Source organism: Arachis hypogaea, chromosome 3, assembly GCF_003086295.3.
Source record: "Arachis hypogaea cultivar Tifrunner chromosome 3, arahy.Tifrunner.gnm2.J5K5, whole genome shotgun sequence".
NCBI classification, from domain to species: Eukaryota; Viridiplantae; Streptophyta; class Magnoliopsida; order Fabales; family Fabaceae; genus Arachis; species Arachis hypogaea.
Genome location: NC_092038.1, coordinates 44,246,986 through 44,391,164, shown reverse-complemented (window position 1 = coordinate 44,391,164; position 144,179 = coordinate 44,246,986). Strand labels below are relative to the sequence as shown.

The 144,179-nt window shown below is 37.3% G+C and overlaps 5 protein-coding genes and 1 non-coding gene across 13 annotated transcripts; 3 read left to right on the top strand and 3 right to left on the bottom strand.

The window, feature by feature from the left end:
- Nucleotides 1–38,698: 38,698 nt before the first annotated feature.
- On the bottom strand, nucleotides 38,699–43,902 carry LOC112790475 (uncharacterized). The gene is made up of 5 exons (XM_025832898.2): nucleotides 42,460–43,902; nucleotides 40,254–40,370; nucleotides 39,878–40,004; nucleotides 39,664–39,781; nucleotides 38,699–39,028 (listed from the first exon to the last, which is right to left on the bottom strand). The coding sequence occupies exons 1-4, from the start codon at nucleotides 42,467–42,469 to the stop codon at nucleotides 39,769–39,771; spliced, it is 267 nt and encodes an 88-aa protein (XP_025688683.1). The 5' UTR covers nucleotides 42,470–43,902; the 3' UTR covers nucleotides 38,699–39,028; nucleotides 39,664–39,768.
- Nucleotides 43,903–46,408: 2,506 nt separating this feature from the next.
- Nucleotides 46,409–47,542, bottom strand: LOC140183482 (uncharacterized). Its single transcript, XM_072231927.1, has 4 exons — nucleotides 47,514–47,542; nucleotides 47,384–47,423; nucleotides 46,958–47,260; nucleotides 46,409–46,861 (listed from the first exon to the last, which is right to left on the bottom strand). Exons 1-4 carry the CDS (start codon nucleotides 47,540–47,542, stop codon nucleotides 46,547–46,549), a joined length of 687 nt encoding a protein of 228 aa, XP_072088028.1. The 3' UTR covers nucleotides 46,409–46,546.
- Nucleotides 47,543–50,907: 3,365 nt separating this feature from the next.
- Nucleotides 50,908–54,508, top strand: LOC112790474 (mitogen-activated protein kinase kinase SIPKK). Of its 3 annotated transcripts, none has more exons than XM_025832896.3 (8): nucleotides 50,908–51,312; nucleotides 51,405–51,489; nucleotides 52,055–52,189; nucleotides 52,622–52,846; nucleotides 52,936–53,118; nucleotides 53,345–53,574; nucleotides 54,015–54,060; nucleotides 54,145–54,508. In XM_025832896.3, the coding sequence occupies exons 1-8, from the start codon at nucleotides 51,230–51,232 to the stop codon at nucleotides 54,232–54,234; spliced, it is 1,077 nt and encodes a 358-aa protein (XP_025688681.1). In that variant the 5' UTR covers nucleotides 50,908–51,229; the 3' UTR covers nucleotides 54,235–54,508. The 3 variants fall into 3 exon arrangements, with proteins under 3 accessions (XP_025688681.1, XP_025688682.1, XP_025688680.1); XM_025832895.3 differs by having other exon boundaries at nucleotides 50,996–51,312; nucleotides 52,040–52,189; XM_025832897.3 differs by lacking the exon at nucleotides 52,055–52,189 and having other exon boundaries at nucleotides 50,941–51,312.
- A 313-nt stretch (nucleotides 54,509–54,821) lies between these two features.
- LOC112790473 (protein phosphatase 2C 50) lies at nucleotides 54,822–58,577 on the bottom strand. Of its 6 annotated transcripts, none has more exons than XM_025832893.3 (7): nucleotides 58,160–58,565; nucleotides 57,638–57,736; nucleotides 57,036–57,455; nucleotides 56,487–56,879; nucleotides 55,897–56,247; nucleotides 55,694–55,799; nucleotides 54,822–55,565 (listed from the first exon to the last, which is right to left on the bottom strand). In XM_025832893.3, the coding sequence occupies exons 3-7, from the start codon at nucleotides 57,330–57,332 to the stop codon at nucleotides 55,219–55,221; spliced, it is 1,494 nt and encodes a 497-aa protein (XP_025688678.1). In that variant the 5' UTR covers nucleotides 57,333–57,455; nucleotides 57,638–57,736; nucleotides 58,160–58,565; the 3' UTR covers nucleotides 54,822–55,218. The 6 variants fall into 6 exon arrangements, with proteins under 6 accessions (XP_025688678.1, XP_072089041.1, XP_072089043.1 ...); XM_072232940.1 differs by having other exon boundaries at nucleotides 58,328–58,452; XM_072232942.1 differs by lacking the exon at nucleotides 58,160–58,565 and adding an exon at nucleotides 57,811–57,869.
- A 23,178-nt stretch (nucleotides 58,578–81,755) lies between these two features.
- On the top strand, nucleotides 81,756–83,655 carry LOC140183481 (uncharacterized). The gene is made up of 5 exons (XM_072231925.1): nucleotides 81,756–81,919; nucleotides 81,998–82,055; nucleotides 82,151–82,373; nucleotides 83,269–83,414; nucleotides 83,620–83,655. The coding sequence occupies exons 1-5, from the start codon at nucleotides 81,756–81,758 to the stop codon at nucleotides 83,653–83,655; spliced, it is 627 nt and encodes a 208-aa protein (XP_072088026.1).
- A 31,312-nt stretch (nucleotides 83,656–114,967) lies between these two features.
- On the top strand, nucleotides 114,968–115,071 carry LOC112792870 (small nucleolar RNA R71). Its single transcript, XR_003197591.1, has one exon. It is a non-coding gene; the product is annotated as a small nucleolar RNA R71 (small nucleolar RNA).
- The last annotated feature ends 29,108 nt before the right edge of the window (nucleotides 115,072–144,179 follow it).

Below are 144,179 nucleotides of genomic sequence, written 5' to 3'. Positions count from 1 at the left end.
TGATGGATTCATCCTCATCTTCCCTAGTATATAATATTATGAAGTTTTCAAGGATGTAAAGGTCTTCAACCCTTCACACAAGACATCCTCTACAAGCCATATGCCTTTTTCATTGACTTGTCTGTCATCTTCAGTGAGATATTTGTAGCTTGTACCTCAAAGATTTGCAACTTCTCCATTACAGAGAGTGGCATGAGGTTATACTTGACTAGGTCAACAAGAAGCCTTCTAAAAGGTCATAGTGCTATGGTGCAAGGAATTAGGAAGCATCCGGGATTCGGAAGCTTTTGAGGCAGCTTCTACTGAACCAAAGCATTGAGTCTTTGGTTAGTACTGGAGATTCTTCCTTAATGTCTTTACTCCAAATAACTGGCATTTACTTCATGAGAGCTCCTAGGTACTGGTAAGAATAATATCAAATCAGAAGTAGGAGTCTTCAATCTTATGTATCCACATGAGTTGTTTTTAATGCTTGTCTAAGGGGGAAATACTCAACATAATGGATAATCCAGGCTTGGGCGTTGAACGCCCAGTGGGGATATCTTCTCTGGCGTTCAACGCCAGCTTTTTTTGCCATTTTGGGCATTGAATAAGTCTTTCTTACTGGCGTTCAACCGCCAACGGCTTGTGCCAATTTGGGTGCTGAACGCCCATTAGGGAGCACATCATTGACGTTCACGCAGATACTCGCTTCAGATTCGGCCTCAGCTTCCAGTAGTGATGGCCTTGCACTTTTCTCTTGGGTTTTACTTTAGTGTTACTAGGAAGAGTGTTAGAAAAAGTCTCAAGGATTCTCTTACTCAGTTGACCACTTGTACCCTCCAAATTTCTGGTTGAGGACATTGTTTCAGTTATGAAACTATGATGGTCCTTAGAGAGGTTGGAAACTATAGTAAACTAAGTTAGAAAGGCTCTGCCTAGGAGTCTCCATATGTTCTGAGAAGATAGGAATGGTGGCCTGTTGTTGAACCTATTCTGGTTCTTCCACGTTTGATTATTATTGAAGCCTTGCTGAGACTCTGTTGATCCTTCCATGAGAGGTTAGGATGATTCTCTATGAAGATTATAGGTGTTTCATAGGGTTTTCCCATATAATCGCCTCCTCCATTATGGTTTTTAGTTAAGCTTCTTCTTCAGAGAACTTCTTGAGTGCTGCCAGTTGCAGCTTGTATTATAGTCAATGCTTAGAGATCATATGACCTATTGGTCAGATTTGTTCTGAACCAATATGGCATCAGAGTGTCTCTTCAAACTCCTTTCTTTAAGCTACCCATATTCAGGGTTTCTCTCAGAAGTGTACATGAATTTGTTGTTTGCACCATCTCAATGAGTTCTCTTGCTTTTGCAGGCATTTCTTCAGTGGAGTGATCCACCTGCAGAGTTGTCCAATGATATTTTGGACATCTCAGATAAACCATTATCGAAGATGCCTAAGATAGAGCATTCTAAGAGCATGTCAAAAGGACATCTCCTAATCAGTTGCTTGTATCTTTCCCAGCTTCATAGAGGGATTCACATTCTTTTTGTTTGAAGGTTTAAACTTCCACTTTGATTTTGCTCATTTTCTGAGGTGGAAAGAACTTGGCCAAGAAATCATTGACCAATTTTTCCAAGAGTCTAGGCTTTCTTAGGTTGAGAGTCCAACATATCCTAGCTTTGTTTCTAACCGCAAAGGAAAAGAGCATAAGTCTGTAGACCTCAGGATCTACTCCATTGGTCTTAACAGTGTCACAGATTTGCAAGAATTCAGATAGAAACTGATGTGGATCTTCAAGTGGATGTCCATGGAACTTATAATTCTCTTGCATAAGAGAGACTAACTGAGGTTTAAGCTCAAAGTTGTTGCTCTAATGGCAGGTATGGAGATACTTCTTCCATAGAAATCAAAAGTTGGTATGGTATAGTCACCAAGAACCTTTCTTGCATCTCCTTCATTGTTAGGCTCGGCTGCCATGTTTTCAGCTTCTTGTTTGAAATCTCTATGAGGTTTCTTCTAGAGTATTGTGCTTTAGCTTGTTGTAAATGCCTCCTTAGTGTCCTCTCAGGATTAGGATCAAGATTAAAGAGAGGTTCTTTATCTCTGTTCCTACTCATAAACAAGAGAAAGAAAACAAGAAAGAAGAAGAATGGGGCTTTATGTTCAAGAACAGAGGACTCCCTATGAGATGTGAAGAAGAAGAAAGAAGAATGAAGATAGAGAAGAGAGAAGAAGAATTCGAATAAAAGGGAAAAAGAATTTGAAAATTAGAAGTAAAAAGAGAAAATATTTTTGTTTTTATTTTTAGTTATTAATTAAATTAGAAAATTAAAGCTAATTAACATAAATATTTGAAAATTAAATAATGAATTTCAAAAAAGAAGAGAGAGAAATAGGGAAGATATTTTTGAAAATTAGAAGAGAAAAGAATTAGTTAGGAAGTTTTGAAAAAGAAGAAAGAGAAAACAAGTAACTAATTAAGAATGATTTGAAAACAAGATAAGATAGAAGATTAGAAAAGATTTGAATTTAAAATTAGAAAATATAAGATAGAATTTGAAAAGATTTGAAAAAGATTTGATTTTGAAATTTGAAATTAGAAAATATAAGATAAAAATTTAGAAAGATTTGAAATTTGATTTTTGAAAAAGATTTGTTTTTGAAATCTAAAATTTGAAATTTGAAATTTTGAAATTGTATTTTAAAATTTGAATTTGAAATAAGATAAGATGATATTTTTGAATTTTAAAGAAGATAACAAGATAGTAACTTGAAAAATATATGATTCTTTTTAAAAGATTTGATTTGAAAAGATTTGATTTTGAAAAGATTTGAATTTGAAATTTAAAACTAAGATAAGATAAGATAATTATTTTAAATTAAAATTTGAAATTTTTGTTAAGATTTCAAAAATTAAGATAAAAAAGATAGAAAAGATATTTTTTTATTTTTTTAATTAATGAAGAAAGAGAAAAACAACTAAATGACACCAAAGTTAAATTTTTGGATCAAAAGACACTTGGTTGAAAATTAAGAAAACAAACACCAAAAGACACTAAACTTAAAGATTTTAAAGATCAAAACAAAAAGAAAAAGAAGAACAACTTGAATACCAAGAAAGAACACAAAGATGATTTTCGAAAATTCAAAGCAAAGAAAGAACAACTAAAGGACACCAAACTTAAAGATTGACATAATACTCAAACAAAAGACACTAATTTTGAAAAATTTTTGGAAAAAAGACACCAATAAGTTCGAAACTTTTACCAATAATAAGAACAAAGACTCAAACAAAAAGATAAAGATTAAAAAGAAAACAAAGATTTTTGAAATTTTTTTTTCAAAAAAGAGAAATAAAAGACTCAAACAAAATTAAAAAGTACTAATCTAAGCAACAAAATAATCCGTTAGTTTGTTCAAACTCAAACAATCCCCGGAAACGACGCCAAAAACTTGGTGCATGAATTCTCACACTCCGTACAACTAAACTAGCAAGTGCACTGAGTCGTCCAAGTAATAACTCAGTTGAGTCAGGGTCGATCCTATAAGGATTGTCGGCTTGGATCAAATAGTGGTTATCTTGTAAATCTTAGTTAGGCGGATAGAAAAGTTGTGTAGCTGTTTAAATGCATAAAAGTAAAATAAAGATAACGTTATCCGGTAATTGTGAATTCAAGGATAAGAAGATGGTTAAGGCTTCAAAGATGCTTTGTTCTTCTGGATCAATCTTTTCTTACTGTCTAATCCAAATGTGAATGATTTCTTCTATAGCAGGTTGTATGTGATCAACGCTGGTTGAGCGGCCGCCAATCTTCCCTTAGGCTGAACACCAGGTTTAGTGCGCATCCAGTCTGAATGAGGGTGAAGCTCCTATAGTTCATCCCCTTGGTGATCCTACTCAAAACACCATAGACAAGGTTGAATCTTTCGGATCAGAGAATGCTGTGCCTTGATTCTAGCCTTTACCACAAAGACTCTAATCTCCCCATACCTTGGCTGAACTAATGTCTGGAGAAGTCCCCAACGAAGTCATGGATTAACTGTCTAAGAGAGGTATCCTCAAGCTAGAGGTTCATTGATATCCGATGAAAGACGCTCGCTGAACCCATGTAGAATAGAGATAACTTTTGACGGTTTAACTCATTCATAAGGTTGAAGAACGAAGATACATCTTAGAAAAGAATCAAACACGAATTAAAATAGAACAGTAGTACTTTTATTAATCCATAAAACTTAGTAGAGCTCCTAACTTTAATCTAGGAGGTTTAGTGACTCATGTTGATAGAAGAAATACAAAATGAAATGTAAAAGTGGGCAAGAGTCCCTAACAACGGTGAACTCTTGTCTATATATACTAATCTAATAACTAAGGATTACAAAAATATAATAGGCTTAGAATTAGAGTGCGAAAATCCACTTTCGAGGCCCACTTGGTGAGTGTCTGGGCTGAGCTTTAGAGTCTCCCACGTGCTAGGAGGCTTCTTGGGCACTGAACGCTAGCTGCTCCCTTGTGGGCGTCCAACGCCAGGAAGGGGTAGATGGCTGGCGTTGAACGCCAGTTTTGGGTCTTTATCTCTAAAGACTATAAACTATTATATATTGCTAAAAACCCCTGGATGTTAACTTTCTATAGCTGTGAGAACGCTCTATTTGGATATCTGTAGCTGCAGAAATGCTTCCTTGAGTGCATAGAGGCCAGATCCTGACAGCACTTGCTATGCTTTCCTTGCCTCTGAATTAGACTTTGTCAAAACTCTCAGATTTCAGACAAAAAATACTTGAAATCACCATAAAATACAACAACTCATAGTAGAATCCAAAAATGTGAATTTTACACTAAAACTATGAAAATATAATAAAACTTAAACAAAACATGCTAAAAACTATATGAAAATGATGCCAAAAAGCGTATAAAATATCCGCTCATCACTTAACCTACAAGTTTATTTAAGGTATCTCAAGCACACTAGAATGAGTGAAGTACATGCTCCTTTTGTGTAATTGTGACCTAGCTTTCTATGTTAGTGTGTGTGTTTCTAAACCGCGTGCAATTTAGAATTCACACACTTGTTTCCTTCATGTCACTACTTATTCACTCACTCATTTTAGTGATTCATCAACTTATTCCAATAATCACTGCTTCCTTGCTTTTGCATTTACTTGTTTTGCCATCCTGTTTTCTATTTTTTTTGGATGATGCACCATTAGCAAACAAGGGAAGCGGGAGAAAGAGCATGCAGCAGCCGATTGATCCACCAGCTGAAGGTGGCAACTCATGAAGTCGCCATACCCCCTTACTCACCTTTGAATGCACGGAGGACCGTGCATACCTTTAAGTATGGGGAGGTCGTCACCGATCGGCAATCTTAGGTAAAAAGTTCTAATCCCAAACACTTTAACATTCGTTTTTTTTAATTCTTAGTTGCATTTTCTTCTTGGTTTGTAGATATTTTTTGAGATCTATTTGCATTTTTTCTAGTTTATTGCATTTCTTTTCATATATACATATATAATAAGCTTAGTTAAAATAATAAAATTTTCCAAGAAAACATTCTTAGTAGGGCATTGATATCCTAATTGATTTGAGTTAATATTTCTTTCATTAAAACTTGCTTGAAACATATTGTGGAATATGTTTTTGAGCTAAAACACATAAGCATGTGAGTTTTGAGCCTAATTGTGTGGTTACATCATATAACCACTATTTTCATTCTTGTGTGCGTTATTCTCTTTTTATGACTGCAATCTTTGACTTGTTTGATTCTTTATGTCCATTGTTTGATGTATATGCATTTATATGATTGAGGCCATTTTTTTATTTAGCTAGCTCACTTACCCAAATAGCCTACCCTTTTATCTTCCTTTGTTAACCAACTTTGAGCCTATTTTAATCCCCTTTTGTTATTAATTTTAGCACATCACTACCCCCTAAGTAAAAAAGAAAATAATAAATGTCCATTGTTTGATCTTTGATTAGCTTAGACTAGTGAGAGTGTGTATCATTTAAGTGTGGGAAAGTTTGGGAACTTTGATTGAGGGAAAAGTAGATTTTGTACTTTTGTTAAAAATTTTTGGAATTGGGTACATACTCATACATTAAATGCTTAAATCATATACATAACACTCTTGTATATATTCTTGTATTGAAAAAAAAAAGAAAAAAGAAGAAAAAGAAGAAAAAGAAAAGAAAGCAATAAAAAGGGGACAAAATACCCCAAAGTAAGGTAATAAAACAATGCATATGAGTTGTGTTGAAAAGAATACATGAGTACGTAAAAAAGTGAGATTATGGGTAGCTAGGTATTGTATTAAAATTGTATAGGTTGTGTATGTGTTGTGAAACTTAGGCTAATCAAAGATGCAAATCTCAAGCTCACTTGACCATAGATCCTTACCTTTACCCTAGCCCCATTACAACCATGAAAAGTCCTCATGATATTTGTATGCATGTATTGAATATTTGTTGATTGTTAAAAAAAATAAATCTTGGAAAGCATGATTAAGAGGAGAATTGAGTGAATTAACCCTAAACACTTGAGCGATTAGAGTGTATACACATCCGGTGAGGGTTCGACTGCTCAATTACATGTTTTCACCTATGCTTATTTCTTGTCTTGCAAGTTTATAAATTCTTTTCTAGAACTCAATTCAATTATGGATTTGATTTGATTGATTTAGTCCTTATATTTATAATATGTATTCTCGGAAATTGATTTATTTGACTAAGTAGTGGCATTCATTTAGATAGATTGCATATAGGTAGTTTCCTTGCTTTGAATAAATGTAATTCCCCTTCTTATCTTTCTTTGGTATAGCATGAGACATGCTATTGTTTAAGTGTGGGGATGTGATGAATCCAAATTTCATGATATTTATTTGCTCTATTTGGGTGGATTCATCAACTTTTCTTGCATTTATCTATTAAATAGCATAGTTTTATGATTTCTTCCTAAATTATACTTGAAGTAAAAACATGCTTTTTAGGCCTAATAATTGCTAAATTTCATTCACTTTAATCCCATTTTGATGCCTTGATGTGTTTGCTAAGTAATTTAGGTTTCAAGGCAGTATAGGTTGAAGAAGTGGAAAGAGATGCAAAGAGAAGAAACCATGAAGAAATAGAGTTTGGAAGTTTTAGCAGCCGTGCATTCGCACGTGATGCATGCGTTGCACAGGTGTGAGCTCATGGGAGCGCATGCGTGACCCCATATATGCGTGAGGGTGAATTCTCAGGTCAGCGTAGCATGACCATGCTTACGCGTGACCCTTGTACTTGAGCTCATTAATTGCAATTCTTGGGAGTGAATTCTGGGCCTCCAAACCCATTCCACTATTCTAAAGCTATTTCAAGCCAAAGTGAAGAGAATGAAGGGAGAGCATTATGTTAGGTTTTATCATGTTTTATGTAGTTTTTCTAGAGAGAGAAGCTCTCCCTTCTCTCTAAATTTAGTTTTCTAGTTAATTTTCTTTAATTTATTCTTTAATTCTTGTTCTAGTAAGTTTTATTTAATTTTCATGCTCTCTTGTCTTGATCCTCTTCATTTTTTTTGTTATTTCTCAATTTTGCCACTTATGTTTATGAATCTTTGTTGATTTTAATTTTTATTTAATGTATTTGATGTTTTTTTTTATTGTTATTTAATGAGTTGCTATTATTATATTCTTGCATTTGGTAGTTTAATTTATTTTTTATGCAATTTAATATGCTTTTTATTTTCATGCACACCAGGTTTGATAAAAGTTTGGGTTAGTTTTAGTGTAGTCTTTCACACTCTTGACTTGGATTGAGGACTTTGGTGACCTTAAGTCATTGATGTCTTTCTTGATTGATATATTAGGTATTAGTTAATTTTAGTTTCTGATGAGCGATAATTTATACGCTTTTGGCATTATTTTTAGTATGTTTTTAGTATGTTTTGTAGTTTTATATTTTTATTATTTTTTGTTAAAATTCACTTTTCTGGACTTTACTATGAGTTTGCGTGTTTTCTGTGATTTCAGGTATTTTCTGGCTGAAATTGAGGGACCTGAGCAAAAATCTGATTCAAGGCTGAAAAGACTGCAGATGCTTGGATTTGACCTTCCGCACTCGAAGTATTTTCTGAGCTACAGAACCCAATTTGCGCTCAATGTTTGAAAGTAATTCTGCTTTCCAAATTATAATATTATACTGCCCGAGATTTGTGGCCAAACGGCCTCGTCAAATCAGCGACTGCCGGGATTAGCGCCCAAACTGCACAAAAGCTGCGTTTAACTCCAAGAAAGTCTTACAAAAAACTTCAATGCTCAGCCCAAACACACACCAAGTGGGTCGAAGTGAATTTTTATGTCATTTACTCATTTTTGTAAACCCTAAGCTACTAGTTCCTTAAATAGGACCTTTTGCTATTGTATTGATCTTTGTATTTAGTCTTATACTTTATCTGTTCTTAGATCATGGGGTGGCCTCCGGCCATGCTAGACCTTTTCTTATGTATTTTCAACGGTGGAGTTTCTACATACCATAGATTAAGGTGTGGAGCTCTATTGTATTCGAGTATTAATGCAATTCTATTGTTCTTCTATTTAATTCAGCTTATTCTTGTTCTAAGATATCACTTGTTCCTCACTTGATGAATGTGATGATCGTGACACTCATCATATTCTCACCTAGAACGTGTGCCTGACAACCACCTCCGTTCTACTTAGATTGAGTGGATATCTCTTGGATTCCTTAATCGAATCTTCGTGTATAAACTAGAATTGATGGCAGCATTCTTGAGAATCCGAAGGTCTAACCTTGTCTGTGGTATTCTGGTAGGATTCAAGGATGAATGACGTGACGAGCTCAACTCGCGATTGTGGGGCGTTAGTGACAGACGCAAAAGAATCAATGGGATATTCTATTCCGAGCCATGATCGAGAACACGGACAGATGAATAGCCGGTGCTGTGACCAGAAAAGGAGCGCGTTGAACATTTTCACTGAGAGGACGGGACTGTAGCCATATCGGACAACGGTGATGGCCCAACATATAGCTTGCCATGGAAAGGAGTAGAGAAGGATTGCATCGAAAGACAGTAGGAAAGCAGAGAGACGGAAGGGACAAAAGCATCTCCATACGCTTTATCTGGAAATTCTCACCAATGAATTACTAAGTATCTCTATCTCTTATTTTATGTTTTATTTATCTTTTAATCATTAATCCTCCATAACCATTTGAATCCGCCTGACTGAGATTTTACAAGATGACCATAGCTTGCTTCAATACCAACAATCTCCGTGGGATCGACCCTTACTCGCGTAAGGTTTATTACTTGGACGACCCAGTGCATTGCTGGTTAGTTGTGCGAAGTTGTGATAAAGAGTTGAGAATTTGCAATTGAGCGTACCATGTTGATGGCGCCATTGATGATCACAATTTCTGCACCAGTGCTGCTAGCTGCAGCTTGCATTCCAGTCAATGTTGAGAGATCATATTGAGCTGTTGGTCACGATTTGTTCTGACAATATGCATTCAAAGTGTCAACTTCAAGAACTCCTTTCTTCTGAGCTGCCCCATTGTTCACAGGGTTTCTCTCAGAAGTGTATATGAATTGGTTGTTTGCAACCATCTCAATGATTCCTTTTCCTCTTCAGGCATTTTCTTCAGTGGAGTGATCCACCTGCAAAGCTGCCAATGATATTTTGGACATCTCAGACAACCATCATAGAATATACCTAGGATAACCATTCTGAGAGCATGTTAGGAGGACATCTCCAGATCAGTTGCTTGTATCTTTCTTAGGTTCATGAGGGATTCACTTTCTTTTGTCTGAATTTTGACTTCCACTCTGATTTTGCTATCTTTTACTGGAAAGAACTTGGCCGAAAGTTGACCAACTTTTCCCAGAGTCTAGGCTTTTCTTTTAGGTTGAGAGTCAAACCATATTCTAGATCTGTCTCTAACCGCAAAGGAAAAGAGCATAAGTCTGTAGACCTCAGGATCTACTCTATTGGTCTTAACAGTGTCATAGATTTACAAGAATTCAGATAAAATTGGTGTAGATCTTCTAGTGGAAGTCTATGAAACTTGCAATTCTATTGCATAAGAAAGACTAACTGAGGCTTAAGCTCAAAGTTATTTTCTTTAGTGGCAGGTATGGAGATACTTCTTTCATAGAAATAAAAAGTTGGTATGGTGTACTCACCAAGAACCTTTCTTGCATCTCCTTCATTGTTAGGCTCGGCTGCCATGCTTTCATCTTCTTGTTCAAAAATCTTGTGAGATTTCCTTTAGAGTGTTGTGCTTTTAGCTTGTTGCAGACGCTTTTTTTAAGGTCCTCTCAGTTCAGAATCAAGATTAAAGAGAAGTTCTTTATCTCTGTTCCTGCTTATAAACAAGAAAAGAAAGCAAGAAAGAAAGAAAAGAAGTCTCCATGTCACAGTATAAAGAATTTCTTGTGAGATGCGAAGAAGAAAGAAGAATGATGATAGAAGAAGAAGAAGAAGAATTCGGCTATGAGGAGTAGAGATTTCGAATATTAAGAAGTAGAAGAGAAATAGGAAATAAAGATATTTTAATTCTAGTTTCTCTTTTTGTTTTATTACTTAAAACTTGAAAACAAGAAACAAATTAAGAGTTAAGATAAATAATTAATTAAAAAGATTTAAAAATTAAAGTGTGATTTTCAAAAGAGAAGAGAGAGAAATAGAAGGGAAGTTTTCAAAAATAGAAGAGAAAAATTAGTTAGGAAGTTTTGGAAAAAAAAGAAGAGAAAATAAGTAATTAATTAAGAAAGATTGAAATAAGATAATTAAGATTAGAAAAATATTTGAATTTAAAATTTAAAATTAGAAAAAATAAGATAGAAGTTGAAAAGAGTTGAAAAGTTTTATTTTAAAATTTGAATTAGAAAAGATAAGATAAAGTTGAAAAGATTTGGAAATATTTGAAAGAGATAAGATTTGAAATTTGATTTTTGAAAAATATTTGATTTTGAAATTTGAAATTTGAAAATTTGAAATTGAGTTTTAAAAATGAATTTGAAATAAGATAAGATAAGATTTTTGAAATTTAAAGAAGATAAAAAGATAAGATAGTAATTGAAAATATTTGATTTTTTAAGATAAGAAATGCTTTTGAAATTAAATTTGAAATCTTTTTGAAATTTTCGAAAATTAAGATAAAAGAAAAGATATATATTTTTTTGAATTAATGAAGAAGAAAAAACAACTAAATGACACCAAACTTAAAATTTTTAGATCTAAAGACTCTAAGTTTTGAAATTTTAAAGAAACACCTAAAGACACCAACTTAAAATTTTTAAAGATAAAACAAGAAGAAAAACAAGAACAACTTGAAGACCAAGAAGAACACCAATAATAAACTCGAAAAATTCAAATCAAATTAAGAAACATACAATGGACACCAACTTAAGATTTGACACTACACTAAATAAAGATACTATTTTTGAAAAAGACTTAAGAAGGTTGAACTCTAACAAAAACAAGAACAAAAGACTCAAACAAAAGATAAAGATTAATAAAGAAAAGAAAAGATTTGAAAATTTTTTTATTTTTTGAAAAAGAAAATAAAAGACTAAAAAAATTAAAAACAATACCTAATCTAAGAAATAAGATAATCTGTTAGTTTTGTTCAAACTCAAAACAATCCCCGACAACGTCACCAAAAACTTGGTGCGCAGAATTTTAACTTCGTACAACTGAACCCAGCAAGTGTACTAGGGTCATCCCAAGTAATACCTGAGGTGAGTCAGGGTCGATCCTATGAGGATTTTCGGCTTGGATCAAACAGTGGTTATGTTATAAATCTTAGTCAGGCATATAGAAAAGTTGTGTAGTTGTTTAAGCGCATATAAGTAAAATAAAGATAACGTTACTCCAGTGGTTGTGAATTCAATGATAAGAAGATGATTAAGGCTTCAGAGATACTTTGTTCTTCTGGATCAATACATTCATACTATCTACTCCAATTGTGAATGATTTCTTCTATAGCAGGCTGTATGTGATCACGCCGGTTGAGAGGCCGCCAATCTTCCTCTAGGCTGAACACCAAGTTTAGTGCGCATCCAGTCTGAATGAGGGTGAAGTTCCTGTAGTTTATTCCCTTAGTGATCCTAATCAAAACATCAAAGACAAGGTCGAATCTTCCAGATCAGAGAATGTTGTGCCTTGGTTCTAGCCTTTACCACAAATACCCTAATCTCCCTATACCTTGGCTGAACTGATGTCTCGAGAAGTCCCAACGATGCCGTGAATTAGCCGTCTAAGAGATGTATAATCAAGCTAGTGTTCATTGATATTCAATGGAAGACGCTCGCTGAACCCATGTAGAAATAGAGATAACTTGTAACGGTTCAACTCATTCATAAGGTTGAAAAACGAAGATACATCTTAGGAGAGAATCAAACACGAATTGAAATAGAATCCATAAAACTCAGCAGAGCTCCTAACCTTAGCCTAGGAGGTTTAGTGGCTCATACTGTACATTGAAACTCGAAAATATGAAAAATGTTCTATGGTTGTCGAAGATCTAAAAACAAGGGTGATCTTCTCCTATATATACTAATCTAATAACTAAGGATTATAGAAATATGATAGGCTTAGGCTTATAGTGCGATAATTCACTTCTGGGGCCCACTTGGTGAGTGTTTTGAGCTAAGCTAAGGGTGTCTCCCCGTGTTGGTAGGCTCCTTGGGCGTTGAACGCCTGCTTGGAAACCTTTTTGGGCGTCCAACGCCAGAAAGGGGGTAGATGGCTGGCTTTGAACGCAAGTTTTGGGCTTTCATCTCCAAAGACAAGTATGGACTATTTTAAAATTTTTGGAAAGACCTGGATGTGAGCTTTCCATAGCCATTGAGAAAGCTCCATTTGGATATCTGTAGCTCTAGAAATGCTTGCTTGAGTGCACGGAGGTCAGATCCTGACAACATCTGCTATGCTTTCCTTGGCTCTGAATCAGACTTTGTCAAAACACTCAGATTTCAGCCAGAAATACCTGAAATCACCATAAAACACAACAACTCATAGTAAAATCTAAAAATGTGAATTTTATACTTAAACCTATGAAAACATAATAAAACTTAAACAAAATATGCTAAAAACTATATGAAAATGATGTTAAAAAGCCTGTAAAATATCCGCTCATCAGTAGGTAAAGCAAAATCGTAAATTAAAAGCATAACACTCAGGAATAAGGATTAATTGCGTACGAAGAAATCTAAGGTTCATAAAAAGAAACGAACAGAAAGCAAGATTAGAGGGTCAAGAGTACAGAATAACAAGCTCCTAACTCAGCCTGCGAAGTGGTGCACGAAATTGTGATCAATACTTTTCACAACTCAATTAATCCCCGGTGATGAACCCAAAAACTTGGTGTTCAATACCATGGCATAAACACAACTTCGCACAACTAACCAGCAAGTGTACTGGGTCGTCCAAGTAATAAACCTTACGCAAGTAAGGGTCGATCCCACAGAGATTGTTGGTATGAAGCAAGCTATGGTCACCTTGTAAATCTTAGTCAGGCAAACTCAAATGGGTATGGGTGATATACGAATAAAACATAAAGATAAAGATAGAGATACTTATGTAATTCATTGGTGGGAATTTCAGATAAGCGTATGAAGATGCTTGTCCCTTCCGTCTCTCTGCTTTCCTACTGTCTTTCATCCAATCCTTCTTACTCCTTTCCATGGAAAACTGTATGCAAGGGTTTCACTGTTGTCAGTGGCTACCTCCCATCCTCTCAGTGGAAATGTTCAACGCACCCTGTCACGGCACGGCTATCCATCTGTTGGTTCTCAATCAGGCCGGAATAGAATCCAGTGATTCTTTTGCGTCTGTCACTAACGCCCCGCCCTCAGGAGTTTGAAGCTCGTCACAGTCATTCAATCATTGAATCCTACTCAGAATACCACAGACAAGGTTTAGACCTTCCGGATTCTCTTGAATGCCGCCATCAGTTCTAGCTTATACCACGAAGATTCCGGTTAAAGAATCCAAGAGATATCCACCCAATCTAAGGTAGAACAGAGGTGGTTGTCAGGCACACGTTCATGGGTGAGAATGATGATGAGTGTCACGGATCATCACATTCATCAAGTTGAAGAACAAGTGATATCTTGGAACAAGAACAAGCGGAATTGAATAGAAGAACAATAGTAATTGCATTAATACTCGAGGTACAGCAGAGCTCCACACCTTAATCTATGGTGTGTAGAAACTCCACATTGAAAATACATAAGTGATACTGTGATCATTGGCTTCGGCCCTAGAGAGGGAACCAGAAGAACCAAGATCTGATCTAAGAACTAGCTGTCCAAAGATGAAAATACAATAGTAAAAGGTCCTACTTATAGAGAACTAGTAGCCTAGGGTTTACAGAAATGAGTAACTGACATAAAAATCCACTTCCGGGCCCACTTGGTGTGTGCTTGGGCTGAGCATTGAAGCATTTTCGTGTAGAGACTCTTCTTGGAGTTAACGCCAGCTTTTGTGCCAGTTTGGGCGTTTAACTCCCATCCTTGTGCCAGTTCCGACGTTTAACGCTGGGAATTCTGATGGTGACTTTGAACGCTGGTTTGGGCCATCAAATCTTGGCAAAGTATGGACTATCATATATTGCTGGAAAGCCCAGGATATCTACTTTCCAACGCCGTTGAGAGCGCGCCAATTGGGCTTCTGTAGCTCCAGAAAATCCACTTCTATTGCAGGGAGGTCAGAATCCAACAGCATCTGCAGTCCTTTTTAGTCCCTGAATCAGATTTTTGCTCAGGTCCCTCAATTTCAGCCAGAAAATACCTGAAATCACAGAAAAACACACAAACTCATAGTAAATTCCAGAAAAGTGAATTTTAACTAAAAACTAATAAAAATATACTAAAAACTAACTAGATCATACTAAAAACATACTAAAAACAATGCCAAAAAACGTACAAATTATCCGCTCATCACAACACCAAACTTAAATTGTTGCTTGTCCCCAAGCAACTGAAAATCAAATAAGATAAAAAGAAGAGAATATGCAATGAATTCCAAAAACATCTATGAAGATCAGTATTAATTAGATGAGCGGGGCTTTTAGCTTTTTGCCTCTGAACAGTTTTGGCATCTCACTCTATCCTTTGAAATTCAGAATGATTGGATTCTTTAGGAACTCAGAATCCAGATAGTGTCATTGATTCTCCTAGTTAAGTATGATAATTCTTGAACACAGCTACTTATTGAGTCTTGGTCGTGGCCCAAAGCACTCTGTCTTCCAGTATTACCACCGGATACATACATGCCACAGACACGTAATTGGGTGAACCTTTTCAGATTGTGACTCAGCTTTGCTAGAGTCCCCAATTAGAGGTGTCCAGGGTTTTTAAGCACACTCTTTTTGCCTTGGATCACAACTTTATTTCTTTTCTTTTTTCTTTCTTTTTCTTTCTTTTTCTCTTTCTTTCTCTCTCTTTTTTTTCGAAATTTTTTTTGTATTCACTGCTTTTTCTTGCTTCAAGAATCATTTTTATGATTTTTCAGATCCTCAGTAACATGTCTCCTTTTTCATCATTCTTTCAAGAGCCAACATTCATGAACCACAAATTCAAAAGACATATGCACTGTTTAAGCATACATTCAGAAGACAAAAGTATTGCCACCACATCAAAATAATTAAACTGTTATAAAATTCAAAATTCATGCAATTCTTCTCTTTTTCAATTAAGAACATTTTTCATTCAAGAGAGGTGATGGATTCATAGGACATTCATAACTTTAAGGCATAGACACTAAGACACTAATGATCACAAGACACAAACATAGATAAACATAAGCACTAAAATTCGAAAAACAGAAAATTAAAAGAGCAAGGAAATTAAAGAACGGGTCCACCTTAGTGTGGCGGCTTGTTCTTCCTCTTGAAGATCCTATGAGTGCTTGAGCTCTCAATGTCTCTTCTTGTCTTTGTTGCTCCTCTCTCATGATTCTTTGATCTTCTCTATCTCATGGAGGAGGATGAATGTTCTTGGTGCTCCACCTTAGTTGTCCATGTTGGAACTCAATTCTCCTAGGGAGTGTTTAATTGCTCCCAATAGTTTTGTGGAGGAAAGTGCATCCCTTGAGGCATCTCAGGATTTGATGATGAGAGGGGTCTCTTGTTTGCTCCATCCTCTTCTTAGTGATGGGCTTGTCCTCATCAATGGGATGTCTCCCTCTATGTCAACTCCAACTAAATAACAGAGGTGACAAATGAGATGAGGAAAGGCTAACCTTGCCAAGGTAGAGGACTTGTCTGCCACCTTATAAAGTTCTTGGCTATAACCTCATGAACTTCTACTTCTTCTCCAATCATGATGCTATGAATCATGATAGCCCGGTCTATAATAACTTCATACCAGTTGCTAGTGGGAATGATTGAGCGTTGGATAAACTCCAACCATCCTCTAGCCACGGGCTTAAGGTCATGCCTTCTCAATTGAACCGGCTTTCCTCTTGAATCTCTCTTCCATTGGGCGCCCTCTTCACAAATGACTGTGAGGACTTGGTCCAACCTTTGATCAAAGTTGACCCTTCTAGTGTAAGGATGTTCATCTCCTTGCATCATGGGCAAGTTGAATGCCAACCTTACATTTTCCGGACTAAAATCCAAGTATTTCCCCCGAACCATAGTAAGCCAATTCTTTGGATCCGGGTTCACACTTTGATCATGGTTCTTGGTGATCCATGCATTGGCATAGAACTCTTGAACCATTAAGATTCCGACTTGTTGAATGGGGTTGGTAAGAACTTCCCAACCTCTTCTTCGGATCTCATGTCAGATCTCCGGATATTCACTCTTTTTGAGTTTGAAAGGGACCTCGGGGATCACCTTCTTCAAGGCCACAACTTCATAGAAGTGGTCTTGATGCAACCTTGAGATGAATCTCTCCATCTCCCATGACTCGGAGGTGGAAGCTTTTGCCTTCCCTTTCCTCTTTCTAGAGGTTTCTCCGGCCTTGGATGCCATAAATGGTTATGGAAAAACAAAAAGCAATGCTTTTACCACACCAAACTTAAAAGGTTTGCTCGTCCTCGAGCAAAAGAAGAAAGAAGAGAGTAGAAGAAGAAGAAATAGAGGATATAGAGATGGCCTTGTGGTTCGGCCAAAAAGGGGGAGAAGTAGTGTTTAGGTTGTGTAAAAATGAAGGAGTGAAGATGGGTTTATATAGGGGTGGGGGGTTATGGTTCGGCTATGGTAGGGTGGGTTTGGGTGGGAAAGTGGTTTGAATTTGAATGGTGAGGTAGGTGAGGTTTTATGAAGGATGGATGTGAGTGGTGAAGAGAAAGATGGGATTTGATAGGTGAAGGGTTTTTGGGGAAGAGGTGTTGAGGTGATTGGTGAATGGGTGAAGAAGAGAGAGAGTGGTGGGGTAGGTGGGATCCTGTGGGGTCCACAGATCCTGAGGTGTCAAGGAAAAGTCATCCCTGCACCAAGTGGCGAGCAAAATTGCTCTTTGTGCCAATTCTGGCGTTAAAGACCGGGCTGGTGCCCAATTCTGGCGTTTAACGCCAAGTTCTTGCCCTTCTCTAGCGTTTAACGCCAGTCTGGTGCCCCTTTCTGGCGTTAAACGCCCAGAATGGTGCCAGACTGGGCGTTAAACGCCCATCTGCTAGCCTCACTGGCGTTTAAACGCCAGCAGGTTCTTCCTCCAGGGTGTGCTGTTTTTCTTTCTGTTTTTCATTCTGTTTTTGCTTTTTCAATTGATTTTGTGACTTCTCATGATCATCAACCTACAGAAAACAAAAAATAACAAAAGAAAAATAGATAGAATATAACATTGGGTTGCCTCCCAACAAGCACTTTTTTAATGTCAGTAGCTTGACAGTGGGCTCTCATGGAGCCTCACAGATGCTCAGAGCAATGTTGGAACCTCCCAACACCAAACTTAGAGTTTGAATGTGGGGGTTCAACACCAAACTTAGAATTTGGTTATGGCCTCCCAACACCAAACTAAGAGTTTGACTGTGGGGGCTCTGTTTGACTCTGTTTTGAGAGAAGCTCTTCATGCTTCCTCTCCATGGTGACATAAGGATATCCTTGAGCCTTAAACACAAAGGATTCTTCATTCACTTGAATGATCAATTCTCCTCTATCAACATCAATCACAGCCTTTGCTGTGGCTAGGAAGGGTCTGCCAAGGATGATGGATTCATCCATGCACTTCCCAGTCTCTAGGACTATGAAATTAGCAGGGATGTAATGGTCTTCAACTTTTACCAGAACATCCTCTACAAGTCCATAGGCTTATTTTCTTGAATTGTCTGCCATCTCTAGTGAGATTTTTGCAGCTTGCACCTCAAAGATCCATAGCTTCTCCATTACAGAGAGAGGCATGAGGTTTACACTTGACCCTAAGTCACACAAGGCCTTCTTGAAGGTCATGGTGCCTATGGTACAAGGTATTGAAAACTTCCCGGGATCCTGTCTCTTTTGAGGTAATTTCTGCCTAGTCAAGTCATCCATTTCTTTGGTGAGCAAAGGGGGGTTCATCCTCCCAAGTCTCATTACCAAATAACTTGTCATTTAGTTTCATGATTGCTCCAAGGTATTTAGCAACTTGCTCTTCAGTGACATACTCATCCTCTTCAGAGGAAGAATACTCATCAGAGCTCATGAATGGCAGAAGTAAGTCCAATGGAATCTCTATGGTCTCATTTTGAGCCTCAGATTCCCATGGTTCCTCATTGGGGAACTCATTGGAGGCCAGTGGACGTCCATTGAGGTCTTCCTCAGTGGCGTTCACTGCCTCTTCCTCCTCTCCAAATTCGGCCATATTGATGGCCTTGCACTCTCCTTTTGGATTTTCTTCTGTATTGCTTGGAGGAGTACTAGGAGGGGGTTCAGTAATTTTCTTGCTCAGCTGACCCACTTGTGCCTCCAAATTTCTAATGGAGGACCTTGTTTCAGTCATGAAACTTTGAGTGGTTTTGATTAGATCAGAGACCATGGTTGCTAAGTCAGAGTTGTTCTGCTTAGAACTCTCTGTCTATTGCTGAGAAGATGATGGAAAAGGCTTGCTATTGCTAAACCTGTTTCTTCCACCATTATTGTTGTTGAAACCTTGTTGAGGTCTCTGTTGATCCTTCCATGAGAGATTTGGATGATTTCTCCATGAAGGATTATAGGTGTTTCCATAGGGTTCTCCCATGTAATTCACCTCTTCCATTGAAGGGTTCTGAGGATCATAAGCTTCTTCTTCAGATGAAGCTTCCTTAGTACTGCTTGGTGCAATTTGCATTCCAGACAGACTTTGAGAAATCATATTGACTTGTTGAGTCAATATTTTGTTCTGAGCCAATATGGCATTCAGAGTATCAATCTCAAGAACTCCTTTCTTCTGATTAGTCCCATTGTTCACAGGATTCCTTTCAGAAGTGTACATGAATTGGTTATTTGCAACCATTTCAATTAGTTCTTGAGCTTCTGTAGGCGTCTTCTTCAGATGAAGAGATCCTCCAGCAGAGCTATCCAAAGACATCTTGGATAGTTCAGAGAGACCATCATAGAAAATACCTATGATGCTTGATGAGCGGATAATTTATACGCTTTTTGGCATTGTTTTTAGGTAGTTTTTAGTGAGTTCAAGCTACTTTTAGGGATGTTTTCATTAGTTTTTATGTTAAATTCACATTTCTGGACTTTACTATGAGTTTGTGTGTTTTTCTGTGATTTCAGGTAAATTCTGGCTGAAATTGAGGGACTTGAGCAAAACTCTGAAGAAGGCTAACAAAAGGACTGCTGATGCTTTTGGAATCTGACCTCCCTAGACTCGAAATGGATTTTCTGGAGCTACAAAACTCCAAATGGCGCGCTCTCAACGGCGTTGGAAAGTAGACATCCAGGGCTTTCCAGCAATATATAATAGTCCATACTTTATTCGGAGATTGACGACGTAACTTGGCGTTGAACGCCAAGTACATGCTGCTGTCTGGAGTTAAACGCCAGAAAAACGTCATGATCCGGAGTTGAACGCCCAAAACACGTCATAACTCGGAGTTCAACTCCAAGAGAAGCCTCAGCTCGTGGATTAATCAAGCTCAGCCCAAGCATACACCAAGTGGGCCCCGGAAGTGGATTTATGCATCAATTACTTACTCATGTAAACCCTAGGAGCTAGTTTATTATAAATAGAACATTTATCTATTGTATTAGACATCTTTTGACCGCTTTAATCTTTTGACAGTATAATCTCTGGAATATTCGGTCACTTGATCATGGAGAGGGCTGGCCATTCGGCCATGCCTGAACCTTTTGCTTATGTATTTTCAACGGTGGAGTTTCTGCACACCATAGATTAAGGGTGTGGAGCTCTGCTGTACCTCAAGTATTAATGCAATTCCATTGTCTTTTATTCAAATCTCTCATTCTTATTCCAAGATATTCATTCGTACCCAAGAACATGATGAATGTGATGATAAGTAACCCTCATTATCATTCTCACTTATGAACGCACGTGATTGACAACCACTTCCGTTCTACATGCAACAAGAGCTTGAATGTGTATCTCTTAGATTCCCCAACAGAATCTTCGTGGTATAAGTTAGATAGATGGCGGCATTCATGAGGATCCGGAAAGTCTAAACCTTGTCTGTGGTATTCCGAGTAGGACTCTATGATTGAATGACTGTGACGAGCTTCAAACTCCTGAAGGCTGGGCGTGATGACAAGCGCAAAAGAATCAAGGGATTCTATTCCAACCTGATTGAGAACCGACAGATGATTAGCCGTGCTGTGACAGAGCATAGGAACGTTTTCACTGAGAGGATGGGATGTAGCCATTGACAACGGTGATGCCCTACATACAGCTTGCCATGGAAAGGAGTAAGAAGGATTGAGTTGAAGCAGTGGGAGAGCATGCGTCCTTGAGCCATACAGTATCTCCATTCGCTTATCTGAAATTCCCACCAATGAATCTGCATGAGTATTCTATCCCTTTTATTATTTATTTTCTTATTTCTATTTTCGAAAACCCATAAACCAATTTAATCTGCCTAACTGAGATCTACAAGGTGACCATAGCTTGCTTCATACCAACAATCTCTGTGGGATCGACCCTTACTCACGTAAGGTTTATTACTTGGACGACCCAGTACACTTGCTGGTTAGTTGAACGGAGTTGTGTCCACTCGTGCCAATTTCAAATTCCATAATTTTACAATTACGTGCAACTACAGCACCAAGTTGATGAATGCAACTCAAAGAATAGTGATCACAATTTCGTCCACCAATGCTCCATTCAGAAAGCATGTCAGAGGGACACTTTCTGATTACTTGTTTGTATCTTTCCCAAGCTTCATAGAGGGATTCTCCTTCCTTCTGTCTGAAGGTTTGGACTTCCACTCTAAGCTTACTCAATTTTTGAGGTGGAAAGAACTTTGCCAAGAAGGCATTGACTAGCTTTTCCCAAGAGTTCAGGCTTTCTTTAGGTTGAGCATCCAACCATATTCTAGATCTGTCTCTTACAGCAAAAGGGAATAGCATAAGTCTGTAGACCTCAGGGTCAACCCCATTAGTCTTGACAGTGCCACAGATTTGCAAGAATTCAGCTAAAAACTGATGAGGATCTTCCAATGGAAGTCCATGGAACTTGCAATTCTGTTGCATTAGAGAAACCAATTGAGACTTAAGCTCAAAGTTGTTTGCTCCAATGGCAGGGATAGAGATGCTTCTCCCATAGAAGTCGGGAGTAGGTGTAGTAAAGTCACCCTGCACCTTCCTTGCATTGTTGGCATTGTTGTTGTTTTCGGCTGCCATGGGTTCTTCTTCTTTGAAGAATTCTGTTAGGTCCTCTTCAGAGAATTGTGCCTTAGCTTCTCTTAGCTTTCGCTTCAAGGTCCTTTCAGGTTCAGGATCAGCCTCAACAAGACTGCTTTTGTCTTTGCTCCTGCTCATATGAAAGAGAAGAGAGCAAGAAAATGTGGAATCCTCTATGTCACAGTATAGAGATTCCTTGAGGTGTCAGAGGAAAAGAAAAATAGAAGGCAGAAGTAGAAAATTCGAACTTATCAAGAAAGATGGAGTTCGAATTGTTCATTAAGGAATAGTGTTAGTCCATAAATAGAAGGATGTGAGAAGAGGGGAAGAAATTTTCGAAAATTAAGTAAAATATTTTAAAAATATTTTGAAAAACACTAATTGATTTTCGAAAACCATGATTGAGAAATAAGTAAAGTGATTTTTTGAAAAAGATTTTGAAATTAGAAATTAAAAAGATTTGATTGAAAACTATTTTGAAAAAGATGTGGTTAAGAAGATATGATTGATTTTAAAAAGATGTGATTGAGAAGATATGATTTGAAAAACATTTTAAAAAAGATTTGATTTTAAAAATTAATGACTTGGCTATCAAGAAAAGATATGATTCAAACATTAAACCTTTCTCAACAGAAAAGGCAACATACTTAAAATGTTGAATCAAATCATTAATTGATAGCAAGTATTTTTGAAAATAGAAAGAAATTGATTTTGAAAAAGATTTGATTTAAAAGATATGATTTGAAAAAGATTTGATTTTGAAAATTTTGAAAACTTGAAAAAAAATTGCATTAAAAACAAAATCTTCTCTCTTGTGCCATCCTGGCGTTAAACGCCCAGAATGGTGCACATTCTGGCGTTTAACGCCCAAACTACTACCTTTTTGGGCGTTAAACGCCCAGCCAGGCACCTTGGCTGGCGTTTAAACGCCAGTTTGCCCTTCTTCACTGGGCGTTTTGAACGCCCAGCTTTTTCTGTGTAATTCCTCTGTAGTATGTTCTGAATCTTCAATCCTCTATATTATTGACTTGAAAAGACACAAATAAAAAATATTTTTGGATTTTTAATGATCAAAATGCAACTAAAATCAAATAACAATGCATGCAAGACACCAAACTTAGCAGTTTGTATACTACTGACACTAACAAAATGAGAATGCATATGAGACACACAAACACTCAAGTCAAGAGAATTTAAAGATCAGAGTAATGAAATCATCAAGAACAACTTGAAGATTAATGAAGACACATGCATGAATGCAAAAAGAACAGACACATGCAATTGACACCAAACTTAACATGAGACTCTAGACTCAAACAAGAAACATTTTTGGATTTTATGATTTTGTATTTTTTTTTTTCGAAAGTTAAGTAAAAAAAAAAAAGAAAACAAAGATATCAAAATTCTTAATGAGAATTTCAGGAATCATGCAATGTTAGTCTAAGACTCCGGTCTAGGAATTAGACATGGCTTCACAGCCAGCCAAGCTTTCAAAGAAAGCTCCGGTCCAAAACACTAGACATGGCCAACGGCCAGCCAAGCCTTAGCAGATCACTGCTCCAACAGCAAGATTGATAGAAATCAACAAGCTCTTGTGATGATAAATTGAAATCTCGGTCCAATAAAATTAGACATGGCTTTACAGCCAGCCAGACTTCAACAGATCATCATGAAACTCTAGAATTCATTCTTGAGAATTCTGAAAAAAAAATACCTAATCTAAGCAACAAGATGAACCGTCAGTTGTCCATACTCGAACAATCCCCGGCAACGGCGCCAAAAACTTGGTGCACGAAATTGTGATCAATACTTTTCACAACTCAATTAATCCCCGGTGATGAACCCAAAAACTTGGTGTTCAATACCATGGCATAAACACAACTTCGCACAACTAACCAGCAAGTGTACTGGGTCGTCCAAGTAATAAACCTTACGCGAGTAAGGGTCGATCCCACAGAGATTGTTGGTATGAAGCAAGCTATGGTCACCTTGTAAATCTTAGTCAGGCAAACTCAAATGGGTATGGGTGATATACGAATAAAACATAAAGATAAAGATAGAGATACTTATGTAATTCATTGGTGGGAATTTCAGATAAGCGTATGAAGATGCTTGTCCCTTCCGTCTCTCTGCTTTCCTACTGTCTTCATCCAATCCTTCTTACTCCTTTCCATGGCAAGCTGTATGCAAGGGTTTCACCATTGTCAGTGGCTACCTCCCATCCTCTCAGTGGAAATATTCAACGCACCCTGTCACGGCATGGCTATCCATCTGTCGGTTCTCAATCAGGCCGGAATAGAATCCAGTGATTCTTTTGCGTCTGTCACTAACGCCCCGCCCTCAGGAGTTTGAAGCTCGTCACAGTCATTCAATCATTGAATCCTACTCAGAATACCACAGACAAGGTTTAGACCTTCCGGATTCTCTTGAATGCCGCCATCAGTTCTAGCTTATACCACGAAGATTCCGGTTAAAGAATCCAAGAGATATCCACCCAATCTAAGGTAGAACGGAGGTGGTTGTCAGGCACACGTTCATGGGTGAGAATGATGATGAGTGTCACGGATCATCACATTCATCAAGTTGAAGAACAAGTGATATCTTGGAACAAGAACAAGCGGAATTGAATAGAAGAACAATAGTAATTGCATTAATACTCGAGGTACAACAGAGCTCCACACCTTAATCTATGGTGTGTAGAAACTCCACCGTTGAAAATACATAAGTGATAGTGTGATCATTGGCTTCGGCCCCAGAGAGGGAACCAGAAGAACCAAGATCTGATCTAAGAACTAGTTGTCCAAAGATGAAAATACAATAGTAAAAGGTCCTACTTATAGAGAACTAGTAGCCTAGGGTTTACAGAAATGAGTAAATGACATAAAAATCCACTTTCGGGCCCACTTGGTGTGTGCTTGGGCTGAGCATTGAAGCATTTTCGTGTAGAGACTCTTCTTGGAGTTAAACGCCAGCTTTTGTGCCAGTTTGGGCGTTTAACTCCCATCCTTGTGCCAGTTCCGGCGTTTAACGCTGGGAATTCTGATGGTGACTTTGAACGCCGGTTTGGGCCATCAAATCTTGGGCAAAGTATGGACTATCATATATTGCTGGAAAGCCCAGGATGTCTACTTTCTAACGCCGTTGAGAGCGCGCCAATTGGGCTTCTGTAGCTCCAGAAAATCTACTTCGAGTGCAGGGAGGTCAGAATCCAACAGCATCTACAGTCCTTTTTAGTCTCTGAATCAGATTTTTGCTCAGGTCCCTCAATTTCAGCCAGAAAATACCTGAAATCACAGAAAAACACACAAACTCATAGTAAAGTCCAGAAAAGTGAATTTTAACTAAAAACTAATAAAAATATACTAAAAACTAACTAGATCATACTAAAAACATACTAAAAACAATGCCAAAAAGCGTACAAATTATCCGCTCATCACGAAGCTAAGGCTGGCCGGACCCATAGCCCAGAATATACAAAAGAAACCCTAGTTCTCCATACACCTCTAAGAGGTACAAAAATAAAACAAGTTATTAGGAGAGTTCTATGCATATAATTATATATAAACAGTACACAAAATAATGTCCCAAAAGTTCCACTTCGCTGCAGAAACTCTAGACGCCTAGTGAGGTGCCTCTTGACCTACATATGAAAAATACAAGTATCCATATGGAATGAGAACCGGGGGTTCTCAGCACGGTAAAGGTGCCACATACATAAGATATAAGGTCCCGAGAAAGTCAGAGGCAATCCTAGAACTCCGACACTCAAATTGTAGAACTTAAGAAACTAAAATAGAAATCATAAATAGATGGTCCTCTAGGGTTCTAAACTTGATCAAAACATCACTAAAACCCCCTAATCTATCTGTCCTCCCTCCGATCCTCTAACTCCGATGAACCCACGCAAACAAACAAGCAGATAATAGCAAACACAGGTAGAATACAAGTAATGTAGATAACAAATATCACAAATAAGCATATTAACATTCACTTAGTCCATTCTCAATTAATGCATAAGCAAGCAAATAAAACAATATGCATATGATGTATGCTTGTCCTATGGCTGATGAGTCTCATCTATCAGTTATAAAGTCAACCTAACAAGTCTGGCTGCTAAACCCTGGATTGTCCCCCGTCGCGCATTCCCATGAGTCTATGCATAGCTTTTTCTCTTATATATAATTTGCTCATTGGGGGCATCCTTCCTGAGGATTTATACGTGCTCAGTCACCCTTACGATATAGGGTCAACAGAGTATCAAATCTCAACCTGGAACACGTGGTGGCAAGCCACTGTTCTTTACCCAGAGAAACTCGTACTCAGACAAGATTGAGTGCATAAGCCACATAAACATTTATAATAATTCATAATCATTGCACAATAATTCATTATAGTCATGGCATCACATATACTCCACTTCTTTGTACTTTTCATACATAATTCATCATTTTTCAATCTTACTTCACCCCTAAGTTATCACCTTTTCTAGATTCATCTCATTACTAGGCATACTACTAAGATCTAGGGCTAAAAGAGTAAAAATAGATGTTTAGAGGTTCTAAATTAGGTTTTAAAACACAAAAATTAACTTTGCTGAAAACAAGGGTCCCGCGTATGCATGTGTACGCATTTTTTCTTGCTCGCGTACGCAAACACCTTGCTCGCGTACACGAGATGCCCAACCTGGAAGGGCTGGTCACGTTGCGTGCAATGGTCGTGTACGCAAGATATGCAGAGTGGCAAAAACGTTGAATGCTGCAGAATTTCAGTTTTGCACTCCAAACTTCCGACGTGCATAACTTTTTCATTTTAAAACATTTTGTTAGGAAATTATTTTAATTTTCTAATTTGTTTGTGGGCAATACATATATTAATTATAATCACAAATTATGCTATTTCAAATTAAATGACTTATATAATGGTGATCTCATTTATTGTTATAAATGCTAAATTGAATAAGTCATTATTACTTTTGATTTGGAATTAAATGAGAATAAAACCAGATATTATCTTTTGTTCTTTAGATAATTATTTTTTGGATTTTAAATATATTATCTTTTGGACTTTAGATATTATTTTATTTGGATTTTTTGGATTTAATGGGTGCCAGGCTCAAATATAAATATGCCTTCAGGGTTTCGGTCCCCAATATACTAAAACCGCCTTTGTTGCTCTTTCCCCATCAAAAGAGTTGCAGTTCAACCATCTAAGAATACAGAAGACTTTAGTTGAGGAAGATCGAAAGAACACAAGATCCAAATTTTTTCATCAATTTCTGACTCTTATGAATAAAAATACGCTTCCACATTATGCTATATTTTTTTGGTGATTCAATATATATAGATGATATGAGTTATTAAAATTGATTTATTTCAACAACTGCTATTAGAGCCATCCATAATTTAATCATCGAATATATTTAGTTTTTATTTTTAATTACTGAATTGATACATAGATCGATGTATATGTATTTCTTATTACATTATGATGTTGCGTGTATATATATAACATTATGATGTTGCGTGTATATATATATATATATATATATATCCGTGATTGTGCGTGTTAGAGTATATGTATATATAGTCGTTTTGGTTGCTAACGGTTGCTTTTAAATGTATATATATACTGTCCGTCATTCATATATATCATTATTTGGTTATACATTGAGGTATGTATATATTTACATTGAGGCACGTATATATTTTATGAGGCAGTCTTTCAGTTCGGCAAAATTTTTATTTTTTTTATAATAAGTAATAAATTTATTTATTTTAAAATACTAACAGAGTTTTTGCTAAATTTTGATTGTCCAAAAATTTTAAATTATCTGTGCCATTAATTTGGTGTAAAGTTAATTGATTATCCATTTAGGATATAAGGATTATTATCTATATGTCATTTATATAAATATTGATTTATCTAAAGAAAGATCTATATTTGACCAAGTTATATATACATATTAATAATATTTGAATAATAAAAAATATTATTTAATTGTTACATAAAGAAACTAGTAACAATTTGGAACAAATTGATTGAATATTATGTTGCCAAAGTAGTCTCTTTTGTGAAAATTGATTTATTTAAAACATTAGAAATATGGTGATATGTAATTCATGCGAATATTGGTCGGCTCAAAGGAAGGTCTGTATTTGACTAAATTACATACACATATTGATGGTAAATACATATTTGGGTAACTAATTAAGAATAAAGTAATGCTTATTATTTATGCGAACAATAATCGACTCAAAAGAAGTTTATTGTTTGGCCAAATAATAAGCATTGCACACTTTTGTTTATTTTTTATTAATTATGCGGTCAATAATCGGCCCAAAAAAAAGATTATTGTTTGGCCAATTAATAGAAAATATATGCGGTAATAAATAGGTTGCGAAGTTTAAGTCTCCATGTGCGCATTAAGTCGGTCCAAAGAAAGGCTTGATGTGTGACAAGAATTTTGACAATATTTGATTACTGAAATGAGAGTATCACTTACAGTTAATTTTTCTATCCAAAGATTGAAAATTAATGTTGTTCTAGATATCTCAATATGGATTTTTTCCATTATTTAACTAATGTTTACTGCATGTTCCTTTTGTTCTAATCCAGAAACTATGGATTAGCTACCAATGTTTCTGCACAAATTAGCAGTATTCCTATGCTGAATGGTTCAAATTTTAAAGTTTGGAAAGATACCGTGGAGATTGTCCTCGGTTGTATGGATCTAGATATAACTCTTCGAGAGGAAAAACCCACTTCCACTCCGGAAAATCTCAATGAGGTTAAAATAGAGAAGTGGGAGAGATCCAATCGAATCAGCATTATGATCATGAAACGCTCAATTCCTAAAGCATTTTGAGGCTCAATTACTGAGAATAAAGATGCCAAACAGTTCCTAAACGATGTTGAAAAATTCTTTACTAAGAATGAAAAGGCGGAGGCAAGTAGTCTCTTGAGCAAACTTGTCTCCATGAGGTATAAAGGTAAAGGAAACATAAGGGAGTACATTATGGAAATGTCTCATATTGCTTTAAAATTGAAAGCACTAAAGTTAGGGTTGTCTGAAGATTTACTCATGCATTTCATTTTGATTTTCCTTCCTGCACACTTTGGGCAATTCAAAGTGAGTTATAACACTCTGAAGGACACTTGGTCCTTAAATGAGCTTATATCTCACTGTGTGCAAGAAGATGAGAGGCTATAGCAAGATAAGACTGAAAGTGCTTATATGGCTTCATCTTCTTAGTATAAAAGAAAGCGTGATACTATTGCGGATGTGCCTTCTCAGCAGAAAAAGGTTAAGAAACAGGATCAAGTTTCAACCTGTTTCTTCTGTAAGAAGGTGGGACACATGAAGAAGGATTGTACCAAATATGCCACATGGCGTGTAAAGAATGGTATAATTCTTACTTTCGTTTGTTCTGAGGCTAGTTTAAGTTATGCACCTGTTGATACTTGATGGGTAGATTCTGCTGCTACTACTCATGTAAGTATTACTGTACAGAGTTGCCTGTGGAGCCGACTGCCAAGTGATGCTAGAAGATACATCTATGTAGCAGACGGCAATATAGTTGCAGTCGAAGCTATAGGAACCTTTAGATTATATTCCATGAGTAGATTTTATTTGGATTTATTAGAGATATTTTATGTACCGTCATTTAGACGAAATTTGGTTTTTATTTCTCGTTTGGACAAATAAGGTTATTTTTGTTCATTCAAAAACAATAAAGTCAGTCTCTTTTATAATTCGAATAATATTTGCTCTGGTCATTTGGTGGATAATCTATATAGGCTTGACGTAAATTTCTATAATAATGAAATACTGCAAACGGGTACAAAACAAAAACTAAATGAGAATTCGGCATCATTATGGCACAAACGCCTAGGTCACATATCTAAATAGAGAATTCAGAGGCTCGTGTCGGTTAGAATTCTTGGACCCCTAAATTTGGCGGACTTTGAAGTCTGCATTGAGTGCATAAAGGGAAAAAGGACAAACAAAAGAAAACTATGTGCCGAGAGAGCTAAAGATGTCTTAGAACTGATACATATCGATATATGTGGCCCATTCTCTACTGTCTCTTGGAATGGACAACGGTACTTTATTACGTTCATAGATGATTACTCTCATTATGGATATCTATATTTAATTCATGAAAAGTCCCAAGTCTTGGATGTTTTCAAGTCTTTCAAAATTGAAGTTGAACTTCAACTTAAAAAGAAAATTAAAGCTGTCAAATCTGATCGTGGTGGTAAATACTACGGAAGATATGACGGTTTAGGTGAGCAATGTCCCGGGCCTTTTGCTCTTTTCCTAGAGGAGTATGGAATTGTTCCGCAATACACCATGACAGGCAAACCTAGCATGGATGGTGTTGCAGAGTGAAGGAATCGAACACTTAAAGACATGGTGAGAAGTCTTAAAGACCGCAGTGTACATCCTTAATAGCGTACCAAGCAAAGCAGTTAACGAAACCCTATATGAAATTTGGACTGGAAAAAGGCCCAGTATAAAGCATTTGCATATTTGGCGATGTCCAGTTGAGGCGCGGCCTTATAGGCCGCATGAAAGAAAATTGGACTTAAGGACAATTAGTTGCTACTTTGTTGGTTACACTGAGCATTCACAAGGGTACAAGTTTTACAATCCTGCATCAAGGTCTATTTTTTGAAACGGGAAATGCGAGATTTCTTGAGGATGTTGAGTTTGGGAGGAAGGAAATATTAGGAATGTTGCTTTTGATGAGGATTCTGTAACTGATAATGATCTAGTCTTTGTACCTATTATTGTTCAAGACACAGTTATAGTACAAGAACACAATGAGAATTTTACTGTAGATCCAGTTACAGTACAAGAGAACTATGCATGAGAATATCGTTGTTTCTCAAGATACTGCTACAGCACAGGAAAATAATGAGAATCCTTCTCAATCCCAATCCATACAACAAGCTCAACAACCTCAAGAAGTGTCACTAAGGAGATCCAATAGAGAAAGGAGAAAATCCATCTATGGTCTCAAACAAGCTTCTTGTCAATGGTATCACAAGTTCATCAAGTCATTACCTCATGGTTTTGAGGTAAATATTATAAATGAATGTGTATACCGCAAGTTCAGTGGGAGTAAATGCATATTTTGGTCTTATGTGTTGATGACATTTTACTTGCCAGTAACGATATAGGCTTGTTGCATGAAACTAAGAAATTTCTATTGAACAAATTCGAAATGAAAATTCTTGGTGATGTCTTTTTGTATTAGGAATTGAGAAATTAAGAGATCGTTCTCAAGGTATTCTTGGATTATCACAAAAGAACTATATTGAAAAGATTTGAAGTAGACATGGTATGAAAAGTTATAGACCAAAGGACACACCCATAGCTAAAGGAGACAAGTTCAGTCTCAAGCAATTCCCTAAAATGATCTTGAGAGGACAGCAATGCATGATAAACCTTATGCATCAACACTAGGGAGTTTAATGTATGCTCAAGTCTGCAGACGTCCCGATATATTATTTATAGTGGGAGTATTGGGTAAATACTTGAGCAATTCGGGCATGGATCATTGGATAGCTGTTAAACACGTAATGCGTTATCTAAAGAAAACAAAGGATTACATGCTTATTCATTGGAGATCAAAAAATTTTGAGATCATTAGGTACTCTGATTCCGATTTCATAGCATCTGGTTGCGAAACTTTGTCACTGAGTTTCGTATAGTAGATGACATTGAACGGTCATTAAAGATATTTTGTGATAATAAGTCAGCAGTACTATACTCCAATAACAATAAGAGCTTGACAAAATTGAAGCATACAGACATCAAGTTCTTAGTTGTCAAGGAGAAAGTTTAAGAAAAACAGATTTCCATGGGACATATAGGAACAGAGTATATGCTAGCAGACTCAATAACCAATGAATTGATCCCTAAAGTCTTTTATGAGCACACTGCTCGAATGGGAGTCAATATTTGTGATGCCTTGATTTAGTGGGAGTTTATTTTATACTATATGTTCTATGACAGATATTGAGTTATTTTTCTGCAGAATTAAGTTGATGGTTTATTTCATGTTATGTGAAATGTTTATTTTGCAATATTTGTATTGTATTTGATCTCAATGAAGTTTTAAAGTTGGACCAGCTGGAAATAGACATGCATGAGATCACTTGGCATGTAATTTCCATATTACTTATCCAAATTTGATCTATGTCGTTAAGTGTATTAAGATGGTGATTGTCGTGGTTTAGTCACGAGATTAATGTGATAAAAGCTGTAGTAGTTCCATATCTAATGTTTGAGATGGACCAGATTGTTAAAGTAATGAGAGAAATAGCATTCAGATGCGCGCATAAAGTTTATAAGATGTGATTATATCAAGAAAAGAATATATGTATAGCCCAAGTGGGAGATTGTTAGGAAATTATTTTAATTTTCTAATTTGTTTGTGGGCAATACATATATTAATTATAATCACAAATTATGCTATTTCAAATTAAATGACTTATATAATGGTGATCTAAATGATAAATTGAATAAGTCATTATTACTTTTGATTTGGAATTAAATGAAAATAAAACCAGATATTATCTTTTGTTCTTTAGATAATTATCTTTTGAATTTTAAATATATTATCTTTTGGACTTTAGATACTATTTTATTTGGGCTTTAGGGTTTAATGGGTGCCATGCTCAAATAAAAGTAGGCCTTCAGGGTTTCGGTCCCCAATATACCAAAGCCAACTTTGTTGTTCTTTTCCCATCAAAAGAGTTGCAGTTCAGCTACCTAGGAATACAGAAGGCTTTGGTTGAGGAAGATCGAAAGAACACAAGATCCAAATTATTCCATCAATTTCTGACTCTTATGAGTAAAAGTACGCTTCCGCATTATGTTATATTTTTTTGGTGATTCAATATGGATGATCTGGGTTATTGAAATTGATTTATTCCAACTCATTTTTTATCCGTTCTTCAAATGGCATAAACTTTACGAACCCAATTTTCATATGAAATAAATTTGAAATAATTTGGGGGTCCGAAAGCTGAGTTATGGTTCGCCGAAGTTCGGCCAAAAATCAAATTTTCACAAAAATCCTCAAACCTCTGTTTTCATTAATTCACCATTCAGTATCAACTTCATATGCTAAAAAATCAGCACTAACACATACAATATTACAGCAACACAACTTTACACCCATCCATCACCCATCCTACCTCAATTTTAAACAATTCTCATACATGAACTTCACAATTATACCAACAAAATCATCAACAATCCATCATCTATACATATTCATTATTATCAACTTGTCAATAATCATTAAATCATAATTTATCATTCTATTTCCATTCTCAATATCAAACAACAAACCAATACTCAACCTAGTTCAACAAATACCATCAAGGCACTAAGCAATTCATATACTCATGCATTCCTACCTATCCTATGGTTATCTAACCTAAGTTTTCACAAGACATTATATATTAAATACGAGAAAGCAAAACCATACCTTGGCCGATTTCCTCTTATAACCCGAAGATAACCCGCTAAGCAAGCCACGAGTTCCACTTCCAAAATCCAGCCTCCACAGTCACCAAGCATTCAACATCCATAATTAAGCTCCAATTTACATATATACACACCTAACACATATTATCACATATACATATCCAAAATTCAATACCCAACACACTTAATCAAGGAATTAGCTAGGGTTCTAAGAGTCTCACCTTACTCAAGTACCAACGAAGCAAGATTAAGCATTTTTTTCAAGCTAATCGGATCCTATAACAAAAGAATCAAAATCTCAACACCTACTTATAAAATTTTAAAAAATTTGGAGAAGGAATAACTGAGATTAAAACTGAGGCTTCCTTACCAAATTAGGCACTGGGCTTTGTAGAGCTCGACGCTGCAGACATGTGGCCGCAAACGGTGTGGCGATCGGAGCTCGGAGTGAGAAGATATGGTGGTTTGAGTCAAAGCCAAGGGTTTTGTTCTCCTTCCCTTGTTCTTTCCTCAAAAGCGTGTTTCTCATGAGGTTAGGAAGGAATGAGCTGAGCTCATGGTGTTTGTGGAGTGTGGGTTGGGCCTTGGGCCAATACAGGATTGGTTTGGCCCGTTCAGCCCAATCTTGGGCCAAATTTTTTAAAATTAGTGTAAAAAATTTTTATTTTAATTAGCTCTACCTCATTAAACTATAAAATTCATATCTCTAATTTTCTTATTAAAAATTAATTTATTGATTAACTATTTGCTAATTTTTACGGGGTTTACATAGTGTAGGAGATCCACGAAGGGTGTTGTGGACATCACTTGGACGGAAAAGCATTAGGTTAGAAGGTCATTAGAGCTTAATATTACTGGCCCACTATTATTAAATATGTTATGGAGTATGTAAAGAAGTGTCAAAAGTACCAACTCCATGGTAATTATCATCAAATCCCAGCTCATAAACTCGTCTCTATCATTCTGACACAACCATTTGCAAAGTGGAAAATGGATTTATTAGGTCAATTCCCTCAAGGGACTGGTCAAGTAAAGTACCTAATAGTGGTCATAGACTATTTCACAAAGTGGATTGAAGATATGCCGCTAGCGAGCATCACCTCAAACTAATGTCAGAAGTTTGTTTGGGGAGAAGTTCTTGGTAGGTTTGGAATTTCTGAGGCAATCGTCATAGATAACGGGATGCAGTTCACGGACTCCTAATTTCATGAACTATTAAGTGGACTGGGAATTCGGCAAATTTTTGCCTCAGTAGAGTACCCTCAAGAAAATGGACAGACTAAAACTACAAACAAGGTAATTCTGAAAGGGTTGAAGAAGCGATTAGATGACGTTCCAAGATCATGGGCTGATGAGCTATGGTCAGTGATATGGTCCTATCGTACTACGACTCAGTCCTCTACTGAAAAAAGACCATTCTGACTTACCTTTGGGGAAGAAGCAATGATCCTAGTAGACATTGGAGAGCCCAATCCACAAATGCTTCTTGGGAGTTTGATACAGCATGAAGGTCTTGACCTAATTGATGAGGTGAGGGAAGCAACCAACCTAGCAGAACAAGCCTTGAAGCAAAGAGTTGCTAAAAGGTATAATACAATGGTGAAATCAAAGAACTTCCAAGCAGGAGACTTGGTATTGAAGCAAGTTGATGCCGGGACCTCGGCATCCCAGGGAAAGTTGGCTCTAACCAGAAAGGTTCCTTTAGGGTTAAAGAGAATCTGGGCAAAGGGGTATACAAGTTAGAAAACCTAAATGGTTCCAAAGTCCCAAAAAGTTGGAATGCTGTTCACTTGAAAGGTATTATTCTTAGGAGCATCTTGTAATAAAATAAATGAACTCTTTTCTATACACTTAGGTTTTTAAAGAGACTTGATCACTTTTTTTAAAAAAATTCATTAATAATACAACGTGATCTAATTTTTGAATGATTGTCATTTAAATTGCGTGCATTATGTCATTATTTAATTTTTCATGTGTAAGTGTTAATAATGGTACAACGGTATATCAAATACCTATCCATAATTGAATTTGAAGCCAAACGGCCAAGTAGTAATGCATTTATCAACAAGCATCGATGAATAGGTGCATTAAATGCTAGTATCGGAAAACAGTAAAAGCGCAAGTCATGAAATTTAAAAGGCAATAAAGGTGGTAACGACTTAACCTATCAAATTTTGTTTAAAAGTTCCCAGAAGAGATAATGATGTCCCGAATAAATAAGAAAATGTTTGTCCATAAAAGGTAATACGAATTGCCTAGTTCAAAACACTTCAAACTTTCAAAAAAAGGAATTATAAAATTTCTACAGCTTTTTCATCTGCCACTTTCTTGAAAACACTAATTTTGGAGATGTCCAAGTCGGGAGCTAAGAGTCTGATTTGGTCAAGGATGTTCTGCTCGGCATCAAATATCCTATCTACAATAGCGCGCTCAGCTCGCTTATCTGATGTGTCGAGGGTTTCAATTTGAAAGTCATAAGCTCGAAAACTTGTTTCTTCAGATTTTCCACCTTCAAAGCTAAAGAAGACTTTGCCTCCTTCAAGTTTGTTACTTCATCTTGAAGGGTGGTTTGCTCCTCTTGATGGACGGAAAATGAAGTGTTTAGGCTCTTAACTTACGAGTTAACATTGGAAGTTTCTCTATCCTTCATCGCGAACTCAGCACAAAAGTTCAAGATCTCCACCTCGGCATCTCAGACATAGGCATCCGAGTAAAGGAGCAACATTTAAACTCGAGGAAAGGTGTCCTCCAAGGGCATCTTAGCAAGTCCCAATCGGGTATCCTCAGTCAGTAGGAGTATGTCCACAAAGTCAACAGCCCAAAATTCTTTCTCCAAGACACAACCAAATGAAGTCGAAGAAAGGACATCAGAAGGCTCTTTACCTTTTTTCTTCGGCCTTTGCTTCTCTAGAAAGTTGGCAGGGGAATCTTCTTCCAAATTATGGTCTTTAGAACCCTGTCCTTCTTCGCTTCCTTCAAACCTGGAAGGCTGTGGCAGATTGTTCATTGTGCTCGACAAAGACACCCTGTTGCCACTAGGGTTAATCGGGAGGTTGGATTGAGATTGTAACCTTTTCTTCATAACAGCAATAGCTACAATTCCTCCAACCATGGGGACTACTAAAAGAAAAGATTTTATAAGTTCATAAAGTTGGAAGAAAGTAATTCAAAATTTCGAAAACAAGGGCTGAGAACATAAAATTTGCTAATGTTGTTTAGAGCAGCATGCTCGTCAACTATAATATCTCTCAAGCTTAGGGGGAGTTCGTTCCATAGACTAATGAGCATGTTAATGCTCACGAGTTTGGAAGCATTAACGCTATGAACTCAGATTTTCGAGGATGAAACATTAAAATTCTAATAGAGGTTTTACCTTTTTATTCTTCTAAAGTCATGAAAAAAGGTGTTGTACCCTCCACCCTTTCAATTTTGAAAATTTTTTTTTAAATCCGTTGTAGGATTCCTAAAAAAGATTAAATATTCTTCTATTAGGATTACCTCGGAAAGAGACAAACCCGTGGCCTTAGAAACTAAAAGGCATGGTTAAAGTAAAAAATAAAAGAAGACTTTAATAGAAAGTTTGAGATCTAAGAATGAACATAACAATTCAAAGCTGCGAATGATAGCCCAGCTATTCGGGTGAAGTTGAGAAGGAACGCATCCAATGTGCTTCAAGACGTTCATTTGAAAGTCAGAAAATGGAAGTCGGACTCCAAGTCGAAAAAAAGGGTCTCATACATCCACAGCCATTTCGGAGGCGTTTCGGGATGTTCATTTATATGGCATAAGTATTCATTGGACCCGGAACCAACAGTACATATAAATTACCTAAGTCGGAGTTAAAGATGACTCCGGATTCTTCTAAGTTATCTAATTCCTCTTGGGTAATGAAAGAAGGTGTCGATTTCACTTACTCAGAAACCCAAGAGTAGATATACACCTCGAGCTCACTACCTGGATTGGTTGGAGGCACGGAAATAGGTCAAGTCCTTGGGCATTTGGAAGTGCTAGCACGCTCACGAGTTACAACAACCTTTTTTCTCAGCATCTCAGAAAAAACCTATAGAGGTATCACCACTATGTTACAAAGAGAAAACTTCGAAATCTACCCAGAAAATTAAAAAAAAAAAAACCCACCAAATTCTAGAATACTCAGAAAGGTGCGAGAAAACCTAGAAATTAAATGAGATAAATAAAACCTAAGTCAACACTACTAGAATTAGGGAAAACTAAAATAGTGGTACCCCTACTATGTTAGCCTAATCTGTAAAAGTGAAAACGAAAGTCATGGAAAAAATGCAAGTGACAATGAAAAAAAATGAAGGTTGCATAATGAAAAAATTTACATAAAATACAAATTCTGATGGATTGAATGATAAAAAGTAAAAAGGGAAAAACCTTACTTGATTTTTGAAGATTATTGAATAATTTGATTATTGGTGATCACGAAAAGCTAGCCTCTCTGCACTGAAATAGAAGCAGAGAAGAAGGAATGAGAAGAAAGACGAAGGAAACCTTGGGGAAGTTCTTTGGAGAGAGAAAATATTTTGAGGAAATAAAAAGTGAAAGTTAAAATGGAGTTATTTAATTAAAACTTAATGTGACATTGATTGATGTAGAAAAAAATTGTAATAACCTCACGGTTCGTAAAGCGAGAAAAGTTACAACAAGCATGAAAGAAAAAAGCTTTTCAAAGATTTTTCGCACTTAAAATTTAATAAATAAAAAAATCATTTAAGTCTGATCCTGTAAACTCAGGTACCCTCGACAAGATCATTTAATCGAGAAATCCAAGTTAGTTGGGACACTGTTCTGGACAAGATCAGCCGTTCAAAATCATAGTTAAATGAGAATATTACGTTACTAATTAACGGATATATTATTAAGACTAATAAAAAAATCGTGATCTCATAAAACTAACAAATTATGACATTTAAACAGACATTACTGGTAGAAAATTCCTAGAAAACCATTACCTTAGAGAGAAATGAATAAAGAGAAAGGGAACTCAACAGATAAACTTTAACAAATACTAACATCTGTAGATATTTTTGACTTAAGTATCAGAATGTCTTGCAGGTAGTCTTTCCAAACTAATTTTAACGTCACTTAAATTAAGATTTCTGATCTCCTAATCTCATAAGCTTGTAACCACAACTAAAAGTACGAACAGAGGTCTTTGACGCTAGATTTCTTTGAGAGCCTCTTAGCACTAGTGTAGTAGTCCATGATTTCATAACAGACGGCCAATAAAAGACAAAGACTATTCAGCTAATTAATATAACTCAATAATTAAAGAGTAAGATTTAACTCCGAATAAAGACAAAAATAACTATATTTAAATAGTTAAACTAAAATATGTGCAAGAAAAAAAGAGATATCCTATTTGGTACAAAAGAGTAGCATAAATTTTTATTTAGCAAAATTATTTCCTAACTAAGTCAGATCAAAAGAGTGGTCCAAAAGGAATAAGAGAGAATTGTGATTAATAATGTGTGATACATTTCAGAATTTGACTCCGAACATTCCTGTCCTGGTATTTAGCTTTCAAATGCACCCTGTTACCGTGTGATTTCTGATGTACATGCTTTGATATTTAATACATAAATGTGATTAATAATAAGGATGTGATTTTCATTTCACATTTTTGGAAACTCATATATACAAGTGGAATTTTTTGTGATGCCACTTCTTGGTTTGCTTCTCAATTTCAGCCCAAGAATTAAAGGGACCGCAACAGAAGAATAGCTGCTATGATTAGCAATGCTACGGTGCACAATAATGCCTGCAAGTTGATCAACACCACATTGGCATTTATAAAGTGATAGAGTGAGTTGCAATTAAGTGACAAAAACTACACTATTATCTATGTGATTGTGTGATGAATGGTTCAAGTCTTCCATGAAATTTTATCTCTGTTGAAGAAAACAAGAATGGAAACATGGATTTTAATAGCTTCACCAAACATCTTAGTGTACCTTTAGGCTATTTAAACGTGTAGAGATAGTTACACTGCGATTTTGAGAAACGGGATCCATCAGATCGATGTAGTTCAAAGTAAAAATCTTTTGACAACGAATCAATCAAAAATTGAAAAGATTGATAAAAATGGTTGAATAATGTGATTTTTTAGTAATTAACTGATTTAAAATAATAAATAATATTTTATTTTTGAAATTATATATTTATATATAATTTTATTATATCTAATTCAACTCTGATTAAAATATGGTTAAACCAACAACCGATTAGATTTTCAAGATTTACTTACACATTGTTACCAACTGACATAAGGTAGTGTTTGGTTAATATTTATGTTCTCACACATAAACACGATGACACACATTTGTTGATTGTTCTAATAAGACATAAATTTCGTTGTAACATTGTTAAATATATGTATAGAGGGAAAGAAGTTACTGTAATTGCGGAGGCTCCAAGACCAGCCCTTTCCCTAGGATCCTTTCGATAGTAATTTCCGAAATAGAGAATTGTTGCAAAGTACCACAGAGGTGGACATACAAATCAAAAAAAGAATCTGAAATAACAAGCAAAAGTCATGAGAGGCCTAAGACAAGAACAAGAAGAACAAAGTGAAGAAAGGAATTTATAAATTGATATGTAAAATACTTACGAGAACCATCCAATTCCGCAGCCAAAACATGGAAGGGGTTTGTCATAAAGTCCAATTTGCAAGTCCTCTGGATCTCTAATCAAATAATATTTTCCCTTTTCTTGCTCTGTGTCATCTGGCGCTTGAGCTGCCACGACAATTGACAGTGTTTTAGAAGAACTTGATCAAAGAGTTTGTATACTAAAAATCAACTACTATATGTTTGTATATTTTGTATTTTAACACATATTTTATATTGATTTAGTAGTTAATTTTTTATACACAAGTATCATGGTTACAAATGCTTCTAGTATCTCTCTTTACTTTTTGTTTGGTAGTTGGTACATTATCAGATATATATCTCTAAATAGAATACAAATAAATGGAAATAAATTACCTCTAAAAATTGGATAACTTGGTACACTTGGCCTCAAAAGATTAACATGTTTATCAGAGACTGATGTGGCCAATTCGACTCCGTTTCGCAAGTTAACAGTCTCTTCATTAGCAAGACCTGTGACATCAAAGTGAATCACAATTCATGGTAAGTGTGTTGGATCAAGTTATTTCTTCATAGTTCTAAATTCCCTATACATGAATGCTTTACAGTGAAAAGTAGTGAACACTATACAGCAATCCAAACCTGCTAGTGCAAGTGTACTATATTTGAACAGTGCCATGCATCTAACTTAGGTGCACCAATAATAAAGATCTTACATAATTGTACATCAAATTTTGGGTAAATGACATAAAAGAAACCTAATGGAGTATAATATTTCCTTAAATGTCCTGAATGGTTCTACGTTACATGCATGTCCTGAAATTAGTTTTTGTATGTCCTAAAATTAGTTTTTTTAGGTAAATCAAAGCTACTAAACTCGATTTGGACTATTCAATGCATTTACGAAATAGCTTCGATTTAGTAGGAGCAACTTCTATAGAGGTAAATCGAAATTAAAAGAGTCGAACCACGTCCAAGGTAAATCAAATCCATTAGTTTCGAATCAAAACCACTTAATTCGATTTACTATTTTGATAGACGAACAAGTAAATCAAGTACATTACAAATTTTTATAGTACTCATGACATCTTTTAAGCCATTTACAATAATTTCAAAAAATACTTACAATAAAAAATTCTAAAATTTTATAAAAATGCTTACTTTAAAATTATTATTAAAATTTTAGTTGTCCTCGTTATAAAATGAATAATTACAATAAATTTTTTTAAAAATTATAATAATATATAAATACAAAATGAATGAACGATTTAAAAATAGGACAATCTTTATAATATTGGAAGGCAATTAATTTAAAAACGTGATTTAAAAAATAAATCATTCTCATAACTACATAATTATAAATTTTAAATACTTTTCAAAAAAACTATTCTAATACTTAGAAGTAGGGGTGGCAAGCGGGAAAGCCCGCCCCCCGTCCCGCCTCACCCAATGAGGCGGTCCTAGAATCTCACCCCGCCCCGCCTAATTGCGGGCTGGCGGGCCGGCGGGCTAAGCCCGCCAAAGCTCTTTTTTTATTACTAACTACTAAATAATATATATAATTTCACAATCATATTAATAAATTTATAATTTTTAAAGGCATAAAAAATTATATTTTTTATATTCATAAACATTAAAATCGTTGTAATTATAAATATCTAATAAACATAATTATAAACCAAGTTTTCATCCAAAACATAATTATAAATATTGTCTCTAAAGTAACATAAACATAATCCAAACCACTCAATTTTTATCTTCGTACTCTTGTAAGTTAGGTTGGAGGAAGTTAGGTTTTGGCCAAAAAATTGTAAAAATACCTCCTCACTAAAAAAACACTAAGCCCGGCGGGGAAGTCCGCCCCGCCCTGTCAAAGCTCGCTAAAGTCCGCAGTTTAAGCGGTGCGGGTTAGGCAGGCTTTTACTATTTGGCGGTCCTAATTTTTCAGCCCAGCCCGCCTTTTTTGGCGAGTTACGCAGGCCGGCCCGGCAGGTTTAGGCCCGTTTGCCACCCCTACTTAGAACGAAGGATCTAAATGTTTTAATTTTAAGGAGGTTCAGAGATATAAATATATTTTTAATTTTCAGAGATCAAAATATCTGCGAGATAAAAGATTAAGAACCTATTTGTCCTTTTCTCTTCAAATTTTTATACAAGTACTTTTTTTTACTCTAAGAAACTAATCCAAACCCACAAAAACTATTTTTTTTCGCCCTTGGTGAAATAGCAGCAAAACTCTTTCATGCTTTTGGCAGTTTGGTTTTTTAGTATATCAACACTCTACTGTAATAGTCACACTTATTCAAATTGCAACATTCGAAAATTATAGCATAATTTATTAATTAAATTATCCAGATAAGGATAAATACTATGTGTGGAAAATCATGATCAGAAACTGTTTATAATTGTCAGAGTTAGAGCAGTCAATACTACATCAAATTGATGATTTGTTTCCTCATTAGAACCTACCAACTATGTTTATGCAATTTATTTAGAGGAGTTATCTTCTTAATGATATTAAGGGTTTTTCTTCTAAGTGCAAAAAGCATTGCGTTTTTAAGTTTTTAATGCATTAAAGAATCTTTTAGAAAGTGTTGAGTACCTTTATCCATAGAAATCGGAGCTAGTTGGCAAACTCAGCCTTTTAGCTGTTCAAACAACTGCTGGAAATCCCTGTTTGACGCAATCCAATGCAATCTTAGACAAAATCATAAGTTGTGAGACCAGCATGGCAGAAGAATACACAACAGTTGCAAGATATTGCATATCAATTCCCAGAGACTATGATGTTAGAATTTTCTTCTATTGATAGTTGACTTTTGATTTTATAAAAACAGTTTAAAATGCTTAAACCTAATATTCTTGTAAATTATAAAATGATGGAGTGATCCATTTTAGGTTTTAAATGTCATGTATTATTGGGATCTCTTGTAATCTAAGTTTTTGATGGTTAAGACCTGATCATTATATATACATGTTATAAGTAAAAAATTCACCCTTTTATCTAATTTGCTAAGGGATTCATTACTTGCCACCTCTAAAGAGATTCGACAGGATGTGTGTTGTCAAGTACCGAATCCTCACAAATATTATCCCCCAACTACTTGGCTCATGAAATTCCAGAAGTATATATATAGTTATCTTCCATTAGTTACTTCAAATTCCTAGTATTAAGTCTATTAAAAATGCTATTTGTACACCAAAATCAGCCACCAATGTATTTGTGTATAAATACATGTGGTTTAATTTATTTTCAATGTGTATTTGTATTCCAACATGTATTTTATACTGGTGACTGACTTTGGTGGTTGATTTTTGTGTACACGTAGCATAGTCGTAAATCCATAATATTAATATCTAACATATGAAACTCATAAAATCTTTAAGAGAATTAATGAAATATTCAAAGAGATCCAAGAATGAACATTTAGGGTGAGAAATATGTGACTTTTAAGATTTTAATATTCATGAGACCAAAAGCAGTTGAATGGACAAAACTGTTGATCATCTAAAACTCTAATAATCATGGCACCTAAGAAAAAGAAGAAGCAGATGCTAAAGCAAAAAAAGGTCAAGAACATGTGCATAAGACTAGCAAGAACACCTCTCAAAATTTCATAGATATTCTATTACTTGAGCAAACATGGATGAATTTAAATTGTATGAAGAAGTAACAAGAATTGCAGAAAATAATGGTTGGAAGAACCAAAGTTTATTAATTAGGGCAACATACACACAAAGAAATTTCTATGAACTATGAATGAGAACTTCAGAAGAAGGAAAATTAGTTACCAGTTATAGAAAAGCTAAAACAGAAAACAAAACAAAAACAAAACATGAGAAAACTGATCAAAATCAGAAGAAAAACTCGCCTTGAAATAGCAATAACAACAAGAAGTTCCACTGATCAGGAGAGAGAGAGAGAGAGAGAGAGAGAGAGAGAGAGAGAGAGAGAGAGAGAGAGAGAGAGTTTGTATTGAATCGTAGGTATTGTACCGAAAAAAAATTAAAAAAAAAAACTGGGCTAAAAGTTCAATTTATGTTTCTTCATTGAATTGGTGCTTGACCTTCATTTTAACATTATACAACTGAAGCTAAACAGAGTTGACTCTGATCTGTCTCTTCTTGTTGTCTTAAAATGAAACTGTGAAAACTATATACTCTTTAGTTTCTTTTTTAATATATAACGTTGCGTGGGAATGAATAATCATAGAAACTAAGTTGCCTTTTGGTTGGTCTCAGCAGTTACAACTTACTAGAAAGAAGAGAGAGTTTTTGAGTTTTTTGAATTCACTAATACGGTAAATCACGCTTTCTTACAATGCAAGTTATTTCTTATATACAACATGCTGCTAACTAACTTCTCTTGATAGAAATAACTATGATAGATATCTCTTAACAAATTCCTATCAGCTAGTAAATTACATGATTTGCCAAGTCTTTAATTCGACTCAAATGACATCTCTCCAACAAGAGTGAGTAATAGCTTCATCATAGTGTTTGGGTTCAGTGATGGAAGAGACAACCAAGAAAAACACCTTATATGCATGTAACAAGTTCTCATATAAATGATTAGACATGATTTGATGCAGCAACAGAATTTGGGAATATAGAATTGAAGACATGAACTGTTGTATTAAAAGGCAAATGATCCCTCATAGAAGACTACATTTTGAGACACACTCATAGAAATACTCCCTTAGAAGACTATATTTCTCTCTATTATCCCATTTTGTCGAGGACTTTCTCTGAGTTTGGAAGTCCTGCATCTCACAACCAAATTGACAATCAAATGCACCCATTCATTGTGAAGTATAAGACATTTGTGAGACATAAGTATTTTGTCCCAATATGGATGCAACGACAACTTGTTTATTAGGCAAATTTATTTTTATTGGCTTTGTGAATGCAACTAGAGAATGGGTTATATGGATATAGTGGAACTTATCAATGATCCAAGAGTCACCATTTTTCAGAGACATTTTCATGAGCACAACTTGGAGTATAGCCTTTTATCTACCTCCAAACCATCTGCCTATGCCACTTTTACCATGTGAGAAACTTGCAGCAAATTAAAATTTTTGAATTTTAAATTTTCTGAATTCACTAATTATAATATGGTAAATCATACTTTCTTACCGTGTAAGTTATTCCTTATATACAACTACTAAAACAAACGGCTTAAACCGTCTTGCCTAATTTATATATGTAATCTTTTTTGTTATTTTTAAAATTTCAACTCAAAATAATAATAATAATAATAATAAAAGGATTAAATATAAAAGGAGAAGAGATCTTGGCCTTCGACTTCTTCAGATTCTTCTTCTTCTCTTATCTCCACACACCTTACATTTTTTTCTACTAGGGTTCTTTCACACCATGAGCAACTAAACTTCCATTGTTAAGGTTAGGAGCTCTATTATTTTAATGGATTAATATTATTATCATTCCTCTCTTGATCAATGCACTAGTTTATTTTCAAAGATTGGTTTCGTTCTTTATCCTAGGAATTAGGGTATATTACAAGATAACTCTTTTTCTAATTCAATTCTTGTTGAATCTTAGAAAACTTAAATCACTTGAATAATAGCTTGAAATTAATTACTCATAATTCTCTGATTACCTGAATTTAACGTGATATGTGACATATAATCATCTTATCTTTGGGTAACTAGGATTTGTGTGGCTCATAAATTAGGATTGGATTTAAACTTCTAATTTAAATTAAGCGACCAAGGAATTGGCTATTAGTTTGGTTAAAAGAGATTAAATTGCTAAGGAATTATGCTTTAATCAATTAGGGTTTGCCATGAATTGAACTTTTGCATTATATTAAAGTGTGTGATAAGAACTACTAACCCGGAAATTTAATATCTCCAAAGCCTTTACTGTTTTCTCATACCATTTTTACCAACCGTTCATTACTTGATTTCTTGAATTCTCTAATTCATTGCTTTATGATACTTGGAACACAAATCACTCAAATTGGCTTGTTTGACTAGTCTAATCATCCAATTATTTTTGCTCAATCTATCAATCCTCATGGGATCGACACTCACTCACCTGAGTTATTACTTGGTACGATCATGGGATCGACACTCACTCACCTGAGTTATTACTTGGTACGACCTAGTGTACTTGCTGGTAAGTTTATGGTATTCGAAATTTCGCAACCAACCACATGACAAAGGGTTATTTATTAGAAGTGTAAGTTTGGTTTGTTCAACTTTAGGGTTCTTATTTGTGGCTGTTGTTGTATCAATGTTGGGGGTAGAATTAGAAAGGGTTTAGGTCACATTAGGAGATGGAATTGAGAATTAAATTTAAGTGTTTTTGGTTGTTTACATATGGCAAAGTATGTACAAAACCTTATCAGTATATGAAATCGAATTTATGCCACCAATGAAAGGGAATCTGATTATAATGAAACTAAATGTATTATACACCATAAAACCAAATATAATATCATATAGTCATCCAAACAGATTCCATAAGGTTTGTTACATAATAGCAACCATAATGTGATAATATCAAACATAAGACACAAAACATAATACCAAAACATAAAACACTAAACCAGTAGCCCAAAATAAGTACTAAAGTTGCATAGTTGCATTTTTTTAACAAAGCATAAACATCACATGATCCAAAATACAAAAGTTAGCATATCCTATTGCTACATCTTGTCATTACTTCTTCTTTGCATTGGTGAGTCCAAGAGTTGGAATGAATTGCATTAGCCTTGTTGTGGTGCCAGAGGTAGCAGCAATTGTCTCAACAATAACTGGTGTTGGTATTGGTCCAGGTGTTGGTTGATTTGGTCTTGGTGCTAGTGGCACTATAACTGGTATAGGAGCGAATCCTATTGGTGCTAATGGCCTTGGAATAGTTGTTGGATTTTGGAGTCTGACTATTTGTTGCTTTGGTCTTGGAGCCTTAAAGGCAGGGTTGGCTGGTGGTGTAATGTTATTGGTAGCTTGTGCATTAGGGCCTCCAAAAGCATGCTATAAATTCCAAAAAAAAAAAGTAATTACAACATTGACATATACATTGATATATACTTATTAATATCAGGCAAACAAACAATAGTTAGAAGATACCTGTGACTGTGGAGCTGACTGTGATAGTTGCACCTCTTCTTGGAGTTGAGCAGTAGTTGCATTTGTTGCAGAACTTGCCTCCTTTGCCTTACTCTTGCCCTTAGTTTTAGATTTTGGAGGAGGTTTAGGCTTTGGTGGTCCTTTGCAAGTCTTGGCATTATGTCCAGCAATACCACATTTTTGGCAAATCACTATGAAAGTCCTTCTCCCCTTGGTCTGATAATGACTATCTTCAATAGGGGTCTGACTTCCCCCTTCTTTGTTGGGCGCCGAATAGGCCTCTTGAACTTTGGTGGTTCTGGACTGAGATATTCATTTTTCTCCAAATATTTTTCGGAATTGACAGGCTTAATATAGTGGTGATATGTTGCTCTAAAAGCATCCATCTTGAGCTATTGATGCACCTATGGCTCTGGTCTGTCATACCTTTTTTGAATTGCTGCTAGCATATGCACACAAGGAAGACCTGTGTGAATTAGTGTTCAAACATTGAGTTTATCTTATTTTCATAATAACATGAACATGTGTAGTAGAATATGCCAAAATTCTTTTTTACCTGTCAATTGTCACATGTTGCAAGTACATGTTTGTCACATGTTGCAAGTACACATTGCACTCATTATCCCCAGTCCATTAAGTAGTCCAATACTTGGTCTCCTTCATGGTATCCTCCAGCTTTTTTTGTTATACTGGGGCTAGTACACCAGTATAAGTACTTAGGACCTTCTTGTGTTTGGTTATCCTTCTCATTAAATAATAGTGCAACTCTTCCAACATAGTTAGTATTGACTTTCCTCTGTAGTGGATAATTTTTGTATTCCACACCTCACTCATGTTATTGGTGACATTGTCTAACTTGGGCCAGTGACGGAAGTAGGCCTTAGTCCAACATGCAAGCTAAAACTTTGCAAGGTAAGCCCATGCCTCTTTGTTAATCCTCTTGAGCCTTTGCATTTGTTGTTGGAATTCTGCATCTGTGCTACTCTTAGCACAAGTCCAGACCATGTTTTTCAAATGTGTGTCCTTAAATATTCTTACAAGGTTCTGCCATATGTGTTTAACACAGTTTCTATGATGGGCTCTAGGCATAACCTCATGCAAAGCAAGCAGCAGTCCCTGACAGTCAAAATAGTCCCAAAAAAATTTCATTATCAGACATATTTGTTCCTTAAGATTTTACTAATCAGGCATATAGATACCCAAAAGTATTCATAACCAGACATATTACTTGATCAAAAATATAAAACAGAGATAAAAGTTTGTGTAGTCATTAACACCAGACAGATAACTTTATAAAAAATGTACAACAGAGATACAAAGAAACAAAGTTTACCTTTTATTGGTTAGAGATGAAGTTCCACCCTACCTTCAACCTCACAATCACCTAAGTTATCTTGCAATAGCTCTAGGAACCACTTCCAGTTCACTTTTGTCTCACTATCTACCACAGCGTAGACAATCACATAAAAGTGATTGTTTGCGTCTTGTGCAACAGCAAACAAGATTTGCCCTCCATAATATCCCTTGAGGAAGCATCTATCAAGTCTTATAAGGGGTCGATAGTTGGTCTTGAGGCTTTTCTTCCAGGCATCTAGACATACATAAAGCTTGTTGAATAATGGTGGCGACTGAGGTATTGGTATGCATTCCATCTTGGTAGTAGTTCCAGGATTGCTTCTAAGCAACTCATGCAAGTAATCCCTTAACTTGCCATACTGGTCCTTCTCATTGCCAACATATCTCTCCCTTGCTAGCTTATGCATGTGCATCTTAAGCACTTTTCATTGGCATTTTTTATAGAGAATTAATGACTTTTCCTTGATAATTATATGATTTTTAAGGATATTCTATTAGTACTTTGATTTTCTTGGTTTCATGATCCTTGTAAAAAAATGTTAGGAAAAAAGAAGCAAAAGAACAAGGTAGAACCAAGAATTGAAGACAAGTGTAAAGAGAATTCGTGGATGCTGTTAACCCTGACCTTCTATATTTATGCATGAATACCATATCCACTCATACAAAATATACAGATTACTAAGTAATCTCCATTCTAGATATTTACTCAAACAAAATATTTAATAAACACAACAATGCTCTCCATAAGGACAACGTAACAACAATCGATCAATAAAATGCAAAATGCTTACCTCAGTCAGGGACGACAGAGACACGATCACAAATAGCACGAATTCGCAACTGCTGACTTGCTATGTCGATCATTCTCGAAATAACGATAATATAGGTTAGAGTGGTGAAGATGCTGAAGGTTGTGACGGGGATGACAATGGTGACGTGAAGAGAGTGGTTTTCTTCGTAAAACCTAATAGAGCAAAGAGAGTCACTTGTAATTTTATTTTTGGAGTGAATGTGAGGAATCTTCCATATGAAGGGTCTATTTCCAAAAAGCAGCGTAAGGCACATCCATGAAATAATGTCGTTTTTACACAAAGAGGGCCAAGGACTATTTTGTCGTTTTTGTCCACGTGGCACTAATCGTGTGACGTGACAAATTAATGCGATACTAAGACATTTTTTACTAGACTTGGTGAAACAAACTGAAATAAGAACTTAATTAACTGACGCAGTTAAATATTAGAAACTAATTAAATAATTAATTTTTGTTGAAAACTAAAATATTTAATCTGCAATTTTTTAAAAGAATAAATACTCTAAATTTTTCTACTTAGTTCGCACATCATGTATAGTGTCACTATAGAATTTGGTCAAGTGTGATGGGCTATGACTTGTGAGCTAGCTTGGTGGTTGAAATTTTTATTTTTTAATTTTTTTAAAAAAATTTTTGTGCTCCTAAGAGTATTATATGGAGAATATAAGGATTAAATTTTATGCGGCTAAATCTTATATCATGAACCTCATTAGCAATATGATCGTCAACATTATTTTTCATGCACTATAAAATTATACTTCTGTTTATTGGATTTAACTCAATTATCTTCGTTATGATTGTATTACTCTCTATTTCTGTTACAGACCATCACAAATCTAGCCCATCTAGTCGACGGATCAGGACACCATCCTTAATCCAGGCCGCAAACTATCCCCCACAAGAGAAATTTAACAGGTTAGTTCTTAACACCCGACTCGGTTGACGTCCGACTTTCGCCACCTACACAATCCGGCGCACCATGCCTAACAAACTGGTCGGGTCGGCCTCCTCGGAACAACGCCCGAAGTCCCGTCCCGATGTCCGAGACGACCTGATCCTTCCACGTGACGGGGACAGCTCACAAGAACCCTGGCTAGTGGGTTAAGTCATCTTTGGGCCCGCCCAACACAGTATATAAGAGGAGAGGTCAGCACTACTCCCAAGATACACATTATCTTACTTAATTTGGCCGCCAATTCGTACGGACACTGACTTGATCGTCGGAGTGTCCTTGCAGGTGGCCACCCCCCTCGTCACACCACCTCCGGTGTCTCCAACTCACACCTTAATCTTCACTCCACGTCAGCTCAGAGTCTCACCCATTCACCTTTTCATTACCATCCGACCCGATGAGTATTCGAGTTCGTCAGGTAACGAATAATTTCAAAAGACCAATGATACTCTTTCATGCACTAACAAATATCTCTTAAACTCTGAAAAACATTATTAATATTAAAGTTATATTTTTATATTTTAATAATATTTTTTAAATATTATTAAAATTATATATCTACCATAATATTAATAATAATAGACACCATGTATAATATTCATCGAGTTAAAATAGTTAATAAAATTTATTATTTTTATCTAATATTTTTTTATCATAAATCTAATTTATTTAGTTTAATAATTTAATAATATAATATTAATTTATATTTTTAAATATTATTAAATCACTATTGATTAAAAATAATAAATTTATTAATCTTCAAAAATTATTCATTTTCACGCACGTGAGAAAAAGATTCATATCTAAAGAAGACAAAAAGTCACAAGAGGGGGAAATTAACCAAAAGAAGAACCATTGGCTCCTATGCAAAAACTAAAAACTAAAAAGTCACACCACAAGTGCGTCTATCTCCGAACTTCCATCCCTTGGTTTCTCCTTTCTCCACAGCAACGTCAATGCTGACCCACTGACTGTTCCTTTTTCCAACCATATGTCACTAAAATTAAACAATAAGCAGTTATCATATAAAAAAACAATTTGTCACAACAAAATAATTCATATTTATCATATGCAACAATCAAAACAGTAATCTTCTTACTGTTATAAGTCTTTTTGGGTCTTCCAACCCCATTCATTAGCATAATCATAAATCATGAAGAAAGGGTGCTTAGGACCCAATCTGAAGCTCACTGTTCCTGTTCCTGCAACTCATCACCCTTCTTTTCCAAGCTTCCTGTCAGTTTTTCTCTTCTCTTCTATTTTTTAGATGTCTAAGTGTGATGACTGATTGACTGTTGTGTTTTCTAACTAAAATTGTGTGCGGTTAGGAATGAAAGCGGCACGTTTATTGATGGGAACCTGCTTGTCAATGGCGACGGAGTTCTGATCGCTTCTCAGGGTGAAGTGGGAACTGTAACATTTCTTACTCAACGCTTTACACATGCTTATCTGTCTCTCTGTGTATTTATGTTTCTTATTTATTTATGAGTTTAATTTACGTAAAAATAGGTATTTTGCTGACATGGCAATACGTAATTAGATACAAGGGTAAAACTGTTTCACACATCAAAATTAGATTCTTTTATGTATTCTATACTATTGGATTGAATGAAATGCCTTTGTTACAACGAGGAATTCCTGATATTTTTTTGGTGCTCCCTTATTGAAAACTAATTAACGAAACAAAAATGTTAGATGACGAAAAGGCAATGGAAAATAAAGGATGATGTAAACGATAAGATTCAAGTCAGTTGGTCAAAGTAGAGGATGATGTAAACCATATAGTTATACATATATTACAGTAAACTGTAACACCAAACCAAAGGTTTATTTGGTACAGTTGTAACATGGAAATTTGAATCAGGGTTTCCTGCATATTTTTATTTTTGTCACAGTACTCTTGAAAAGAGATTTACATGCTGTTGTCCGAGTACGGATGGTTTTGTAAATTCACATTTCATAGTTGTGTTGTTTTCAGCCACCCCCAGTAAGGGCAATAGACAACAAACTAAGTTTGGCAGACATTGACACAATCAAAGTGATTGGAAAGGGAAATGGAGGGATAGTGCAGTTGGTGCAACACAAATGGACTAATCAATTTTTCGCATTAAAGGTTCACTGAGTGCACAATGACATTGCTTGAATTTGCAACTTATAGTTCTCTCTCTTTTTTAGATGATTTATCCTTTTGTATTGGCATTGTTGACCAAGTATTTTATGACATTTAGAAGTTGTTTTCTTCCTACAATGACATTGTTGGTCAGGGAAAGAAATTCTTCAGAAACTTTTTTATGTCAATTGGTGTTTAGTAGTGAGTTAATTACATAAGTATTAATTCAACTAGTATGTTAGTTTAAAAGAATAATATGTTAGTTTAAAACACCATCTTGTTCACCCAACATTGGACATTTAAATTTCACCGAACATAATGATTGAATCTAGGTCCTTGGACTTACTAATTTCCAGTTATCTGATATATCTTATTTATACACATCCAATGCAACATTGTTCGATTGTCACTTATGATGTATTCTCTGTAATTCAGGAAATCCGAATGATGGTTGAGGAGCCTATGCACACGCAGATAGCACGAGAGCTAAAAATCAATCAGTCGGCACAATGTCCATATGTTGTTGTCTACTACCAATCATTCTACAATAATGGGGTCTTATCAATCATCTTAGAGTACATGGATGGAGGGTCCTTGGAAGATTTTCTTAGCATAGTGAAAACAATTCCAGAGCCATATCTTGCCGCGATCTGCAAGCAGGTTGGCGAGACATAAGAATTCACACTACAGTGTACTTTGCATCCCTGACTAGATTTGATCCATTTCTTTCCTTATGTTCAACAATGTAGGTGCTGAAGGGTTTAATTTATCTTCATCATGAAAAACATATTATCCATAGGGACTTAAAGCCTTCTAATTTGTTGATAAATCATAGAGGAGAAGTAAAGATTACTGATTTTGGTGTGAGCGCAATCATGGACACCACATCTGGTCTAGCTAATACTTTTATTGGCACATACAGCTACATGTCTGTGAGTAAAGTACTTGACTATATTTCACTTTCTCAGTAACATTTAGTACATCAAAAAATATGTCATTTAAATATTTTTGGTACATTGAAAAATCATTGTAGCTGGACAGAAATGCACATTGATTTTTCAATATTTCCATAAAATCAAAGCAACATTTAGTTTGACCAACTAAACATGCCACCCTTGACTGGAATATTTATAATAACTCGTCTACTCTTCTTCACAGCCAGAGAGAATTACTGGAAACCCTGGTGGTTACAACTATAGAAGTGATATATGGAGCTTGGGACTGATATTGCTCAAGTGTGCTACAGGAAAGTTTCCATATACACCACCTGATAAAAAAGAAGGATGGGAAAATATCTACCAGCTTATTGAAATCATTGTCGAAAAACCTCCGCCGAGTGCTCCATCTGATCAATTTTCTCTGGAATTTTGTTCTTTCATCTCTGCATGGTAATATAATTATGCATGCTTAAGTAACTAAATTGCGTACAATTCACCAAAATAGAGTGCAAAGTATGGAGGGAGAATCTTTTGAATACCCTAGCATTTCCTAGAGCTTGAATTGATTGGGATACTTGAGAAACCTATAATTTCAAAGTAGCATCTCCTCTTACCTAATTGTGTTAAATCTTGTATTCATACTTGATTTTAATATACATTGGACAATTTCATGAAATGAATCCCCATCTTTTTGGAACAAAATTTGAAGATTTTAATTGATATGCACAATTAGTATAAAGGAGTTCTTCTTCTGCTTCTGCAGCTTAAACTGACATTCAAGAATGCATTGTCACAATTCACATAACTATTCAAATGGTTGTTTTGTCATAAGTTTTTATGTCGCTGCATTTGATTAAGCTTCTGATCATCCTTCAATCTTTTGTGTTTAGTTTACAGAAAAATCCAAGGGATAGAAAGTCAGCTCCAGACCTTGCGGTATGCATAAGAATCTTATCTGTACAAGTATGCCTTATAAAATATATAATATTTTTCACATTATATCTATGATTTAAATTCCAGAGACATCCATTTATCAACATGTATGAGGACTTGGATGTGGACCTTTCAGCATACTTCTCCAATGGAGGATCTACACCTGCAACCATATAAAACTTTGTGTTCAAAAGTAAAGAGTCATTCTAATTTGAATTATGTATCACTTCATTAGGTATCTTGAATTCAGATTGGTATGTTCATTACCCAGATGATGTACCAAAAAGTGACAGTGTCGAGAACAAAGAGAGTATATGCTAATTTGTCATGTACAGCAAGGTTTTTGCTTCTCGGTAGTTAAGTGGTTTGCAATTTTAAACTGTAACATGTTTTGATGCAAATTATACAACATAATTGTGCTTTTTACTATTAAAATGGTCATTTATCTTGACACCCTGTACTAGTTTGCTTAGGATATTCATAGTTTCTGAAGCTAATATCTCATTTTACAGATTATATCCAAAACTATTATGTTCTTGTGTAATGCGCTTGTTTGCAACCTTCCATGGATCTTTCAACCATCGAGTCACTGTAATTGCAGTTTTGATTCCTTTCTATGTAGATTCACTACTTGCATACGGTCAATCTTTGTAGCGTAGGAGCAAGAAAAACCAGTTCCTAAAATTGTCACAGAAATTGCATTTTATTGTTGAGTGATGTAAAGTTAAGCGGTTTAAATTTTTCAAAGTTTTAACTAACAAATATAATTCAAGGGTGGTTGATATTATTATTGGAACAGATAATCAGAAAAAAGAAAAAAAGAATTTACATGTTGAAAAAATTAATAGAAGTTCCTGATGTGAGCAACTGCTTACAGTAATAATTCTTATACACAGCAAATTTCAATTCACATAACTTAACCCTGGTGAAAAATGTAGGGGCTAGACATATGCAAGTATGCAACTAATGCATGTTTGGTTAGGGTTTAAAAAGGGTGAAATTTTTTATGAATTATCTCCATTAGTAAAATTACATATGAAGCTTATCCATGAAAAATTCCATCAAGTTTTATCCCCAAACCAAGAATATAAAAAATTACCAGTGAAACAATAGCATATGAGTGAATATTCCAAATGAAGGGTTAATATCTATCTTTATTCTCTATGCTTTCTTCTTCAATTTTCTTTGGGCCTTTAGGTCTATAACAATGACTGAGACATTATCTTTGCTTCCCCTTTGGATGGCGAGTTTAGAGAGACATTCTGCAGCATAATGAGCTGCAGGATCAATGCCATGGCCATGTTCTGTTGATACACTGATGTTGTTGTTGCTGCCATTCTTCTTATGCCAAAGGAGGATTCGTCTTCGGGCAATGCTGCAGGCTTCTTCATTTGTGATGATGTCCCATAGACCGTCACTGGCGAGAATAAGGCACTCGTCGGTTTTCTGTCTTCGAATAAACATGACTTCTGGTTCTGGAATTATCCATGGTTTCAAGTACCTATCACCTGGTTATGGACAAGAAGTAAGCAAGAATTTCAACTGCAGTGGATACTAAAATAAATGCAATTTAGCATATTTTTTATCTACTTCGAACTGGATAAATCGGATAAAAAAAAGGCACAAGTGCACATACCTATGGATCTTGACACTGCCAAAACACCAAGAACTCGGTAACCATTCCACTGTATGACCCTTCCTCCAGCAGCTTCTATTCTTTCCCATTCATCTTCTCTATTAGGCTATCAATAAGAAATAAAGATTCTTTTATCAGATAATTAAGCACCCAACAAGGAATTCCAGCAAAACAAATCCTGTAAATAGAAAGAGATTCCTTACTTTGTGGTCAGTAGACAAAGGCATGGCTTCTTTTCCACGACATAGAACTGCTCTTGAATCACCACAATTTGCGACTATAATGTGGGTTTCAGTTAGAATAGCAACCACTGCAGTAGAGCCTGCAGTCTCAGGAGTAAGGGGTTCAATACTACCCTCAGATCCATCACAATGGCTTTCACTATCCGGTGCCCCGATTCGTCCAACTGCATCATCTACTTTATGAAAACAATTAGAGAATGCTTTCTTCCAATGGTCTTGCCACTTCTCCCTCGCATTGTTTAAATTAGATTTTGCAGCTTCTATCTCCTCAGTCAACACTGAATGAAGATGTTCCCGGCAGTAATTCGCGACCTATGAAAGTATCACTCGTCTAGTGAAATGGATCAACTTCAAACTATGGCACAAATACTTCAATTTTTTAGTCACCTATGTGTAGATGAATTTTATTGTGATTTTTTTTTTCATAAAATTACAGCATTTAGGCATAGTAACAAATCGTAATCAATATTTGTATTTGTATTTGAGCAAAATAAACTTCAGGGAATAAACAAGTATAACTGACACAAGTGATTACGGATTTTCAAACATACCTGACAACCCCCATGTCCATCATAGACACTGAAAAAGTGGGCTGATGAGTTTCCATTTTCATTAACGTGGTCATCTGCTAGCATCTGTGAAGGAACTTGAAGAAGTTGAGGCTGACAAGCAACAGCATCTTCCATCTCTTGTCTCCTTCCACAAACTGACGAGAAACCCCAACGAGGACCTCCATCAGATTCCGATGCATTCTGGAAGTCTGCTATGCTTGTTTGCTTGTCTGACACATCATGAAGACTGGCAGATAGTTTTGGATCAAATCCATCTGATCCGCTTCCATCTTCAGTTTCAAGTTCCATAGCAGCAGAAACCATGTTCTGCACTGGCTCCAGCTCTGGACTCGCCTCGATCGAACTGGACTTTCCTTGGATATTACTATTAAACTTGGTGGCAATCGGCAAATCATTATCAGAATCAGAACAATTATCAGTCAAAGTAGCAGCTTCATTCCCAGGACAACTTTTGTCACTGGCAACAGATTCAGATCTTTGATTATGTACAGAATGAAAACTGTTAGCTGACATGAATTCATCTTTCACCTTAAATTCAGTAACCATTTTTGATTCAAGGGGAGCTGAGTTGGTTCGACCCTGATTCTCCTTTACCTCTGCAGATGACCTAGTTTGGTGTTTTGGACATATATCTGCGCAGTAGTCTTCGTTTCCAACAGAGTAAGATTGATGATGACTTTCAATTGTAGGATTTAATATCAAAGCTGTTGTGTTTGCCATGAGCTTCAGACCAGTTATCTCCATGCGGGTTGCCACCGTTGACTCCTTCTGAATCAAATTCCCAAGTCTGTATGGCACCGCAATCGTCGAAGTAATTTCCTCCATAAGTCCTCTTTGATATTTTGCAGTAGCCTTATCCTCTCTAGAATCCTATACCTGTTAGCCTTCAACCACTTTTCTCTTTTCTAGTACTTAGTTCAACCGGCACAAGAAACAACAAGGAGATTCCTACGGCAAGAAATGAAAATTTGATTATAGAAATTTAGAATCAGTCTCCTCAGAAGCAGTCAACTACAGTGTAAAAAACCAAACAATCAGTTGTCTTTTTTACTCATCAAAATTTATTGAAACAGCAAAGCTATTATATATACTAGATTATCCCTCTAGATCCTTTCTGAAAATTAATTCACCTGTTTCTTATATTTAATTCTATCAGTCAATTGGGCGAACAGGTGGTGTGCAAAAAAATAATTTATTTCTCTGCCTCCAAACCAATCCTTTGTTGATCCCTGAAATAGAAGGCAATAGATGATTCAAGAAAACCATAAAACATAAATATTAATAAATGTCAAAAGTCAGTGACCTTGTCTTCTCTCCATCAAACAAAACATGGTGACAAGGGAAATGGGGTCATTGAAAATGAACATAAAAAAAACAATAACAAAAATATCACTATAATTGGGGGGCAAGAGAAGTAAGGTTCCCTGGATCTGAGGCAACTCATATCTACCATTAAAGATTCCCCTTATATGTTTGTATACCTCTTATGTTACTTTCATATGTCAACTACAAACATGGCCACCCATTCTCAAAGATCATGATTCATCTTGAACTTAATATTACTCATTCCAATTCTATGATCATTGATCAACCACACTACATACCTAGCTTTCTTTCTTTAAAGTTATTAAATTCTAAGCTGAATTGCTTACCTTATCAAACTGGATGTAAGAGTGATGGTAGAACAGAAGAACAACCTCGGCAATGGTATGCCATTAATGGATTTAATTACTTATAAGTAATGAACAATTCGTAGCACTATATATATATATATTTTCTTCAAAATGAATGTTGTTGTTTAGTGAAATACTACTACTTACACAGACTCTGGAAATGATTTAAGGCCTGCCTTTGTAATTTGTTTAATGTTTTGGAAGAAGCTTTCTAAGACAAGCATCTTTTGTTTATTTGTTTAAATAATTTTTTTTAACTAACAAAAAGGAGAATTGGAGAAAATGTGGCAGGGTTGCCATTTGTTCCCTTGGTGAGACGATACAAGAATGTGACACCTAAGACCCTTTCGTTTCTTATTTTAATTGGTCGGTTTGGTTTTTGGTTACATCATTTCCTAACAAATATCTTCCAAAAGGGACTCTCTTTCTTTAATATCGCCAGCACAAGATTTAGACGTGAAAGTCATTCTAATCTTAATCTTTCGTCAATTATGGGGGGCTTGATATTCTTATAAAACCTGCTCTGTTGTTTTTTACAGCATTAATTAACTAATTTTTAGAGTTTAATTTCTGAAGAAACGCAAATTATTAGAAATACATCTCTTTGTTTTTATTTATATGTTAATACTAAAAATTCTATTTTTAAATCTTATATAAAAGAGAATGCTTTTTAAGAGATATCTTTTAAAGTGTTTAATATAGTAATTTGTTAAAATCTAAAAATTGAAGCTTTTCAAAATAATTAAATTTGTATTCTATATGATCTTAAGCAGTGTCCTTTTAACAAGATTTTAAGAGAAATTGTACTGAAAATATATTCAACTTAAAATTTTTTTTACTACTATTATCTAATCTGGATCAACCGTTGAACTTGATCCATCAAAACATCAATTTCTTTTTCTTCAAAATTTTAATATAAGAATAAATAATTGAGAACAAAAAGGAGAAGACGACTTGAAGCATGGCAGGTACGGCAATGTGAAATCTGGAAGATACGGGCGTGAGAATCAAGATGGGATCCCAAATTCGTAAGGGGAGATGTACGTAAGCAACAAAATAATAAAGGAACATAATAATAAATGGGAATCCATATGTGTCATTGAGTTAACAGCCATCATGGTATGGTATCGGGATCATATAAGATGTTGAGGGATGTTGTTTCAACGTCACATAATTGGTGTTTATATGGAGAAATTTGTGTGTGATATTACGAAAAAGTAGTGTATATATATGAATAAAAATATTCACCATAGATAATAAATATTAACCAAGTTAGGCACTCATATGAACTTGAAATTAAAATTATTAGTAATATTCTAATGGTTAAATTATTCTATTATCCTCTATAAATTTTTTAAATTTATAATTAAATTTTTATTAACCATGAATGTTACAAAAAATATTTTAAAATGTGTTTTTACCATTACAAGAATCTTGACATATTAGATAGCTCAAGCTTATAGATTTTATGAAGATTTTCATACTATTAAAGATAAAGAGTAATAATGTACAATAGCAATGTGCAAAACTGCATTAGTGTCTTTCTAGATTAGTTATTAGTGTCTTTCTTAACAAATCTTGAGCTTTAATAGTCATTAGCCGTGTATATATAGAGACAGCAAACTTAGCTTAGTAAAAGTGTGTAATTTTAAAATGAAATGATGCTTGATTATTTTCATTACAAGTCTTTGTCTCTGTTTTAATTGTTCATTTCTGTTTAAAGCTATCACTGCTCTTTCTCATAGAGCTGAGCTTACTGTTCTTTCTTACCTTCTTTGAATCTTTTATGGTATCAAGAGCATATTGCTTAGTTTCAGCTACACAATGAAAATTATCCTTTCTAATTCAATAAAGAAGACCTTCTCCCCAATTGCTGAAAAACTAAATGAAGATAACTACTCTACATGGGGTACTTTGCAATTCTCACTATTGAGAGTCCTGGTCTTGAAAGTCATCTTGACCCTCTAAGATTCCTGAGCAGTTTACAACTGATGCTACCAAGAAAACGGTTACAGAATTCGAAGAATACAAAACCTGGCGCCAGAGAGATAGAACCCTCACAACATGGCTCGTTGCTTCCATGACTAATTGCTTCAAGAACAAAGTAATTCACCTCTCAAGATTTTTTGAAGTATGGGCAAAGGTTGATGATTACTTTCAGGCAGCCTCCTCTACTCGTGTTCAAAGTCTCAAGAGCCAATTGAGATCGTGCAAGAAAACAAGTTCCGCTGCTTATTACTTGTCCAAAATTAAAAGAATTGTTGACTCTCTATTTGCTGTGGGATATGAAGTGCTAGAAGATGATCATCTTCAGGCTATTATTGAGTGTCTTTTTGAAGAATATACAACGTATATTTCTTCCCATAAAAAAATGCTTGAACGCTTCAAGAAACCAACCTTTGGCATGCATGTAGCCCATTATGGGCAGAATCCTTTTCATAATTTTGATCCCAACAGAGGTAATGCTTTTAGAAGAGGATGTGGAGGTAGAAATAGTAAAGGAGGAGGCAAATTTGGATACAACAACAATAACACAAGAATGCAGTGTTGTCTGTGTGGAATGATGGGTCATGTGGTATGGAACTGCTATCATAGGTTTGATCAGTCTTTCAACCCTAATTCTTAGAAACTCTACCTCATCTTCTCAGCCTCCCTACCTTAATGCTCAACCTCCACCACCCCTTCAAGTTTCCATCAATCAACTGCATATCTCACAAGCTCTTCCTCCTCCATAAGTGATGCTACTTGGCTTGCAGATTCTGGTGCAAGCCATCACTTGACCCCCAATCTATCCAATTTGCTAACTTCCACTACGAGCAATGGTGCAGAATTTTTCAATCCACAAACTAACCGGCAAGTGCACCGAGTCGTACCAAGTAATACCTCAGGTGAGTGAGGGTCGAACCCACAAAGATTGATCGACTGAGCAACAATGGTTGAATATATCACTTAGTCAGGCAAGTAGAAAGTTGTGTTTTGAGGGTTGTAAAATGCATTAAACAGTAAATTCAGAGAATTAGAGAGCAAACAATAAAAGTAGTGTGAAATATATGAGAGAAAATAGTTAAAGTTTCGGAGTTGTTTATTCATCCGGATTAAGTTTTCTTACTAACTATTTTAATCATGCAAGATTTATTTCATGGCAAACTGTAATTAACTAAACCCTAATGTTTTAGTGATTTAGTCTCCTCCAACCCAAATCAACCGCCAAATTCTTGGTTACTTAATGTAGGTTAGAGTGTTAAGAGCAATTCTAATTTATGGCCACAGAAACCCTAATTACCCAAAACTAAGAGAATCATATGTCATGTATCCCGATTAGTTCAAATAATTAGCAATTTAGGAGGAATTTGCTTTCAAGTTGTTGTTCAAGCGAGATAACTCTTTCAAGAATCACAAGAACACATATAGAATAAGGGTTATACACCTATACTGTCGTTTTACCCAAATTCATAAGATGAAGAATGAAAGCAATCCTTGAAACTAAATCAATATATTAATTAAAATAAAAAATAATAATCTCAATCGATAGAAATAAATAGAGCTCCTAACCTTAACCAAAAAGGTTTAGTGGCTCATGACTTACAGAGAAAATAAGGGTTTCGAAAAGTGAAACGTGCGGAAGTCAGAAGATCCCCCTGAAGAGTGAATCTTTTTCCTTTTATATCTAACCAAATTTGATTTGAAATAAAATAAAATATTAAATTCTAAACCTAAAAGATTTTTTTTGTAAATAAAAAATTACAAAAAAAGATAAGATAACAACTAAGCGCTAAATCCACTAAAGATGCTCCTTTGAAGAGGTTTAAATTCGGGTCCTTGGTGCTAAACGCCAGGTGTGGCATTTAGCGCCCTCAAGGGTAGAAACTCCAGTTTGCATTCTAAGTTGCTGGCGCTAAATGCCAGTTAGGCGTTTGATGAGCGGATAATTTATACGCTTTTTGGCATTGTTTTTAGGTAGTTTCTAGTAGGATCTAGCTACTTTTAGGGAAGTTTTTATTAGTTTTTATGCAAAATTCACATTTCTAGACTTTACTATGGGTTTGTGTATTTTTTTGTGATTTCAGGTATTTTCTGGCTGAAATTGAGGGACCTGAGCAAAAATCTGATTTAGGCTAAAAAAGGACTGCTAATGTTGTTGGATTCTGACCTCCCTTCACTCGAAATAGATTTTCTGGAGCTACAGAACTCCAAATGGCGCGCTCTCAACGGTGTTGGAAAGTACACATCTAGAGCTTTCCTGCAATATATGATAGTCCATACTTTGTTCGAGTTTAGATGACGCAAACTGGCGTTCAATGCCAGTTCCATGCTGCATTCTAGAGTAAAACGCCAGAAACACGTCACAAACTAGAGTTAAACGCCAAAAACAAGTTACAACTTGGCGTTTAACTCTAAGAGAAGCCTCTGCACGTGTAAAGCTCAAGCTCAGCCCAAGCACACACCAAAGTGGGCCCCGGAAGTAGATTTCTGCACTTAGACTTATTTCTGTAAACCCTAGTAGCTAGTCTAGTATAAATAGGACTTTTTACTACTGTATTTTCATTTGGGATTTTACATCTTTGATCACATTTTGGAGGCTGGCCATTCGGCCATGCCTAGACCATCACTTATGTATTTTCAACAGTGGAGTTTCTACACACCATAGATTAAGGTGTGGAGCTCTGCTGTACCTAGAGTTTTAATGCAATACTACTATTCTCTATTCAATTCAGCTTATTCTTGTTCTAAGATATTCGCTGCACTTCAACCTGATGGATGTGATGATCTGTGACACTCATCATCATCCATACTTATGAACGCGTGCTTGACAACCACTTCCGTTCTACCTTAGACCGAGCGTATATCTCTTGGATTCCTTAATCAGAATCTTCGTGGTATAAGCTAGAACCCTTTGGCAGTCATCCTTGATAATTCAGAAAGTCTAAACCTTGTCTGTGGTATTCCGAGTAGGATTCAGGGATTGAATGACTGTGACGAGCTTCAAACTCGCGATTGTTGGGCGTGGTGACAGACGCAAAAGAATCAATGGATTCTATTCCGACATGATCGAGAACCGACAGATGATTAGCCGTGCTGTGACAAGAGCATTTGGACCATTTTCACTGAGAGGATGGGAAGTAGCCATTGACAACGGTGATGCCCTACATACAGCTTGCCATGGAAAGGAGTAAGAAGGATTGTATGAAAGCAGTAGGAAAGCAGAGATTTAGAAGGAACACAACATCTCGATACACTTGTCTGAAATTCCTACCAATGAATTACATAAATATCTCTATCTTTACTTTATGTTTTATTTATTTCAAAATTTTGAAAACTCCATAACCATTTATTATTTGCCTAACTGAGATTTACAATATGACCATAGCTTGCTTCATACCAACAATCTCCGTGGGATCGACCCTTACTCACGTAAGGTTTATTACTTGGACGACCCAGTGCACTTGCTAGTTAGTGTGCGAAGTTGTGAAGAATGTGAGTGAACCATAGTAGTGTGCACCAAGTTTTTGGAGTCATTACTAAGAATTGTTCGAGTTATAAAAAGTGTAAATCACAATTTCTCTCTCATCATTAAAAAATTCAAAAATAAAAAAATATCTTTTCCTTATTTTACTCATAAATTCGAAATCTTTGGGTTGACTTAGTCAAAAATTTTTAAAATAAGTTGTTTCTTGTTAGTCAAGTCAAGATTTCAATTTTAAAAATCCTATCTTTTCAAAATCTTTTTCAAAAATCAAATCTTTTTCATTTTTCTTATTATTTTCGAAAATTTTAAAAATTAATTTTCAAAATCTTTTTCTTATCTTTATTTCATGATTTTCAAAAACTTTACTAATAATTAATGTGATTGATTCAAAAATTTGAAGTTTGTTACTTTCTTGTTAAGAAAGGTTCAATCTTTAAATTTTAGGATCATATCTTTTAGTTTCTTGTTAGTCAAGTAATCAATTTTAATTTTAAAAATCAAATCTTTTCCAAAATATCTTTTTCAATCATATCTTTTTAAAATATCTTTTTCAAATTATATCTTTTTCAAATTATATCTTTTTGAAATTCCTACCAATGAATTACATAAGTATCTCTATCTTTACTTTATGTTTTATTTATTTTAAAATTTTGAAAACTCCATAACCATTTATTATCCGCCTAACTGAGATTTACAAGATGACCATAGCTTGCTTCAAACCAACAATCTCTGTGGGATCGACCCTTACTCACGTAAGGTTTATTACTTGGACGACCCAGTGCACTTCCTGGTTAGTTGTGTGAAGTTGTGAAGAATGTGAGTGAACCATAGTAGTGTGCACCAAGTTTTTGGAGCCATTACTAAGAATTGTTCGAGTTATAAAAAGTGTAAATCACAATTTTGCCTATCAGCATTTAGCGCCCTTGATGGACAACTCAAATTCTTCTCTTTCTTGCACAAAACTCTGCCAAACTGATCCGAATTTCACCTGAAATAATTAAAATACTAAAACAACTCAAAGTAGTATCCAAAGAGAATTTTTACACCAAAATAAAATTAAACTTAATAAATTCTAACTTAAAATAAGCGGAAAATGGGTATAAGATGCTCACGCATCAAGCATCAATGACTCTGATCAAGTGTATGTAGGTAATGGGTCAGGTATTGCCATTTAAAAACTATGGTTCTTCAATTTTGCATGATCCATATGCTAATGTTATTTTTTATTACAAAATTTACTCCATATACCCCAAAATTTTCAAAATCTACTTAGCGTTTCCAAGTTTGCAGTTGATAATGGTGTCTTTTTTGAATTTTGGCCTGATTTCTGCTTTATTTGTGATAAGGCTACCAGGGAGTTTCTCCTACAGGGCATAGCTAGGAGTGGGATCTATTCCTTTCACAATCTCAGAGTTCCTAGGCATGCTTTTGAGAAATCTACTTTGTCTTACAACTCTTCTTATTCTCATAAACCTTTTTAGTAATAATCATTCTTCTATTTCAATACAATGTAACTCAAATAGGATTAGCAACCGAGAAATCATTCCACCTAATTTTTGTGTTTTTAACAGTTTCTATAATTAGAATAGTAATAATACAATCTTCTCGCATAAAAGACTTGGCCACTGTGCAATGAAAATAGTTCATATAGTAATGAATCAGTGTTCTATTCCTATCTCTAATTCTGGATCATTTTTACAATATATGTGTGAAATTTGTCCATTGGCTAAAATACATATACTTCACTTTAATGAAACTCAAACTACATATCATCAACCACTAGAATGTGTTTCTGCTAATTTTTGGGGACCTGCCCCGATTAATTCCAGAAATGGATTTAGATACTATGCATGCTTTGCTGGTGATTTTTCTAAATTTACAGTTATCTTCTTGCTTGAAAATAAATATCAATCTTTACTAGCTTTTCAAAACTATAAAAGACTTATAGAAAAAAAGACAGGATACCAGATCAAGGCTTTATAAACTGATAAAGGAGGTGGATTTATATCTACAGTATTTGTTGATTTTCTTAACACTCAGGGTATTCACCATAGACAATCATGTCCCTACACACATCACCAACAAGGAAGTGTGGAAAGAAAATACAGACATATCACAGAAATGGGACTATCCCTTCTTGCTTTTGCATATCTTCCCTTCCAATTTTGGGAAGATGTATTTGTTACCTTTGTCTATATCATAAATAGATTGCCTACACAGGTAGGGGTGACAACGGGGCGGATAGGGATGGATTTTTGCTCTACCCGATCCCGTCCCGCCGTACAAAAACCCCATAGAACCCGCCCCACTTCTACCTGCGGGTAGTAAAACGTTGAACCCTAATCCGCCCCCGCGGGTACCCGCCCCGCTCCTACCCGTCCCTATAATTATTAAAATCCAACAAATAAAATTAAATTTCAAAATTTATATAATTATCATCACATACATAACATAAATTAAAGTAAAAATTTAACTATGATACAATATTATTAATCATTTACTAATTATTTTACATATATTATACATATTATATATTAAAATTATATTATATATATATATATATATATATATATATATATATATATATATATACAGGGGTAGGTATTAAAATTATATATTATATATTTCTTTTCTTTTCTTTGATGTTTTGTACCTTAAGCCTAACCGTGACTCTTAGTATTTTGTCCTCACACTTAACTTGACACAGAAAATATCACAAGCACTTAATTGGGAAAATATTTGATGTGGGGTTGATTCGATGATGTGGGAGGTGATGTGAAGGTTGGTTGAGAATTGAGGGAGATGAATGTGGATGAGAATGTGGTTGGGGGGTAAGAGGTAGTGGAATGGCAAAGGAGAGGGGGAAATAACCATTGGTAACTGTTTCGAGGGTTACCTGAAACTGTAGGTTGATCTCAGATGAGATCTTCTGTACTGGTTGGAATGGTTTGTGTCTGACTTGTTGGACTTAGTGGTGATGCTGATTCCTTCGTTCCCGGAGGGTGAGGGGTACCTGCAAGGGACTCCGATGCTTAAGTTAGCAAGGGTATTAAGGAGGTATTGAGTAGAATCAGAGTATGAGTTATACCTGGGTGCTCCAGTGTATTTATAATGGTGTAGAGTGACCTCTTTGGATGAGATAAGTTAGTTATCTTATCTTATCTTTATCTTATCTTTGATTGGGGTCCTCTTATCTTTCAAGGGAACCGCCTTTATCTCTACGGGCTTTGGGTCGCCCTTAGATTTGGGACGTGTTCCTCTATTTGGGTCCTTTGTTTGGTCCTTCCTGTGACTTGGCTGAGCTCTTTGGGAAGAGATCGGGTTGTCCTGACCTGAAGAGGTCGGTCGCTTTGTCTGTAGAACATCCCGGGTTGGACAGCTCGACCCAGGGTATGAACAGTGCCCCAGCTCGAGCTTGATCTTTTATCTGGAGGCCAAGTCTTGGTTTTAGTACTTTGAGCCTTCTCGGGTAAAGCCAAACTCGAGCACTTTATCGCTTTATCTTTCGTAGAGCTCTTTCTTGAATGCGGAACGTTTCTGCTCCGTTTCTTCTGAAAGCGCGCGCTTTTTACCTTTAGCATTTTTTTCTTTTTTCCCTGGGAATGCACGAGGGTTTTTAATGCCCCTATTAATTTGTTTTTGTTCCGTTTTTCTTGGTTTTCTTTATTCAAATTTTGTATCCAAGAGACGGCTTTCCTTTCCCTGTAACTTCCCTTCTTTTTCGCCGTTTCCTGTCCTGCTCCTTTCGTTTCTTTGTGACGCTTTGGCCTTCGCTTGGTGCTTTCCGCTTTGTGGTCGATTCTCTACTACTCCTTTTTCAAGGTTTTCTTCCTTCTTCCAGGTTAGTTTTGCTTTCCTCTTCACCTTTTTATTTCTGCTACTTTTGTTTTTGATCCTTTTGATGACGCCTTGATTTTGTATGCTTGGAAAGCTTGAACCTTTTCATTTGTTTCTGTTTTTACTTTTGGAATGTGATTCTTCAATAAAGTTTTGATTTTGCTTAAGTTGTTGTTGGAAATCTTGAATCTTTTCATACTACCATGCTTGACTGTCACTACGATGTATATTTTCTGATTTTCTTTTCGTCTTTCTGTGTGCTTTCGGCCGGATTTCCTGGTAGTTTAGTGCCTTTGGGGTTTTGCATGTTGCTGTGTTTTGAAAAAAGGTTGCTCCTTTGGTGGCTTTGTTCTGTCGGTATTTTTTCTACGGAATGGAGACGATGGTTTCTTGGTGATTTCTGGTTTAAGAGAAAAAAAGGGTCATTGCTGGGGTGTGAACTTGTAGGTCCCTTTGGGTTCTTGTCTTGTGGTTGCCTCCAAAGGATGCCCCTGGATCTTTTGTGTAGGTCCTGGGGTCTCCTTTTGTTCCTCATACTGTGCTGGGTTGTGTGGTCAAGTTGGTTTGCTGTTTATCTGAGATGTTTTTTAGTAATCCAATATTCTTTTCTTATTGTAGGACTAGTTGTCCTCATGGCTTTTCGCAAAAATATTGTTGAGATGTCTTCCCAAGTCCCTGAGGGTATGGCTGATTGGGTGGATTCTATGGTTCTTCTGTGTATTTTTGTGGTGGACTCTGAGTTTTGTATAGAGCTACGAAAACATCATAGGGTTTGTGGTAGCGGTGCCCAGGAGAGGGATTATGAGCTTGTAGCACCTGGTTCTGACGAAAGAGTTTGTTTTCCCACCTCAGTCGAGGGGGAGCGTCCCTTCTTCTATTCTTATAAATATTTCTTTAGTCAGTTGAACGTTACTTTTCCTTTTTCTGCCTTTGAAACCGACTTGTTGTGGTCGTGTAACATTGCTCCATCCTAGCTTCATCTCAATTCATGGGGTTTTATAAAAATTTTTCAATTACTGTGTCAAGAGTTAGGCATCAAGCCTTCTCTAACTCTTTTTCTTTACTTGTTTGTTTCGGCCAAGCTTGGGGCTTCTTCAAAAAATAAAGCTTCTTGGGTTTCCTTTAGATCTGCTCAAGGGCACAAGGTCTTTGCCATGTATGACGAGTCCTTTAAGGACTTCAAAAATTATTTCTTTAAAGTTCGAGCTGTTGAGGGGGTTCGCCCCTTTTTTCTTGATGAAAATGATGAACCTGCTTTTCCTCTTAAGTGGCAAAAGAATGTCATGGTGCCTCGGTATACTTGGGAGATGTTAGATGAGGTCGAGCAGGCCTTTGTGAGTGTATTGGAGGATATTTGGGGGGAGCCTCCGCATTTGGATACTAAGAAATTTCTGGGGGACCCATCTTTGGTCCGAAAAGTGTTGGGTACTAACTGACGTGTTTTCATTTTATTCTATTTTACCCCTGTTGATCCTTGACTTTTGTTTGTTGATTTTGTCTTTTCTGGATTTCAGAAATGTCAAAGAACAACGACTCCATGAAGGCTTTCAAAAAGGCCAGGAAGGCAGCCGCTGCACAAAACATCTCGGTCAAGGCGGCTGGGGAGGGGTCCTCCCAAACCATCATGAAGCCGCCCGTGCCGAGTTTCCCTGGCCCGAGGAGGGTGATCCCTACTCCCCGGGTTCGTCTGGCAGATCCCCCACACAATCTTCCGCTGCTGCTTCTGGTGCTCCTCATTTGAAAAAGCAGAAAACATCTGAGCCCTTTAACCTGGATGCCCTGGATTTTGATGCTATTGAGTTTGTCGACCAACAAATTGCCCCTTATGGTGGGCTTTCTATGGATGATGTGTCCCTTCTTCAACACCTAGATTTCATTACCAAAAATAGTGTGAAGATGGCACATATGGTTGCGGCCATTTTCCGGACTGTTCAGGGTATCTTGATTCATGCTACTAAATCTTTCATGGAGGAGGCTAAATCGGAGTTTGATCGGATCAAGGGTCTGAAGGAGGAATTGGAGGTGAAGTTGGCAAAGGTAGAAAAGGAACTGGAGGGTGAGAAGGCTAGCTCTATCGCCTTGGCAGCTTCTTTGAAGTTGGCTGAGGACATGGCATTGAAGCATAAGGATAGCTATGTCTCGGCTTATAGGGAGTTGGTGCGTCTCCGAGATGACTTGGAAACTGCTCGGGTGGATTATGCCGAGCTTCAGGGTCATCTTGTGTGTAGCGTGACTGCCGCCTATGAGAACCTGATAGAGCAGTTCCGAATTGTTGCCCCTGGTGCCGATTTGACTCACGTTAGTCTTGATAACATAGTAAAGGATGGCAAGATTGTCCCGGATGATCCCGATGATGATATTGAACCTCCTCCTGCGCCTCCTGTTAAAGCCTCTGCCCCGCCGATTCCTTCAGCCCCCTCGACCGTAGTTGAGCCAGATCCTGACTGTCAGATCTTGAATCGAGGCGTCGGGACAGTGGATGCGGTGCCTCTCCAGACTCGTCCTCCTTCACCTCATGTTGATGCTGCTACTGGGAAGCCTTTGGACTCTCTTTGATTATCCTTGATAGATTTGTGTATAGCCCGGCCTATGGGTTTTAAACTCTTTTTTGTAAATGGTATTTTGTTGACTGTTTGATAGTTGCTACCTTTAGCAACTTTATTTTGAAAAACAAAATAGTTTCTCTTGCTCTTGGGGTTGGCTTTAAGCGGCCTCTTGAGTCTTTGTTTTATGGTAACTGCCTTGTTTTTCACGATATGCTTGTTTGCAGGAATCTCTCAGATTTGTTTTTTATTCATCCTCTTTTGATTGCTTTTGGCGAGGTCGAGGTCTATCGGGTCGAGCAATCTCCCCTCTGTTGACTGATTTTCTTAGTTGATCTTTGAGTTATTTCTAGCAACCCCTTGGGATTACTTTTTATAACTTTTTGTAGCTTTAGTCCGACTTTTTCACGTCGGTCCCTGTTCCGTTACTAGGTAATCGTTTTTTCTTGGATCTTATTCAGATCTCTTTTGTAACTTTATCTTTTCCGGGCCGACTTTGTCATGTCGGGCTTTTGTCGAGTTGCTTGATAATCCTCTTTCTTGGACCTTGTTCAGGTCTCTTTCAGGGATTTATCTTTTGTAGCTTTATCTTTCCGGGCTGACTTCGTCATGTCGGGCCCTATCGAGTTACTTGATAATCCTCTTTTTGGGACCTTGTTTAGGTCTCTTTCAGGGATTTATCTTTTGTAACTCTTTCCGGGCTGACTTCGTCATGTCGGGCCCTGTCGAGTTACTTGATAATTATCTTTCTTGGACCTTGTTTAGGTCTCTTTTAGGGATTTATCTTTTGTAACTTTTTTGTAGGAGTCCGACTTCGTCCTATCGGGCTCTTCGAAGTTATAGTAATCCTCTTTTATAGGGTTGGCCAGACCTCTTTCCAGGGCTTTACTTATAACTTAGGTTTTTGTGGCTGGTCCGACTTTTGTGCCGTCCAGCCTTTAAGTTATTTTCTAGCAATCCATTTTATTAGGACCTCGTCAGGTCCTTTCTATGGATCACTTTCTATAACTTCTTGCATTATTCAGTCTTCATCTTTGCCGATTTCGTAGAATTTGGGTTTTTAGCCCTCGTTTTCACTTTCTGTCGATCTGTAGCTTTACAATCGGGCGATGAATGTTTTTAGAATAAAACGACTTGAGCATTTGTAGAGAATCTGAGCAAAATTTATTAAAAGAAAATACAAATATACATGAGGAGTTAATTTCCTAAGTCGAGTGATTTGTAGGTCTTGGCAGGGCGCCTCGTTTAAAAACCTTTTCAAGAAAAAGAGTGTGCCCTATCCAAAATATTTTTCCTCCCTAGCTATAGTACCTTCTTAGGTTGCAGGCGTGCCATGTTCTAGGAAGCTCTCACCCGTCGAGTTCGGAAAGCTTGTAGTAGCCCTTTCCCAGTACTTCTATGACTCGGAAGAGTCCCTTCCAGTTTGCTGCCAGTTTTCCTTCTCCAGGTCGAGTTGTTCCTATATTATTTCGGATTAGGATGAGGTCGTCTTCAGCGAAGGCCCGCTGTATTACATTTTGGTTGTATCTGGAGGCCATTCGTCGTTTCAACGCTTCTTCCCTTATCCGAGCTCTTTCTCGGATTTCCGGAAGTAGGTCGAGCTCTTCCCTTTGGAGTTGGAAATTGGCTTTTTCGCTGAAATGGATTACCCTGGGTGATCCTTCTTCCACTTCTACTGGGATCATTGCCTCCATCACGTAAGCTAATCGGAAAGGTGACTCCTTTGTCGTGGAATGTGGAGTCGTTCGATATGCCCATAGGACTTGTGGGAGTTCTTCGGCCTAGGCTCCCTTTGCATCCTGTAGCCTCCGTTTTAACCCTGCTAATATAATTTTGTTAGCAGCTTCAGCTTGTCCATTGGCTTGGGGGTGCTCAACAGAAGTGAATTGTTGTTTTATATTCAGGTCGGCCGCTAGTTTTCTAAAGCCTGCGTCTGTGAACTGGGTACCATTGTCTGTAGTGATGGAGTGTGGAACTCCAAACCTTGTGATGATGTTTCTATATAGGAATTTCCGACTTCTTTGAGCTGTGGCATTAGCTAGGGGCTCTGCCTCGATCCATTTTGTGAAGTAGTCTATTCCTACTATGAGGAATTTAACTTGCCTTGATCCTTGAGGGAAAGGTCCGAGGAGATCGAAGCCCCATTTTGCAAATGGCCAGGGTGAGGTTACGCTGATGAATCCTCTGGCGGAGCGGTGTGAAAGTTGGCATGCTTCTGACATGGCGAACATGTCCTTACAAATTCTGTGGCTTCTTTTTGTAGCGTCGGCCAATAGAATCTTTCCCGAAGTACTTTTTTGGCGAGTGCTTGCGCTCCGAGGTGATTACCACATGCCACTGTGCACTTCTTCTAGGATATCTTTAGTATTGGAAGTCGGCACACATTTCAGCAATGATGTTGAAATCCCTCTTTTGTATAAAGATGGTATAGTATTGTGCTTCCCGTTTTAACCTCTTTGCTTCTTTCTCATTTGTAGGGAGGGCATCCGTTGTTAGGTAATTGATCATGGGGGTCATCCATCTCTGATCGCGACCTGTTATGGCTAGGACTTTTTCTTCTTCTGAGATTGATGGTTTCTGTAGAATTTCTTGGATAAGGCTTCTATTGTTGCCTCCTGGTTTGGTGCTGGCTAGCTTTGAGAGTGCATCGGCCTGGGCATTCTGTTCTCGGGGTATGTGTCGAATCTCGTACTCTCCGAGTTGTCCGAGCTGTTCCCTGGTTTTGTCCAGGTACTTTTTCATAGTGGGATCTTTGGATTGGTAGCTGCCTGTTATTTGTGACATGACTACCTGTGAGTCGCTGAAGATGATAAGTTTTTGAGCTCCAACTTTCCTAGCCAGCTTCAAACCAGCTAAAAGTGCCTCATATTCCACTTGATTGTTTGAGGCAGGGAACCCAAATTTGAGGGAGAGTTCGATCTGGATCCCCTGGTTGCTTTCAATTATTACGCCTGCGCCACTTCCCATTTTATTTGAGGAGTCGTCCATGTATAGATGCCATTCTGTGGGGATTTCCAATGTGTCCGTAAATTCCGCAATGAAGTCGGCCAGATATTGGGATTTGATGGCCGTCCGAGCTTCGTATTGAAGATCAAACTCGGACAACTCGACTGCCCATTGCAAGATTCTGCCCACCAAGTCTATTTTTTTGTAGGATTCCTTTTATGGGTTGGTTGGTCCGAATTTTAATAGTGTGAGACTGGAAATATGGGCGAAGTCGTCGAGATGTTATTATGAGAGCGTAAGCGAACTTTTCTATTTTCTGGTAGTTCAGCTCGACTCCTTGTAATGCTTTGCTGATAAAGTATATGGGTTGTTGCCCGCTGTTGTCTTCTCGGACTAGTGCTGAGGCTATTGCCTGATTTCCCACTGCGAGGTACAAGATGAGTGTTTCTCCTTCCCGTGGTCGACTTAATATAGGTTGCTGTCCCAGAAATTTTTTGAAGTCTTGGAAGGCTTGCTCGCATTCAACTGTCCATTCAAATTCTTTTCCCTTTCTTAGAGTAGCGTATAAGGGGAGAGATTTTATTGCGGATCCCGCCAGGAACCTGGACAAGGCTGCCAATCGTCCATTGAGTTGTTGTACTTCTTTGATACAAGTCGGGCTTTTCATGTCAAGTACGGCCCTGCACTTGTCCGGATTTGCCTCGATTCCTCTCTGTGTGATAATAAAACCCAAGAATTTACCGCTTCTACTGCGAAGGTACATTTTGTGGGATTGAGTCGCATGCTGTGTTGTCTTATGGTGCTGAATACTTGTGTCAGGTCGGATAATAACATCTCTTCGTTTTGCGTCTTCACTAGCATGTCGTCTACGTAGACCTCCATGACCTTTCCGATGTGATCCGAAAAAACTTTATTCATTAATATTTGGTAAGTGGCTCCCGCATTTTTGAGACCGAAAGGCATAACAATGTAGCAGTAGTTTGCCTTTGGGGTTAAGAAAAAGGTTTTTTCTTGGTCAGGTGGGTACATTGGGATTTGGTTATATCCTGAGTATGCGTCCATAAAGGAGAGATATTTGTATCCGGAGGAGGCATCTACCAGTGCGTCAATGTTTGGGAGTGGATAAGGATCTTTCGGGCAAGCTTTGTTGAGATCGGTATAGTCGGTGCACATTCTCCACTTCCCATTTGACTTTTTTACCAAAATGACATTAGCAAGCCATAACGGGTATTTGACTTCTCTTATGAAGCCTGCCTCCAGTAGAGCTCGTACCTGTTCTTCCACCGCTTGAGAGCGTTCGGATCCTAGCTTTCTGCGCCTTTGTTGTACCGGCCGAGATCCTGGGTAGACTGCTAGCTTATGGAACATTAGTTTGGGATCTATACCTGGCATGTCTGCAGCCTTCCACGCAAAGAGTTCGGCGTTATTGCGTAGGAACTGTATGAGCGATTCTTTTATGTCCCCTTTTAGGAGTGTGCCGACGTTGGTTATTTGGTCGGGGTGTTCCCGATCTGGATTTGCTCTATTTCTCCTTCAGGTTGTGGGCGAAGCTCCTCCCGCCTCCGAACTCCACCAAGCTCGATTGTGTGGAATTCTTCACCTCCGCCTCTGAGGTTTAGACTTTTGTTGTAACAGCGGCGCGCCATTTTCTGGTCTGCCTTTACTGTGGCTATTCCTTCTGCGGTTGGAAACTTCATGCATAGATGCGGAGTCGAGACTATTGCGCCGAGTTGATTTAACGTTGTCCGACCTATTAGAGCATTGTAGGCTGAGCTTACGTCAACGACGATGTAATCTATTTTGAGTGTTCTTGACTGACTTCCCTTTCCAAAAGTTGTGTGGAGCGGAATGTATCCCATTGGTTGAACCGGGGTATCTCCTAACCCGAACAGGCTGTCCAGATATGCTCTGAGTTCTTTTTCTTCCAAGCCGAGTTTGTTGAAGGCGGTTTTGAATAAGATATCGGCAGAGCTCCCCTGGTTTATCAGTGTGCGATGGAGATTTGCGTTTGCCAGTATAATAGTGATGACCATGGGATCGTCATGTCCTGTTGTGATGCCGGATGCGTCTTCCTTGGTAAAAGTGATTGCGGGGATGTCGGGTGCTTCCTTCCTTTCTGCAACGTGATATATGTCTTTGAGATGTCTTTTGCGGGATGACTTGGAGATTCCTCCCCTGGCAAATCCGTCGTGTATCATGTGGACGTGTCTCTCTGGTGTCTGGGATGATTGCATAGTTGGTCCGACATCTTCTGCTCTTCTTCTTTTCCTTTGTTCATCTTCGTGGGTAGTCAGGTATCGATCTAACCTCCCTTCTCGCACAAGCTTTTCTATGACGTTTTTTAAGTCAAAACACTCATTGGTGTAGTGCCCGCGGATCCGATGGTATTTACATTATTCATCCTTGTTTCCTCCTCCTTTTTTGCCTTTGAGTGGTCGAGTTGGTGGTATTTTTTCTGTGTTGCAAACTTCTCTGTAGACATCCACAAGAGACACCCGAAGAGGGGTGTAATTGTGGTACTTTTTGATTTTCTCTCCATGTCAATCTTCCTTTTTTCTGGAATCTTTGTCTTTATCCCGAGGGGTGAACCCTGCTTTTGAGGTCTCTCCTAATCGGGAGTTCTCCTCCATGTTGATGTACTTTTCCGCTCGCTCCTGCACCTCGTTCAGAGATGTGGGATACCTCTTTGATATGGATTGACTAAAAGGCCCTTCTCGCAGACCATTAATGAGACCCATGATGGCTGCTTCTGTTGGAAGGTTTTGTATATCCATGCATATTTTATTGAATCTCTCCTTGTAATTTCGCAGGGTTTCCCGCTCCCCTTGTCTGATTCCTAGTAAGCTCGGAGCATGTTTAGCTTTGTCCTTTTGGATGGAGAATCTGGCCAGGAATTTTTTAGCCAAGTCGTCGAAACATGAGATGGACCTAGGAGAGAGATTGTCGAACCATCTAATTGCTGTTTTTGTTAAAGTAGTTGGAAAGGCTTTGCAACGAACTACATATGAGGCATCGGTGAGGTACATTCTGCTTCTGAAGTTGCTGAGATGATGGCTGGGATCTGTAGTGCCGTCGTATAAGGTCATATCTGGGAGTTTAAAGTCCTTTGGGATTTTTGTCTTCATGATTTCTTTGGTGAATGGCTCTTGCTCCTTTCGTGCATTATCTTCGAGATTAGATCGGCTGGCTTTTGTCTTGACATCAGCTTCAAGTTTCAGGAGTTTTGTTTCCAGTTTCCGGCGTCGCCTTATTTCTCTTTGCAGATCCTTTTTGGCCTCTCGTTGTCGCAAGGCGTCTTCCTAAAGTTGTTTTAGCCAATTTTGGAATGCCTCCAAGGCTCCCTCATCTGGGGAGTTTTTATTATTGACTTGGGGAGTATCCTTTGGTGGAGTGCCCGCATTTTTGTGCGGCGTTCTTTCTTCTAGATCTGAAGTGTGGTCGTTGTCATGGTCGTCCGCCATGGTAATGGGATGACTTCCAGAATCCCCGGCAACTGCGCCAATGTTCCGAGGGTTACCTGAAACTGTAGGTCGATCTCGGATGAGATCTTCTGTACTGGTTGGAATGGTTTGTGTCCGACTTGTTGGACTTGGTGGTGATGCTGATTCCTTCATTCCCGGAGGGTGAGGGGTACCTGCAATGGACTTCGATGCTTAAGTTAGCAAGGGTATTAAGCAGGTATTGAGTAGAATCAGAGTATGAGTTATACCTGGGTGCTCCAGTGTATTTATAATGGTGTAGAGTGACCACTTTGGATGAGATAAGTTAATTATCTTATCTTATCTTTATCTTATCTTTGACTGGGGTCCTCTTATCTTTCAAGGAAATCGCCTTTATCTCTACGAGCTTTGGGCCGCCCTTGGATTTGGGACGTGTTCCTCTATTTGGGCCCTTTGTTTGGTCCTTCCTGTGACTTGGTCGAGCGCTTTGAGAAGAGATCGGGTTGTCCTGACCTGAAGAGGTCAGTCGCTTTGTCTGTAGAACATCCCGGGTCGGACAACTCAACCCAGGGTATGAACAGTAACGGTTATGGAGCCTTGTTCAATATTCGAAACTGGTGTTGTCGGTGCTAAATGCCAGCCTCGGCGATTAGCGCCAGAGTTGGCACCCTTTTTTTTGGGACGAGTCAACGCCCAATAAGGCATAGGTTGGCTTTGGAAATTGAGCCTCTTGTGGGCGTTAAACACTCACCTAGTGTTTAACGCCAGCTTCTCCTACCCACCCATGGCATTAAACACCCTCCCTAACGTTTAAGCCCAGCTTTTGTTGCCAATTTCAGCGGTAAACACCCAGCTGGCATTTAGCGCCAATGCATTTGAGTTCAATGTTCCCTAGGGTGTTCTGTTTCTCTTCCTGAGCTCTCTGTTCCTATTCTAAACAATTTTCATGACCACAAACAAAATTAAACCAAAGAAAACTATAAATTAAAATGAAAAAGGATAAATGAGAATCAAACTGAAAGAAAAACTAAAGGATACTCCTGGTTGGGCTGCCTCCTAACAAGCGCTTCTTTACCATCACTAGCTTGATGGTCAGCTCCACTAGGGTGGGGGTGATCATAGGGGCTCAGCTCTTCACCTCTCACCGTGAATTTTTTCCTGTGCTCTCATGGATTAACTCAATATGCTCAAGAGACAACATCCTGTTCACTGTATGAGGCAAGATTGGGCTTGCAGTGAATACCACAATCATTGTTGGAGAGAAGTCTTCAGTAGGGATCTTCTTGTTCCTCCATCCCCTTGGTACCTTCTTCTTGGTACATGCCTCTTTGGTGCATGACGAACACCCAATACCAAACTTAGGTTTGATGTTAGTAGAAATTTTATTGATTCCCACCAAAGGAGGTTTGAGCAGTGAACTCTGCCTTGCATCAGTCAGGGTCCTTGAGGAGTTGGGTTAGTGAGTTCACCCTTCATGCAAGTGCCTCCTTCACCAGAGTGATGTAAAGGTTTAAAGACCTTGAATACCAAGTAATCCTCACACATCCTTAAAACTAATTCCCTTTTTCCACATCAATTATAGCTCTCCTACTGGCTAGAAATGGTCTTCCTAGTATTATAGAATCATTTTCATCCTCTCCCATGTCTAGAATCACAAAATCTACAGGGAGAAAAAGTTCTCCAACCTTAACCAAGACATTCTCTACTATTCCATGTTCCTGTTTCAAAGACTTGTCTGGCATTTGTAGTTCTATCCTTGTTGGTTGTGCCTCTTGAATTTGGAGTTTTTTCATTACAAATAGGGGCATAATATCGATGCCTGCACCAAGATCACACAGGACTTTGTCAAAATTGATGTTCCCAATAGTGCATGGAATATGAAAGATCCCTGGGTCTGGCATCTTCCTTAGCAACTTGCTCTGAATTAATGCACTACATTTCTCAGTCAGGATCACTGTTTCATCTCGCTTTAGGGTCTTCTTTTCAGAGAGTAAACCCTTTTATGAACTCAATATATTGAGACATATGATCCAACACCTCAGTAAAAGAATATTGATCATCAACTTTATGAAAACTTCCAAGAACTGCGAGAATTGCTCGTCCTTGGTCTCCTTTTGGAGCTTCTAAGGGCATGACGACTTCGGCTTATGCTCGGATGCCTTGGATAGGGCATGTGCTATGGCACCTTCAGCTTTTTCTAGAGCTTCTATTTCTTCTGATCCCTCAGTGATTTGCACCTCTTCTAGCACAGATTCACCAGCCACTGTGATGGCCTTGCATTCTTCTTTTGAATTTACTAATGTGTCATCAAAAAGAGTGTTGGGAGATCTCTTAGGTATTTGCTTGCTCAACTGACCCACTTGTACTTTTTCAAGTTCTGAATTGAAGCTCTGGTCTCCTACATGAAACTCTGAGTGTTCTTGGAAAGTTCTGCAACTATAGAAGTTAAGTCAGGAGTGTTCTGAGGCTAGAAAGCCACTTGTTGCTACTGAGAGGGTTAGAACTGACGGTTGTTGAACTTATTCTGATTAAAACCGCCTTGAGAGTTGCTGTTGAAATTTGGCTGAAACTTTTGGGGTTGCTTCTTCCACCCTAAATTTGGGTGATTCCTCCATCCCTGATTAAATGTGTTAGAATAAAGATCATTATTTGAATTTCTAGAGGAATTTCCCACATAGTTAACCTGTTCAGGAGAGGATTGAGCATAACCATAAGTCTTCCTTTAGTTCAGGCCACTACTCATGTCATAAAATGCATCTTGAGTATTAACAGCTGAGACTTGCATCCTACTCAAGTGCCGAGTAATCATGCTAATCTGTTGATACATGGCCTTGTTCTGAGCAAGAATAGCATCCAAGGTATCCATCTCCATGACTCCTTTCTTCACAAGATTCCTCTCATAAGTGTATTGGTATTGGTTGTTGACAACCATCTCAATCAACTTATTAGCCTCTTCAGGGATCTTCTTCATATGCAGAGAGTAACCTACAGAATTATCCAGAGACATTCTAGCCATCTCTAAGAGTCCATCATAGAAGATCTGCAGCCTAATCCAGTCTGAGAACATGTCAGGAGGGCACCTCTTGATCATTGGCTTGTATCTCTCCCAGGCTTCATAGAGGGACTCACCATCTTTCTGCTTGAAAGTCTGAACATCTGTCCTCAGTGTAGTCAGCTTTTGAGGAAGGAAGAACTTATTCAGGAACTTGTTGACCACCTTGTCCTAGGTGTCCAAGCTCTCCTTGGGCTAAGTATCAAGTCACTACTTTGCTCTATCCCTTACAAAAAATGGAAAGAGCATCAGTTTATAGACATCTGGATTCACTCCATTAGTCTTTATAGTATCACAGATCTGCAAGAAATTAGAGATGAACAAATTTGGGTCTTCCTGTGGAAGTCCACAAAACTGACAGTTTTGTTACACCAGAGTGATCAACTGTGTCTTTAGCTCAAAGTTGTTTGCACCTACATGGGTTGCCACAATACTATTCCCATAGAAATCAGGGGTGGGAGCAGTGTATGAGCCAAGCATCTTTTTAGGCTGCTCATTACCATACGGATTCTCAACATTAGCATTGGGATCCATGGTGAGATCTTCAGCTTCCTTCTCAAAAGTGTCCCTGAGATTCTCACTGGCTTTGTAAGCTTTATGTTATTCATAGATGACATTTTGGTTTACTCAAAGACGGTGGAAGAGCATGAAGAGCACATGTGGATTGTGTTGCAAATCCTGAAAGAGCAAAAATTGTATGTGAAATTGTCCAAGTGTGAGTTGTGAAAGGAGGAGGTGAAATTCTTAGGTCACGTTGTAAGTAAAGGAGGGATAGGGGTGGATCCTTCAAAGGTTAAGGTGGTAATGGAATGGGAGAGACTGATGTTAGTGACTGAGGTTAGGAGTTTCTTGGGGTGAGCCAGATATTACAGAAGATTCATTCACGGATTTTCACAAATCGCGTTACCGATGGCTAAGTTAACAAGGAAAGAGACACCGTTTGTGTGGACGTCTAAATGTGAGAAAAGTTTCCAGAATTTAAAAGAAAAGTTGACTTCAGCACCAGTCTTAATTCTACCTGAACCACACGAACTGTTTGAGGTTTACTGTGACACATCGTTAAAGGGTTTGGGTTGTGTGTTAATGCAACACCGGAATGTAATAGCTTATGCTTCACGTCAGTTAAGACCACATGAGGTGAATTACCCAACTCATGACTTGGAATTGATGGCAGTCATGTTCGCAGTAAAAATTTGGAGGCACTACTTGTACGGAGTGAGGTTTAGTGTTTTTTCTGATCACAAGAGTCTCAATTACATCTTTGATTTGAAAGAGCTCAATATGCGTCAAAAAAGGTGGATGGAGCTACTAAAGGATTATGATTATGAACTGAGTTATCACCTCGGGAAGGCTAACATTGTAGCAGATGCCTTGAGCAGGAAGTCATTGACTATCGCTTGGATAATGATTAAGGAAGAAGAGTTGGTGAGCAAGTTTGAGGATTTGAGACCGAGTGTCGAAGAATTTGATGGAAGTGTATGCTTGAACCAACTACAGATCTCTAGTGACTTCAAGGCCTCAACAAGACGATCAAGAATTACAGAAGGTGTTGCCGACAATTGAGATGGGAAGTTTTGTGGGACAGAGATGAAATATAGAGGTACAAGGGGTGGATTTGCATGCCAAATGTTGGAAATTTGTGGCAAGATATCTTGAAGGAGACGTATAACAGTGGATTCTCTATTCATCTAGAAAGTACAGAGATGTATTATGATTTGAAGAAGATGTTTTGGTGGCCTGGGATGAAGGATGATGTAGCTACACTTGTGTCTAAGTGTCTGACGTGTCAGAAGGTGAGGATAGAGCACCAGAGACCATTAAAAATGCTTCAGCCACTTGAGATTCCTCAGTAGAAGTGGAAAGGAATTGCGATGAACTTCACGTCAGGATTACCAAGGACAAGAGCAGTTTTGATGCGGTTTGGGTGATCGTGGATTGATTGACCAAGTCCGCTCACTTTTTGCCAATACGGATGAACTACTCATTAGAGGAGTTAGCGAGGTTGTATATTAAAGAGGTGGTGAGATTGGATGCGGTTTTATTAAGCACAGTGTTGGACCGTGATCCCTGATTCAATTCAAGGTTTTGGGGAGCTTTCCAAAGAGCTTTCGGTATGAAACTATGTCTCAGCACAATGTATCATTTGCAAATGGATGAATAGTTAGAAAGGACTATTCAGACGTTGGAAGATATGCTAAGGGCGTGTGTGTTAGATCAACTGGGAAGTTGGGATCGTTACATACCATTGGTGGAGTTTGCGTACAACAATAATTTTTATGCGAGCATTGGAATGGCTCCGTATAAGGCTTTGTATGGACGGAAGTGTCAGTCTCCACTGTGTTGGTATGAAGCCGGTGAAGCAAGTATGTTAGGGCTGGATTTGGTAGCAAAGACCACTAAGAAGATCAAACAGATTATGGCCAGAATCTTAACTGCACAGAGCCGACAGAAGAGGTATGCAGATTAGAGAAGGAAATTGTTAAAATTTGAAGTGGGTGAGCACGTATTTCTAAAGGTTACTCCAACAACCAGGATTGGAAGAGCAATTAGAACTAAGAAGTTGAATTCGAGGTTCATTGGACCTTTTGAGGTCTTAAGACGAGTTGAGTCGTAGTATATCAAGTTTTTTTGCTGCCGCGTTTGTCTAACCTGCATGATGTATTCCATGTCTCACAACTCCATAAGTACACATCAGATACGGCTCATGTGTTAGAGCCCGAGTCGGTTGAGTTGAAGGAAAACTTGACGTTTCAAGTTACACAAGTGAGAATTGATGACACTAGTATGAAGAAGCTGCATAGAAAAGAAGTTCTGTTGGTCAAGGTGGCTTGGAAGAGAGCTGGAGTGGAAGAGCACACTAGGGAGTTAGATTTAGAAATGCGAAAGGATTATCTGGAGTTATTCTCAGGTAATCACTAAATTTTGGGGACAAAATTTCTAATTTGGTGGGGAGAATGTAAGTACCAGAAATAAATAACGCAAAATAATAATAAATGAATTGCCAAAAAATGGGTCAAAAATTTAGAAGTCTTAATTTTAAAATTTAGAGGCGAGATTTGAATTCAGTAGAATTTTTCGAGTTGGAAAATGAAATTTTCTACAAAAAATTGTGTAAAAATGCGTACCAGTAAATTAGCCGGCTGTACCGGCTTAAATCTGTCCGGTACTGCATGAGAGTAATAAAAATTGTACAAAAACTTAGGAAAATAATTAAAGTTGAAAATCGGGCGCTAATTCTAAAAGTTTGGCCCAAAGTTGGGCCAAACCGATCAAAACGCTAACGGGTTGGACCAGGCCAAAGTTTGCCCCAAGCCCAACATATATATATATATATATATATATATATATATATATATATATATATATATATATATATATATATATATATATATATATATATATATCCTTAAGTGAGGCCATTTCAGCGTCATAACTTCATAAACACACACATTTACTGCATGAGTTGAGGGAAGAGGGAAGAAGAATACTAGTCATCTTCAACTTCTTTCTCTTATAACTTGAGCTACGGTACTTCGATTCGCGTCCCGTTTGTGGCTACGCGAAGCGCTTGCCGAACCCGTCAGTTATAACTAACTTTTGCTAGTAAGTTTTTGAGTTTTATACTACTTTTTTCTGCCCTAGGTGAATTTTGAATTTGAGATTTGGTTTTTGAGTGAATTTTTGGGATTTGGTTGTTTAGGTGCCAACCAATAGTGAGGCATCATTGTGTTTCATTCCCAATTTCTATGATTAAGGTAAAATTTTTCAAAAACCCTTGTGGTTTGTTATATGGTAAATTCTAGGTATTGATGTTAGTGATATTGGTGTGTATAGCTTGATATTTGGTGACTTGGAAAGTGGTGTTGGTGATTTGAAGCTTGTTGAAATCAAATTTGGTAAAAGTGTACATATTGGGAATCAGTCAAAGTATAGTTTCAGTTCCCTCTATGTAAGATATAATGTTTCGTGACAGTTATTCTAGTTGACCTTAAGATAGGATTGAATTGAATAACTAGTTGATTGGCTTATGTACGTAATATGTAAATTATGATGAGGTTGTATGAGTTGCATGTGGTTGGATGTGATGATGATAATTGTGATATAATGATTGTGATATTATGGTAGTGATGTGATGATATTGTATATTGATGAAGGATGTATATGAGGGATTGAATTGTGCAAATTGTTGATATTGAAATATTGATTTGAAATTACTGATGTTGTTGGATTATGGTGGGAAAATTGAGTGACATAGGATCGAAGTGATTGAGGTATAATGGAATGGTAAAGTATAGTGTCTGGTAGTATTTTGTGATGAAATTGTGTAGGTTTTGATTTGGTTTGGCTTTGAAATTTGGAAACTAGAGAATTTTGATGATTAAAACCTTGTTTTTAACGAACTTTGGTGAGGTATAACTTGGTCTTCGGACCCCCATTTTTTATGAAACTAATTTTTTGTGAAAGTTGGGTCTGAGAGCTTTAAGATGTTTGAAGAACGGACGGAAAATGTTTTAAAACAAGAAAGTTATATGTGTTTGAAGTTTGGTACAAAAATCTGAAATTCTGCTGCTTTAAAAATTTTCCAAGTCTTATACAGCATGCGTACACGAACCTGTGCACGCGTGATGAGAGAACTTTTGCGTGGTCTAGAAAATTGCGGATAAATCCTCGTTGCAAGTATAGTTTCTAAACCTTCAAAAGTCCTTTCATACAAACGTTTTGGTTGTCACAAGTAACAAACCCCTTAAAATTGATAACCGAGTATTTAAACCTCGGGTCGTCTTCTCAAGGAATTGCAGGGAGGTATGTTCTTATTATTGGTTATGGAGATTGTAAATTTGGGGGTTTGAGAAAGTAGTGGTAGGGTTTTTAGAAATTAAGGGAGCAGTATGTTGAATGGCAAGTAACATAAAATAATAATAATAAAATCTTTTGGCAAGGTATGGAGAACTGGAGGTCCTATCCTAGTTATCCTTATCAATTGTGATGAGAATTGGATTCTTCCCCCACCTTATTAACCTCTAACTATGAAGGTAAGTTAAGTGGACAAATTAATTCCAATTTTTCAATCAACAATGAGTTTGATAACTCAAGAGTTACCAAGGTCTCAACCAAAGCCAAAAGAAAAGAGTAAATTTACTGAATAAAAAAAATGTCTTCAGATGGGAAGCAGTAATCATGTAAATAAAAGAAAGCAATCATGAATGGAAATACCTCAAATAACATTAATTAAGAAAATTATATGTAACATGAAAGAGTTCATAAATTAAATAAAAATAAAGAACCTGGGATTGAGAGTCACTCCTAAAACTAAGAAAAGTCCTAATCCTAATCCTAAGAGAGAGAGGAGAGAACCTCTCTCAAAACTAAATCTAAATCATGGAAAAGTAAATTATGAAAAGCCTCTCTATGAATGGATGCATTCCCCCACTTTATAACCTCTGGTCTATGCTTTCTGGACTTGGATTTGGGCCAAAAAGGGGTTTAGAACTCGCTGGGGCGTGTTCTGTAATTTTCTGGTGCGTGGCCTCTGTCACGCGGTCGCGTCATTCGGAGCTTTTCCTTGCCACGCGGTCGCGTCAGTCATGTGACCGCGTCATGTGCGTTCTGCTTAAGGCGCGCGGTCGCGTCAGTCATGCGACCGCGTCACTGAATCTTCGCTTCTGGCACGCGATCGCGTCGTCCATGCGTTCGCGTGAACACCAGTTTCCTTAAAGCTCCGTTTTGCTTTCTCCTTCCATTTTTGTATGTTTCCTTTTCCATCCTCTAAGTCATTCCGCCTTAGAAAATCTGAAACTACTCAACATACTAATCACGGCATCGAATGGAAATAAAGGTAATTAAAATAATTAATTTTTAAAGCTTAGGAAACAAGTTTTTCACAATACGACATAATAAGGAAGGGAAAGTAAAACCATGCAATTAATGTGAATAAGTAGGTGAAGGATTATATAAATCACTCAAATTAAGCACAAAAGAACTCACAAAATATGGGTTTATCAACCTCCCCACACTTAAACACTAGCATGTCCTCATGCTAAATCCAAGGTAAATAATTAAGGTTAAAGTGATGGAATGCAATGCAACCTAAATTAAATGCAACTAAATGCAAATTGTTTTTACCTACTTGGTTAAAAATAAATAAGTTCTTCAAGACAAATATGAACTGGATTTCACTAATTCAAATCACAAAATACAATACAAATAACTTGCAAGAAGAATATAGCTCATGAAAGCAGGGAACATAGAATTGAGCACTAAACCCTTGGTAGTGTATATCATTCTAACTTTCAAGTGTCTAGGGTCAATTCTCTCAATTCTCTACTAATCTTGCTTTCTATAGCTTGCTCTTCATCTAACAATCAACAAAAATTTAATGCACCAATACACAAATCAAGAGGTCTTTTAAGGGTTGTAATGGGGCTAGGGTCAAGGTAGGATTGTATTTGGCTAAGTGGACTAAAATTTGAATCCTTAATTAACTGAAACTTTCCCACCTAACTAAAACAATCTATGTAATCATAATACAACATCTAGCCATCCATTAACCATGTTTTCCACATATTCATGCATTCTAATTTTAAGTACAGTACATATGCATTGCCTTCACTACTTACTTTGGGGCATTTTGTCCCCTTTTTCTTATTTGCTTTTTTTTTTTATGCATATGATTAATTTATTGAATGCATGAACATGTCCTAAACATTTTTTTCACATTTTCAGAAAATTCTAACATACTCAATTCTCAAACCAGATGTTTCCAAACCCACTCTTCCCCACACTTAATTCATAAGCATTCTCACTAGTCTAAGCTAACCAAGGATTCAAATTAAGGACATTATTGTTTTTCGCTTAGAGTTAATGATGTGCTAAAATAAAGAACAAAGGGGTAAAATAGGCTCAAAATTGGTTTGCAATAGATAATGAAAAGGTTAAGGCCATATGGGTATGTAAGCTCAGTGAAACAAAGCCTCAATCATATAAGTGTATGCATACATTAAACAATGGAAATATAGAATCAAGCAAGACAAAGATCACAATTTTAGAAAGAAAAACACACACCAAAAATAAAATATTGGTTGATAAAATGCAACCAATCAAATAGGCTCAAAATCTCACTGGTTTTGTGTGTTCAAGCTTCAAACTATGTTCCAAAATAATATTTCTTCAAACAAGTGTAACAAAAAAAATTTTATTCAAATTAGTGAAATTCTCTAAAAATTTTCTTGAAAAAGAAAATATTACTTCAACCAAGTGGTAAAATATGCCAAAAAAATCAAACAAATATGCAATCAATCATGCAAATGCAATAATGAACTACAAAGAAAATTTAAACATTGGTGCTAAAATATGAAGTGACTAATCCATGGAAGTCGGTATCGACCTCCCCACACTTAAAGATTGCACCGTCCTCAGTGCATGCTGAGATGTGCAGGTGGACGGGCTGTTCCAACTGATGCTTTTCTTCAAGGATTGTGCTGATGGACTTGTTTGTCTCTCCCATGTGATCGTCTTCCGGTTCTCTTCCTGGTGGCCATTCTGAAAGAAAAAAGGGAATAAAAGTAACCCAAAAATAAAGATAGAAATTAAAAGATGGAGTATGGTTGGGTTAATGCCAGGTGAAAAGGGTCTCATTCACATGGTAGCTACAACATGTAAGAAAACAATAGAAGCCATGGCATACCAGTGGTGCAGAATATGCAACAATGGGGGAGAGAGTGGGGAAGGAAAGATAATATAAATTAAAAATCAATACAAAAGTAATACAGGTATAAAAGATTGGCATTGATTTAAATAATATTACCTAACCAGAATAAAACAAGTCATAAGCACCAAGATAATACCAGAGAAGAAATAACAGTTGGATAAAAACATTTGAACACTAATGGTAAAAGAATAAATTTAGAAAAATAAAAATATGCAATGAATGAAAGTATGCAAATAAAATAAAATAAAATGAGAGGGAAAAAGGAGGAAAAGAAGAAAAAGAAAGTGAGAAAGGAGAGAGAAGGAAGAAATTAGGATTAGAAAAGAGAGGATAAGAAAATTGGCACTAATCTGGATAGGTTGTGCGACGCTGGCGACGCGGTCGCGTGGGTGACGCGGTTGCGTGGTGCGCGATAAGGTTGGGCGACGCGGACGCGTGGGGCACGCGATCGCGTGACTCGATTTGTGCTAGTGGCGCGAGTGCAGCCTCACGGTCGCACAACTCTCTATTTGAAACTTGGTATTGCCAAAATCCAAGGTGACGCGGTCGCGTGGTCGACGCGATCGCGCGGGTGGCCTTATTTCCAATATGATGCGAACGCGTGGATGACGCGTTCGCGTGGCAGGGCTTGTGCTGCTAGCACGGGTCCAGCCCAATTCCAGCTCAACTTTCGGCCATACACCCTTTTTACGCTGATTTCAGGTCACGCGGCCGCGTGGGAGGCTATTTTTCCAAATGACGCGGACGCGTGGGTAACGCGTTCGCATGGAGTCAATTTGTGCTAATAGCGTGCCTCCAGCCCTGCTCCTGCGAAACTCTATGTTCATATTAATATTGTCTCCCATCTCCTTGCGACGCGGACGCGTCGCTGATGCGGTCGCGTCGCGTGCTTCTTTTTTTTTTATAATCTGAAAAATACAGAATGCAGTGTTAATATGAATGTGATGCAAAACTCCAGGTTCAATATAACAAAATAAAATAAAATTCAAAAACAAATAAAACTAAATAAAAATGAAAAAGGACGATCATACCATGGTGGGTTGTCTCCCAGCTAGCACTTTTAGTTAAAGTCCTTAAGTTGGACATTTGATGAGCTTCCTGTTATGGTGGCTTATGCTTGAACTCATCCAGGAATCTCCACCAGTGTTTGTGATTCCAGTAACCTCCGGGGTCCCAAACTAAGCATGTAAAACCCTTGAGCAGCTTTAAAAAGATTCTTTGGCTCCCGGGGTGTTGGATGTCAGAACAGATTCCAGGATCCTAAATCTTGCTTTTACACCCGTCTTCGTGTTGATTATCATGATTCCATCCGGGTAGCAAGCAATCTGAATTCTCACTAAAGCGGCCAAACAACTTCCTAGACCCATTTAGTTGAGCTCTATACCAACCTTTACGTTTAAGCTTAAAGCTTCCAACCATGATGAACCTTGCAGGACAATTCTTACCACTGACCATCTTCCTTTTACTCTTAATGCCACAAAGAGCTCTAAGTTGACCATCCGTCTCCAGTAGCCCATATTCAAGTGGGATTAGAAAGCTATGAGATATGAATTTTACCCACTTGAATGTTGTGAAGGATGATGGCAACTTAGGGGGAGGCGTTTTTAATGAAATTGCAAACTCCACTCCCTTGTGCTCTTCTCTGATAATTACCACCTCTTTGCAAGCTTCTTCAATTTCAACCTCTTCCTCTTGGTAGCTCTCTTTCAATTCAATCTCCTCTTCATTGCTTTCCAAGGGCATGGGAGGTTGTGCTTCTTCTTCTTGAATCTCCATCTCTTGATCAACTTCTTCCAAGTCTTCAACCGTGATATGTATTGGAAGTTGTACACCCTCCTCAGCATCAATTTCAACCGTCTTGGAAGGAGGCTCGATGTCTTGACTTTCCCATGGAGGTTCTGCATCTCCTAAGTCTTCAACCACTTCTTCTTCTTCTTGAAAAATGACAGCTTCTTCTACTTGTTCTAGTACGAATTCATTCTCTGTCTTGTTCATTGGGGTTTCTGGTATCTCCTTCATGCTACGCTCTTCACTAGACTGTCCACATGGGGCTGTGGCTGATCCTTGTGTATTTAAGCGTCTAGAAGCCCATTGAATTAATACTTGCCCCATTTGTTGAGTGGTTGCCTGAAATCGATCCATTGTTTCCTTGAGACGATCCTTTGCCTCTTGATGCACTCGGTTTTCATAAATAGGATCATAATGCTCTTGGATTGATGGATATGGAGATGGTGAATATTGAAGTGGTGGTTCTTGTGAGTAATTAGGTTGGAATTATGGTGGTTCTATATATGGTTCATATGGCTCATAAGGTGGTTGGTATGGTGGTTGAGGGTTAGGGTCATATGGAGGTGAATGGCGGAAAGGGGCTTGTGAGTGTGGTGAGTTGAGGTTGTGTTGAAAGGATGATCTCTGAGCATAGGGTGGGGCTTGTTGGTAGCTACAAGATGGTCCACCATATCTATCAGCTTGGGATGCATTGTAGCCTGGTCTTTGTCCATGATATCCAGGATGGTGTTGTTGCCTAAAGGGTTGATTAGATCCCCTTGGCTCCATCCATCCTTGATTGGTCTGAACTTGATGCATATTCCTGCTGTGGTTTCTATTTCCTTCAACAAAGTTAGAACCAAACTCAAAGCGAGAGGGGTGAGAATTCATAGTAGTTAGAGAAATAAAGGGAAAAAAGAGAAAACAAATAAACAAGTAAAAGAAAAATATTTTTTTAAATATTTACAATAACCAATAATAAGGCACACGTTTGCAATTTCCCGGCAACGACGCCATTTTGATGAGAGAACTTTTGCGTGGTCTAGAAAATTACGGATAAATCCTCGTTGCAAGTATAGTTTCTAAACCTTCAAAAGTCCTTTCATACAAACGTTTTGGTTGTCACAAGTAACAAACCCCTTAAAATTGATAACCGAGTATTTAAACCTCGGGTCGTCTTCTCAAGGAATTGCAGGGAGGTATGTTCTTATTATTGGTTATGGAGATTGTAAATTTGGGGGTTTGAGAAAGTAGTGGTAGGGTTTTTAGAAATTAAGGGAGCAGTATGTTGAATGGCAAGTAACATAAAATAATAATAATAAAATCTCTTGGCAAGGTATGGAGAACTGGAGGTCCTATCCTAGTTATCCTTATCAATTGTGATGAGAATTGGATTCTTCCCCACCTTATTAACCTCTAACTATGAAGGTAAGTTAAGTGGACAAATTAATTCCAATTTTTCAATTAACAATGAGTTTGATAACTCAAGAGTTACCAAGGTCTCAACCAAAGCCAAAAGAAAAGAGTAAATTTACTGAATAAAAAAAAGTCTTTAGATGGGAAGTAGTAATCATGTAAATAAAAGAAAGCAATCATGAATGGAAATACCTCAAATAACATTAATTAAGAAAATTATATGTAACATGAAAGAGTTCATAAATTAAATAAAAATAAAGAACCTGGGATTGAGAGTCACTCCTAAAACTAAGAGAGGTCGTAATCCTAATCCTAAGAGAGAGAGGAGAGAACCTCTCTCAAAACTAAATCTAAATCATGGAAAAGTAAATTATGAAAGGCCTCTCTATGAATGGATGCATTCCCCACTTTATAACCTCTGGTCTATGCTTTCTGGACTTGGATTTGGGCCAAAAAGGGGTTTAGAACTCGCTGGGGCGTGTTTTGTAATTTTCTGGTGCGTGGCCTCTGTCACGCGTCTGCGTGGGTCACGCGGCGCGTCATTCGGAGCTTTTCCTTGCCACGCGGTCGCGTCAGTCATGCGACCGCATCATGTGCGTTCTGCTTAAGGTGCGCGGTCGCGTCAGTCATGTGACCGCGTCGCTGAATCTTCGCTTCTGGCACGCGATCGCGTCGTCCATGCGTTCGCGTGAACATCAGTTTCCTTAAAGCTCCGTTTTGCTTTCTCCTTCCATTTTTGTATGTTTTCTTTTTCATCCTCTAAGTCATTCCGCCTTAGAAAATTTGAAACTACTCAACATACTAATCACGGCATCGAATGGAAATAAAGGTAATTAAAATAATTAATTTTTAAAGCTTAGGAAACAAGTTTTTCACAATACGACATAATAAGGAAGGGAAAGTAAAACCATGAAATTAATTTGAATAAGTAGGTGAAGGATTATATAAATCACTCAAATTAAGCACAAAAGAACTCACGAAATATGGGTTTATCAACGCGACACGAGCATTCTTCTCTGTCTGGGGTATCTCAAATACGTGAGCACTACCATACGTACGCAAGAATGTATTTTCAAGGCATGCGTACGTGAGTTTTTAACATGCGACGTAAGCATTCCATTCTGTTTTGGATACTCGCGTACGTGAGCAGAGTGTCGTGTACGCGACCACCCTTTTTCAACTATTTGCATACATGAGACAAGGTTTCACATACATAGGACTGAGCTCTCTAGCTTTCTAAACTTCTTTAATTACCATTTAAGATTTCTAACTAGTAATTAGGCGCTAAGACTAAGAGAGATGAGTTAGTGAATTAAATTGGTAAATTTCTATATGAGTTTAGAAGACAAAGACTTAGGTTTCTGCAGTTGTGGGTAAACGGGTGAAATGCTATGTTGGTGATGACTTTGAGAACTTGAAAGTTGATGATAACTTGTGAAATTAAAGACTAATGATGGTTACGACGAGTTTGGGACTCGGAGATGAATGGTGAACTTATTGAATCTTGTTTTATGTTGATATTGATGAGTTGCTGTGCGGTAGGTGTAAGGGCTGGGTTAGTCCTGCTTATGCTGAGATGTAGGAATAAAGGCAGGGGTTAGTCCCGCATACGCTGAGATGTGAAGTCTGTAGTAGAGAATCCCGCTCACATCCTTTCAAGTCATAAGAGTGAGTCGAGCACTATATCCCTGGAAAAGTGAGTCAGGCACTATATCCCTGGGGGAGGGTACCCATTTATATTCGTGACCGAAAGGCAACATTCTCATGGGAATGTGTCGGGATGGCAGTTGAAACGACAATATGATATCACAGCTAATAGGACATGCATTAATCATATGTATTTTCTATGTGTATAACATGTTTACCTGCTTCCTGATTTACTTGCTATATATGAACATTAATTGTGTATTACTTATGTTTTCTACTGGGATTGAGGAAGCTCGGTAGGCGGTGGCGATGGAATCGCAGGGAGGTTAGTGACGATAGCCCAAAGCGGGTTAGGAATTTTTATCAAAATTAGAATTGGCGCAGTAAGTATAGTTTCCAACCCAACAATTGGTCACCGGTAAAATTGAAAATTCACAAGATGTGTCACAAATCAAAACCAATTTAAAACCGAGAGTATTTGACTTCTGGGTCGTCTCCCAAGGAATCACTTGAGAGCAACGAGTGTGCAAATTCCGGTTGTAGGGATCAAGGGGTTGTTGACAGTGACCAATTGCATGGGTTTGGATTTTCACACTAAAAATAGGATTGACGTTGCAAGTATAGTCCAAACCCAACAATTGATCATTAATCAAATAATAATCGGGAGTATTTAGTTCCCGGGTCGTTTTTCCTAGGAGTTGCAATGAAATGTACATTTATTGGCTATGAGAGAGAGCATGGGAAAATTAGGAATGCAAGCAAAAGAGCAAGGAAATGTAAATAGCAAGAAATTAAATGATCATGCAAGAAATTAAAAGAAAGCAAATAAACATGCGAGGAATTTAAATTGCAACTCTTGGTGAGAATTGGGGAGTTTAGGTTTCCTATCCTAGTTATGGACCACAAACATGGTGATTGTGTGGAATCAATCCAAACTAGTCAATCCTCCTTGAGAATTAGTCAAAAGAGTGTAATTAATCTCAATCCATAAGTCCTAGTCAACTCACTAATTGACTTATTGAAAGACTAGCATCAATGAAAACCAAAACCAATTAACTATTCTCACACAATGTGAAATTGTCATCCACAACTCAATTCCACTCAAACATCCAATTTCTCAACCAAGAGTGTGAAAACTTAACATGCAAGAAATTAAAAGTCAAAAGCAATAAAAGTCAAAGCAATTAAATGCAAGGAAAGAAAACTTCAAATACAAGAAAACATCTTGGCATGTAATTGAGAGCTAATGTCACCTATCCTAGTCATTGACCACAAACACATGATGATTATGAAGAGTTAATCCTACTTAGTCAACCTTACATCTAAGATAAGTCAAATAGGCATAGTTAATTTCAATCTCTAAGTCCTATGTCAACACTAAGGGGTCACATAGAGTCAAGGGAGACCAAATTAACTAACTACTCTAATGTATCAAACAAGAATGGACATCAATGACTCAAGGATCAACAAAGTCATCAATTTCAAGCCAAGAGTGTAGAAAAACTAAGTGAAAACTAAACCAAGCATTTTATCAAACACTTGGTGTGCATGAGAATAAAATAATATTAAAGTGCAATAAAATAAATTCTAAAACTACCAAAGCAAGAAAATAACAATAACAACTAGAGAAAGCAATAAATGACATGGAAACATAAATTTGCATTAAATGAAAGTAAAATTAACAAATAGTGTTCATAACATGAAAATGGCAAGATAAAGAAAATAACAAAAGAAATGAAAAAGAATAAAGATGAAATAACAATAAATGACAAGGAAAAGTAAAGGAAAGCAAGAATTAAAAGTAGAAATTACAAGAAATTAAACTAAAGAACCCTAATTCTAGAGAGACGGGGGAGCTTCTCTCTCTAGAAACTAAGAGAAAAACATCATAAAAGTTAAATCTAATTGCCCCCTTCATCCATCTTCTATTTGGCCTTAAATAGCTTCAGAAATGAGTTGGATAGGGTTTTGGGGCCCAGAAATGGCCTCCAGTGGTTTCCTATTAATGAGCTCACGTGCAGGGACCTGTGCGGACGCACAGATGTGTGCGTCCGCACACTTGCTAAATCCTGACCTGTGCATGCGTACAAATTGTGTCCGTACACACACTTTAACTTAGTCCACTATAGCAAATTATATATCATTTCGAAGCCCAGACGTTAGCTTTCCAATGCCACTGGAATCGTCTCATTTGGACCTCTGTAGCTCAAGTTATGATCAATTTAGTATCGAGAGGTCAGGATTGGTAGCATTCCAAATCACATTTCTTCATGGTTTCTTCCCTTTTGTATGCTCTTCTCCTCACTTATCCAACCCATGCTTGCCTTAGAAGCCTGAAATCACTTAACAAATACATCAAGGCACCAAGTGGAATTAAAATGAATAAAATTGACTAAATTAAGCACAAAAGAGCATGTTTTCACTTTCAAGCACAATTTAAGAACAAATCTCAAAAACATGCTATTTAGGTGAATAAATGTGGGTTTATGTGATAGAATCCACTCAAATCAAACCAAAATATATCATAAAATATGGATTCATCAATTTCCCCACACTTAAACAATAGCATGTTCTCATGCTAAACCATCTAAAGAATGAATGAAGGGATAAATGATTTATTAAATGCAACTAACTACATGCAAGAAACTATTCTAAATACTATCTATCTATATATATACTATGATTCTTATGGAGTTTGGCAAAAATAAACAAAAGAATCTCAATCATCCAAAGCAAACCTTAGGGCCAAGACAAAGCAAATATAGCAATATGATCAATGTCCAAAGAATTGATTTGAGGTTTCCAAAATTAAGTTCAACAACTTGCAAGAAGATACAAGATAAGCAATGAAATCATAAAATTGAGCGATTAAACCCCTCACCGGATGTGTTTACACTCTAGTCGCTCAGTGTTTAGGGCTTAATCACTCAATCCTCCCTTAATCATGTTTCTCAAAGATTTGCAAGTCGTCTAACAATCAACTAACATTTGATGAATTAATGCAAATATCATGAGAACTTTTGTGGGTTGTAATGGGGCTTAGGTAAAGGTAGGATTAATATGGTTAAGTGGGCTAATAGATTGGATCTTTGATTAGCTCAAGTATCCCACCTAATCCTATATCATCCTATATACATAACAAAGCAACCTAACTACCCATTTATCCCTTTCTCACATTCACTCATGCATGCTTCTTTTCAATTCAACCACATGTGCATCTCTGATTTGAATTTCTTATTATTTCTTTTCTTTTTCTTTTTCTTTTTCTTTTTTTTGTATGTACACCAAAATTTTTCTTTTATCATATAAGAGAGATGCATATGTTCCAAGTAATGAATGCATGAGTGTTTACCCATTTTTCCAAATATTCTCAATGAACACCTAAAGCACTAACTACCCATGTTTTTCACAAATTCTCCCCACACTTAATTAACACACACACTCTCAAACCCAAGCTAATCAAAGATACAATCAATGGACATAATGGTCTTTCACTTAGGGCAATTGATGTGCTTATAATGAGAACAAAAAGGGAATTAAAAGGCTCAAAAGTGGTTTGCAAAGGTAGATGTAAGGGTTGGCCATATAGGTTAGTGAGTTTAAATTCAAAGATGGCCTCAATCATACTAAATACATTTCAAAACATCAAATATAGGACATATAGACTAAAGCAAATCTAGGATCACAATCATAAAAGGAGTATAACACACAAGAACAAAAATTGTGATTGAAAATATGCAACCAAACAATCAAAGCTCAAATCTCACTTGGTATTTGTTCAAGCTCTTTTCTATGTTCCACAAAAAGATACTTCAAGCAAGTTCAAAAATAAGTTTTCAAATCCAATCAATAGAATGCCCAAAAAGAGATTTTTTTGAAAATTCTTTATTGTTTTACCAAACTTATTTACTCTACCATGCAACATGCAAAAATTTACCAAAAATAAACTATAACCAAGCTAAGATATATACAAGCAAACTAAACAAAGTGTAATGTAATGAAATGATAAACAAATATTCACAAAACACAACTATTAAAACAAGAAAATAATGCAAGTGTTGAGAAAGAGAATTTTACGCCCCAAAATTGCGGATCCTCCCCCACGCCTAAACGTTGCACGGTCTTCCGTACATGCACTCAATCCAGGGGTGAAGAGATGCTCTAAGAGTCTCCACCTTCAATTGGTGGGCACCGGGGCTCCGGGTTGCTGTAGAGAACAAGAATTGAGGAAAAGTAAGTTGTTGTGGTATAATGAAGATAATGTGTGTATCCTAAGTGAGCACGGTTTGGAATACACACATTGGTTGGTGAAAACAACATCCATACAATCAAAAGAAATAGCATGTTCCTCAATCAAGTGGTTTAGGTTGCAAGTAGAGTATAAACAAGATATAAGGCACAAAAATACCTAGGTGGCCACAACTAAGGTGAATTGAGTATAAGATATTGGATATTGAAGTTGTGCAAGTGGAAGCGTAAGATTAATAAAATATAGCACAATTAACAATAACCAATTCAATGATGAAAAGAGACTACTTATTCATCCTTAGGAAAAAAATGAAATAATCACATATATAAGGTGCTTGTTAGAAAAAGTGACAAGTCTTGACAAGAACCAAGTCAAGTCAACTAAAAAAAAGTGCAAAGCATTAATAAGGAACAAATACCTTGTGATGTGACTATATTCACTTAAAGACCATGATGAATAAGTAGTTCAACTCAAATCACTAAATTAAAAGTGCACAATTCATAATCAAGTTGCCAAATAAGGATATAGTTTAACACATATGGTCGCGACAACACATGCATCAAACTCACAATTCAATTAGGCAATCTAACAAAGACTCAATGTTCAGTGCACATATTCATTAAATCAAAATTCAATCAAGAAGAAATCCAAGAATCATCAAGTAAATACTTGCAATTTATTTAATTAACAAACAACTAAACAAAAACTAACATAATTACTAAAATAAAAATGAAATGCAAAGAAAACAAAGTAAAGCAAGTAGAAAAAAAGGAAAAAGCAAGAGAAGAGAGGGTGGAAGAGAGAAGAAGAGAAGAAGTAGAGAGAAGAGGAGAAAAGAAGTGTAATGGTGGAGAAACAGGGGCGTGCGTATGCACAGGTACGAGTGCGTACACACACTAGGTGGAAAATGCGCTTGTGCAGGTGCACAACATCGTATGGGGACTGCGAACAGAAAGAGCATCGCGTCTTATGCGGGCGCACAAGGTCTTGTGCGCGTGCATAGAAGGGAGACGGGGGGGTGTTACCACGCACAAGGGGTGCATGTGCTACGAGCAGGGGGTTCCAAAGGTTGTGCGTGTGCACAGAGCTATGCGCACACACAGCTATGTGTTTTTTTTCACATAGAATGAAGCGTCAACATTGCCAGCTATCACGCCTTCTGTGCGTACGCACAAAGGTTCGTGCACACGCACAGAGGCAAAAAGAGAGGGGTTCGGGTGCATAAGGAGTGCGAACGCTCTCAACAGAGGAGCCACAAGCTGGTGTGTGCGCGCACAGATGGGTGCGTGCGCACAGAACGCGAAAATTAGGGTTGTGTGCGTACGCACAGGTGTGTGCGCACGCACACGCTCTGTTTTTCTCAAAAAATTTTAGTGCTCTAAGGCACCAAACTTGATGTCCAAAATAGTTTTCTCAGCCCCAAAACATGTTATTCATTAAATTCTCCCCGGCAACGGCGCCAAATTTGACAATGACTAATTGCACGGGTTTAGATTTTCACACTAAAAATAGGATTGACGTTGCAAGTATAGTCCAAACCCAACAATTTATCATCAATCAAATAATAATGTCACAATACAAAATAACCGGGAGTATTTAGTTCCCGAGTCATTCTCCCTAGGAGTTGCAATGAAATGTACATTTATTGGCTATGAGAGAAAGCATGGGGAAATTGGTAATGCAAGCAAGAGAGCAAGGGAATGTAAATAGCAAGAAATTAAATGATCATACAAGAAATTAAAAGAAAGCAAATAAACATGCGAGGAATGTAAATGGCAACTCTTGGTGAGAATTGGGGAGTATAGGTTTCCTATCCTAGTTGTGAACCACAAACATGGCGATTGTGTGGAATCAAACCAAACTAGTCAATTCTCCTTGAGAATTAGTCAAAAGAGTGTAATTGATCTCAATCCATAAGTCCTAATCAACTCACTAATTGACTTAGTGAAGGACTAGCGTCAATGGAAACCAAACCAATTAACTATTCTTACACAAGGCAGAATGGACATCCACAACTCAATTCCACCTAAACATCCAATTTCTCAACCAAGAGTGTGAAAACTTAACATGCAAGAAATTAAGAGTCAAAAGCAATAAAAGTCAAAGCAATTAAATGCAAGAAAAGAAAACTTCAAATGCGAGAAAACATCTTGGCATGTAATTGAGAGCTAAGGTCACCTATCCTAGTCATTGACCACAAACACATGATGATTATGAAGAGTTAATCCTACTTAGTCAATCTTACATCGAAGATAAGTCAAATAGGCATAATTAATTTCAATCTCTAAGTCCTATGTCAACACTAAGGGGTCACATAGAGTCAAGGGAGACCAAATTAACTAACTACTCTAATGTATCAAACAAGAATGGACATCAATGACTTAAGGATCACCAAAGTAATCAATTTCAAGCCAAGAGTGTAGAAAAACTAAGTGAAAACTAAGCCAAGCATTTTATCAAACACTTGGTGTGCATGAGAATAAAATAATATTAAAGTGTAATAAAATACATTCTAAAACTATCAAAGCAAGAAAATAGCAATAACAACTAGAGAAAGTAATAAATGACATGGAAACATAAATTTGCATTAAATAAAAGTAAAATTAAGAAACAATGTTCATAACATGAAAATGGCAAGATAAAGAAAATAACAAAAGAAATGAAAAATAATAAGGATGCAATAACAATAAATGACAAGGAAAAGTAAAGGAAAGCAAGAATTAAAAGTAAATATTACAAGAAATTAAACTAAAGAACCCTAATTCTAGAGAGACGAGAGAGCTTCTCTCTCTAGAAACTAAGAGAAAAAAATCATAAAAGGTAACCCTAATTGCCCCCTTCATCCATCTTCAATTTGGCCTTAAATAGCTTTAGAAATGAGTTGGATTGGATTTTTGGGGCCCAAAAATCGCCCCCAATGGTTTCCAATTAATGAGCTCACGTGCAGGGACCTGTGTAGACGCACAGATGTGTGCGTCCGCACACTTGCTGAATCCTGACCTGTGCGTGCGCACAAATTGTGTGAGTACGCACACTTCAACTTAGTCCACTATAGTAAATTATATATCATTTCGAATCCCCAGACGTTAGCTTTCTAATGCCAATGGAACCGCCTCATTTGGACCTCTGTAGCTCAAGTTATGATCAATTTAGTACTGAGAGGTCAGGATTGGCAGCTTTCCAAATCCCATTTCTTCATTATTTCTTCCCTTTTGCATGCTCTTCTCCTCACTTATCGAACCCATGCTTACCTTAGAAGCCTGAAATCACTTAATAAATACATCATGGCATCAAATGGAATTAAAGTGAATAAATGTGACTAAATTAAGCACAAAAGAGCATGTTTTCACTTTTAAGCACAATTTAGGAACAAATCTCAAAAGCATGCTATTTAGGTGAATAAATGTGGGTTTATGTGATGGAATCCACTCAAATCAAACCAAAATATATCGTAAAATATGCATTCATCAATTTTTCCACACTTAAACAATAGCATGTCCTCATGCTAAACCAACCAAAGAATGAATGAAGGGGTAAATGATTTATTAAATGCAACTAACTACATGCAAGAAACTATTCTAAATACTATCTATCTATATATACTATGATTCCTATGGAGTTTGGCAAAAATAAACAAAAGAATCTCAATCAATCCAAAGCAAACCTTAGGGCCAAGACAAAGCAAATATAGCAATATGATCGATGTCCATAGAATTGATTTGAGGTTTCCAAAATTAAGTTCAACAACTTGCAACAAGATACAAGATAAGCAATGGAATCATAAAATTGAGCGATTGAACCCCTCACCGGGTGTGTTTACACTCTAGTCGCTCAGTGTTTAGGGCTTAATCACTCAATCCTCCCTTAATTATGTTTCTCAAAGATTTACAAGTCGTCTAACAATCAACTAACATTTGATGAATTAATGCAAATATGATGAGGACTTTTGTGGGTTGTAATGGGGCTTAGGTAAGGGTAGGATTAATATGGTTAAGTGGGCTAATAGATTGGATCTTTGATTAGCTCAAGTATCCCACCTAATCCTATATCATCCTATATACATAACAAAGCAACCTAACTACCCATTTATCCCTTTCTCACATTCACTCATGCATGCTTCTTTTCAATTCAACCACATGTGCATCTCTGATTTGCATTCTTATTATTATTATTTCTTTTCTTTTTCTTTTTCTTTTTCTTTTTTTTGTATGTACACCAAAATTTTTCTTTTATCATATAAGAGAGATGCATATGTTCCAAGTAATGAATACATGGGTGTTTACCCATTTTTTCAAATATTCTCAATGAACACCCAAAGTACTAACTACCCACGTTTTCCACAAATTCCTCCCACACTTAATTAACACACACTCTCAAACCCAAGCTAATTAAATATACAATCAGTGGGCATAATGGTCTTTTACTTAGGGCAAATGATGTGCTTATAATGAGAAAAGACACAATCAATGGACATAATGGTCTTTCACTTAGGGCAAATGATGTGTTTATAATGAGAACAAAGGGGAATTAAAAGGCTCAAAAGTGGTTTGCAAAGGTAGATGTAAGGGTTGGCCATATGGGTTAGTGAGTTTAAATTCAAAGATGGCCTCAATCATACTAAATGCATTTCAAAACATCAAATATAGAACATATAGACTAAAGCAAATCTAGGATCACAATCATAAAAAGAGTATAACACACAAGAAAAAAATTGTGATTGAAAATATGCAACTACACAATCAAAGCTCAAATCTCACTTGGTATTTGTTCAAGCTCTTTTCTATGTTCCACAAAAAGATACTTCAAGAAAATTCAAAAATAAGTTTTCAAATCCATTCAATGGAATGCCCAAAAAGAGATTTTTTTGAAAATTCTTTGTTGTTTTGCCAAACTTATTTACTCTACCATGCATCATGCAAAAATTTACCAAAAATAAACTATAACCAAGCTAAGATATATACAAGCAAACTAAACAAAGTGCAATGTAATGAAATGATAAACAAATATTCACAAAACACAACTATTAAAACAAGAAAATAATGCAAGTGTTGAGAAAGAGAATTTTACGCCCCAAAATTGCGGATCCTCCCCCACGCCTAAACGTTGCACGGTCTTCCGTGCATGCACTCAATCCAGGGGTGAAGAGATGCTCTAAGAGTCTCCACCTTCAATTGGTGGGCACCGGGGCTCCGGGTTGCTGTAGAGAACAAGAATTGAGGAAAAGTAAGTTGTTGTGGTATAATGAAGATAATGTGTGTATCCTAAGTGAGCACGGTTTAGAACACACACATTGGCCGGTGAAAACAACATCCACACAATCAAAAGAAATAGCATGTTCCTCAATCAAGTGCCTTAGGTTGCAATTAAAGCATAAACAAGATATAAGGCACAAACAAACCTAGGTGGCCATAACTAAGGTGAATTGAGTATAAGATATTGTATATTGAAGTTGTGCAAGTGGAAGCGTAAGATTAATAAAAAATAGCACAATTAATAATAACCAATTCAATGATTAAAAGAGACTACTTATTCATCCTTAGGAAAAAAAGAAATAATCACATGTATAAGGTGCTTGTTACAAAAAGTGACAAGTCTTGACAAGGATCAAGTCAAGTCAACTCAAAAAAAAATGCAAAGCATTAACAAGGAACAAATACCTTGTTATGTGATTATATTCACTTAAAGACCATGCTGAATAAGTAGTTCAACTCAAATCACTAAATTAAAAGTGCACAATTCATAATCAAGTTGCCAAATAAAGATATAGTTTAACACATATGGTCGCGGCAACACATGCATCAAACTCACAATTCAATTAGGCAATCTAACAAAGACTCAATGCTCATTGCACATATTCATTAAATCAAAATTCAAGCAAGAAGCAACCCAATAATTATCAAGCAAACACTTCCAATTTATTTAATTAACAAATAACTAAACAAAAACTAACATAATTACAAAAATAAAAATGAAATGCAAAGAAAACAAAGAAAAGCAAGTATAGAAAAAGGCAAAAGCAAGAGAAGAGAGGAGTGAAAGAGAGAAGAAGAGAAGAAGTAGAGAGAAGAGGAGAAAAGAAGTGTAATGGTGGGGAAACAGGGGTGTACCTGCACATTAGGTGAAAAATGCGCTTGTGCGCACGCGCAACATCTTGCGGGCGCTGCGAACAGAAAAAGCATCGCCACCTATGCGGGCGCACAAGGTCTTGTGCGCGTGCACAGAAGGGAGAAGGGGGGGTGTTCCCACGCACAAGGGGTGCGTGTGCTACGACTAGAGGGGGTTCCAAAGGTTGTGCGTGCGCACAGAGCTATGTGCATGCATAGGTATGTGTTTTTTTTCACATAGAATGAAGCGTCAACATTGCCAGCTATCATGCCTTATGTGTGGACGCATAAGGAGTGCGAACGCTCTCAACAGAGGAGGCACAAGCTGGTGTGCGCACGCACAGATGGGTGGATGCGCACAGAACGCGAAAATTGGGGTTGTGTGCGTACGCACAGGTGTGTGCGCACGCACATGCTCTGTTTTTCTCAAAAAAATTTAGTACTCTAAGGCACCAAACTTGATGTCCAAAATAGTTTTCTCAGCCCCAAAACATGTTATTCATCAAATTCTCCCTGGCAACGGCGCCTAATTTGACAATGACCAATTGCACGGGTTTGGATTTCCACACTAATAATAGGATTGACGTTGCAAGTATAGTCTAAACTCAACAATTGATCATGAATCAAATAATGTCACAATACAAAATAACCGGGAGTATTTAGTTCTCGGGTCGTTCTCCCTAGGAGTTGCAGTGAAATGTACATTTATTGGCTATGAGAGAGAGCATGGGAAAATTGGGAATGCAAGCAAGAGAGGAAGAAAATGTGAATAGCAAGAAATTAAATGATCATGCAAGAAATTAAAAGAAAGAAAATAAACATGTGAGGAATTTAAATGGCAACTCTTGGTGAGAATTGGGGAGTTTAGGTTTCCTATCCTAGTTATGGACCACAAACATGGCGATTGTGTGGAATCAATCCAAACTAGTCAATCCTCCTTGAGAATTAGTCAAAAGAGTGTAATTGATCTCAATCCATAAGTCCTAGTCAACTCACTAATTGACTTAGTGAAAGACTAGCGTCAATGGAAACCAAACCAATTAACTATTCTATACATAATGTGGAATAGTCATCCACAACTCAATTCCACTCAAACATCCAATTTCTCAATCAAGAGTGTGAAAACTTAACATGCAAGAAATTAAAAGTCAAAAGCAATAAAAGTCAAAGCAATTAAATGCAAGGAAAGAAAACTTCAAATACAAGAAAATATCTTGGCATGTAATTGAGAGCTAAGGTCACCTATCCTAGTCATTGACCACAAACACATGATGATTATGAAGAGTTAATCCTACTTAGTCAACCTTACATCGAAGATAAGTCAAATAGGCATAGTTAATTTCAATCTCTATGTCCTATGTCAACAGTAAGGGGTCACATAGAGTCAAGGGAGACCAAATTAACTAACTACTCTAATGTATCAAACAAGAATGGACATCAATGACTCAAGGATCAACAAAGTCATTAATTTCAAGCCAAGAGTGTAGAAAAACTAAGTGAAAACTAAGCCAAGTATTTTATCAAACACTTGGTGTGCATGAGAATAAAATAATATTAAAGTGCAATAAAATAAATTCTAAAACTACCAAAGCAAGAAAATAACAATAACAACTAGAGAAAGCAACAAATGACATGGAAACATAAATTTGCATTAAATGAAAGTAAAATTAACAAACAGTGTTCATAACATGAAAATGGCAAAATAAAGAAAATAACAAAAGAAATGAAAAAGAATAAAGATGCAATAACACTAAATGACAAGGAAAAGTAAAGGAAAGCAAGAATTAAAAGTATAAATTACAAGAAATTAAACTAAAGAACCCTAATTCTTCCCTTTGGCATGCTCTTCTCCTCACTTATCCAACCCATGCTTGCCTTAGAAGCCTGAAATCACTTAGCAAATACATCAAGACACCAAATGGAATTAAAGTGAATAAAATTGACTAAATTAAGCACAAAAGAGCATGTTTTCACTTTCAAGCACAATTTAAGAACAAATCTCAAAACATGCTATTTAGGTGAATAAATGTGGGTTTATGTGATGGAATCCACTCAAATCAAACTAAAATATATCGTAAAATATGGATTCATCAGTTGTCAATGAAGAAATGAATATATAAAGCAATAAAAGAACATGCAAAATTGTAATGATTGAACTAATAAAGAAATTAAAGAACCGACTATGTAATATAAACAAGTAAAGTATGAATGAGATTAACATGGCAATGTATGAAGGATTGAAAGCATAAAAAGGGGTCTTGGCTTGGAGTGAGCTAAGGGTCCTTTCCTTGTTGGAACCACAACTATGACACTTATGATGGATTAGTCTCACTTGATCAACCCTCATATCAGAAGGTAAGTTAAATGAGCATAAGTGTTCTTAACCCACAAATCCTAAATTGCTTGCTAATTGCCTTAGCAACAACTTAGCATTAGTGGGAACAAGAACAATTAACAATTCAAGAATTGACACTAAATGTTGGACATTCCAACTCTAGGAACCCAATGGCTCACTTTACCCAAGCCAAGAGACAAAAATTTAGCCTAAAATCATGTTTGACATTTTGTCAAACACTTGGTGGGCAAAAAGCTTAAACATGAGAAAAATGAGAAAAGACTTGGAACCAAAAGCAACAATTGATCTCAATCAACAAGAATAACATAAGAAAGCATAGAACAAACATCAAACATCAAATTCATCAACAAGGAATTGAAATTGCAAAAGGGAAGTAAGATTGAACTTTAACTTGAATTAGAAGAAAGAGCAATGACAATGTAACTATAAAGAGTAATAACAAGAGAATACTTACAATGAGATTAGAAAAATCCAGGATCAAAAATGGAAATAGTGCTTTGAATGTAAAACCCTAATAGAAACCCTAGTAGAGATGATGAAAAACTTAGAGAAAACTAAAACTAAAAACCTTCTACTCCTACTCCTAAACTATACTAATGATATGCTATGTTCTTTCCTTCATTCCCCCTCCAATATGAGATAAGAGACTTCAGAAATGGGCCTCCAAAGCCCTCAAATTGCGAGTCAAGTGCTTTTTTAACGAAGTCATGCACGAACACCTGTGCGGACACACAGGCGTGTGCGTTGATGCGTGAGCATCTTTCCTATCTTTTTCTAGTGAATTTGCATTTAATTAGTTGAGTTTAATCAAGAATTAATTATCTTTTAGCCACTATGGATACTACTTTGAGTCTTGTGCAATTCTATTTATTTTAGGTTGCATTCAGCTGGATTTAATGGAGTTTCTGCAGAAGAATAGAAGAAGGCGAATGATGCTGTCAACCCTGAGCTCTCTGCACTCAACCCTATATAACTTGAGCTACTGAAGTCCAAAGGACGTAATTTCAGTGGCGTTGAAAAGATAACTTCTAGAGCTTTCCAACGATATATAATAGTCTACACTTCTATCCCACCAATTTGACCAAGGCTGAAGGAGATTACCAGCGAGGAGCAACGCGTGTGCGTACCTGACGCGTGCGCGTGATTTGGAGAGTTGCTCAGCGACGCGTGCGTGTACCTGATGTGTACGCATGACACGCAAAGAAGACCATCGACACGTACGCGTGACTGACGCGTACGCGTGACATGCGCCACGTGCAGAAAAACACCGATTGCTATAATTAATTCTGGATTAAATTTAAATTTTATTTTAAAATAGGAAAAGATATTATTTTAATTTTAGAAATTAGATTTTAAATTAATTAGGATTAGATATAAAGAGAAAAGAAACTTCTCTTCTGGGAGATATTATTCCATTTTTGATAATGTAAATTACAGTTTACCTGAATCCTAATTTTTCTCTCTGAACCATGAGCAACTAAACCTCCACTGTTAAGGTTAGGAGCTCTATCTATTTGTATGGATTGATTCTATTATTTTTCTATTTTAATTCATGTACTGATTTATAATTTAAGAATTATTTTTGTTCATTATCTTATGAATTTGGGTGAAACGGAAGTATGACCCTCTTTCGAATTGAGTTCTTGTATAACTTGGAAAAACTCTTTACTTGAACAACAGTTTGAAAACAATTTCTCCTAAATTCTAATTATCTGTATTTAACAGGATACGTGACATATAATTCTCTTATATTTGGATAATTGGGATTTATGTGGCATATAAACTAGAACTGAATTTCACCCTCTAATTGGAATTAATTGACCAAGGAATTGGCGGTTGATGAGAATTAGAGGAGACTAGAAAGGTCTAAGGAGTTAGGGTCTAGTCACATATAGTTTGCCATGAATTAAATCTTGCATGATTAAAATATTTAGGAAGAAAAGTCAATCCGGAAAATAGATAACTCTGAAGCCTTAACTGCCTTCTCTATATTGTTTTCCCAACCTGTTTACTACTTGTTTTCTGATATTCTGAAATTACTGTTAATGCTTTTAAACTCTCAAACACCATTTTCTACTTGTCTAACTAAGTAAATTAATCAACCATTGTTGTTTAGTCCATCAATTCTCGTGGGATCGACCTTCACTCACCTGAGGTATTACTTGGTACGACCCGGTGCACTTGCCGGTTAGTTTGTGGGTTATAAATTCCGCACCAAGTTTTTGGCGCCGTTGCCGGGGAAGTGGAGAAGTGGAGCACGCCCTCCTAAGTGTGCAGACAACGCATTCCCTAATTCTCTTGACACTTATCCCACCTTGCCAAAGGCTCCTGAATACAAGCCAAAAATGCCATATCCTCAAAGGCTTTAGAAGGCTTCCAAAGAAAAGCAGTTTTCTAAATTTTTTGATGTCTTCAAGAAGCTGTAGATCAACATTCCTTTTGCAGAGGCTATTGAGAAAATGCCTCTCTATGCTAAATTTATGAAAGAGTTGTTGACCCACAAGAGGAGCTGTAAGGAACAAGAAACAGTAGTGTTAACCAAGGAATGTAGTACAATTATTCAACACAACCTTCCTAAGAAGATGCCAGATCAAAGGAGCTTTGTAATTCCTTGCACCATTGGAGATGTCACCATTCAGAGAGCTTTATGTGATCTTGGAGCTAGCATCAATCTAATGCCTCTTTGAGTGATGAAAAAGCTTCAAATTGAGGAGGTAAAATCTACTCGTATTTCTCTTCAACTTGCTAATCTTTCTATTAAATTACATGTGGGTGTTGTTGAGGATTTACTTGTTAAAGTATGACCATTTATTTTTCCTATTGATTTTGTTATATTAGACATGGAAGAGGAGGTAAAATCCTTTGTTATACTTGGTAGACCCTTTTTAGCTACAGGTAGAGCTCTGATTGATGTGCAAAAGGGTGAATTAACCTTGAGGGTCAATGAAGAACAGGTGGTCCTTAATGTGTTTGAAGCCTTCAAGCACCCTAATGATTCTGAAGGGTGTATGAAAATAGATGTTATTGAACCACTTGTTCAAGAGGTATTGAAGGCTGAGGTACTTGATGACATTCTGGATCATATTTCTGAGTATGAATTAGCGGAAGTTGATGATTCACCACCCCAGAAGGCTATGGTTCACACGCCTAAAGCAGAGGAGGAAGCCCCCAACCTTGAGCTCAAACCTTTACCTCCTTATCTGAAATATGTGCTCTTGGGTGAAAATGATTCATATCCAGTGATTATTAGCTCTTTCCTAAAGCCTGAAGAGGAAGAGGCGCTTATTTCAGTGCTCAGGAGCCATAAAACAGCTCTTGGGTGGACTGGTGCATGAAATTGTGATCTCAATGGTGCCAACAACTTGGTACGCACAATTGTAATCTCAACTCTTTTTCACAAGTTCGCACAACTAACCAGCAAGTTGGTGGACGAAATTGTGATCCTCAAAATTGGTCTCTTTGTATTTGTATGAAATCAAAAATACCCCAAAGAGATCATGGTATGATGAACTGGGATCTTAATAATCCCTGGTAATGGCACCAACAGCTTAGTGTTGTTGTTGGACTAAAAGAGTTACAGGCACTGTTAGAGAAGCTCACAACTTCGTTCAACTTAACCAGCAAGTGTACTGGGTCATCCAAGTAATACCTTACGTGAGTAAGGGTCGATCCCACAGAGATTGTTGGTATGAAGCAAGCTATGGTCACCTTGTAAATCTCAGTCAGGCAGATTAAATGGTTTATGATGAGTTCGAAAATTAATAATAAAAAGAAAATAAAATAGGATAGAAATACTTATGTAAATTAATAGTGGGAATTTCGGATAGGCGTATGGAGATGCTGTGCTCCTCTCGAATCTCTATTTTCTTATTACATTCATCCAATCCTTCCTACTCCTTTCCATGGCAAGCTGTATGTAGGGCATCACCGTCGTCAATGGCTACTTTTAATCCTCTCGGAAAAATGGTCCTATACGCTGTCACTGCATGGTTAATCGTCTGGAGGCATCATCCTTGACAATGGCTACATCCCATCCTCTCAGTGAAAATGGTCCAAATGCTCTGTCACAGCACGGCTAATCATCTGTCGGTTCTCAATCAGGTTGGAATAGAATCCATTGATTCTTTTGCATTTGTCACTAACGCCCAGCCTTCAGGAGTTTGAAGCTCGTCATAGTCATTCAATACCGGAATCTTACTCGGAATACCACAGACAAGGTTAGACTTTCCAGATTCCCGGAATCCTACTCGGAATACCACAGACAAGGTTAGACTTTCTGGATTCCCATGAATGCCACCATCTATCTAGCTTATACCACGAAGATTCTGTTGGGGAATCTAAGAGATATGCGCCCGGCCTAAGGTAGAACGGAAGTGGTTGTCAGTCACGCGCGTTCATAGGTGAGAATGATGATGAGTGTCATGGATCATCACATTCATCAAGTTGAAGTGCAACGTATATCTTGGAATAAGAATAAAAGAGAATTGAATAGAAGATAATAGTAATTGTATTGAAACTTGAGGTACAGCAGAGCTCCACACCCTTAATCTATGGTATGTAGAAACTCCACCGTTGAAAATACATAAGTAAAAGGTTCAGGCATGGCCGAATGGCCAGTCCCCTAAAACGTGATCAATAGCCTCCTAAGATGAAGAATAAAACAAAACTGAGACCAAAGATGTCTAATACAATAGTAACTTATCCTATTTATACTAGACTAGCTACTAGGGTTTACATGAGTAAGTATTTGATGCATAAATCCACTTCCGGGGCCCACTTGGTGTATGTTTGGGCTGAGCTTGATCTATCCACGAGCTGAGGCTTTTATTGGAGTTGAACGCCAAGTTATAACGTGTTTTGGGCGTTCAACTTCGGGTCATGACGTGTTTCTGGCGTTTAACTCCAGACAACAGCATGTACTTGGCGTTGAGCGCCACTTTGCGTCGACAATTCCCAAATAAAGTATGGACTATTATATATTTCTGGAAAGCTCTGGATGTCTACTTTCCAACGCCGTTGAGAGCGCGCCATTTGGAGTTCTATATCTCCAGAAAATTCATTTTGAGTGCAGGGAGGTCAGATTTCAACAGCATCAGCAGTCCTTTGTCAGCCTCCTATCAGAGTTTTGCTCAAGTCCCTCAATTTCAGCCAGAAATTACCTGAAATCACAGAAAAACACACAAACTCATAGTAAAGTCCAGAAATGTGAATTTAACATAAAAACTAATGAAAACATCCCTAAAAGTAGCTTGAACTTACTAAAAATTACCTAAAAACAATGCCAAAAGGCGTATAAATTATCCGCTCATCACAACACCAAACTTAAATTGTTACTTGTCCCCAAGCAACTGAAATTCAATTAGGATAAAAAGAAGAGAATATACTATAAATTCCAGAATATCAATGAATATTAATTATAATTAGATGAGCGGGACTTGTAGCTTTTTGCTTCTAAACAGTTTTGGCATCTCTCTTTTTCCTTTGAAGTTTAGAATGATTGGCTTCTCTAGGAACTTAGAATTTCGGATAGTGTTATTGACTTTCCTAGCTAAGTATGTTGATTCTTGAACACAGCTACTTATGAGTCTTGGCCGTGGCCCTAAGCATTTTGTTTTCCAGTATTACCACCGGATACATAAATGCCACAGACACATGACTGGGTGAACCTTTTCAGATTGTGACTCAGCTTTGCTAGAGTCCCCAGTTAGAGGTGTCCAGAGCTCTTAAGCACACTCTTTTTTCTTTGGATCACGACTTTAACCACTCAGTCTCAAGCTTTTCACTTGGACCTTCATGACACAAGCACATGGTTAGGGACAGCTTGATTTAGCCGCTTAGGCCTGGATTTTATTTCCTTGGGCCCTCCTATCCATTGATGCTCAAAGCCTTGGATCCTTTTTACCCTTGCCTTTTGGTTTTAAGGGCTATTGGCTTTTTCTGCTTGCTTTTTCTTTTTCTATTCTATATTTTTTTTTCCAATTATTTTTTTCCGCAAGCTTTTTGCTTTTTCACTGCTTTTTCTTGCTTCAAGAATCAATTTCATGATTTTTCATATCATCAATAACATTTCTCTTTGTTCATCATTCTTTCAAGAGCCAACAGTTTTAACATTCATAAACAACAAGATAAAAAATATGCACTGTTCAAGCATTCATTCAGAATACAAAAAGTATTGTCACCACATCAATATAATTAAACTAAATTCAAGGATAAATTCGAAATTCATGTACTTCTTGTTCTTTTGAATTAAAACATTTTTCATTTAAGAGAGGTGAAGGATTAATGGAATTTATTCATAGCTTTAAGACATAGTTTCTAACTACTAATGATCATGAAGTAGAGACACAAAACATAGATAAACACAACATAAAAACCGAAAAAGCATAAAGAAATAAGAACAAGGAATGAATCCACCTTAGTGGCATCTTCTTCTTGAAGGTCCAACAATGTCCTTAAGCTCTTCTATGTCCCTTCCTTGCCTTTGTTGCTCCTCCCTCATTGCTCTTTGATCTTCTCTTATTTCATGGAGAATGATGGAGTGCTCATGATGTTCCACCCTTAATTATTCCATATTGTGGTTCAAATCTTCTAAGGAAGTATTCCCAATAGTTGTTGGGAGGAAAGTGCATCCCTTGAGGCATCTCAGGGATTTCTTGATGATGAGCTTCCTCATGCATCTCTTGAGATCCGTGGAGGATCTCTCTTGCTTGCTCCATCTTCTTCTTGGTGATGGGCTTATCCTCTTCAATGGGGATGTCTCCTTCTATGATAACTCCAGTTGAGTAACATAGATGGCAAATGAGGTGAGGAAAAGCTAGCCTAGCCATTGTGGAGGGCTTTTCGGCTATTTTGTAGATTTCATTGTAGATGACTTCATGAACTTCTACTTCCTCCCCAATCATGATGCTATGAATCATGATGGCCCGATCCACAGTAACTTCAGATCGGTTGCTAGTGGGAATGATGGAGCGTTGAATGAATTCCAACCATCCTCTAGCTACAGGCTTGAGGTCCAGTCTTCTTAGTTGAACTGGCTTGCCTTTGGAGTCTCTTTTCCATTGAGCTCCTTCCACACATATGTCCATTAGGACTTGGTCCAACCTTTGATTAAAGTTGACCCTTCTAGTGTAGGGGCGTTCATCTCATTGCATCTTGGGCAAGTGAAACGCCAATCTCACATTTTCCGGACTAAAATCTAAGTATTTCCCCCGAACCATTGTGAGATAATTCTTTGGATTCGGGTTCATACTTTGATCATGGTTCCTAGTGATCCATGCATTGGCATAGAACTCTTGAACCATTAAGATTCCGACTTGTTGCATGGGGTTGGTTAGGACTTCCCAACCTCTTCTTCGGATCTCATGTCGGATCTCCGGATACTCATTTTTCTTGAGCTTGAAAGGGACCTCAGGGATCACCTTCTTCTTTGCCACAACATCATAGAAGTGGTCTTGATGGCTTTTGGAGATGAATCTTTCCATCTCCCATGACTCGGAGGTGGAAGCTTTTGTCTTCCCTTTTCCTTTTCTAGAGGATTCTCTGGCCTTAGGTGCCATTGATGGTAATGGAAAACAAAAAAGATTATGCTTTGACCACACCAAACTTAAAATATTGCTCACCCTCGAGCAATAGAAGAAAGAAGAGAAGAAGAAGAAGAAGAAAATATGGAGGAGAAGGGGAGATGGTGGTTCGGCCAAGGTAAGTAAGATGGGGTTTGTGTTGTGTGAAAATGAAGTGGAATTGAGGGGTTTATATAGGAAAACGGGAGAGGGTAGGTTTGGCCATTAGGGTGGGTTTGGGTGGGAAAGTGTTTTTGAATTTTGAAGGTAGGTGGGGTTTTTTTGGGAAGAGTGGATGGATGTGAGTGGTGAAGGGGGTAATTGGGAAGAGAGATTGAAGTTGATGGGAAGTGTGACATGGGAAACAGTGAAATAGGATTAGGAGGTAAGGTGGGAATATGTTAGGTGGGGATCTTGTGGGGTCCACAGATCCTGAGGTGATCCTGTGGGGTCCACAGATCCTGAGATGATCCTGTGGGGTCCACAGATCCTGAGGTGTCAAGGAATTACATCCCTGCACCAAATAGGCATGTAAAATGCCTTTGCATACCATTCTGGCGTTTAAACGCCGAGGTGATGCACGTTCTGGGCGTTCAACGCCCATGTGAAGCATGTTCTGGGCGTTCAACGCCCATGTGTAGCATGTTTCTGGCATTGAACGCCAGTTCCATGCTTGTTACTGGCGTTCAGCGCCAGCTTTTCTCAAGGCACATTCCTGGCATTCAAACGCCAGAATGTTGCTTGTTTCTGGCATTCAGCGCCAGATTCATGCTCTGTTCTGGCGTTGAACGCCAGCCAGATGCTTCTTACTGGCGTTGAACGCCAGTCTGTCCTTCCTCCAGGGTGCGAATTTTTTTCTGCTGTTTTTGATTCTGTTTTTAATTTTTATGATTTTTTTGTGACTCCTCATGATCATGTACCTAATAAAACACAAAATAACAATAAAATAAAATAAAATTAGATAAATAAAAATTGGGTTGCCTCCCAACAAGCGCTCTTTTAATGTCATTAGCTTGACAGTGGGCCTCATGGAGCCACAAGGTGATCAGGTCAATGTTGTATAGTCCCAACACCAAACTTAGAGTTTGGTTGTGGCCTCCCGACACCAAACTTAGAGTTTGACTGTGGGGGCTCTTCTTGACTCTGAACTGAGAGAAACTCTTCATGCTTACTCTCCTTTATCACAGAGGGATGGCTATGTGCCTTAAACACAAGGTAGTCCCCATTCAATTGAAGGACTAATTCACGTCTGGTGACATCTATCACAACTCCTGCTGTGGCTAGGAAAGGTCTTCCAAGGATGATGCATTTATTCTCTTCTTTCCTAGTGTCTAAGATTATGAAATCAGTAGGGATGTAAAGGCCTTCAACCTTTACTAACACGTCCTCTACTATTCCATAAGCTTGTCTCAATGACTTGTCTGCCAATTGTAATGAGAACAAGGCAGGTTGTACCTCAATAATCCCCAGCTTCTCCATTACAGAGAGTGGCATAAGATTTATCCCTGACCCCAGATCACATAGAGATTTTTCAAAGGTCATGGTGCCTATGGTACAAGGTATTAAGAACTTGCCAGGATCTTGTTTCTTTTGAGGTAAAATTTGCTGAATCCAGGTATCTAGTTCACTAATGAGCAAGGGAGGTTCACTTTCCCAAGTCTCATTACCAAATAACTTGGCATTCAGCTTCATGATAGCTCCTAAATATTGAGCAACTTGCTCTCCAGTCACATCTTCATCCTCTTCAGAGGAAGAATAGTCTTCAGAGCTCATGAATGGCAGAAGGAGATTTAATGGAATCTCTATGGTCTCTATTTGAGCCTCAGATTCCTTTGGATCCTTAATAGGAAACTCCCTCTTGCTTGAGAGACGTCCCAGGAGGTCCTCCTCACTAGGATTTTTGTCCTCCTCCTCCCTTATGCATTCGGCCATATTGATTAAATCAATGGCCTTGCACTCTCCTTTTGGATTCTCTTCTATATTGCTTGGGAGAATACTGGGAGGAGTTTCAATGACTTTCTTACTCAGCTGGCCCACTTGTGCCTCTAGATTTCTGATGGAGGATATTGTTTCACCCATGAAATTGAAAGTGGCCTTTGACATATCAGAGACTAAATTGGCTAAATTAGAAGTGTTTTGTTCAGAATTCTCTGTCTGTTGCTGAGAATATGATGGAAAAGGCTTGCTATTGCTCAACCTATTGCGTCCACCATTGTTAAAGCCTTGTTGAGGCTTTTGTTGATCCTTTCATGAGAAATTTGGATGATTTCTCCATGATGAATTATTAGGTGTTTCCATAAGGTTCACCCATGTAATTTACCTCTGCTATTGCAAGGTTCTCAGGATCATAAGCTTCTTCAGAAGCTGCCTCTTTAGTACTGTTGGATGCATTTTTCCATCCATTCAGACTTTGAGAGATCATGTTGACTTGCTGAGTCAACACTTTGTTCTGAGCCAATATGGCATTCAGAGCATCAATTTCAAGAACTCCCTTCCTCTGAGGTGTCCCATTATTCACGGAATTCCTCTTAGAAGTGTACATGAATTGGTTATTTGCAACCATGTCAATGAGTTCTTGAGCTTCTGCAGGTGTTTTCTTTAGGTGAATAGATCCACCTGCAGAATGGTCCAATGACATTTTTGAAAATTCAAATAGACCATAATAGAATATATCTAATATGGTCCATTCTGAAAACATGTCAGATGGACACCTTTTGGTCAACTGCTTGTATCTTTCCCAAGCTTCATAGAGGGATTCACCATCTTTTTGTTTGAAGGTCTGAACATCCACTCTAAGCTTGCTCAGCTTCTGAGGAGGAAATAATTTATCCAAGAAAGCCGTGACCAGCTTATCCCAGGAGTCCAGGCTATCCTTAGGTTATGAATCCAACCATATTCTAGCTCTGTCTCTTACAGCAAAAGGAAAAAGCATGAGCCTGTAGACTTCAGGATCTACTCCATTCGTCTTTACAGTCTCACAAATCTGCAAGAACTCAGTTAAAAATTGGTAAGGATCTTCAGATGGAAGTCCATAAAACTTGCAGTTCTGTTGCATTAAAGCAACTAGCTGAGGCTTCAGCTCAAAATTGTTTGCTCAATGGCAGGAATGGAGATGCTTCTTCCATCAAATTTGGACGTTGGTTTGGTAAAGTCACCAAGCATCCTTCTTGCATTATCATTATTGGGTTCGGTTGCCATCTCCTTCTCTTGTTCAAAATTTTCTGAAAGGTTACTTCTGGATTGTTGTAATTTAGCTTCTTTTAGTTTCCTCTTCAAAGTCCTTTCAGGTTCTGGATCAGCTTCAACAAGAGTGTCTTTTTCCTTATTCCTACTCATATGAAAGAGAAGAAAACAAGAAAAGAAAGAGGAATCCTCTATGTCACAGTATAGAGATTCCTTTATGTTAGTAGAAAAAGAAGGGGGAGAAGAGTGAGTAAGAGTGGGTTCGGATATTTAGATGAAGAGAGGTGAAGAGAAGTGTTAGTAAATAAATAATTAAATAAAATAAGAGAGAAGAGACAGAAAATTCGAAAATAATTTTAAAAGTGGGTTAGTAGTTTTCGAAAATTAGAGATAAGATAAGATTAAAATTAAAATTTAAAACAATTAAAGAGAATTTTTGAAAAAGAGAGAGGTATTTTCGAAAATTAGAGAGGGAAAAGTAGTTAGGTGGTTTTGAAAAAGATAAACACAAAGTCAAAGAGTTAGTTGAAAAAGATATTAAAATCAAATTTGAAAAGATAAGAAGATAAGTTAGATAAGATATTTTGAAATCAAATTTTGAAAAAGATAAGATAAAAAGATAAGATTTTTAAGAAAAAGATATTTTGAGAAAGATTTAATTTTTAAAATGACTTAACTAACAAGAAACTACAAGATAAGATTCTAGAACTTAAAGATTGAACCTTTCTTAACAAGAAAGTAACAAACTTCAAATTTTTTGAACCAATCACATTAATTGTTAGCTAATTTTCGAAAATTAGATATAAAGATAAGAAAAAGATTTTGAAAAATAATTTTTTTAAAATTTTCGGAAATAAGGAAAAAATGAAAAAGATATGATTTTTGAAAAAGATTTTGAAAAGATAAGATTTTTAAAATTGAAAATTTGACTTGACTCATAAGAAACAACTAATTTTAAAAATTTTTTGACTTGGTCAACTCAAATTTTCGAAATTTTGGAGAAAAGTAAGGAAAAGATATTTTTTATTTTTGAAATTTTTATTGATGAGAGAGAAAAACAACAAAAATACTCAATGCATGAAATTTTTAGATCAAAACAATGAATGTATGCAAGAACACTATGAATGTCAAAATGAACACCAAGAACACTTTGAAGATCATGATGAACATCAAGAACATAATTTTGAAAAAAAATTTATGCAAAGAAAACATGCAAGACACCAAACTTAGAAATCTTTAATGCATGGACTCTAACAAACGAAAAATGCATATGAAAAACAACAAACAACACAAAACAAGAAAACATCAAGATCAAACAAGAGGACTTGTCAAGAACAACTTGAAGATCATGAAGAACACTATGAATGCATAAATTTTCGAAAAATGCAAGAAAAAATTTTAAAACATGAAATTGACACCAAACTTAAAAATTGACACAAGACTCAAACAAGAAACACAAAATATTTTTGATTTTTATGATTTTATTAATTTTTTTGGATTTTTATTAATTTTTTTCGAAAATAAAGTTTGGAAAAACAAAAAAGAAAAAGAAAAATTTTGAAAAAGATTTTTGAAAAATTTTTTGAAAAGAAAATTACCTAATCTGAGCAACAAGATGAACCTTCAGTTGTCCAAACTCGAACAATCCCCGGCAACGGCGCCAAAAACTTGGTGGACGAAATTGTGATCCTCAAAATTGGTCTCTTTGTATTTGTATGAAATCAAAAATACCCCAAAGAGATCATGGTATGATGAACTGGGATCTTAATAATCCCTGGTAATGGCACCAACAGCTTAGTGTTGTTGTTGGACCAAAAGAGTTACAGGCACTGTTAGAGAAGCTCACAACTCCGTTCAACTTAACCAGCAAGTGTACTGGGTCATCCAAGTAATACCTTACGTGAGTAAGGGTCGATCCCACAGAGATTGTTGGTATGAAGCAAGCTATGGTCACCTTGTAAATCTCAGTCAGGCAGATTAAATGGTTTATGATGAGTTCGAAAATTAATAATAAAAAGAAAATAAAATAGGATAGAAATACTTATGTAAATTAATAATGGGAATTTCGGATAGGCGTATGGAGATGCTGTGCTCCTCTCGAATCTCTATTTTCTTATTACATTCATCCAATCCTTCCTACTCCTTTCCATGGCAAGCTGTATGTAGGGCATCACCATCGTCAATGGCTACTTTTAATCCTCTCGGGAAAATGGTCCTATGCGCTGTCACTGCATGGCTAATCGTCTGGAGGCATCACCCTTGACAATGGCTACATCCCATCCTCTTAGTGAAAATGGTCCAAATGCTCTGTCACAGCACGGCTAATCATCTGTCGGTTCTTAATCAGGTTGGAATAGAATCCATTGATTCTTTTGCGTTTGTCACTAACGCCCAGCCTTCATGAGTTTGAAGCTCGTCACAGTCATTCAATACCGGAATCTTACTCGGAATACCACAGACAAGGTTAGACTTTCCAGATTCCCGGAATCCTACTCGGAATACCACAGACAAGGTTAGACTTTCCAGATTCCCATGAATGCCGCCATCTATCTAGCTTATACCACGAAGATTCTGTTGGGGAATCTAAGAGATATGCGCCCGGCCTAAGGTAGAACGGAAGTGGTTGTCAGTCACGCGCGTTCATAGGTGAGAATGATGATGAGTGTCACGGATCATCACATTCATCAAGTTGAAGTGCAACGTATATCTTGGAATAAGAATAAAAGAGAATTGAATAGAAGATAATAGTAATTGTATTGAAACTTGAGGTACAGCAGAGCTCCACACCCTTAATCTATGGTGTGTAGAAACTCTACCGTTGAAAATACATAAGTAAAAGGTTCAGGCATGGCCGAATGGTCAGCCCCCTAAAACGTGATCAATAGCCTCCTAAGATGAAGAATAAAACAAAACTGAGACCAAAGATGTCTAATACAATAGTAACTTATCCTATTTATACTAGACTAGCTACTAGGGTTTACATGAGTAAGTATTTGATGCATAAATCCACTTCCGGGGCCCACTTGGTGTATGTTTGGGCTGAGCTTGATCTATCCACGAGCTGAGGCTTTTATTGGAGTTGAACGCCAAGTTATAACGTGTTTTGGGCGTTCAACTCCGGGTCGTGACGTGTTTCTGGCGTTTAACTCCAGATAGCAGCATGTACTTGGCGTTGAGCGCCACTTTGCGTCGACAATTCCCGAATAAAGTATGAACTATTATATATAGCTGGAAAGCTCTGGATGTCTACTTTCCAACGCCGTTGAGAGCGCGCCATTTGGAGTTCTGTAGCTCCAGAAAATCCATTTTGAGTGCAGTGAGGTCAGATTCCAACAGCATCAGCAGTCCATTGTCAGCCTCCTATCAGAGTTTTGCTCAAGTCCCTCAATTTCAGCCAGAAATTACCTGAAATCACAGAAAAACACACAAACTCATAGTAAAGTCCAGAAATGTGCATTTAACATAAAACTAATGAAAACATCCCTAAAAGTAGCTTGAACTTACTAAAAACTACCTAAAAACAATGCCAAAAAGCGTATAAATTATCCGCTCATCACAAGTGCACTGGGTCGTCCAAGTAATAAACCTTACGTGAGTAAGGGTCGATCCCACGGAGATTGTTGGCTTGAAGCAAGCTATGGTCATCTTGTAAATCTAAGTCAGGCGGATTCAAATGGTTATGATGTTTTGATAATTAAAAGGTAAATCAACATAAAATAAAGATAGAGATACTTATGTAATTCATTGGTAGGAATTTTAGATAAGCGTATGGAGATGCGTTGTTTCTTCTGAATCTCTACTTTCCTACTGCCTTCATCCAATCCTTCATACTCATTTCTATGACAAGCTGTATGTTAGGGGATCACCGTTGTCAATGGCTACCGTCCGTCCTCTCAGTGAAAATGGTCCAAATGTGCGGTCACCGCATGGCTAATCATCTGTTGGTTCTCACTCATGTTGGAATAGGATCCATTGATCCTTTTGCGTCTGTCACTACGCCCAACACTTGTGAGTTTGAAGCTCGTCACAGTCATCCCATCCCAGATCCTACTCAGAATACCACAGACAAGGTTTAGACTTTCCAGATCTCAAGAATGCTGCCAATTGATTCTAGCTTATACCAGGAAGACTCTGATCGTGAACCAAAAGGCTAAGAGATATGCATTCAAGCTTGTTTGCATGTAGAACGGGAGTGTTTGTCAGGCACGCGTTCATAAGTGAGAATGGTGATGAGTGTCACATAATCATCATATTCATCATGTTCTTGTGTGTGAATGGATATCTTAGAATAGGAATAAGCATGAATTGAATAGAAAGTAGTAGTAATTGCATTAATACTCGAGGAACAACAGAGCTCCACACCTTAATCTATGGTGTGTAGAAACTCCACCGTTGAAAATACATAAGTGATGATGGTCCAGGCATGGCCGTGAGGCCAGCCCCCAATGTCTAAGATAGCATAAAACTGATCAAAGATCCCAGCATGAAAATACAATAGTAAAAAGTCCTATTTATACTAGACTAGTTACTAGGGTTTACAGAAATAAGTAAATGATGCAGAAATCTACTTCCGGGCCCACTTGGTGTGTGCTTGGGCTAAGCATTGAAGCTTTCATGTGTAGAGACTTCTCTTGGAGTTAAATGCCAGTTTACAACCTGTTTTGGGTGTTTAACTCTAGCTTGTAACTTGTTTCTGGCGTTTAACGCCAGAATAAGGCAGGGAGTTTGCGTTTGAATGCCAATTTGGGTCATCAAAACTCGAGCAAAGTATTGACTATTATATATTTCTGGAAAGCCCTCGATGTCTACTTTCTAATGCAATTGAGAGCGCGCCATTTGGGTTTTGGTAGCTCCAAAAATTCCATTTCGAGTGCAGGGAGGTCAGAATCCAACAGCATCAGCAGTCCTTTTTCAGCCTCTGAATCAGATTTTTGCTCAAGTCCCTCAATTTCAGCCAGAAAATATCTGAAATCATAGAAAAACACACAAACTCATAGTAAAGTCCAGAAATATGATTTTTTCATAAAAACTAATAAAAATATACTAAAAAGTGAATAAAACATACTAAAAACTATGTAAAAACAATGCCAAAAAGCGTATAAATTATCCGCTCATCACAATACCAAACTTAAATTGTTGCTTGTCCCCAAGCAACTGAAAACAAAATAGGATAAAAAGAAGAGAATATACAATGAATCTCACAATATCAATGAAACTTAGTCCCAATTAGATGAGCGGGGCTTGTAGCTTTTTGCCTCTGAATAGTTTTGGCATCTCACCTTATCCCTTGAAATTCATAATGATTGGCGTCTATAGAAACTTAGAATTTTAGATAGTGTTATTGATTCTCCTAGTTCAGAACGTTGATTCTTGAACACAGCCACTTTATGAGTCTTGGCCGTGACCCTAAGCACTTTGTTTTCCAGTTTTACCATCGGATACATAATGCCACAGACACATAACTGGGTGATCCTTTTCAGATTGTGACTTAGCTTTGCTGAAGTCCCCAGTTAGAGGTGTCCAGAGTTCTTAAGCACACTCTTTTTGCTTTGGATCACGACTTTAACCACTCAGTCTCAAGCTTTTTACTTGGACTTTCATGACACAAGCACATGGTTAGGGACAGCTTGATTTAGCCGCTTAGGCCTGGATTTTATTTCCTTGGGCCCTCCTATCCATTAATGCTCAAAGCCTTGGATCCTTTTTACCCTTGCCTTTTGGTTTAAAGGGCTATTGGCTTTTTCTGCTTGCTTTTTCTTTTTCTTTTAATTTTTGCCACATTTTTTTTGCAAGCTTTCTTATTCACTGCTTTTTCTTACTTCAAGAATCAATTTCATGATTTTTCATATTATCAATAACATTTCTCTTTGTTCATCATTCTTTCAAGAGCCAACAATTTTAACATTCATAAACAACAAGATAAAAAATATGCATTGTTCAAGCATTAATTCAGAAAACAGAAAGTATTACCACCACATCAAAATAATTAAACTAATTTCAAGATAAAATTTGAAATCCAAGTACTTCTTGTTCTTTTGTAATTAAGCACATTTTTCATTTAAGAGAGGTGAAGGATTCATGGAATTATTCATAGCTTTAAGGCATAGACACTAGACACTAATGATCATGTAATGGAGACACAAACATAGACAAACATAAAGCATCAAATTCGAAAAACAGAAAAAAAAAAGAACAAGGAAATTAAAGAACGGGTCCACCTTAGTGATGGTGGCTAGTTCTTCCTCTTGAAGTTCCAATGGAGCGCCTAAGCTCCTCTATGTCTCTTCCTTGCCTTTGTTGCTCCTCCCTCATAGCTCTTTGATCTTCTCTAATCTCATGGAGAATAATGGAGTGCTCTTGCTGCTCCACCCTTAGTTGGTCCATATTGTAACTCAAGCCTTCCAAAGAGGTGTTGAGTTGCTCCCAATAGTTGTGTGGAGGAAAATACATCCCTTGAGGCATCTCAGGGATTTCATGAGGAATTTCCTCATGCTCTTGTTGAGGTCCATGAGTGGGCTCTCTTATTTGCTCCATCCTTTTCTTAGTGATGGGCTTGTCCTCTTCAATGAGGATGTCTCCTTCTATGTCAATCCCAGCCAAATTACATAGGTGACAAATGAGATGAAAAAAAGCTAACCTTGCCAAAGTGGAGGATTTGTCAGCCACCTTGTAGAGTTTTAGAGGTATGATCTCATGAACTTCCACTTCCTCCCCAATCATGATACTATGGATCATGATGGCCCGATCTACAGTCACTTCAGATCAGTTGCTAGTAGGAATGATGGAGCGTTGGATGAACTCCAACCATCCTCTAGCCATAGGCTTAAGGTCGGGTCTTCTCAATTGAACCAGATTGCCTCTTGAGTCTCTTTTCTATTGAGCTCCTTCCACACATGTGTCCATGAAGACTTGATCCAACCTTTGATCAAAGTTGACCTTTCTAGTGTAGGGGTGTGCGTTTTCTTGCATCATTGGCAAGTGGAACGCCAACCTTACATTTTTCAGACTAAAATCTAAGTATTTCCCCCGAACTATTGTAAGCCAATTCTTTGTATTCGGATTCATACTTTGATCATGGTTCCTAGTGATCCATGCATTGGCATAAAACTCTTGAACCATTAAGATTCTGACTTGTTGAATGGGGTTGGTAAGAACTTCCCAACCTCTTCTTCGGATTTCATGTCGGATCTTCGTATACACATTTTTCTTGAGCATGAAAGGGACCTCAGGGATCACCTTCTTCTTGGCCACAACTTCATAGAAGTGGTCTTGATAGACCTTTGAGATGAATCTCTCCATCTCCTATGACTCGGAGGTGGAAGCTTTTGCCTTCTCTTTCCTCTTTCTAGAGGTTTCTCCGGCCTTAGGTGCCATAAATGGTTATGGAAAAACAAAGAGCAATGCTTTTACCACACCAAACTTAAAAGGTTTGCTCGTCCTCAAACAAAAGAAGAAAGAAAGAAGGGGGAGAAGAAGAAAAATGGAGGAGATGGAGGGAGATAGAGGTTCGGCCAAGGGGGTAGGAGAGTGTTTGTGATGTGTGAAAATGAAGGAGTGAAGAGGGGTATTTATAGGGAAAGAGAAGGAGAGTGGCTGAATGGAATTGGGTGGGTTTGGAAGGGAAAAGTGTTTGAATTTGAAGTGAGGTAGGTGGGGTTTTCGGAGAAGAGATATGGAGGTGATTGGTGAAGAGAATATAGGGAAGAGAATAGGATTTGATTGGTGAGTGGTGTTTTGGGTGGAGATGTGTGAGGGGGAGAGAGAGAGAAGTGGGGTAGGTGGGGATCCTGTGGGGTCCACAGATCCTGAGGGGTCAAGGATTTCTCATCCCTACTCCTTTTAGGCGTGCAAAATGCCCTTATTGTGCAATCTTGGCGTTTAACACCAGACTGCTGCTTGTTTCTGGCGTTAAACACCAGATTTTATACCTTTCCTGGCGTTTAACGCCAGAAAGGCATTAAACGCCAGCTTTTTGCCCATTTTTGGTGTTAAACGCCAGTCTGGTGCCCATTTCTGGCGTTAAACGCCTAGAATGGTGCCAAACTGGGCGTTTAACGTCCATTCTGCTACTCTTACTTGCGTTTAAATGCAGTAAGTTCCTCCTCCAGGGTGTGCTGTTTTTAATGTTGTTTTTGGATTTGCTCTGATTTTTGCAGTTATTTTTGTGACTCCACATGATCATCAACCTAAAAAAACATGAAATAACATAGATAAATAAAAATTGGGTTGCCTCCCAATAAGCGCTTCTTTAATGTCAATAGCTTGACAGTGGGCTCTCATGGAGCCTCACAGATATTCAGAGCATGGTTGTGGCCTCTCAACACCAAACTTAGAGTTTGGTTGTGGCCTCTTAACACCAAACTTAGAGTTTAGTTGTGGCCTCCCAACACCAAACTTAGAGTTTGAATGTGGGGGCTTTGTTTGACTCTGTATTGAGAGAAGCTTTTCATGCTTCTTCTCCAAGTGTACAGAAGGAGAACATTGAGTCTTGAATACAAGGTAGTCCTCATTCAATTGAAGGACCAACTCTCCTCTGTCAACATCAATCACAGCTTTTGCTATGGCTAGAAAGGGTCTGCCAAGGATGATGGATTCATCCTCACCCTTCCGAGTATCTAGGATTATGAAGTCAGCAGGGATGTAAAGGCCTTCAACCTTCACTAGCATATCCTCTACTAGTCCATTAGCCTTTTTCATGGATTTGTCTGTCATCTCTAGTGAAATTCTTGCAGCTTGAACCTCAAAGATTCTCAGTTCCTCCATTACAGAGAGTGGCATGATATTTACGTCTGATCCCAGGTCACACAGAGCCTTCTCAAAGGTCATGGTGCCTATGGTGCAAGGTATTAAGAACCTTCCGGGATCCTCTTTCTTTCGAGGTAATGTCTGCCTAATCAAGTTATTCAGTTCATTGGTGAGTAGGGGGGGTTCATCCTCCCAAGTCTCATTACCAAAAAACTTGGCATTTAGCTTCATGATTGCTCCAAGGTACTCAGCAACTTGCTCTTCAGTAATATCTTCATCCTCTCCAGAGGAGGAATAGTCATCAGAGCTCATGAATGACAGAAGTAGGTTCAATGGAATCTCTATGGTCTCTAGATGAGCCTCAGATTCCTTGGGTTCCTCAAATGGGAACTCCTTTTTGTCCAGAGGACGTCCCATGAGGTCTTCCTCACTGAGATTCACGTCCTCCTTCTCTTCTCTAGGTTCCGCCACACGAAGTAAGGTTATGGCCTTGTACTCTCTTTTTGGATTCTCTTCTGTATTGCTTGGGAGAGTACTAAGAGGAGTTTCAGTGACTCTTTTACTCAGCTGGCCCACTTGTGCCTCCAAATTTCTAATAGAGGACCTTATTTCATTCATGAAATTGAGAGTGGCCTTAGATAGATCAGAGACTATATTTGCTAAGCTCGATGAGTTTTGCTCAGAATTCTCTGCCTGTTGGTGAGAGGATGATGGAAAAGGCTTGCTATTGCTAAACATGTTTCTTCCACCATTATTAAAGCCTTGTTGAGGCTTTTGTTGATCCTTCCATGAGAAATTTGGATGATTTCTCCATGAGGGATTATAGGTGTTTCCATAGACTTCACCCATGTAATTCACCTCTGCTATTGCAGGGTTCTCAGGATCGTAAGCTTCTTCTTCAGAAGATGCTTCTTTAGTACTGTTGGATGCATTTTGCAACCCATTCAGACTCTGAGAAATCATATTGACTTGCTGAGTCAACATTTTATTCTGAGCCAATATGGCATTCGGAGCATCAATTTCAAGAACTCCCTTCCTCTAAGGCGTCCCATTACTCACAGGATTCCTTTCAGAGGTGTACATGAACTGGTTATTTGCAACCATTTTAATGAGTTCCTGAGCTTCTGCAGGTATTTTCTTCAGGTGAATAGATCCACCTGCAGAATGGTCCAATGACATCTTAGACAATTCAGACAGACCATTATAGAATATATCCAGGATGGTCCATTCTGAAAGCATGTCAGAAGGACACTTTTTGCTCAGTTGCTTGTATCTTTCCCAAGCTTCATAGAGGGATTCCCCTTCTTTCTGCCTGAAGATTTGAACATCCACTCTAAGCTTGCTCAGCTTTTGAGGAGGAAAGAATTTGGCTAAGAAAGCCGTGACCAGCTTATCTCAAGAGTTCAGACTATCTCTAAGTTGAGAATCCAACCATATTCTAGCTCTGTCTCTTACAGCAAAAGGGAAAAGCATAAGCTTATAAACCTCGGGATCAACTCCATTGGTCTTAACAGTATCACAGATCTGCAAGAATTCAGTTAAGAACTGAAAAGGATCTTCTGATGGAAGTCCATAAAACTTGCAATTCTGTTGCATCAGAGAAACTAATTGAGGCTTTTGCTCAAAGTTGTTTGCTCCAATGGCAGGGATTGAGATGCTTCTTCCATGGAAGTTGGAATTTGGTGCAGTAAAGTCACCAAGCATCTTTCTTGCATTGTTGTTGGGTTCGGCCATTACTTCTTTTTTGAGATTCTCTGTAAGGTTTTTTCTTTGGATTGTTGTGCTTTAGCTTCTCTTAGAAGTTAGAAGTTAGTTAATTGAAAAAGATTTGAAAATCAATTTTGAAAAGATAAGAAGTTAGAAAAAGATATTTTGAAATTAAAGTTTGAAAAAGATATGTTTGAAAAGATATGATTGAAATTTATTTTGAAAAAGATTTGAAAAAGAAATTTAGAAAAATTTGATTTTGAAAATTAAAGTTAATGACTTGACTAACAAGAAACTAAAAGATATGATTCTAAAATTTAAAGGTTGAACCTTTCTTAACAAGAAAGTAACAAACTTGAAATTTTTGAATCAATCACATTAATTGTTAGTAAAGTTTTTGAAAATTTGAAATGAAAATAAGAAAAAGATTTTGAAAATAATTTTTTTTTAATTTTTTGAAAAACATGAAATAAAAGATGAAAAAGGTTTGATTTTTGAAAAAAGTTTTGAAAAGATAGGATTTTTGAAATTGAAATCTTAACTTAACTAACAAGAAACAACTTATTTTAAAAATTTTTGACTAAGTCAACCTAAAGATTTCGAAATTTATGAGTGAAATAAGGAAAAGATATTTTTTTGATTTTTTTAATTTTTAATGAGGTGAGAGAAAAATACAAAAATAACTCAAAACATGAAAATTTTGGATCAAAACTAATGATGCATGGAAGAACACTTTGAATGTCAAGATGAACACCAAGAACACTCTAAGATCATGATGAACATCAAGAACTTATTTTTGAAAAATTTTCAAGAAAAGAAAGACATGCAAGACACAAAACTTAGAAATTTTTCATGTTTAGACACTATGAATTCAAAAATGCATATGAAAAATAAGAAAAGACACAAAACAAGAAAATTTAAAGATCAAACAAGGAGACTTACCAAGAACAACTTGAAGATCATGAAGAACACCATGCATGAGTTTTCAAAAATTTTTAGGAAAAATTAAAAACATGCAATTGATACCAAACTTAAAATTTGACACTAGACTCAAACAAGAAACACAAAATATTTTTGATTTTATGATTTTATAATTTTTTGGTATTTTTTTTATATTTTTTTCCAATATTATTATGGGAAAAAGAAAATAAGGAATTCAAAATTCTTAATGAGAATTCCAGGAATCATGCAATGTTAATCTAAAGCTCCGGTCCAGGAATTAGACATGGCTTATTAGCCAGCCAAGCTATAAGTGAAAGCTTCGGTCCAAAACACTAGACATGGCCAATGGCCAGTCAAGCTTTAGCAGAACATTGTATGCAATAGCTATGTGTGTAACTACCAAATTGGTGGGAATCAACTAACATGCTTTTGCATTGATAAGTGGAAGCCTCGGTCCAACAGAATTAGACATGGCTTTACAGCCAACCAGGCTTCAACATATCATCACAAAACTCTAGAATTCATTCTTAAAAATTTTGAAGAACAAAATATTTTTTTTATTTCTAAAATAAACATAAAAAGCTTAAACATAAAATAAAAATTAACCAATCTAAGCAACAAGATGAACCGTCAGTTGTCCAAACTCGAACAATCCCCGGCAACGACGCCAAAAACTTGGTGCACAAAATTGTGATCTCAATAGCGCCAACAACTTGGTATGCACAATTGGAATCTCAACTCTTTTTCACAACTTCACACAACTAACCAGCAAGTGCACTGAGTCGTCCAAGTAATAAACCTTACGTGAGTAAGGGTCGATCCTACGGAGATTGTCGGCTTGAAGCAAGCTATGGTCATCTTCTAAATCTCAGTCAGGCGGATTCAAATGGTTATAAATTTTTGATAATTAAAAGATAAATAAACATAAAATAAAGATAGAGATACTTATGTAATTCATTGGTAGGAATTTCAGATGAGCGTATGGAGATGCGTTGTTCCTTCTGAATCTCTACTTTCCTACTGCCTTCATCCAATCCTTCATACTCCTTTCTATGGCAAGCTGTATGTTGGAGGATCACCGTTATCAATGGCTACCGTCTGTCGTCTCAGTGAAAATGGTCCAAATGTGCTGTCACCACACGGCTAATCATCTGTCGGTTCTCACTCATGTTGGAATAGGATCCATTGATCCTTTTTGCGTCTGTCACTATGCCCAACACTTGCGAGTTTGAAGCTCGTCACAATCATCCCATCCCAGATCCTACTCAGAATACCACAAACAAGGTTTAGACTTTTCGGATCTCGAGAATGCTGCCAATTGATTCTAGCTTATACCACGAGGACTCTGATCGTGAACCAGAAGGCTAAGAGATATGCATTCAAGCTTGTTTGCATGTAGAACGGGAGTGTTTGTCAGACACGCGTTCATAAGTGAGAATGGTGATGAGCATCACATAATCATCATGTTCATCATGTTCTTGTGTGCGAACGGATATCTTAGAACAGGAATAAACATGAATTGAATAGAAAGTAGTAGTAATTGCATTAATACTCGAGGAACAACAGAGCTCCACACCTTAATCTATGGTGTGTAGAAACTCCACTGTTGAAAATACATAAGTGATGATGGTCCAGGCATGGCCATGAGGCCAGCCCCTAATGTCTAAGATAGCATAAAACTGATCAAAGATCCCAGCATGAAAATACAATAGTAAAAAGTCCTATTTATACTAGACTAGTTACTAGGGTTTACAGAAATAAGTAAATGATGCAGAAATCCACTTCCGAGCCCACTTGGTGTGTGCTTGGGCTGAGCATTGAAACTTTCACGTGTAGAGACTTCTCTTGGAGTTAAACACCAATTTACAGCCTATTTTTGGGCGTTTAAATCTAGCTTGTAACTTGTTTCTGGCGTTTAACGCCAGAATAGGGCAGGAAGTTGGCATTTGAACGCCAATTTGCATCATTAAAACTCGAGCAAAGTATGAACGATTGTATATTGTTGGAAAGCCATGGATGTCTACTTTCCAACACAATTGAGAGCGCACCGTTTGGGTTTCGGTAGCTCCAAAAATTCCATTTTGAGTGCAGGAAGGTCAGAATCCAACAGCATCAGCAGTCCTTTTTCAGCCTCTGAATCAGATTTTTGCTCAGGTCCCTCAATTTCAGCCAAAAAATACCTGAAATCATAGAAAAACACACAAACTCATAATAAAGTCTAGAAATATAATTTTTGCATAAAAACTAATAAAAATATACTAAAAAGTGAATAAAACATACTAAAAACTATGTAAAAACAATGCCAAAAAGCGTATAAATTATCCGCTCATCAAGGACCATTAGTGACTTGAAGGGGATTAGTCCAACCAAGTGTATGCACAAGATCCTCCTTGAAGATGATGCTAAACCAGTTGTGCAACCACAAAGGAGATTCAATCCAACCATGAAAGAGGTGGTCCAAAAAGAGGTAATGAAATTATGGGAAGCATGTATTATTTACCCTATTTCTACAGTCCTTGGGTAAGTCATGTGAAGGTAGTTCCCAAGAAAGGAGGGATGACAGTGATCAAGAATGAAAAGAATGAGCTTATTCCTACAAGGACAGTCACATGATGGAGAATGTGTATAGACTACAGGAGGCTCAACACTGCTAGAAGGAAGGATCATTTCCCCTACCTTTTATTGATCAGATGCTTGAGAGGTTAGCTGGTCATGCTTTTTATTGTTTTCTAGATGGATATTCTGGATATAATCAATTGCAGTGGACCCTCAAGATCAAGAGAAGACAACATTCACATGCCCCTTTGGAGTGTTTGCCTACAGGAGAATGCCATTTGGACTCTGTAATGCTCCCGCAACTTTTCAGAGGTGTATGCTTTCAATTTTTTCTAATATGGTTGAAAAATTCATTGAGGTATTTATGGATGACTTTTCTGTTTTTAGTAATTCTTTTGAATCCTGCCTTAAGCATTTATCTCTTGTCTTCAAACGGTGTCAAGAATCAAACCTTGTTTTAAATTGGAAAAAATGTCATTTTATGGTTACAGAAGGTATTGTTCTTGGACACCAGATTTCAAGTAAGGGGATTGAGGTTAACAGAGCAAAGGTGGAGGTAATTGAAAAATTACCACCACCAGCTAACGTTGAAGCAGTCAGGAGTTTCTTGGGTCATGCAGGATTTTATAGAAGATTTATAAAGAATTTTTCTAAAATTGCTAAACCATTGAGCAACCTGTTAGTTGTTGATGTTCCTTTTATCTTTGATTCTGATTTCCTGCATGCTTTTGAAACTCTGAAAGCAAACCTTACCTCTGCTCCCATTATAGCCCCCCTGACTGGGATTTACCATTTGAATTGATGTGTGATATCAGTGACTTTGCTATAGGAGCTGTTTTAGGATAGAGGCATGGTAAGCTTATACATGTCATTTACTATGCCAGTCGTGTGTTGAATGATGCCCAAAAGAGTTACACAACTACAGAAAAGGAATTATTGGCTATTGTGTATGCTGTTGATAAGTTTAGGTCCTATTTAATTGGTTCTAAGGTTATTGTTTATACTGACTATGCTGCTTTGAAGTACCTTTTAACCAAGCAGAACTCTAAACCAAGATTAATCAGATGGGTATTGCTCCTTCAGGAGTTTGATATTGAAATAAAAGACAGGAAAGGGTCAGAAAATCATATAGCTGACCATCTCTCCAGAATTGAGCCTGAATCAGGAGTACAACCACCCACAGCTGTGACTAAGACATTTCTGGATGAGAAATTGTTCCTCATTCAGCATGCTCCATGGTTTGTAGACATTGCAAATTACAAAGCCATGAATTATATTCCAAGGGAGTACAATATGCAACAAGTAAAGAAGCTATTGACTGATGCAAAGTACTACATTTGGGAAGAGCCATACCTTTTTAAAAGGTGTTCAGATGGTATCATCCAGGGATGTATCCCAGATGAATAAACACGGCAGATTCTTTGGCACTGTCATGGTTCTGATTATGGAGGCCACTTTAGTGGTGAAAGGACAGCTAGAAAGGTCCTTCAGAGTGGGTTTTACTGGCTGACTCTCTTCAGAGATTCAAGAGAATTTGTGAAGCACTGTGACAGATGCGAAAAAGCCACGAATCTCCCTGACAACCATGAAATACCACAGCAGGGAATTCTTAAGGTTAAGTTATTTTTGATGTGTGAGGTATTAATTTCATGGGACCTTTCCCACCCTCAAATTCAAACAACTATATCCTAGTGGCAGTCGATTATGTGTACAAGTGGGTGGAAGCTGTGGCTCTACCCACCAATGATGCCAAGGTGGTAATGAGTTTTTTTCAGAGATATATCTTTAGCCGGTTTGGTGTTCCAAGGACACTCATTAGTGATGGAGGAAGTCACTTCGTAAAAGACAACTGGACTCTCTTTTGCAGAGATATGGAGTCTGTCATAAAGTGAAAACCCCCTATCACCCTCAGACAAGTGGACAGGTTGAAGTTTCCAACAGGGAACTCAAGAGGATTCTAGAGAAGACCATCAGTGTTTCAAGAAAGGACTGGTCTAGGAGGCTTGATGATGCTCTCTGGGCATACTGGATAGCATACAAGACTCCCATTGGCTTGTCTCCTTATCAGTTGGTCTATGGCAATGCCTGTCACTTGCCAGTTGAGCTGGAGCATAAAATGTTGAGTTAAGAAATTAATTAATAGAATTGATGATGACAAACATTTGATTAATGGGGTAATCACCCAATTAGTTTTGATTATTTTTGATAAGTGATGCAGGCTAAAAACAAGTGTTGCAGCAGCCCAACATCAAACAAAAGAGATCAGCTAATGGGCTGAATGGTAAGTGAAAAATAAAGATAATCCCAAGTCATTCATCTCAAGCAAAATTCATCAAAGAAGCAAAGCAAGGCACCAACGGGCTGAAGTAGAGAAGAACCCGATCCAAGCCCGAAATTGATTTTCAATTTCCCACCATCTTGCCTTACCAGAAGCAACGTTCCTCTCCTCTCTAATCAAGTCACATCAAGGCTTCAGAAAAGTAAGAAAGAGAAAGAGAGAGAGAGAGAGAGAGCTTCTTCCATAAGCCTTTCACCGAAGAAGAGAGAAAGAGAAAGATTAAGGTAGAAAGGAAAATATCAAATCACCCAGATCAAACCAAATCTAGCTTTGATTAAAAGTAACCCATTTTCTCTTGCATGCATCAAATCTTCATCTCTACTTCCCAATACTCTGCTCTATCCGAAATGGGATACAAGGGAAAGAGGATTTCTGTTCTTCTCTGCTGTGTATCTACGATCTTAAACAAGACTTGGGGACCAAGTTGGTTTTCAAGGGCTCAGATCAAATTGACCATTGGAAGAATTCTATGGTTGCTGTTTTATGGCTTTCGGCCAAGATGAGGAAGTCAGAAGGAGAGTTTCTATTCTGAGGATTATTGAGAAAAAGTGAATCTGTGGGTTGGTGAAGCTCAAGGCTCAAGGTGTTGACCTAGGAAGAAGAACCAAGCAACATGCAAGGAGATAAGAAAAAGCTTGTTGTTCATTCAGAGGCAAGGAGAGAAAACCAGAGAATGAGAACAGCTTTCTGTGAAGAAGTTCCTCTACTTGGATAATGCTTTCTTTCAAAGAAGCATTTGGCCAATACTGATGAACTGCATCTGAGGTTTGCGAATCTGGTTTTGCACATAGCAAAGAGGTTGCTGATGAAATCAATCTCCTTCATGTCTTACTGATTGTAATGTACTTTTCTAAGTTTATCTTTCTGTAATTTCTTGAGAGAAAAGGCATTGTGAGAAAGCTTAAGAAAAAGCCATGAGTAAAAAAAAAGGCTGAAAGAAACACTTGAGAGAAAAGCCTAGAGTAATTTTCTGATTTCTTTAGGTTAGCTAAGTGTCTTATATCTTGTACCTGTTTTGGTATCCCTTTCTTAGTTGGGTCAACACTAAGAGGAAAAGTTAGGTATTAGCATAACCAATGTCAAGTTAGGTCAGAACTTGAGTGTGAAAGGATTGGGTCAATCCTGTGAAATTGGTGTATGTAATACTGTTAACTATAGTGAAATTCTTCCATAATTGTGGAGGAGACTGGATGTAGGTTGCATAGCACAAGGCAACCGAACCAGGATACATGCTGGTGTTAGCTTTTCTCTTCTCTGCTGAGTTCTGTTTTCTAATATTCATGAGACAAAAATAAATTGTCTCATAAATTTCCGCTGCTGAGTTCAAACAGAATCAGAATTGTAATTTTGTTTAAAAAGGGTCATAACAGCAACTTAAAAGGAATGCATAGATTCAACCCCCCTTCTCTAAGCCTACAACAACCTTCAATTGGTATCAGAGCTAAGGTCTCGAGAATCAAGCTTAACCGCTTGGAGCAAAGATCCAATGGCGAACAACTTGGGCACAACCACAGTTGCCTACACCCTCACTGAAGGCCAGTCAAACAACCGGCCACCTTTCTTCAACGGGAAGAACTACTCCTATTGGAAAGAAAGGATAAGGATTTTCATTCAATCCATTGACTACAACATATGGAAGATCGTTGTAAGCAGTCCAAAGATGCCAACAAAAATAAGTGCTGATGGAGTGGTGACTCCAAAAGAAGAAGCTGAATGGAATGAAGATGATAAGAAGAAGATAGAGCTGAATGCTAAAGCAATCAACCTTCTTCACTGTGCTATCAGCTTTGAAGAGTATCAGAAGGTGTCTAGATGCAAGACAGCCAAAGAAATCTGGGAAAAACTCCAGGTTACACACGAAGGCACTAAACAAGTCAAAGAAACGAGGATTGATATGCTGAGAAAAGAGTACGAGATGTTTAGCATGAAGGATGGAGAAAGCATTGATGAAGCGTTTGAGAGATTCTCAATCATAATCAACAACCTTGATGCTATGGGTACAAACTATGCAGAACAAACCTTGGTGAGAAAACTTCTTAGAAGCCTCACAAAAGAGTGGGAAAACACTGACACTGTCCTAACCGAGAGTAACAACATAAGTCCCATAACCTATGATGAGCTGAGAGGAAAACTCCTTGCCTATGAAGCCACACACACAAACACAGACTCAAAGAAAAAGGGAATAGCCCTCAAGTCACAAATAGAATCAAAAGAGAGTGAGTCTAGTGATGGTATTTCAGATGACGAGCTTTCGTTTTTTGCTAGGAGATTTAGAAGGATGATGAAGAGCAAGGGCAAATACAAGGGTTCAAGTTCAAAGGAGCACAAGATAGACTTGAGCAAGGTGACGTGTCATCATTGCAAGGAGGCTGGACACTTCAAGTCAAACTGTCCAAAGCTCAAAAAGGAGGACAAAGGAAAGAAGAAAAGGAAGAGAGTACTCATGGCAGCTTGGGAGGATCTCGAGAATGACTCAAATGAAGAAGAAGAATCTGAAGGAGATAACAAAGACTGCTTCATGGCTGGAAACAACAATCTTGATGAGGTAAATTATTATGATTTGACCATTGAGGACTTGCATGCTATTATTGATGATCTTACCTTAAACACCTCAAAACTGCTTGACAAATACAATGAATGCAGATCTGAAAGAGATGTGTTAAGAGCTGAAAATGAATTTTTAAAAGAAAAAGTGAAGGAAACTGAATGTGCTTTGGACATCATTGAAGAAAACAGATTTCTAAAATCTGAACTTGAAAAATTAAAAGGAAAGCACATTGTGGATCCTTCACATGAGTTAATTGCTGAAAATAAAAGATTAAATGATATGATTAAAAGGCTAAACGGTGACTTAGCAAAATTTGCTCAAGGTTCTAGTAACTTGGACAAATTACTTGCAAGTCAAAGACCATTGTTTGAAAAATCTGGTTTAGGCTACATAGCCAAGGAAGATGCAGTTTCTAATATTTCCTCTATAAAATTTGTGGCTTCTTCATCAAATACCAAAACCATACCAAACAAATCTGGTATTGAAAATACTTCAACACTTGAAGAAAAATTTGATGAAGTATACACAAGTGAAACTGAGCCTTCACCAAGAACTGAACCGAGTTCAAACCGGCCAGGTTTGGGTTACATTTCAAAAAATGAGGCTTTTTTCAAGAAACCACCATTTTACAACAAAACCTCATATTCAAAAGATAAAAATGTTCAAAGAAATTCTGATGAAAATGCTTTTGTAAAGAGGAATAACTTTAATAAAAATCAGTTTGTCAAAAGAAATGCATCTCCTCCAAAAAACAGAAAATTTCAACATTTAATCATTTCAAGCAATATAACTCACCTCAAGTTCAGTGACACATGTCAGAAAATCATTGTGTCAATTGCAAGAAATTTGGTCACTCATATGTACAATGTTTCATTAAAAAAAAAAAGTTGTTGGAAACAAAGTTTACAATATTGTTTGTGATTTCAATGCACTTGGACAACCAAGATGGATTAACTTCAAAGGATCCAAATTAATTTGGATACTTAAGGCTACTTGAAACTCATCATGCAGATTTGCCTAGCATCCAAGAACAAAAAGGACATGTGGTACATGGACAGTGGATGTTCAAGGCACATGACTAGAAGTTCAACCTACTTCATCAAACTAAATAAGTATGATGGAGGTTTTGTGACCTTTGGAGATGATGGTAAAGGTAAAATCATTGCTGTTGGAAAAGTAGGTAATGAGCAATCTACTTTCATTGATGATGTACTTTTGGTATGTGGTTTAAAGCATAATCTTTTGAGTATAAGTTAGCTGTGTGATTTAGGATATTTAGTTGTTTTCAAAAGGCTTGAATGTTGTGTTGTTAATGAAAAGACAAATGAAGTGATGTTTGTTGCCAAGCATTTCAATAATATGTGTGGACTTACTCTTGATGAACTAAAGGATCAAAAAGTAGCTTGTCTTCACTCTAAAGAATCTGAAAAGTGGTTATGGCACAAGAGATTGGGCCATGCAAGTATGTTTCAAATAAACAAACTTGTAAAGAAAGAATTAGTAAGAGGTCTCCCTTTGATAAAGTTTGACAAAGACATCACTTATGATGCTTGCCAAATGGGAAAACAAACAAAAAGTTCTTTTAAACCAAAGGAAGACATCTCTACTAAAAGACCACTTGAGTTGCTACACATTGATTTATTTGGTCCAACAAGAACTCAAAGCCTAGGTGGTAAACATTATGGTTTAGTAATTGTGGATGACTATACTAGGTTTGGTTGGGTTTTATTTCTTGCACACAAAAATGAAGCTTTTTCAGCCTTTGAACCTTTTTGCAAGAAACTTCAAAATGAAAAGGATTTAAAAATATCTTCTATAAGAAGCGATCATGGAACTGAATTTGAAAATAATTTGTTTGAATCCTTTTGTGAGGAATTTAGAATATCTCACAACTTCTCTTGTCCAAGAACACCACAACAAAATGGTGTTGTGGAAAGAAGAAATAGAAGCATACAAGAGATGACAAGAGCTATGCTTTGTGAAAGTAATGTTCTAAAATTCCTTTGGGTTGAAGCGGTCAATACGGCTTGCCACATTTTGAATAGAACAATCATAAGAAAAATTTTGAAGAAAACTCCTTATGAACTTTGGAAAGGCTACCCACCAAACTTAGATTACTTGCACATCTTTGGATGCAAATGTTTTGTTTTAAATAACAAAGAAAATTTAGGTAAATTTGATCCAAAGGCTTATGAGTGTTTGTTTGTAAGATATTCCACAACTAGTAAAGCATATAGGGTTTATCATCAAGATGCTAGAATTATTGAGGAGTCCATACATGTTACATTTTGTGATACTAACTTGGTGCAAAGCATTTTGGAAGATTGTGATGCAGGAAATCAAGCTCAAAAGGAGGATGAATCTGCTCAAAATCATGGAAAAGAAAATTTTGGACAAGCTGAACCAGAAACTGCAAATGCTGAAAATTCAAGAGACAATTCCATTTTGTCTCATGAATCTGAAGGAAATCCTGCAGCTAGCAGCGCCCAGAATCCCTTGGTGATTGAATCTGCCTCCAAGCCCACCAGACCTCGTGAGTGGAGATTCTTGAAAAATTATCCTGAGGAATTTGTCATTGGGGATGTCTCTCATGGAGTGCAAACAAGGTCTTCCACTAGAAAGGAAAATGAAGGATCCAATATTGCCCTTCTATCACAAATAGAGCCTCAAAACGTCAAGGAAGCACTTAGTGACCCTTATTGGGTTAAAGCTATGGAGGATGAGCTTCTTGAGTTTGAAAAGAACCATGTATGGACTTTGGTTCCAAGGCCAAGTGGAAAGAAAGTGACCGGCACCAAGTGGATATTTTAGAACAAGTTGGGAGAAGATGGTAGCATTGCAAGAAACAAGGCAAGGCTAGTGGCTCAAGGATATGACCAAGAAGAAGGAATAGACTTTGATGAATCCTTTGCCCCTGTTGCCCGAATGGAAGCCATAAGACTTCTCTTAGCTTATGCTGCATTTTGTGGTTTTAAATTATATCAAATGGATGTGAAATGTGCATTTTTAAATGGTGTGATAGATAGAGAAGTGTATGTGGAGCAGCCTCCTGGTTTTGAAAATAAAGAACATTCTAATCATGTTTTCAAATTGTCTAAAGCTCTCTATGGTTTAAGACAAGCTCCTAGAGCTTGGTATGAGAGACTTAGCTATTTCCTTTTGAAAAATGGTTTTCAAAGAGGCACCACTGACACAACTCTATTCATCAAGAACTCTAATAATTCTTTTATTCTAGTCCAAATATATGTTAATGACATTATTTTTGGATCAGCAAATGAATCCCTTTGTTCTGAATTTGGAAAACTTATGACAAGTGAATTTGACATGAGTATGATGGGTGAACTTAATTTCTTCCTTGGGCTGCAAATTAAACAAACTGAAAAAGGTATTTTCATTCATCAAGAAAAGTACGCCAAGGAATTAGTTAAGAAATTTGGTATGGAAAATGCCAAACCCATGGGAACACCCATGCATCCTAATTCTAGGTTAGATAAGGGAGAAATTGAGAAAGATGTGGATGAGACTAGGTATAGAGGAATGATTGGTTCTCTTATGTACTTAACTTCCTCTAGACCCGATATTGTGCAAAGTGTTGGATTGTGTTCTAGGTTCCAATCCAAACCTAAAGAATCACATCTTTCTGCAGTTAAAAGGATCATTAGATATGTTCATGGCACATCTAATTTTGGTCTTTGGTATCCTAAGATTGATGATTTTTCTGCAGTTGGTTATTGTTGTAAAACCCGGTTAATTAACGGCTAATTAACCCATAAATGAGAATTTATTCTAGAAAGCCCAAAATGTGATTTCTGTGGCTAAATATGATAGAGGAGACTGAGACAAGAATTTCGGTACCAATTTTATAGAAATCGGACCAAGATGGGACCGAACGGGCCAAACCGAGCCAACTGGACCCAAAGTGGGCCCTTGGCCCAACATAACTAAACCAAAACCCTAGTTTTTAGCATTCTCTCTCCTCACTAAACACACTCACATGCTGAAAATGGAGGCCATGGAGGGAAGAACACTCTCTCAAGTTCTTTCTCTCACTTGATCTTCAAACCACCATAACTTTTGATCTAGAGCTCCGATTGCCGCTCTGTTTGCGGCCACGCGTTCACCGCGGAGAGCTCTACAAAACCCATACAATTAATCTTGAGGTAAGCCACGTTTTGCTCTTCGAAATTCCAGCCTTGTTTTCGAGTTTTATGAGCAAAAATATTGAGATTTTGGGCTCTTTGATGTTATAGGACTTAACTTTCTTGAAGGAGAAGGTTAATATTGTCTCCTTGGACCTTGGGTGTGGTAAGATTCTCAACCCTAGTGTAATTTTGTTGTTCTATGATGTTTGGGTATTGAGATGTTGTGTATGGGTATGATAATTGTGGCTTAGGTTGTGTATATGTGAATATTGGAGCTTGATTGGTGATTTTGAAAAGCTTGGAAAGGGTTTGGTGGTGAAAAATCTGTTCTTGTAGGTATTGAGGCCTTGAGAGCTTGTGGATAAGTGGTTTGGAAGTGCTCCGGTTGAGCTTGGGAAAGCGGCTAAGGTATGGTTTCGGTTTCCCGTATCTAATATGTAATGTGGTAGGAAATACTTAGGCTAGAGGCCCTAAGATAGGCATTGAATGGTTGATGTTGTTAAATGATTGAGATATATGATGTGGTCATATATGTGATGATGATTAATGATGCCTAGATGGTATGATGTATGAGAAATATGCATGTTGTGATATATGCTTGATGATTGGTTATGGTTGAATTGTGGGTTGAACCATGTTGATGGTGAGTATGATATTGATTGTGTACAATGATGATTTATTGGAATTGGTGTTTTTGAGAGTTGGCATGAGAAACAGTATATGACATGTCAATATGTTTGAGTTTGAGCCACTTGGGTGAAGTGGGTTAAAATGATGAGATAGTGATTTTGTATATTGTGGTAAAGTCTCAATGTGTGAGTTGAGAAGGCTTGATGTTGAAATTGATATATTTTGATTGATTTCAAAGAAAAGGGACGAAAATGGCATGTTTTGATTGATTTTGAAAAGAGTTGGAAATGGCTTGTTTTGAAAATGGTATCTATTTAGAAATGAAATTGGATCCGGGATGTCCATGCCGTTCGAAGAACGGGTGAAAAACGATTTAAAATGAGAAAGTTATGTCCGTTGGAAGATTGGGGTTTAAATTGGTGAATTCTACAGCTTTTAACTTAGAAAATTTTTAGCAGAATGACCCCTTGCGCGTGGGCGCACTTGGCGCGTACGCGTCGTTCTTCCAGAAAACGCCATCCACGCGTGCACGTGATGTGCGCGGGCGCGCCGATGATGCTGCACCCAATGCCCAGCCATTTTCCAGAGAGTTGTGCCAGAATTGTGCCAGCTTTGTGCCTGGGCACGAGAGTACCCACGCGTACACGTGGTTGACGCGTGCGCGTTGTTTGACTAGTTTTTAATCCACGCGTTAGCGTGCATGACGCTTACGCGTCGATGAGTTTTTGAGGCCAACCACGCGTGCGCGTGGAGTGCGCGTACGCGTGGCCCTGTTTTCATCCTAAAGTTGATTTTTAAGTTTTAAAAGCCAAATCTCATACTTCTAAGCCTCCGATCTCACCATTTATGTCTTAAATCATTATGACATGCCTAGCTATTAAAAAGGGGCTAGTGAATGAGGTAACTTGCGAGTGAAGCAAGGGAAAAGTGAATGATCAATGAGGATCAAAGATGATTATGTGAGATGCGGAGGATGGTGGTGGAAGTGCTTGTTATGCCATGGGCCGGAAGGCCGTATTTGTTAATGAGATGGCTGGTTATGGATTTAACCGTGATGCCAACGGGCTGGTTATGGATTTAACCGTGATGCCAATGGGCTGGTTATGGATTTAACCGTGAGCCGGAATGGCTGTGTATGATATGAATATTGGCTGGTTCTGGACTGAACCGTGAGCTGGATGGCTGATATAGATGTTGATCCATGGATGAGAATTCATGCATATTTATGCTGAATTATTGATAATTGTGATTTGCACTTCCACTATCTGAGATACGAGTTTCCCTGGGTAGTAGCAGTGGCTAGCCACCACGTGCTCCAGGTTGAGACTTGATACTCTGTTGACCCTATGTCATAAGTGTGGCCGGGCACTGTGAAAGACCCGGATGAGCTCGCCCCCGTAAATATTCACCAGTGAGGGTGATGGATATAGATCATGATTATGATCAAGTTTATAACGAGTATAACTCGAGTTGGGGATGCGTGACAGAGGGACAGTCTAATGGTTAGCGACCAGGACTTGTCGGGTTGGCTCTATAACCGACAAGATGATATCATCAGCCACTAGGGATAGGCATTCATCATATGCATACTATATGAATTGTTTGAGATTGCCTATTTGACTGCATATTACTTGCTAATTGTCTAAATGCCTTACTTGTTCCTAATTGTATATTTCTTGCTTGATATAACTGTGTTTGCTACATTATACTCCTGCTGGTGGTTGGGAGGTTTGAAGGAATTGGAAAGGGAAGTATTAGTTAGACTGAAGAATCTTTAGTCAGATGCCCTTTATGGTTTAGCTTGTTTATAAGCTTTGATATTATCTGGAGGAAGTTCTAGGATTGCCTTCGGCTTTCCTCTATTATTATGTATTATATATGTGGAAGTTGTTACCATGCTGGGGACCTCTGGTTCTCACCCATGCGGATTTTGTGGTTTTCAGATGCAGGACGTGATGTTTCCCGCTGAGGCATGCTGGAGACTTCTAGATTTGCGAAGATCCTTTGTTCTCGGGGCTATGTTTTGGTTTATATGTTTTGCTTAGATACTTTTATCTCCATTAAATAATGCAAACTGTGATGACTCCTCTTATGGGAGATTTTGGAGAATAGGTTTTATGTATTTGTGTCCCTTTGGGTTTCCTTTGGGGTTTTCCTTATTTTATCATATGTATATATTGTTATGCTCGGACCGGTTATCTTCGTAGCCGGATCTTGAGTCTTGATATTCCTGTTTTTGACACTCCTTTGTATATATATAATCACGTGTTGGTTATCCTTGTTCGTTACGTTATTGATCGGAGTGTTGCGCTTTCGAGTTGCGATTTTTGTTTACCCCTTTTTCTACAAAGGCTCCTAGTTATAATCAATCGTTCATACTACTATACGTACTAAATTTTTATTTTAGAGGTCGTAATACCTTGCCATCTTTGAATTATGACTTAAGCATAAGACTCTGTATGGTAGGGTGTTACAATTGTGATGCAGATTTTGCTGGTGATAGAGTTGATAGAAGGAGCACTTCTGGTTTATGTTACTTCCTTGGAAAGTCCTTAAATGTTTGGTCAAGTAAGAAGCAACCAACAGTGGCATTATCCACTGCAGAGGCTGAGTATATAGCTGCTTATTCTTATTGTTCTCAGCTTTTATGGTTAAAAACACAGCTTGCTGATTACAAATTAAGGGCTGAAAATATTCCCTTGATGTGTGATAATATGAGTGCCATTAATATTTCTAAAAATCCAGTTTTACACTTAAGGACTAAGCATATTGAAGTGAAATTTCACTCAATAAGAGAACATGTCCAAAAAGGGGATATTAGTATTCAATTTGTTAAATCTGAGGAGCAATTAGCAGATATTTTTACAAAACCATTAGCTGAGGATAGATTCTATATGCTTAGGACTTGTCTAGGAATTTTGAGTTATGATTCTTTATTTGAAAATTGCTGATGTATTTGCTGGAGATTTTTGTCTCATAAACAGGTATGAGACAATTCTGGGCAGGTGATGAACGTCTCCATCAAATCAGCGTGTTCTGGGCTTGTTTCAAATGAAAGATAATCTGCGCCAACCTCAAAATCAGATCTAGAGTGGTCCAATATGTTTCCTTAAATCCAACTATCTCTGGGCCCATATATGAATGTTACATTTTTTTTTGGTTGATGGGCTGTGCATTTTTTTGAAAATAACTTTTCACTCAATGTTCATAATCCAAAAAGAATTTTCAGTTTAATTTTTTGGTTTTTCAAAATTTAAAATTCATTTCCTGTTTTATTTTCAAATCAAATCAAATCTTTATTTTATGAGGTCAGGTCTTTTCATGTCATTTCAAAAGGTGATGCAGTTGCATGGTTTTGGAAAACCACTTTTGGGTACGGTTACCAACACTCCCTCTCTTCCCTCCATAACTTCTCCTCAAATCCTTCGGTTTCTTCCCTCTCACTCCACTGTCTCTCTTCCATCAAAAGCCTCAATCTAACCAAAATGGGGAAGAAAGTTATTGCTAAAAGAGCACCGCGTGAGAAAATCCATAAACTTCCAGGATATCCTAGACCATCAACTCGTTCTCAAGACACCACTTTTACTCCTTCACCCTCTCCTCCTACCTCTCCTCCTCACACTACTCCAATGGCACGAACCAAAACTACACCAAGGTACCCTGCACCTGCCAAGCCGACACCACCACCGAAGGCCACAACTTCCAAGCCAGGCTCCTCAAAACCTGGTTCTGCAAAGCCTAGCTCATCCAAAGGCAAACGTCCGGCGACTGAAGAGCCCATTCCCGAACCAACACAACCCAAATCCAGGTCTGTTCCAGTGCGCTCACAAAGAGGTAACCCTCATCTCCCTCTCAAATCTATTAGAGAACTAGACATTGATCCTTTTGCTCACAAATCACACTTCATGACATCTCACTCAGATTATAACCCCCATCGTTTCAAATCTGCCATGAACCATGATTTTTATGAGGGAGTTATTCAGTATCGTACTCTATGTCCCTCTTTTCTTGCTGATTTACCAGATTTGAAAAAGAAAGGTTTTTCTTTTATTGAAAATTTGGTATTTTTAGTCTGGAATCACCTTTTCAAAATCAAAAAACCTGTATATCCTCAGTTAGTCAAAGAATTTTATGCAAACGTGACTTATCATGAAGGAAGTGTGCATTCTTATGTTAAGGGCAGAGACATTATCTTGAATAATGAAACTATCAGTGAATCCTTGAAGTACACTGATGTTGGGCCGTGTGCTTATACATCTGTGAAGTGGGATGAAAGTATTGGTATCTCTTACCATGATGCTCTGGTTCACATTTGTGAACATGTTTCCTTAATTGATGGCATCACACCCACTCACAAAGCCCTATGATATGAACGTGCTCAGTTGCATCGTATTGTCAACCACATCTTAATTCCACAAAACGGTTCATATCAAAGGGTTTCTTACACAGACACACTTATTTTGTATGCCCTAATCACTAAAACAGAAATCTCTTTTGCCTATTTGATGGCTAGATACATGTTTGATTCTGTTAGAAGTGTGAAAGATAAAGCACTACCTTATGGCATGTTTTTGACTTGCATATTTGAGACTTTTGGTGTTGACCTGTCAAATGAGGCCTATGAAAATAAACATTCATACCTAAAAGAGGGTGGTTTAGTGAAATAGCAAAAAGGACCAACTCGATCTGAGAGAGTGGTTCTAGATGATGATGATGATGAAGAGTACATCCCAGATGACTCTCCTCCTCCTTCCACTGAGGGTACTTCCATTTCCACTGGGAAGAAATCTGCTCTGCTGAATGTGGTCAAGGATGTCACTCAAGAGTTTGTTTCCCAATCAAATCACTTGATTTCCAAGAGCAACAAAAAAAGGAAGCTAGCTAGCAAACATGAGAACTTCCTGAAGAAATCAAGAGATAGGGTGGATGTGCTCATGACCTTCATTGATAACCTTCAAAATGATGAAAACATTGCCACTGTTGTTGAAGAGGAAGCTGCTTCGGAGGGGGATGGTTCTGATGCCTAGAATTTGTCTCATAAAAAGTGCTGCAGCTGCTCTCTTTTTGTCTCATGAATTCTATTTATTTTGCTATTATTTAACTATTTTTATGTTGGA

Excerpts from the sequence above, each read along its gene's own strand:
- LOC112790473 (XM_025832891.3), bottom strand. The coding sequence starts at position 57,332 with ATGGAGGAAATTACTTCGACGATTGCGGTGCCATACAGACTTGGGAAT. Across the intron at positions 56,248-56,486 it reads ATGGACATGGGGGTTGTCAG|GTCGCGAATTACTGCCGGGA; the intron begins GTATGTTTGAAA and ends ATACTTTCATAG. Across the intron at positions 55,566-55,693 it reads GGCAGTGTCAAGATCCATAG|GTGATAGGTACTTGAAACCA; the intron begins GTATGTGCACTT and ends GTCCATAACCAG.
- LOC112790474 (XM_025832895.3), top strand. The coding sequence starts at position 51,230 with ATGAAGAAAGGGTGCTTAGGACCCAATCTGAAGCTCACTGTTCCTGTT. Across the intron at positions 52,190-52,621 it reads ATCAATTTTTCGCATTAAAG|GAAATCCGAATGATGGTTGA; the intron begins GTTCACTGAGTG and ends TCTGTAATTCAG. Across the intron at positions 53,575-54,014 it reads TGTTCTTTCATCTCTGCATG|TTTACAGAAAAATCCAAGGG; the intron begins GTAATATAATTA and ends TTTTGTGTTTAG.
- LOC112790475 (XM_025832898.2), bottom strand. Across the intron at positions 40,005-40,253 it reads AAGTTATCCAATTTTTAGAG|CTCAAGCGCCAGATGACACA; the intron begins GTAATTTATTTC and ends TTGTCGTGGCAG.
- LOC140183481 (XM_072231925.1), top strand. The coding sequence starts at position 81,756 with ATGGCTCCGTATAAGGCTTTGTATGGACGGAAGTGTCAGTCTCCACTG. Across the intron at positions 82,056-82,150 it reads GGTTCATTGGACCTTTTGAG|TACACATCAGATACGGCTCA; the intron begins GTCTTAAGACGA and ends CAACTCCATAAG. Across the intron at positions 83,415-83,619 it reads ATAGTTTCAGTTCCCTCTAT|GATGTATATGAGGGATTGAA; the intron begins GTAAGATATAAT and ends ATATTGATGAAG.
- LOC140183482 (XM_072231927.1), bottom strand. The coding sequence starts at position 47,542 with ATGTACTTGCAACATGTGACAATTGACAG. Across the intron at positions 47,261-47,383 it reads CTAGCAGCAATTCAAAAAAG|TCCAGAACCACCAAAGTTCA; the intron begins GTATGACAGACC and ends TGAATATCTCAG. Across the intron at positions 46,862-46,957 it reads AGTCAGCTCCACAGTCACAG|CATGCTTTTGGAGGCCCTAA; the intron begins GTATCTTCTAAC and ends TGGAATTTATAG.